The sequence below is a fragment of the Cryptomeria japonica genome, chromosome 3, assembly GCF_030272615.1.
Source record: "Cryptomeria japonica chromosome 3, Sugi_1.0, whole genome shotgun sequence".
Lineage (NCBI taxonomy): Eukaryota > Viridiplantae > Streptophyta > Pinopsida > Cupressales > Cupressaceae > Cryptomeria > Cryptomeria japonica.
The window spans coordinates 206,082,120-206,226,298 of record NC_081407.1 but is presented as its reverse complement, the minus strand read 5'-3'; the positions used below and the strand labels follow the sequence as shown (position 1 = coordinate 206,226,298).

General features: G+C 36.5%; 1 protein-coding gene across 1 annotated transcript; it reads left to right on the top strand.

The window, feature by feature from the left end:
* Positions 1-74,973: 74,973 nt before the first annotated feature.
* Positions 74,974-130,454, top strand: LOC131041028 (uncharacterized). Its single transcript, XM_059218171.1, has 5 exons — positions 74,974-75,103; positions 75,251-75,574; positions 123,664-123,907; positions 129,688-129,781; positions 129,903-130,454. Exons 2-5 carry the CDS (start codon positions 75,261-75,263, stop codon positions 130,208-130,210), a joined length of 960 nt encoding a protein of 319 aa, XP_059074154.1. The 5' UTR covers positions 74,974-75,103; positions 75,251-75,260; the 3' UTR covers positions 130,211-130,454.
* Positions 130,455-144,179: the final 13,725 nt, after the last annotated feature.

The following is a 144,179-nucleotide window of genomic DNA, read 5'->3' as shown; positions in this document are numbered from 1 at the left end:
TTGTGTTACGTGAAGTGCATGAAGGGATATGTGGTCCACATTCTAGTGGTCCTACCTTAGCCAAGAAACTCATCAGGACTGGATATTACTGGCCCAATATGGAAAAAGACTCATATCAGTTTGTCAAGAAATGTAAGCAGTGTCAACTTCATGGAGACCTTATCCATGCGCCGACACAAGAACTTCAACCAATTACAACTCCTTGGCCCTTTTGTCAGTGGGGACTCGATCTCATAGGTAAGATTTACCCTCCTTCTTCCAATGGTCATAAATTCATTATCACTGCCACAGAGTATTTCACAAAATGGATCGAAGTCGTGCCTCTCACACAAGTCAGTGGAAAAAGAATTGCTACATTCATTCTAAACTAATCATTTGTCGATACGGTATTCCTGCTTCCATCATCACAGATAACAGGCATCCCTTCAAAAATCAAGATGTTTGTGAACTCTGTGACTGCTTCCATATTACCCATCGTTTCTCCACACCTTATTACCAAAAAGGTAACGGTCAAGCTGAGGCGTCTAATAAAACAATCCTTAAAATCCTAAAAAAAGATGGTCGACGACGCTGGCCGCAATTGGCATATCCAACTTAATCCCGTACTTTGGGCTTACCACACAAGCGTCCGCACACCTACAAGAGCTACACCCTATTCACTTGTCTACGGCGTTGAAGCTATCTTGCCTATTGAGGTCGAGTTACCCTCTTTACGATTCTCCTTTCAAAATATTATCAGTGACGAAGACTACAGGGTCTCTCACTTACAAGAACTTGAACTATTGGATGAATGAAGACAAACTGCTTTTAATCATCTCAAGGCTTATCAACAACGAATGAGTCGCAACTACAATCATAAAGTCAAGCCTCACACATTTGAGGTAGGTGACTTGGTTCTCAGAGAAAATCCTAAAAATCAGCAAGACAGAGAGAAGAAGGGAAAATTCGAACCAAACTGGCTTGGTCCTTACATCATCACAACGGCATATGGATCTGGTGCATATCTGCTCTCAACCACAGAGGGTGAACCTTTGGAGGATCCTATCAACAATATGCACCTTCACAGGTTTTACACATAGCTCTTCAGAGTATCCTAATTCAAAAATACAAAAAAAATTCAAAAAGACAAAAAAATTAAAAAAAATTAAAAAAGACAAAAAAATCATAAAAATAAAAAATCCCTACTTGGTGAAAACCTAGCAAACAGGCACCTTGTGACACAAAAAAAAAAATGAAAAACAAAAAAACATTTCATCCAACGGTGAAAACCACTTCAGTGGCACCCTGGGCAAGTACCATGGTGAAAAATGGGTCACCAGCGCCATGCGTAGAGACATTGCTCCTCCCTCCTTTAGGATTCCATCGCATCCTTTCACTTTGCACACACTCACGACCTATTCATTCATAATAAACTTACCCGTTCCCATCATGGCTTGTTATTGATCTACCCAAAATTGGTTAGCCATTCATAATAATCCCTCCTTTTCACCCCTTTCCATCCATAATAAAACAACTCCTATCTATGGCTAAGGAAAATCCTACGTCTAGTGATGGGTGTGGAACTGAGAGCATCACACGTTTTGAGGAGCACATTTTCTTCTACTTTTCTTCAGTCTATCTACGCACAATCCGCAATAAAGCAGCATTTGCATCACAGATCCGCAATAACGTTTCATCTTCTCCACAATAAAGTATCAGTTTCATGGATTCAGTCAATTTCAGATGAGACACAACAGCAACAATGGGCTTCAACAAATCAAATATTTCAATAGACTCGGACAACATATGGTTTAGTCCTATCTATCATTTTTGTGAAAGTAAACATTGTGACCACAATCAAATACAACTTATAGAAGTGACAAGAGACACTAAAATTGAGGACTACAGTGGATGTCGGTGTCGAGTCTTGGTTTTCTTTTGATTTTATCTTTTTGGTGACATGTCTTTTAGCTTTTCCGGGATGTCTCTGACTAGAGATTTTATCTCCAGGATGTCGTTAGCTAGAAAGGCGAGGATGGGGTATCATGACCTATTTTTCTTTGTTGTCTGTGGATTGTCTCTTAGTAATGTTATGACTTGTCCAAGGATATGAGGACACTATGAGTCTAGTGTGAACCGGGGCATTCCTTGTTTGCAACTATCTTATCTCCATGCAAATAGGTACAATGACTTTCTGGGTCGAACATTTGCCTAGATTGTCATAACCTATTTTGCCATAATAAAGCTCAATGATGATAACACACAAGAAGCTCTTTCACTTTCATATCTTCTACCTTCCATCCCCCTTTCTTGATTGACCTCTATCGTCCTTCTTGAGTCTGTGTGGCCCGCTATCACACAACTAAGTATAATGACACGCCAAAAACATTTGCATCTCATGTAGTTTCACCTGCATTACCACATATAAGCATTTCATACATACATATAGATATCACAATTACATCACATCCTGCACACAACACATGTTAGCACATTTTACATTCTCATCATGTAAATAGTCATTTGCATTATCATATTCATTTACATTTCATACATTCACATTTACATATGCATAACATATTTAAAAACATAAAAGAACAAAAATATTGCATTGCATCATATACATATTTGCATCCATATCATAACCATCACATAGAAACATACATCATGAAATAGCTCATCACATAGGTACACATGCATATAGCTGCCACAAGGATGAATCTCATATATATATATATATATATATAATCATAAGTGTCATGATACAATTATGTCAAAATACATATGGCTACATAGCCAATCCTCGTGTCTCCCTATCCGAACAAAGGAACCCACTGATCACTCCTACCAACACCGTTGGTAGCGTCAATCCTGTCACTGTCATGGTATCCTAGGCGACATGTCCTGCCCTCATCTCCAATCCCGAACCTTGGAACACTTGTCTCGGGGCATCCCTATCTCCATCTTGATCATAGGGTATCAACTCCCCATCGATCGGTATCCTCAGTATCCTGTATACATCCTCTAAGGTGACTGTCATCTCACCCATCAGCAAATGAAATGTGCAAGTCTCTGAGTGCCATCTCTCAGCCAGTGCAGTCAGCAACCCCATGTTCGCCCGTAACTCAGGCACATACAAAATAAATCTCAATCCCATAACCTCAATCGTGGCTCCTCAAATGTCAACTCTAGTCATAACCTTTGAGTCGATGGGAATCTCTCCCGTGACTCCAACATAGGTAGGTACTCCTACAGTCAAGCAAATCAACTGTGTCAGTTAAAGTGGCATTCACTATTCATCACAAAATGCTGCTTATTATCCTAGTGCTTATATCTATCATATGATACTCTATCCTAGTGACACTCACTGTTCATCACAAAGTGTTGTTTCTATCCTAGTGGTACTCCCTGTTCATCACAAAGTACTATGTGTTTTTGCACTCCCTATTCATCACAAAGTGTTGCTCATATTTGCACTCCCTATTCATCACAAAGTGTTGCTCATATTAGTATTCCCTGTTCATCACAAAGTAATATGTCTTGGTACTCCCTGTTCATCACAAAGTGCCTCGATCTATCCTAGTCTTTCCTAGAGGACCTACTTGAGTGTATCCTCTCAGTAGCTTATCCAATCGACAGCGTATGTTCATCATAGAACTGCAGATTTGCCCTAGAAGACATAAATGCACATTTTTGACACAAACGCGTCTTCATGACATAAATGCGCTTACATATTGCACAAACGCGTTTGCTCTGCACAGACGCACTTGCTCTGCATAGACGTGCCCACATTGCACAAATGCGCCTGCACAACACAGATGCGCTCGCATTTGACATAGACGTCTTTTCTTGCACAGACGCACCTGACACAAACACAGATGCGCCTGCCACCGACACAGACGCGCCTAAGCATTTTTTGACCTTGTTTGACATATTCTAAAATGCATTAAATGCGCTACCTAATATGCATTAATGACGACATTTATTGCGACAAAGTACAAGGAGGTTTTGAGGTACTTACCGGCTCTCCTGCATCTGTTGGCCTCTGAAATTGGTGAACACGATCGAATTTGTGAACCAATGTCATCACTGCTGACTGTTGTTGCTCTATTCTCTCTCTGCACTTTGATCTCTTGGATGTGTGGATGACAATGAGGATGTATTCCCCTCGTGGTCTATTTTATAGACTGCCCTAACCCTAGCCCTAGCCCTCGTTTCCTGAGTCAGTCTTCTTTATCTCGTGACTATGGCACTCTATCCAATCAGTCCTTTCTAGCCTTTCTTTCTTATCGAGAGATTGTCTGTGATCTTTTCAAACATTTTCATCCAATCTCTCGAGGGGGCATATCATTCCCATCTTGGGGCAACTTTGTATCAGTTCATATTATCTTCTTTGAAACAACGCGACAAGTTGCATTGTCTCAAAGAGGGGCAAAATGTAGACACCTAAAATTGTCATGTCTAATTAAATAAATATTTTATTTATTTAATTACTTTAGCCTAATTCTTCTATTAATTAAATAAATCTTCCCTTATTTAATTAATTCATTTATCCTCTTCTAGCCTATTTCTCATTTAAATAAATACATTTATTTATTTAAATTATCTTTTTCCTAAATTAAATAAATATATTATTTATTTAATTGATCCCACTTCCTCTATTAATTAAATAAAACTTTATTTATTTAATTAATTCATTAGCCTTTTCCACCCATGACACATGTCATTCATCTCTTAATTCCTACACTACCTACCCTCTCATTATTTTATTATTTCTTCTACCTACCCTCTAATCATAGCCGACCATTTATCTTTTACACCTCTGAATCTTATCCCTCCATTTCATATAGTGTCTTCTATATAAGGATATGCTTCCCTCATTATCGAACTAACTAACTACCTGATCAATTGACTACACTACGCCTTTGCACTTTTATATGCAATCCTACTTGCAACCACATTTCCATTCTCTGTTGAGCTCTTGTGCACATATAAAATCTGAGTGTAGATATATCAAGCAAGATCAATGGAGATATGAAGAATGGAGATCCAAACCCTATTGGACATGTGATGGTATAATCTCCATGATTTCATTTGATTTGCATTGTCTTAGGTAATCTTCATATGTTATGGTGGATCTTTGTTGTTGTTAGGCTAGGGTTTTGTGGTTGAATTCATTTAGCCTTTCAATTATTGTTGTTATCCATTTTCACTATATACAGTAAGTAAACTTAACATGTGAATAGGACCCACTAGTAAAATAGTCAAGTAAGATACCTTATTCACGACAACAATATTCACACAAATGAAAAAGCATTTAATCAATATTTTTTTTGTGCCTCCATTATCAACAAATATCCTTTTTATCTATGAAATAACACATACTAGAGCAAGAAAGAGTGTTGAATTCACACTAAAATTTATCATCATTCAAGATGTGTATAATAGAGATTAATCTTGAGTTTACACCTCCCATTTTTCTCCTATTTTCCCCTTGACTGATGTACACACTATAGCATCTAGTATGAACACTTTTGAGGAGATTCAACATGTTGGTTTGAATCTAAGTGTTATTTCATTTATTGAGGTTCTAGAGACATGTTCACATTCCATCTCCTCCATCTACTATTTGATGACACTTTTGTCCACATTTATAAGTACTTGTGATTCAATATAATAGGAAATAAATTGTCTTCCAAATATGGCTACTTGGGATGATCACTTGACAAACATTGTAGGTTTATTTTGTAAGTCTTATCTTGAAGACTTGGAGGACACTATATAAGATTTTCATCTTGTATTTGATGTTACTTCATATGGAGTTGCATCATCATCTTCAAATTGATGGAGAGCCCTACACACACACACACCTAAGGAAAAGTCCAATAGGGTAGGGTCTGACCCTTCAAATGATAAAAATCACCCTACAAGGAAGGACTCCATAGCTTAAGGTTTTGAACTACTCTCCACTACTCAAGCCTAACATCTACTCAAGATGAGTAAATGGCTTCAACTTCTCTAACATGCCTCACCGGTGACTCCTACTCTTGGGGACCTTGGATTTGGTCTATTCATTCCATCTAGGAACTATTCCTAACATTGATTTTGGACTTAGGCATCAATACCCTATATCTCCTTTGGAAACCTACCCCCTAGGCTAGTAGCCCTCCTAGACCAGTATTTTGCCTTTAACTCCAAAATACTGAACACAACCTAGGAAACTATTTACCATTCAAGATACCCTTTATGAAGTTACACTCATCCCCAAAAGAGATTGGCAAGATCTGCAACCTAAGGGTCTGAATCCCTTAGAAGCCCAGAGACCTAATTAGGGCGATTAGGCCTAAATTGCAAAGCAACCCCCATTACTGGTTTCCCAACTACAAAACCAACTTTATGAGCATTTGGGGGATGGTGAGTAACCACTAATTCCAGGGTTGCATGTCTGGAATCCACCGCTATCAGATTTTAAGGTGACTGTCCTAATTTTGCTTAAGTCACATGGAGATGCCTACCTAGACTCACTTCAAGCGCCTCACAACCAAGCCTTCCCTGCAATAACCCATGAAAACCTTAATGTAAACTAACCAATATTGCACACCACCAAAGGAATTAACTTCTAGAGGAAGGAGATGCATGATATGGCCATTTTCAAGGAAAACCCTAGCCAAACCCTTATTTTCCGGGTTAGAATCAAAAAAATGAAGGGTTCTCCCTACTCAGAAATGATCAAATCCTCAGACCACCACCAAAAGAAATCTGATTCAACCCTCCAACTACTCCATGAATGGTTTTTCTCAATTCAATCTATATAAGGATGTGCAATCTCTGCAAACTCAGAATTTTTGGGAAAACTCAATTTTGTTTGTGTCTTATTGCATCAAAACTTCAACCACAAATTCTCCTCCCTTGGGAATCATGTCCACAAGCCTGATAGCCCTCTCCAACGGTTACCAACCAAATTTGGAGGAGGTTGGAGCCATTGAAAGGCTTATTATTGGAGTTGACACACATCATGAGGTAAATGTCATGGAAGGAACACTCACTAGACAAAGGTGGATGGCAAAAAAAAGGGTAAAATCAACCCCCCCCCCTAAATGACACTTTATAGGTAGTGCATGTACAATAAGGCACAAGATGTGTGTCAAGCATGTCGAAGCACCGAAGCATGTCAAGATCATACTTCTGCTGATAAATGTAGATCCCATCAGAAGACTGAATCACCTGAAGACCAAGGAAATAGTGCAGAAGACCAAGATCTGTCATCGAAAACTGATCCATCAAGGCTCGTTGGGTATGCTAAATCATAGAGGATGAGCTATCGGTGATGAGGAGATCATCAGCATATAGCACAAGAATTGGGATCTCACCCTCAAGAAGTTGAATGTACACTGTGTGATCAGAATGACTGCAGGTGAACCCAGTGGAGAGCAAGAAAGAATCCATCTTCTCATACCAAGCCTAAGGGGCCTGTTTGAGACCATACAATGAACGCCAAACTTTGCAAACCAAAGAACTGTCCTGCACAAATCCCTGAGGCTTCTCCATGTAGATTTCCTCCTGTAGATCCCCATGCAAGAAGGCACTCTTCACATCCATCTGAAAAACAAGCCAACCCCGAGAAGCTGCAAGAGATAGTACAAAGCGAATGGAGTTCATCTTGATGACAGGGGAAAAGGTCTCGGAGTAATAAATACCCTCAACCTATGAGAAACCCTTCACAACAAGACGTGCTTTGTACTTATCAATGGAACCATCAGCAACATACTTAGTGCAATACAACCAGCAGCACCTTACCATCTTTCTGCCCTTAGGAAGAGGACAAAGATCCCAAGTATGATTCCTCATCATAGAAGAATACTCCTCCTCCTTGGCACAATCCCACTCAAGGTGACTGGTAGCCTCTGAAAACTTCTGAGGATCATCAAAAATAGCATGACTCAAAAGACTAGAACCCACAGTATGAGAACGAGTCTGACAAGTATCTGAAGGATCACCGGCCAGAGGACCTACTGCCTCAATTGTAAGGCGAGCCCACTTGGGCATCTAAGGTGGAGAAAGTGGAGGTGCAGATGGTGGATCATTAGCACCATCATCATAATCATCCTCAAAAAGATCCTGAAGAGATGCAGTGGAAGGAGTAGGCAGAGGAGTAAACACTGGAGTTGGGGTATCCACTATGGGAAGGCGCTCATCAAACTGAACATCCCGTCGAAACAAGACCTCTCTGGAATCAGCATCAAACAACCTGTATGCCTTAACATCCTCACAGTAGCCAACAAAAATGAGTGATCGGCTCTTCCGCTCCATGGATTTCCTCTAAGCATCAGGAATAAAATCCCATGCCTCATTGCCAAACACTCAGAAAAAAGAAACATCAGGCTTGTCATGAGACCAAGCCTCCTCATGAGTCATATGTCGAATAGCCTTGTGAGGCATCATATTTTGAATATAGTTGGCACAATTGACTACCTCAGCCTAAAAAGACAAATCCATGGACCTAGACTAAGTCATACAATTTGCCATCTCCCGTAAAGTTTTGTTCTTGCGCTCAGCGACACCATTCTGCTAAGGGGTGTAAGGAACAGTAAACTAATGCTGCAAACCATGCTCAGTGCAAAAATATTTGAAAGCCTGATTCACATACTCCCCCCCATTATCTGTATGTATCCACTAAATAGAACAACCTGATGGCTTCTCAACAAATGTCTTGAAGATTCAAAATGAATCAAAGACATCAGACTTGTACTTAAGAAAGTAAACCCATGTGCGTCTGGAGAAGTCATCAATAAAGGTGAGCACATACTTGGCCCCAGAAAAAGGAGTGGGAAATGACACGAGATCACTGTGAATCAACTCCAAGGGTGCCAAAGCATGAGGGGCTCTTCCCTTCAGAAAGGGATCTTTGTGATGCTTGCCAATCACACAACCATGACAAACACCATTAGTGCAGGAAATCTATGGGAGCCCAAGAACAAGTGCCTATGTACTCATCTGCTGAAGATATCTATAATTGACATGGCCCAAGCGCTCATGCCAAAGCTTACTCACTGAATCTGTATGTGCTATAAGAGATGAACCAGCACCCATAGAGGGCTCAAATCCATCAAATATGTATAGACGAGAAGCAATATCAACACTCCCAGTAGCAACAACTAAATCAGAATCATGGAGGTCCTGAATAACCACATCATGTGGTGAGAACTCAACTATCTTACCAGAGTCGGAGTGGCAAATTTGATAAATGGATAGGAGGTTTGTTGAGATGTCACGAACAACCAGAACATCCTACAGAGTACCCCCATCCAATGAGACAGAACCTGAACCCAAGATTGAAAGCTGAACTGAGTCACCCACTACAATTTGTGAAGTACCACAAGAGGCAAGAGAAGTAACCAACTGCTGAGTGTGAGTCATATGGTGAGAAGCACCAGAATCAAGTGTCCATGTGGACCCATAGGTCGAAGCTCAAGCAGTGAGAGCATGGCCTTTCCTTGTGGAAGGAGAAGATGCCCGAGGTGAGGAGATGTGATGTTGTTGCATAGCTTCCTCTAAAGCCTCTAAACATTTCCAACACTTGGAAAATATATGTCCTTCCTTGCCACAAAAACTGCAAGTATCTCTTGATTTCTTCTTAGTATTGGAGGAAGACTCACCAGACTGTGAAGATTTCCCATGCTTGGGAGGAAATGGTGGTTTAGACTCAGACTTAGGAGTAGGCTTGGAGGGATTCTCACTACCTGCAGAAGGCTTCTTTGGCTTCGGTTTCTGCTTTTGTTTCTCTTTAGAGGACTGAGCCAGTGAGCAACCAAGGCTTTGTTCTTGGATCCCGAAAGCATATCTAGTTGAGAAAGATGAGACTACTCATGAGACAAACGCTCACAAAAGATATCAAAGGTAGGCATGTTGAAATGAGCACCCAAGCTATCCATGCTAGAGTAGAAAGAAGAGGCAAAAAACTAAAAATGACCCCAAAGCTTCGAAAGAATGAAATGAATGCACTATGTGTCTATCTTGATCTTGCCACAAGAACAGATCGGGTAGTCTTGAACTTGTCCATAAAATCCTCAATGGTGGGAAAGGAATCAGGTGACAAAGAAACCAACTCTGCCTCAATCTATAATGCTTGAATCTCATTACCCTCCCAAAGAGAGAATCAAACTTCAACCACATAGCCCAAGGAGTGATCAACTCATCAAGGTGACACAGAAGACTATCGGAGACATGCAAGGAGAGCAAACCCATGGCCTCATCCATCTTGTTCCTGTGCTAAAGAAGCTCATAAGGACGCTACAATACAGGTTGAGCCTCATCCAAACAATACCATAAACCCCATGCCTTGAGAAGTCTCGTGATGCAGGGCTTCCAAGTGTGATAGTTGTGGGAAGTCAACAACTCAACTGAAAGATCTGCCATGAGAACAAAACTCTGCACCTGCACCTGCTTGTTGGTTTGTTTTTTATTATATGGTCTTTCAGAATAGATAGAAGATGCACAAGGGTTTGTTATTTTGAGAGTTTTGGTGTTCTTTATTTCTAATATAAATGATAGAAAGCGAGAAAAAAACATCCCCCCACAATAGATAAACCCAAACCCTAGTACATACTGATGAGAAGGAAGTAGTGCATAAGCAAAATACTTCAAACTGATACCTCATGTACCTGATGAAAATTATGAGAATAAATATCACAAATTTGAATAGAGCATGCTAATAGCTTTCGAACGCCTATTCGTTTTCAAAAAATGGAGTCTGTTTGCACATTTTATGGCCCCGGAAGTGCAGAAAAGAGGCCCGACTTTTATTGGAACAAAGTATAGTCAAACAGCAGATTCGGAAAAAAAATCCAACACCACAAGGTCCGGCTCAGAACCAACTTTCTGATGCCTATTCGTTTTCCAAAAAATTACTCCAGATGCCCAAGATATGACCAAAAAATGAACCCCCCCCCCCTCAAAAAGGTTAGAGGGTGGTGGTCCGGTGGGGGAGCCAAGAGGAGGTGGCTGGATGGTGGCAGCGGTGGAGTTTTCCAAGCAGAGTGAAGCACTGGCGGCGGGGCGCAGGAGCTGGGTCGGGCAAAGCGGAGCAATGGTGGCACTGCAACCGGGAGGCGGGAGGAGCAGCGGGGCCGGGGGCCAAACGGACAGGTCCGGTCGCCGTACGGTGGCCAGACTATCAGCTCTGCGGGACCCTGCGGAGAACACAACCCCCCCCCCCCCCCCCCCCCCCAAAAAAAAAAAAAAAAAAAAAAGCAAACCCTCTCTTTTGATTTTAGATGCCTTTTTTTATGATTTTTGGTTTTTTTTTGAAGATTTTTTGAAAAAATCAAAATCCGGCTTGCATGTCGTAAAAAGGCAAAATATTTTTTTTTGAATTTTTTTTCTCAATTTGCGTGCCAAAGCCGTACGCCTGGTGTTGGAGAAAAAATCACACCCAAATGCTCAGGAGTCAAAACTAGGCAAATTTTATATGACTATAGGGGTTTTTGGGCCTTCTGAGCACGATGGTGAGGTCAGTTTAGGCCCAAAGTGCTCAGAAAAAGAGGCCTATCCCTAAGTACAAAAAAAACTTCCTGAAACCCCAGATCTACTTCCAATGCAAAATTTCTCAAAAACAAGAACAGATAGCTGTAGATCTGGGCTCCGATACCATGTTGGAGTTGAGAAAATACAACACCACAGGAGCCTGAAGATCTTCTGCGAGCTGACTAATTGTTACAAGGAGAATCAAGGAAGCAAATAATCTGAAAGACAAAAACACAAAAAAATATGCTTAAAATATGAGAGCTCAATATTCACCAAAATGTGTAATGTCATAATGATACAAAGAAAAGAAAAATAACCTCTAATAGGTCAAGAAACCCTAAAAGGGAAAACCTAGGCTTGCACATAATAATTAATAAAAGAATTAATTATTATGCACCTAATGTTAGCTTAAGTGTAAAAAGATAATAGGGAACTTAAAGAATTAAACAAATATTGTTTAATTAATTAAGTAAAGACCCAATTACTCTAACACTTACATCAACCGCATTTTGAAAAGTTGCACTTTTGCTCTCAAAACTTGCATTTTCAAAAGTTGCATTTTTGCATAAAAGTTGTCAAACACTACAAGTTTGGGATCCACACAACTTGGAATAACCAAACACCACTAATACATCCTAAAAACCTATCAAACACAAAAATAAACATCCTACTACCCCTATTGACCACATTGTCCTAATTGGCTTATCAAGTTGCCTAATCAGTGACATTGGTTTACATGGTGGGGTCTTTATTGAATACATGAACTTGTATAAACACAAGACACTAAGACAAACACTATGATCCTACTCTTCATCCTCAGATCCATGATTTGTTTGTTGAAGAGGTTCTCCTGCACCACAAATGTTATGGCGAAGCATCTAAATCCTCTTGTTCCTTCTCTACCTCAACATTTGTCATAATTTGGAATTTATGTGGAGACCTTTGAATAGAATCTGGAGGTCACTATTTTCATTGGATTGTAATCTACCATAGTTTATAGAAGATTTTGGTGTCATATTCTTTATTGTGGTCTAGAACACATTAATTAATTGTGGCATCTTTTAGCATTGGCATGGATATACTTGAGCAGAATTTAGAGATTTCACACATTTTCATCTTTATTTTTTAATGTATTCCTTTCAAGAATGGGAATACATCCTACATACATTCTTGATTTTATTGCTTCCTAAGGGGACAAATGTTGTTCAACAATGTTGGATCATATTCAAAATTCATTCCCAAGCATCTACCATAATTGTAAGAGACTCTACTTTTAGGGGGGACTGCATAGTCTCTCTTCTTCTTCTCTCTTATTAGGGGATTTTTTCTCACATGGGCTTTGTATTTCTCATTCTTTATTGAGAGAATTTTGTATTTTTTTTCTCTTGTGGGGAGGTTTTTTGTCCCACTAGGTTTTCTCCTTTTCTTCATTTGTGAGAAATTGCATTTGTACATGTGTACCTAATATGGCCTAGTAGTTGAGACTCATCCTTCCATCTTTGTATCGTTACATCTTACATATTATCTCTAAGTTACATTTGATGGAGGTGTTGATGCGAAGGAGGGGGTTCTATTCATACTTGTTACTTAAGTTTACTTATGGTACACATAGGATAGTTATCACTTTATGTCTCAATTCATAAGATTAAGGCATGTGTCATAATTGTATGCAATACTATATCTTATCTTGGCTCATATAACCTAGGGGTTCCATTTGCAATCTTAATCAAGTCAATTCATTATAAGTATCTAAATTTACATACTTTGATAGAATGACATTATTATTTTATAGATAATCTCTCTTGTGCTTTCTCAAAAGTTCCTATATCCTGGATGGCTACAATCTTCAACCATATCTTGCATGGTATAGAGCATTCTATACCAACTCTCACAGTTCATTTTACTAAACATTTTTTGCTACCCTTATCATTTTGCAAAAGTTAGAGGGTTGCATGCATGGTTTAGGAAGTATTGTTTAGCCCCACATACATGTAGTAGGGCAACAATTAAACACTAATACAAGGTAAGTCATTTAAGAACGAGTATATGACCCACCTCTTAACTATGTTTTAGAATATGGTGGTTGGTCAGTCATTCAACTCACATATTTTTAAAGGGTAATATTTAGGTGGTTATTTTTATGTTTTCTATCAAGTTAATGTTCCAATTGGATGATGTTGTATATTATAAAAAGCATGTTATAATATATTTAAAATAAATCGACCACTAATCCATCCCCTAGTTTTTCATATACTTATATTTCACACTTCTAGTCTTCGTTAGCACGCATCAAATCCCCCATGCATTAGTGACTCCTACTCTAATAATTTTATTATCTTCATCTATTGGATTCACCATCCATGATGAAAATTTTCTTTTATTAGGTGGTGGGTATGAAACCATCTTGGTGATTACTATCCTCATGGTTTCATTTTTTGACACAATAGTCTTAATACCACAATGGTAGATTTGAAACTACTTATTTATGAACAATGATTGGTTCGTATGACTTAGAGAAAACAAGAGACTTCAAAGTGTTCCATCTTCCCAAACTATTGTGAAATATCTCTCCCACCCATAAATTCATGTGATGTCTTCATGATCGATCTATAGACCTTTAATCTTATTTTTCTTCGAGTTAATATTAAACTAAACTTTATTATAAGGGACATAATAAATAATTAATGATTAATTTTATGTTAACTGGTCATGTTGTTGGGCTTACATTTTGGTGACTTTCTTAGTCGTGTTTTCTCTCCAAAATCAATAATGGTGGAGTGCAATGATCCCAACTGGTGGATTGGGGACAATGCCCCCAAAGCAAAAAAACGCTCGTTATTTAATAAAGGAGTTGACTATTATTTTGGTATGTAAATCGACCTTTATAAACTATCAAAAAAGGCTTGATAAATAATTGGCTATGTAATGTGAAAGATCATCAGATTCTAATTTTCTCTTTATTGGATAATAAAAGAAAGTGGATAATTGGTTCTCTGTGGATGTGTTCCACATTGGGTAAACAATGCTAAATTTGTTTGTTATTGTGAATTGTTATTTTTGCATCTTTTATTCTGTGTTATATCTAATATTGTTTATTACTCCAATTTACCTAAACCATAACAACTGGTATCAAAACCATGTATTTTCAATCATTTGGCAGGAGATTTAGATTCGAGTGTGAGAAATGGTAGAAGAAAACAAGCTTAAGGTTCATAACTTCAATGACCAAAAATATTAGGCATAAAAGATGCAAATGAAAGATTATCTATCAAAAGTATCTATACTTATCATTGGGTGGAAAACAAAGAACTCAATGACTATGATATATCCACAATGATAGCTTCTCAATAGAAAGGCACTAGGAATAATATAGTTGTGCTTGATAATATTAGGGGCTTTCAATATAGCCAAATAAACAAAAATGGTGGACTTGATGACAACGTTAGATGAATTGTATGAGAATCCATTGACTTCCAATAAGGTATTTTTTATGAAACATTTATTTAATATTAACATGGTAGAAAGGTGGGTTTGTTGTTGATCATTTGAATTAGTTTAGCATGGTCACTAGTAAGCTAAGTTATATAAAAGTAACTTTTGATGATGAGGTTAGGGCTCTCTTGATTTTGTGGTCATCGCTAGAAAGCTGGAATAGCTTGGTCATGGTTTTATGTAATTTTGTCTCTGGTTCAAACACTTTAAATTTTGATGATGTTGTTGGTGTTATCCTTAGCAAGGAAATGGGACAAATAAAACACAGGTTAGACATTAGGTAGTGTATTGTCTGTTGAGAACATGGGAAGATTGAGGGAAAGAGGAAAGAGCCCAACAAATTGTGGGAAATCTAGGAAGGGTAGATCCAAATCTAGGGTAAGTTTGGAGTGTTGGCATTATAGGAAGAGAGGACATTTGAAGAAAGATTGTTGGCCTCAAAAGGGAAAACTAGGGAATGGACAAAAAAATTATACTAAGGAAGCTAATGTAGCAAGTGATGTGTTATAATATGCTTTAATTCTTTTTTAAGATAATATTAATGATTCCTCGGTGTTAGATTCAGGGGGTTCATTTCATGCCACACCCCATTAAATATTTTATATACTATGTTCAAGGTGATTTTGGATAGGAAAATGTATAGATAAAATTACCATATGGAAATCAATGGTTTTTGAAAGATGTGAGACATGTTCCTAAATTGAGAAGAAATTTAATATCAACAAGACAATTCGGAAGTGAAGGTTGTACAGTTACATTTACAGACAATGTGTGGAAGGTCACTTAAAGCTCATTGATAATAGAAAAAGGGGGAAATGTAGGTACATTGTATTTATGTACTAGCAATATGATTTTTCTATTTCCCTAGCTTCCATAAGAAAAAATACAATATTATGGCACGATAGACTTGGGCACATGAGTGAGAAGGAGATGACAATTCTCCATTCTAGGAATTCATTTCCAACTTTGAAACAAGTTTATTTGGATTTTTGTGAAAATTGCGTTTATGGAAAACAAAAGAGAGTCAAAATTCTCAAAGCTGGGAAAGAAAAGAAGAGTGCAAAGTTAGATCTTGTGCCTTCAGATGTATGGGGACTAACTCAGGTATCATATGATCTTAGTGGTTGTTAAATTATTATATTACTTTTATTGATGATGCAACCAGAAAAGCTTGGGTGTATTTCCTTCCCAGAAATTTTATGTATTCGATAATTTTAAGAAATGGAAAGTGTTGGTTGAGAATGAAATAATAAATAAGTTGAAGTGTCTCAGATCAGACAATAGAGGTGAATACTAAAACAAAGAGTTTTATAGTTTTTATTCTTACCGCGAGATTTGTAGACACAACACAGTTCCAAGAACACCACAAAAAATAGTGTGTATGAAAGAATGAATAGAGCAATCATGGAGCATGCAAGAGGTATTAGATTGCATAAAGGATTGCCATTACAATTTTGGGCAGATGCTATGGATACTACTATTTACTTAATAAACAAAGGGCCTTCGAGTTCCTTAGATGGTGGTATTCCAAAGGAGGTATGGATGAGTAAAATGGTAAACTACTCATTTCTTAAAACTTTTGGTTGTAAAACATTTATCCATATCGACATAGAAAATAGAACAAAACTTGAGGCAAAATCCAAGAAGTCTAATTGTATTGGATATGGAGTTAATGATTTTGGTTATCCTCTATGGGGTTATGAAAATCACAACATCATTGGGAGTAGAGATGTCATATTCAATGAGAAGGTCATTCATGAAAATCAATTGTAGGGAAAGAAACAGGAAAAGGAGAACATTGAATAAATGGTGATTGATTAAATCCTATAAAATATAGTACCAACAATGCCAAAAAAATCAAAATATTCAACAACCAAAACAACATCAGGTACCTCAAACTCGTGCAAGAAGGTCTACTAGGATAACTAGACCCCATGAATGATATACTCCTTCGTTATGTATTATTGTCTAATTCTAGTTAACTAGAAAATTATGCTTAAGCAATGCAAGTAAAAACTAGAAAGAAGCGGGAGCAAGGAATGAAAGAGGAGATGGACTCTTTGATACAAAAATAGACTTGGGACTTGGTTCAAATTCCTAAAGGTAAAAGAGAATTTCCAAACAAATGGGTTTACATGCTAAAGTAAGAACATGGAGGCAAGAGAAGATATAAGGCTAGACTTGTAGTAAAATATTTTGCATAAAAAAAGGTATTGATTTTGATGAAATATTTTCTCCTATTCCTAAAATGAATTCAATTTAAACTATTCTAAGTCTTGTGGCTACAAAAGACTTGCATCTTGAAGAATTAGATGTAAAGACAACTTTTCTTCATGGATATTTGGAGGAAGATTTATGTGCAACAACTATAGGGATATGAGGTTCAAGGTGAGGAGGACATAGGGTGCAGGTTAAAGAAGAGCTTGTATGGCTTAAAGAAATCACCCCAACAATGGTATTTGAAATTTGATAGTTTTATGGCTAAACAAGGTTATAATAATCATGCTATTATATATTGATGACATGCTTGTTGCTAGATCTAATATGTAGCATATAAATGAGCTTAAGTAGAAATTAACAAAGTCATTTTCTTTGAAGGATTTGGGTGCAACAAAACTGTAATGGTAAAAATTGGGGTTTCACCATAGACTTGTAATAATACCACTAATTTTGCTTAATTACCATTACATTAGGTAAAGATAGAAATGTGATAGATCTAAACCTAATAGACCAAAATTTTGATCAAATTCCAAGCCCTTTTGAATTGGGCTCTTCTTTCCCTTGAAATTTAATTGAATTGAATTGTTAAGGATGTTGAAATTAGGGTAAACATGTGGATATTGAAGAGATTGGGCGTAAATAGTGAGATATAGTTGTCACATAGAGCCACAAACCTGGATCTGGTCAAAGGAATATGATTCGGATCTGAGCCTCAAAATTTGGCCTAAATTGTCAACATCGCATAGTAGTGGTCACCATGGTCCTAACTTTTCGCCGTCCAAAAGGGAACTTGTTCATCTTTGTGAATCTTGTCGTTCCTCCGAAATGCAGATCTATACCTATTCCTACACATAGTGAAAAGGGGAAAATGATTGGGAATAGGGGTTTACCTAAGTCAAACCCCGATTTAGGAATTAAACTTGAATGAATAAATGCAAATACTAAAATAAATACTAGAAAGATATACCTCAGATCTGGAATTGCTGATGATGATGCTTTTCTTCTTTGAATGTAATCACATATGTTGTATGAAATGGCATGAACATGACAAAACCCCAATCATAGACACATGATTGCATTTGAATGATGTGATTTTTCTCCACAATGGTTGAATGAGGAACATGTGACCTTGAAGATCTCTGAAAAATGCTTGATGATGACTGATTTATGTATGCAAGAGTGCTAAACATTGATTTTTTGGAGTCTTAGAATTGATAGATGAAATAAGGTTGGTAAAATATCTCTATATAGGGGTATCTAGGTAAATTACCAATTAGGCTGACCTCCAATGGTCATGCAGAGCCATGGAAATGAATTCTCGTCATAGCTCGATATGACCCCTGCGCTAATTCAAACTTGAGCCCCATTAAGAGGGACCATGGTGTTGGGCGTCATGGTCCTTCTATAGAAAGGACCATAATGAAGCCTCAGGGAGAGGGGTACCCCACCACAGAATCCATCAATGGGTTTTCATGGCATCAAGACTAGAGAATAAGCACAAAACAGACCTAGATAGGTGATTAGGATAGGACATGCTAAAGTAGGGGAACAAACATGAGTTGCAAATTGGCCTAGTGAAAATTTACGACGCTACAAAACAAAAACTTGGTATGAGAATAAATAGAGAAATAAAAAACCACACATTAACATTGTCTCAGAGAGATTACATAGAGAAGGTGTTGAAATATTTTAGATGCAGGATGAAAAACCAATTAGTATACTTTTGCCTGGTAATTTTAAATTAACTTAGAAGATGTGTCCCAAGACACGAGAGGATATGGACTACATGTTCAAGGATCCATACTCTTCAATAGTTGGCAGCTTGATGTATGTCATGGTGTGTACAAGGCCATAATTGCACATTTAGTTAGATTTGTGAGCATGCATATGAACAATAATGAAAAAAGAGCATTGGAAATCAATAAAGTGGATTCTTAGGTATTTGAGAGGTAGCACTACTTAGTCATTATGTTTTTTAGGTTCTAACTCCACTATACATGGATATACTAATTTAGACGTAGCAGGAAATATTGATAGCAAGAGGAGCACAATAGGGAATGCATTTATTGTAGGTGGAATAACAATTAGTTGGATTTCACGATTGCAAAGGGTTGTTACACTTTCCACAATAGAAGAAAAGTATGTTATTGTTATAGAGGCTAGTAAGGAGATGATTTGGTTACTAAGGTTTATGGAGAAATTATTGGACATATATTGTCATTGATGTCAAAGGAATGTTGTCTTTGATGTCAGAGGAGTGTCAAATGTGCTGGTTAGTTTTGTCATTGATGCAATGACATTCAAAAGGTTGAAGAATTAATAATATTATCATAACATATTATAGTATTTTGAGTTGCATATGTATATGTGGCTATGGTGATGGAATCAGTTGAGAAATGTTTGTAGTATCATATTGCATCTATCCATGTCAATGGAAGTGATCCATAAGTATAATCTAGAATGTTTAAGGTAAGCTACCTGAATATTGAGCTTGTTCTGGTAACTTGGTTTGATCCACATTTCATCATGGTTGTGAGTTATGTTATGTAGTTTGAAAGAAGAGTATATCTAAACATGTGTTACATCATATTCTAGATTTTTTAAAATTGATGTTTATTTGACAAAAAAATTTAAGTGATAGAAGGGTCCATGTGCTAGTTAACATATAGGTTGTTGTTTCAATTGCAATGCAATAGAGGCTTGTATTGTGTTCTCACTAGTGGCAGTCTATGGATGATAGTTGGGACCAAATAGGGCTACATTGGGAACCGCATAGTACGTTCTATCTCTTGGAGTGGCATGTGGCCTACTAGACCCGACTTATTACACATTTGAGTTGGGATTTGGTTGTGGTCGACCTGTGAATATTATTTTTTATGTTTTGGGATAATATACAAATGTAATTGTAATTATAATGCATATATATGGTAATATAATATTTGTCCTAGGTTGTAGCTATTGTTGGACTAGTATGTAAATAAGGCTTCAATGTAAAAATCAAAGTGATTGATGTATACCTAGATTTGATGTAATGTGAGTTGAATTCAAATTATTGTGCACCATTATTAGAAGATCATATGTGGTGTGGGAGACTATTTGAAGGTTTATTGGATCAAGCATATTGTGTTATCACTTTTGACGGTTCACAATCCATATATTTATATTCTAGTAGGATTGGTGTCTTACCTATTGAGTTTGTGCTCAAATATTTGTGTTGGGGATTGGTATCTCTAGTAGTTTAGTGCCTAATTCATATTGTAAGTGATTCATTATTTCTTTGTGAGGCTAAATTTGGGTAGTAGATCCAAGTAGCTACTCTCACCGTGGTTTTTCTCATTTTGGGTTTCCATGTATATTTGGTGTTCTTTGTGTGGATGTGTGTTTTTAATGTGTTGTTTATTTGATACATCATTAAGAATATTTAATAGATATGCATCAATGTTTGGAAAATATATTAATGAGAACTAATGTTTGATTAAGTTGAAATTGGGATATACTTATTCACCCCCCCTCTCTTTTTATATTGTGTGCCCTTTAGGAATTGGGCAAGTAGTAGGAGAATAAAAGGTTACACATAATGATAGTTAGATTGTCATTCATTTTGCAAAGAACTCAACCCTTCACTCTAAGATGACACACATACAACTCAAGTACCATTTCATATGCTCAATTTTAGAGGATGGACAATTGAAGTTGGAAAAGTCGTGTAGTCACGACAGGAGGGTCCTCAAAGAGAACATTCTAGACCGTGTAGAAAGAGTTAACACAACAAAAGCGACACAATGTGATGGAGGCAATGTAGATTAAGCTTTATGATATCATGAAAATCAATTACAAACTATCAGCAACATGTGACTTATAAGATTCGACACACTGACATGCTCACATACATACTCAAATACAATATCGATCAACTCCAAACCTCTTAACCTTTAGATTTATCTTCTATGTTCTAATGATCATCTCTACATTCTCAATTACATTGATTTTATGATCAAGAATGATCCACGTCAGCCCAGGATGAAACAAATGTTGATGAACAAGATGAAGCATGTAAACAACCAGGTCGGCCTCTACCAAAGAGATCCCTTCGAAAAATCTATAAAATGAAGTGTAGACCTAAGGGAAGGTCGGACACACGCCAACGAGCATTGGTAACAACAAATTAAGGCTCCCCAAGCTACAAAAAGGATCCACAAGATTCGTTAATAGTAAAATAGGTCCAAGCGGTTTTGGTGTTCCAAGCCAAAAAAATATCTCGAATTCCCGAAGCAATAACTTGCTGAAAAAAAATCCAAACCTCTCATAGACTAAGGATAAGGTAGATGAACAAGTCCATGAAAAAAATCTAGCTCCGTATAATCCGATGAGCAAATGCAAAGAAATGTTGGAATTGCAAAACATGAAACAAACTAAAAAGAAAATATTTTTGGTTGATGCAAGATTGCCATGATCCAGGGATGCTCCTGCATCAGATATCTAAAGTTGTTGAAAAAGTGAGTCCCTCACTTTGCTGGGGCCAGAGGAAAACCAAGCTGGTCCACCTCTACTTGAGAAATCCATGATGAATCTTCAACTGGTTTTCCCTTCCACTTCACAAGATATTCTTTGTATTGATTGCTTCAGGTGCTACGCCCAATTCTATTGTTCAAAATATCGTCAATCTGGTTTGGTTCCCTCCGAGGTATCCTGCTTCTCCAAGTCTGCTACACTGTCTTCACTTAATTTGTCTCATGATACTAATGTAGGTATGCAATGTTGAATATAGGTGAAATTTCCAAAGTATCAAGTAGCTTCTCTTCACATGCATTTCCAGAATTGAATTTCTTCAAGATCTTACAAGGTCCAAACTTCCTCATCTTCAACTTGTTATAGGTTCCGACTAGAAATCTATCTTTTCTCAGATACACCAACACTTCATCTCCAACTTCAAATTCCTTATGTATCCTCTTTTCATCTGCTTTCTCCTTATACTTATTGTTCATGTCTTCCATATATTATTTGACCTGAGTATGTATTGTCTTCATATGGTCTACAAATTCTTCTGCTTTTGCACTCCTTTTATCTTCATTGCTGATGTTTTCTCAATTCTGATATACCTCTAAGGTGTGCTCCAGTAACAATCTCAAAGGGTGTTCTTTCAGTACTTCTATTCATTGAACTATTGTAGGCAAACTCTGCTTGTTCAAGAATCAAATCCCAACTTCCGGTCTTCTCTCCAACCAAGCATCTCAACAAATTTCCCAAACTCTACTTTACTATGTCTTTTTATCCATCTATCTATGGGTGAAAAGTAGAATTGAACTTCAAATCTATCTTCATCTTTTTCCAAAGTGTCCTCCAAAAATATCCAACAAACTTAGTGTCTCTGTCTGGAACTATGCTCTTAGGTAATCCATGTAATCTCACCACTTCCTTGAAAAATAGGTCAGCTACATGCAATGCATCTATTGTCTTCTTACAAGGTATGAAATATGCCATCTTTGAGAATCTATCCACCACCACAAATATAGAATCATTTCCTTGTCTTGTCTTAGGCAATCCAAGTAAAAAATCCATGCTTATGTCCTCCGAAGGTCTCTCCGGATCTATGAGAGGCTTATACAATCTGATATTATGACTACTAGATTTTGCAAGTCGATAAATTATACAACTCTATAAAAAATTTCCTAACATCCTTATGAATCTGAGGCCAAAAATAATTCTTGCTAATCAATGCCACTATCTTGTCAACACCAAAGTGTCCAGCTAATCCTCCACTATGCTTCTCTTTTATCAGACTCTCCCTCATAGAACTCATAGGTATACACAACTAAACTCCTCTAAACAACATGTCATCTTGAATGAAATAGTCCAATAACTTTCTTCTATCCACCATAACCGTTTCCTTACAAGCCTTCCAAGGTTCTAAAAAATCTGATCCATTATCATACAAGTTATTCAATTCCTCAAAACCCAATACTTCCACTCTCATCTCTATTAGCAAATTTCTCCTTCTACTCAAAGCATCAACAAATATATTTGACTTTCCACTTCTATGCTTCAACACAAATGTATAACTCTACAATAACTCCACCCATCTCATATATCTTTGATTCAACTTACTCTGACTGTTTAAATATTACAAAACTTGATGATTGGTATACAACACAAGCTCCTTAGGCAACAAATAATGTTTACATTTCTTCAATGCTTGAATTATGGCATAAAAATATTGATCATACATAACTTATCCTCTTCTTGCATCATTCAACTTTTCACTGAAATAAGCTATCGGTCTTCCTTCCTGACTTAACACTGCTCCAATTGCATTGCCACTTGCATCACAATCCACTTGAAATACTTTGCTAAAATTTGATAAAGCCAACACAGGCTGCTTTGTCACCTTCTGCTTCAACAATTAAAAGCTCCTATTCGCTCTAGTTGTCCACTTGAAATCCTTTTTTATCTTCTCTCATTGCTTCTGTCATAGGGCGACAAACTGAACTGTAATTTCTGATAAACTTCTGGTAGAAGCTAGCTAATCCATGAAATGATCTTACCCCTCCAATGCTTTCCGGTGTAGGCCATTCAAAAATTGCTCTTACCTCCTCAGGATCCATCTTCAATCCATCCATAGATATCACAAATCCCAAATAGACTAACTCTTCCTTCATGAAACTGCACTTCTTGATGTTTATCAACAACTTCTCTTCTCTCAACATCTGTAAAAATTGTCTCAAATGCAAAATATGTTCTTCTTTGCTCTTACTGAAAATCAAAATGTCATCCAAATACACAATAACAAACTTACCCAAGAATTTCTTCTATACCTCATTCATCAATCTCATGAAATTACTTGGTGCATTAGTCAATCCAAAAGGCATCACCAACCATTCATATAGTCATTCATTTGTCTTGAATTTTGTCTTCCATCATCTCCTTCTCTAATTCTAATCTGATGATATCCACTCTTCAAATCTATCTTTGTGTAGTACTTGGCCCCACTCAAACAATCCATTATGTCATCCATCCTAGGCAAAGGAAATCTATACTTCAACATGATCTTGTTTATTGCTCGAGTCGGTACACATCCTTCCTTGTCCATCCTTCTTAGGTGCTAACATTGTTGTCATTGCACAAGGACTCAAACTTTCTCTAATCAAACCTTTACTCAACAGATCCTGCACTTGTCTATCAACTCCTCATTCTCTGTCAGTGTCATCCGGTGTGCAACTTTATTAGGTAAACTAGCTCTGGTAATCAGGTCCATGCAATGACTGATACTTCTCACAAGGGGTAATCCATCAGGTACATTATTTGAAATGATGTCCGCATACTGTGTCAGCAACTCATTTACTTCTTCCGGTTGTTCTCCTTCATGCTCCAAGTTGTCAATCTTCTTAGGAACTAAGGAAAAACACACATTCTCATATCTCATCCCATCCAGGAATTTCCTTCCATCCACCAAACAAATTCTATCACTTGTACAAAATTCAACCTTACATATGGTCTTGAACAAATTCCTCCTCTGCAAGGACTCCTCATCACCTTCGATATGACACAAAGCTCTCCTCATCACAAACAATTCTCCATCTTTTGGTTTATTAGCTGATATGGTATGGTCTTCTTCTACCAATGTTGCTCTTCTAGTACTCTCTACCTTCCTACATTTAAAAGAACGATGTCCTTCTCCTCTACACTTAAAGCAGGTTCATCTAAACACTATTTTATCTTGTCTTCTATCTTCTTTTCCATAACCCTCATTTCAATATCCACCAGGTTCTCTTCTTCAGTAAAAATGTTTATCATCCTTATGATATGAACTACTATATCTCTACTAACTTCCTTGTCCTTGCTCTGATCTATACATGGTCCTCTTCCTCTGAAATAGATTCTTCCTCCTTGAAATCTTCCTTCAGAAAATCTTCCACCTCTACCCTTTTTCTTCTACTCATGTCTTTTGTTCAACTTCTCTTCTACTTTTAGGGCATATTGATAGGCTTCCTCAATACTCTGCAACTTGACTAGACTAAGTTAATCTTGTATAGACATCCACAACCCATTCAAATACCTAGCAACTTGTTATCTCATGATCAATATGTTTGGATCTCATATTCAACTTGTAGAATGCTTCGGTATACTCTTTCACACTAGATTCCTTATACTTCAAATTCTGCAACTTTCAGAATAGATTCACTTGATAATTGGCAGACATGAACTTCGATTTTAACTCACTAACCATCCACTCCCGACATTTGATCTTCTCTTTGCCTCTTCTCAATCTATCTACCTGAAAAAGTTCCCACCAAAGAGATGCATGTCCTTTCAACTTAGTACAAGCATATTTCACCTTCTCGTTTTCTGTGATACCTTCAAAATCAAAATACTTTTCCATCTTCGCGATCCAATCCAACAATTCATCTAAATCCAGCTTGCCATCATAACCTAGTGGGTTAAAATGTGGTCTAGTGTTTTCTCTTGTCAAGGCTCTTATGAAACTTTCTTCATCCAGATCATTTGTGGTGGATTTTCCCCTTGTTCTCTAGCTACTTCTTCTTATTCATCATCACTCACATCTTCGACATGTCAACCTCTTCTCTAGGCCATTTTGATGACTTCTAACCAAGCTACAATTGCTTGCAACATTTCCATCATAGCAGGGTCGTGCTCCACCATTTATAACATTTCCTCTTTGTGCCATCTTTACTCCAATCCTTTGCACTTGTAGGTCAGATTCTCAATCTGCCACCCCACAACAAAATCTTATAGGACAACGTAATCTCAGGAACAAAAACTCGCTCTGATACCACTTGGTACAGTCATGGCAGGAGGGTCCTCAAAGAGAACAGTCCAAATCGTGTAGCAAGAGTTAACACAATGTGATGGAGGCAATGCATAATAGGTTTTATTATATCATGAATATCAATTACAAACTACCAGCAACATGCAACTTACAAGATTCGGCACACTGGCCTACTCACATACATGCTCAAATACAACATCGGTCAACTCTGGACCTTTTAACCTTTAGATTTATCTTCTATGTTCTAATGGTGATCTCTACATGCTTAATTACATTGATTTATATGATCAAGAAAGATCCAAGTTGGCCCAAGATGAAATAAATGTTGATGAACAAGATGAAGCATGTAAACAACTAGGTCAACCTCCACCAAAGAGATCCCTCTGAAAAATCCATAGGATGAAGTGCTGACCTAAGGGAAGGTTGACCACATGCCAAGGAATATTGGTAACAACAAATTGAGGCTCCGCAAGCTACGAAAAGGATTTGAAAGATTTGCTAATAGTAAAATAGGTTAAAGTGGTTCTGATGTTCCAAGCCAAAAAACTCTTAGATTCCGGAAGCATTAACTTTCCAAAAAAAAATCCAAACGTCCTGCGGACTAAGGATAAGGTAGATGAATAGGTCCACAAACAAAATCCAGCTCCACAAGATCTTGTGAGAAAATGCAAAGAAACACAGAAAGAAATGCTAAAACCGCAAAACAGGAAACAAACTGAAAATAAAAATAAAAAAATGGTTGATGCAAGATTGCCATGAACTAGGGATGCTCCTGCATCAAAAAGATACACACTAGCCAAAATCTTGTATATATGTTGACCAAGGTTGTAACTTGAGAGAAATTTATTTCCTACTCAATTTTTGTTGGCCTTCAAGCATGATAATAGTGGAAATGACAAACAAGCCAAGTCTAGGTGCGTCAATCTAGTGGCACCTATAGGTGTAGTTGTGTTCATCCAGGATCAATCTCCAAGCGAGTGTTTGGTGTGGAGATTGATCACTCTCCAAGTGGGATATTGTTGGTGTCTAGTGATTGATAATGTTGTTGGACTTAAATTTTGATGAGTTTGTCAATCTTGTTTCCTCTAAATCAATTATTAGGACAATGCGGGGGGACACTATTTAATAAAGGAGTTGATTATTATTTTGGCAGGTAAAGTTACCTTTGTAAACCACCAAAAAAGGATCAATAAATAAGTGGTTGTGTAATGTGAAAGATCGCCATATTGTAATTTTCTCTTCACTAGATAATAAAATAAAGTGGCTAACTATTTCTCTATGGATGTAGCCCACATTTGGTGAACCACGTTAAATCTGTGTGTTATTGTGAATTGTTATTTTTTCCTATTTTATTCTACATTATATATAATATTGTCCATTGCTTTGGTCTACCTAAACCCTAACAGTTGTCTCATACCATAGGATCAGGACACTTGGCATGATCTACTCTAATCCTCACCTAGGCTTCGTTTTAGGGTTTCTCATTCCTTATACTAAGGATTCGTAGTTCATTGTAATAATTCATCTAGGTTATTATATCAGCGTAATTTTTAGGATGTTGAGAAAATCTATCTTGCTATGATCTCTATTTGTGATAGGTATTTTTCTTGCAAGCAATTATTAATTCCAGCATGGTATTAAAGCACTAGATTTGTATCTTCTTGTTTAAATTTTGAGGCCTTGGAGCCAAACAAACCTTGCTACTCCATTTTAAACATCTAAAAACCTAAGGATCAACTATTCATTCACAAAAGTTTGAGTAGTCAAATTTTGGGGTGATTTTTTCGTGTTAATTTTTAAAGCAAGAAATTCCATTCACATATGGGCCTATGTGGTGCACAAATTAGTAATTCTACCTTAGTTTCCTCATCAAGGAAGGCAAAACATAAAAGCAAGTTTGAATTTAATTGATCAGGTCTAGACATTATTCCAACTGTGAATGGTTTAGGAACATCTCAGGCTACTCTAGAGGGTGAACTGCTTGAGGATCCAATTAATAGCATTCACCTTTGCAAGTTTTACACTTAAGTATTTCAGAGAATTTCTTTAAAAAAGTCATGAAAAAATGAAAATAAAAAAATGAAAAAAGTCCTGAGAAAATAAAAAAGAAAAAAAAATGAAAAAAGGTGAAAAGGATCCCAAAAAAATGGAAAAAAAAATCAAAATAAAAGCAATAAATCTTTCATCCATGTGTGAAAACCAGTTCGGTGGTGCCTTAGGAAAGTACCATGGTGAAAACCAAGCAATCAACGTCATGCGTAGGGATTCTGCTCCTTGTTCCTTTATCAGTCTACTTGATCATTCATGTCCATACCCTTCCTATCCCAACATTTTATAATAACCTTTCCATCCTCATCATGGATTTTGAGTTATTTTGCATTTCCTACACATGCATGCTTTTCCCTGCACACCGAGCTCTGGTTGTTGGGGTATATCCTTCATTTCATAGTGGATTGGGGTACTTGACATCTCATGGTTAGAGGAACTATTGAATCAATTCATCTTTTCTTCATAATAAAGCATCCAGTTTGCAGATGGGAGTACATTTTTAGATAGACAAGCAGTGCAACTTCTAGGTTTCAGTAAAATCATGACATGATCAGATTATGATTGTGCATACAATGGTAGCATTCCATTAATCTATTCAAGTCCAATTGTGATAAGAATCATTCTGACATGAAACATGATGTATGCTTGTTTATATGTCTTTGTTTTCTTTTGTTTTTTTAATATTTGGTGACATGCCTTTTAGCTTTTCCGAGATGTCTTTGACTAGAGATTTTATCTCTAAGATGTATTTGACTAGAAAGGTGAGGATGGGGCATGTTCACTTGTTTGCTATCTATGGATTGTTTCTTTGTAATATGATGAATCATCTTAGGACATGATTGTCTAAGATCATCGAGGATGTATGGGTCTCATGTGAACTGGGGCATGATGGTATGATGAAAGAATAAGTATCTGGTAGAATACTAAGAGGGGGGGGTGAATCAGTATATTGAAAAACTGATACAAAGTTCCCAAACTCAAACTCATTCAAACAAAGTAAACATATCTCAGTCAAGATCAATATTCATAAGAATACTTGACATCAACCAGTTTAACTGTTAAGACAACTTTAACAGTAGACAACTTCAATCTTGTAAACATCAACAATGCTTAATCATAACTCAACATATTCATCTCTCAATGCTTCTACTTAACATGCCTTATCAGAAGTAAACCAAATCAACAAATAAGATCACAACCACAAAAGCATTCACCACTTGACACAAATGTTTATACGTGGAAAACCCAAATAGGTAAAAACCACGGTGATATGAGACTCACAAGGATAGCTATTTGAACTCTTCTGAAGTTCGCCCTGTTAGGAGCCAAGCCTGTTAAAGCTTTACAATAAGTCTTGTTAAGAACGAATTCCATTTAGGAATCACCCGGTTAAGGGATTTACAAATATGCTTTGATGAAAAGAACAATACCTTGTTAGGAGTAACCTCGCTGGAGGATTTAAGAATCCAAGCTAATGGACCACCTTGTTAGAGGATTTAATGAGTAACAAAGCTTGTTAGAGCTTACCCGGTTAAGGGATTTCACTTCTGCTGTAATTGTTAGAAAACAACATGTTTTCTTGATCTGTCTGAGTAGCACTACATTTGCTTGATCAGATCCTTCTAAACTTCAATCTGCCTTCACTCAAAGTGCAGATCCATTCACTGGTTAGGCAACTACACACTCAACAGGTTTATATCAATCTTGCCAACAACCTTTACAAACAACTTCATCGACCTTAAATACAAATCAATTAGGTTGGTAACACAACAAAAACCTAATTCTCATCATCGAGATTACAAACAAGTCGATACAATCTTGACCGTTATAAATCATGACAATCTCTTCACATTCTTCAAGAAAATTCCAACCGCTCCATGATCACCGCTTCATCGGACTTTGTAACTCATCACGTGTTGTGGATTAGATGCAATCCACTTTGCTCCTTCCCTAGACAAAAAAACAAACGTGCCAAAACAATTTGATCATATCCTCATACAATGATCACATGTGTCTCCATCATTACCACTTATCAGATAATAAACCAACAAACTTGATTGGTTAGGTTTTAACAACTGATACGGTTTACTGGTTACATTACATAGAAAGGTTTAACCCTTTACACTGGTTTACCGGTTGAACTCACAAACTTTACATACTGGTTTACAACATCTCCCACAAAGCTCTTCTTACTGGTTACTAGCCAATATCAAAAACAACAATATCAGCAATAACATGAATACCATTACTGGTTCAATTGACATCAATGACAACATATTATTAATGCAATCTCTACGCAAAATTCCAACAATCTCCCCCTTTGGCATTGATGGCAATACAAATATCAATGCCTCTGATTGCTGCTGAGATTAGTGAATAGGAATCCTGGTTTACATTATTAAGTATTCACCTTGCTCTGTCTATCTTCAGCCTGTCGTTGGTTCACCTAATCAGACACACAATTCTTCTCCTCAATCACATAATTCTTCTCCCCCTTTGACAACAATGCCAAAGTGAAAGTAAAACATGTAATTCTGCTCTCACTGTGCATCAACATCATTCTGCAACGTGATGCTCCCCCTGCGGAATACATACACTTCTTCATCAATCCATGTAAAATTTTGTAAGTGGTTCAGGGACTGATGCAATCAGCATCATGCTCAACTAACTTCATGAAGAGGGACAACCCCCAATTGACTTCTAAGATACTTTAAAGTGGTCTTAGGTAGAGGTTTGGTAAAGATATCTACAAGCTGCTCCTTGGTAGAAACATACTCCAAGATAACATCTTTACTTTGAACTTTTTCCCTCAAGAAGTGATATTTCAATTCAATGTGCTTAATCCTTGTATCCAAAACAAGATTTTTAGTAATGTTTATTGCACTTGTATTATCACACAAATTCTTTATTGGTTCTAAGATTTCCATCTTCAGACCTTCCAAAATGTGCCTCATCCACATAACTTGTGTGAAATTTATATAAGCTACTACATACTCAGCTTCAGCAGTAGATTGTGAAGTACAACTCTGCTTTTTACTACTCCATGAGACTAGCCTTCCTCCTAGAAAGAATGCTCCACTGGAAGTACTCTTCCGGTCATCAATATTTCCTGCCCAATCAGCATCTGTGTATGCTTTCAAATCAAAATTTCCACCATATGGATACCATAACCCATAGTAAACAATACCTTTCAGATATCTAAAAATTCTCTTAGTTGCCATCAAATGTGCCTCGTTTGGATTCTTCTGAAATCTAGCAACAATACCAACTGCATGGGCAATATGCGGTCGACTGTGAACAACATAGTGTAATTTTCCAATCATTGACCTGTATTCCTTTTCATCTACAAACTTAGATGCATCTTCCTTGGACAATTTACAACCTGTAACCATTGGGGTTCCAACTGGTTTATAGTCACTCATACCGAAAGTCTTCAAAACCTCTTTCACATACTTGGATTGAGTAATGAAAATACCATTCTTCATCTACTGTATCTGTAAGCCTATGAAATTTTTTATTTCCCCTACTAATGACATCTCAAATTAATTCTTCATTTCATCTGCAAAACAATTACTCAAGTCATCACTACCTCCAAATATAATGTTGTCTACAAATACTTCACTGACTAGTATTTCATCTCCTTCAGACTTGAGATAAATGTTGTTGTCGTCACTGGTTCTAGCAAAGCCTATCTTCATTAGATGATTATGGAGTCGTTCATACCATGCTCTGGGTGCCTACTTTAATCCATACAAAGCTCTATGCAATTTGCATACCATGTCTTCCTTATCTGTCAATGCATAACCATCAGGCTGCTCTATATAAACCTCTTCTTCTAGTATTCCATTGAAGAATACAGACTTAACATCCATCTGGTATACCTTGAACTTCTTATGAGCTGCAAATGCAAGTAATGTTCTGACACCTTCCAGTCTTGCTACTGGTGCAAAAGTTTCTCCATAATCTTCTCCTTCTTCTTGCACATAACCTTTGCATACTAATCTTGCCTTATTCCGAACTACAACACCATCTTCATTTAATTTGTTTCTGAACACCCATTTAGTACCTATAACATTCTTGTTTACCAGTCGGGGTACCAGGGTCCAAGTGTTGTTCTTCTTAATTTGATCCAACTCCTCCTCCGTATCTTTCACCCGATGATCATCACCAAATGCCTCCTTAGCACTTCTAGGTTCAAAGGTGGAGATCATGCAAGAGTTCTCTCTTATTCTCCTTCTAGTTAGTAAATTGGCATCCTTATCCCCAATTATCTGTTCAGGATTGTGATTCAGTCTCACATACCTAGGAATAACATGATCATTCTCTTCAGGTTCAGCTTCTTCATTATCATCTTCCTCTGAATTTATTTGTTATGGTTGAACAAGTACATCAGGATTTGCTTTACCGGTTTTTGATTTAACAGTTTCAGGTTCCAAAATAAAAATGCAAGGATCTTCATCCTTCTTCTCATAACTGGTTCTTTCTAAAGCTTCGAGACATTCATCTACACAAACATCAACAATCTCAACAATTCTTTGTGTCTGGTTGTTGAAGCATTTATAGGCCTTACTCTTGGTGGAATAGCCAAGAAATATATCGTCATCACTCTTATCTTCAAACTTGCTTATGTAATCACCTCTTTTAATAAAACATTTGCTTCCAAATATCTTAAAAGTAGCTAACATCAAGTGATATCCCATACTAGTACTCATATGGGGTCTTGTCCTTACCTCTTTTCACCAGAACTCGATTCATTGTGTAGATGATTGTACTTACAACTTCTTTCCAAAATGTTTTTGCTACACCTCCTTGTATCAACATAGTCCTAGCAGCTTCAACCACTGACCGGTTGTTTCTCTTTGCTATACCATTCTGTTGTGGTGTCCTTGGTGCAGGACGCTGGCGCTTGATACCATTATCATCACAATACTTAGTGAACTCCACAGAAGTGAATTCACCGGCTTGATATGTTATTAGACATTTTATCTTTTTGCCACTCTCTTTCTCAGCTAAGGCTTCAAATGCCTTGAATTTACCAAAAGCTTCATTCTTATCCTTTAAGAATGTGACCCACATCATCCTTGAACAATCATCAGTGAAGATCATGAAGTATCTGTCACCTTGAATGCTTCTTGTTCTTATTGGTCCACATATATATGTATGAACCAAATCTTACAAGTGCTCTACTGAGAAGGACTTTCTCTTGAAAGTTGAAGAAGCCATCTTTCCTAGCTGACATTCTTTACAAAGAGCATTAACCAGTTTGTCTAGCTAAGGCGGACATCTTACTGTCTTAGACTTGCTTACTTTAATAATATTGTCAAAATTTATATGGAAAAATCTCCTATGTCAAAGCCAACTATCATCTATTTTTGCAATCAAATAGTTGCTAACTTTAGGATTGAGATGAAATAGATTACCTCTGGTCTGTTTCTTAGTTGCAATCAATTCACCTTTGTTGTCAAAGATTTTGCACATTCCATTTCTAAACTCTAGTGGGTATCCTTTGTCATTAAGTTGTGTCACACTTAAAATATTGTGCTTTAGGCCTTCAACCCAATAGACATCATCAACACTACTCTTCCCATTAAGAGAAATAACTCTCTTACCTTTAGCCATACAAGGTGAGTCATTGCCAAATCTGATGATACCGCCATCAAATTCCTTCAGGGAAAAAAATTTGCTCCAATCACCGGTCATGTGATGTGAACAACCACTATCAATAATCTAATCATTAGAGTTATCCATTCTGGATATTAGTGCCTTCTGATCTGATATTTCTTCCTTAATAGCTACAAGCACAATATCTTCACTAGCATCATCATCAGATTCTTCATTAGTAATACCACTGTCAATAGCTACAAGACAATCTCTCTTGCCTTTACCCTTGTACTTCTTAAATTTGTCTCTCTTGTATTCATTTTCACCATTAGGGAAATTTGTTGCTATATGACCAATCTTGTTGCATGCAAAATATTTTAAAGGTAGCTTACCTCTATATTTACCACTGCCTCTAGGCAGTCATTTTGCCAACAATGCTTCAAGTTCCACTAAGTTGTCTTCATCTTCAACATCTCTACTGGATCTAGATTCATAGCTATGGTCGATATCTCTACTTCTTCTCATAGATGGGTTAGAGACAAAAGCTCTGAATGAAGATTCTGATTTCTATACACTACCATCATAGCCATTTAGTTCAAAAGCAGTAAGTTTGCCAATAATAGAGTCAAGAGTTATCTTTGTCTTGTCAATGGATTTCAACTCCTGAATAGCTGCAACTCGAATAGCATAGACTGATAGTAGGGTTCTCAGTACCTTACTGATTACTATGGCATCTTCCACTTTCCCTCATGCACTCTTTATCTCACCAACTATCTCTTTAATCCTTTGATCGTACTGTTGGATATTCTCACCTTCAGAAATTCTCATGTCATCAAATTTTCCTCTTAAACTCTCCTCTTTGACAATCTTAACATGTTCATCACCGCTATAAATCTCTTCAAGTTTTTGCCATACTTCATGTGCAATTTCAAGACCATGAACATCTACATATTCAGCATCAGACAAGGAACTGATAATAGCCTCTAATGCTTGGTGATTTTCTTGTTGTTCTTTCTTCTAATCATCAGTCAAAATTCCAGTAGGTGTAATATACTTAGTTCCTATATGATCCTAATACTGAATACCAAGACTCTTAACGTAAATCTTCATTCTATCACTCCATATTTTATAGTTATCTTTGTTGAACTTCGGACCTTCTTTCTTCATCATGATCTACAAGATCTTTTCCTCGAGTTGTTAGGCTTTTAGATTAAGAGGAGCTGAGATGCTCTGATACTAATTGATGGTATGATGAAAGAATAAGTATCTGGTAGAATACTGAGAGGTGGGGGGGGTTGAATTGGTATATCAAAAAACTGATACAAAGTTCCTAAACTCAAACTCAGTCAAACAAAGTAAACATATCTCAATCAAGATCAATATTCATAAGAATACTTGACATCAACTAGTTTAACTGTTATGACAACTTTAACAGTAGACAACTTCAATCTTGTAAACATCAATAACACTTAATCATAACTCAACATATTCATCTCTCAATGCTTCTACTTAACATGCCTTATCAGAAGTTAACCAAATCAACAAATAAGATCACAACCACAAAAGCATTCACCACTTGACACAAATGTTTATACGTGGAAAACCCAAATAGGTAAAAACCATGGTGAGATGTGACTCACAAGGATAGCTATCCAAACTCTTCTGAAGTTCGCCCTGTTAGGAGCCAAGCCTGTTAAAGCTTTACAATAAGTCCTGTTAAGAACTAATTCCGGTTAGGAACCACCCGGTTAAAGGATTTACAAATATGCCTTGATGAAAAGCACAATACCCTGTTAGGAGTAACCTCGCTAGAGGATTTAAGAATCCAAGCTAATGGACCACCTTGTTAGAGGATTTAATGAGTAACCAAGCTTGTTAGAGCTTACCCAGTTAAGGGATTTCACTTATGTTGTAATTGTTAGAAAGCAACAGGTTTTCTTGATCTGTCTGAGTAGCACTACATTTGCTTGATCAGATCCTTCTAAGCTTCAATCTGCCTTCACTCAAAGTGCAAATCCATTCATTGATTAGGCAACTACACACTCAAAAGGTTTGTGTAGACACCTAAAATTGTCCAGTCTATTATTTATTTAATTATCTTAGCCTAATTCTTCTATTAATTAAATAAATCTTTATTTATTTAACTAATTCATTTATCCTCTTCTAGCCTTATTTCTCATTTAAATAAATACTTTTATTTATTTAAATTATCCTTTTTCTAAATTAAATAAATAGTTTTATTTATTTAATTTGATCTCACTTCCTCTATTAATTAAATAAATATTTATTTATTTAATTAATTCATTAGCCTTTTCTACCCATGACACATGTCATTCATCTCTTAATTCATACACTACCTACCCTCTCATTATTTTCTTATTTTCTCTACCTACCCTCTAATCCTAGCCGACCATTTATCTTTTACACCTCTTAATCTTATCCCTCCATTTCTTATAGTGTCTTCTATATAAGGAGATGTTTCCTTCATTATCAACCCTTGGACTTATGCATTTTGATCAATTGACTACCCAACTACGCTTTCAAAGTTTCATATGCAATCAAGCCTACTTGCAACCACATTTTCGTTCTTTGTTGAGCTCTTCTGCACACATAAAATCTGAGAGCAAATATGTCAAGCAAGATCAATGGAGATAGGAAGAATGGAGATTCAAACCCTATTGGACATGTGATAGTATAATCTTTGTGATATTATTTGATTTGCATTGTCTTAGGTAATCTTCATATGTTATGGTGGATCTTTGTTGTTGTTAGGCTAGGGATTTGTGGTTGAATCTATTTAGCCTTTCAATATTATTTTATCCATTTTCACCATATATATTTTGGCACGCCCGGTGGGACTCTTGTCCTTTTGCATTTAACATCTTTTGTTGCAGATTTTGTGTTTTTGAAGTTGCAGATCTGACATTTCCGACAATATTTCGACATTTCCACATCTGCGAACTTTGGGATCGCGTTTTTGATTTTTTGTCGCATATGTGAACCTCTTAATCGCGTATGTGTTCCAGACAGTATTTTCATTGTCCAGATTGCAGGTTTTCATCACAAGTGCGTTTGTGGGAAATTTAACCGTGTCTGTGAGATATAATCGCGCTTGTGTTCATTTTAATCGTGTCTGTGTCCAGTAGGTTTTCTATTTTGCATTTTTGCAGAAAATGCGTCTGTGAGAGGTGAAAGCGCATCTATGTTGTGGAAGTGTGTCTGTGTTGTGGAAGCGTGTCTGTGTTGCAGAAGCGCGTCTGTGAAGGGTAAAAGCGCGTCTATGTTCAGCTTTTAGTATTTTGGTCTTTTCGAATCCGGTTTTAGGGTTTTATTTTAGTTATTTGGATTTCAGATTTGGTTTATATTGAGCTAACATTTTTAGATCTAGCTAGCAAAATTGGTGCAACTTGTCTTGAAAGCAAAATCGTTTAGTCGAAGGCCCCTATTTCACAAAGTCTTTTGGATCTAAAATTTACCTAACTTGTGTTTTTGCAATAAGGGGTGATCATTTGAAACAATCCAAACTACTAACAAATCTTTGTTACTGGATCTTGGGAAGGGTTTTTGATCTTTATTGTGTGCCTTATTTTCATAGACTAGCAAACACTTCAATTGGTGCACTAAAATTGAACCAGTGTCTTTTTTGTCTTGAGCAATAGGCTCTTTTTGTTTAATCTATAGAGGGCCTATCTCCCCATGTGGTCATTAGGACTACTAGTGAGGAGAGAACAACCCAAGTGGTAGCGAGGAAAACCCACCTCTTCCGAACCACTATAAACAATTGTATCCATGGTGAAAACTATGGATAACATGTGCTGATTAGTTCATACCAACACTATGTCTCCCCATAAACCCGTTTGATCAAATTTAGTTGATCATTTGTAGGGCGTAACCCCTATCGACTGGGAGCCTTCTGTATTTACAGAGCTGAAAGTGTCACATGTATGGCCACATGAGTGGATGCCCTTACTAGCACCTTTTTGTTTTAGAAGCCAAAGTCCTTCTAGTTGTTGGGGCAGGAGGTCGGACCTCTGGAGCGGCCCACACACATACAGTTCTTAGTAGAGATACAAAGTTCACCACAGGGAGTTTTCATGGGGACTGATGCTTGGCTGCCCTGAGAAGTGAGTGCCGAGGGTGGAGCCACTGGGGTCAAGCATCTAAGTATCCGCTCTGAATAGCGTAGCCTCGAGGGAAACCCCATGTAGGATCAACAACTATTGTCCTGGCCAACCATAAGAATTGTGCTTGTCTTATTTTGAACAATCAAACATTCAAGACCAAACATCAAAACATTGTGTCTTTTGTGTCTTCAAGTGTATGCAAAGCAATTTTACATCAAACAACACACTTTTCTTTGAGTCATTTTGGGTCTAAATACTTGCAAACATTGAGTCCTCATCAACATTGTGTCCTCTTGTCACAAAAAATAGTCAAAATTTCAGATTTGGTCACAACAAACAACTTTACAAATCGGAAAAATTGCACTTAGTTTTCAAAAATGCGTCTGTGTCTAACAGAACCACGTATGTGTCATCTAATCGCGTCTGTGAAGGGCAGAAATGCGTCTGTGTCCTTTTTGAGCAACATGGCATTTACAAAATCTCAGAAACGTGTCTGTGTCTAACAGAACCACGTCTATGTCATTTAAGCGCGTTTGTGAAGTATACAAGCACGTCTATCTTCGGAATTGAAAAAATCACAATCCAGCAAACAAGAACAGTCAGTTTCAAACTTATTGAGATTCCTAGGTTATTTCTTCAAGTTTTCATCTAGAATTCAACCTCTCTTGGGTCTCACAAAGTCCATCATTGCTTTACACCTTACATTACATTCATATTTGTCTAAACTTGAGTCAAAAGGTCACTTGCTTGTCCTCATCTTGCTTTGTCAACACATTACATACAACATTTTGCTAAGTGGTCCCTCATCAAGGTCTATCACCTTTGGATCTCATTTGGTCTTACTTAGAGTCAAAGTCAACTTACCTCATCAAGAGAAACTATCATCTCTTTGGAAGCCACACCTACTCTACTACATACATACTTGGTCTTACACTTTGGATATTGCAAGTGCACTTTAGATTCATTTACATTACATCCAACTCTTGGTCTTCCATACTCTTTCCATTTTCATCTAGTCTCACACATCTTGGTCAATACCTAGTTCATGGTTGAAACCCGTTCCCAAAAATCTAGGAGAGAAACTAAAGAGGCTCAAGAGTCTACCAACATGAGTGCCTATGAGTATGATAATGATGTCTTTTTCAATTCTGATCATAACACATTACCTGACATGGATTCCTATAGAAGCATTCCAAATGTTGAGAACATGGACACTAAAAACAACAATGATACACACAATGACAATATGGACAACTTTTCAGTACATTCAGCAAAAGTTGAAGACTCCATTGTGGACCCCGTTTCAATCAATTGGTTGAAGAAATAATAAGGAGAGATAGACAATACTTCTTACAAGTGATGGCACGAAGTGGAGCCAAGATCCCTCATGATTTTGACATGTCTCAAATAATGGAACATAGACCTTTGCAACAACCTCACCTCAACATGGATCAAAGGAGGCCTAATAGTGGAGGCAATAGAGGACCACATATGGTGCCTGAATCACCATCATCTTTGTTTCAAAAACTAGAGGTCCCACATACACATGGTCAAGCATATGATACTCACCTTCACAGACCATTATGGAAGTCTTATGCAGAAAAATATGCTCAATCACATACCAATGCTAAGGGCCAACCACCAAAGCAATTGGATATCTAAAGGCATGTTCAAAATTTGGACACAAGGAAACCCCGTGTCAAATTTGGGGGCAACACATTAGAACAAACTCATGACATGTCTGTAGAGTATGGTATACATGGACAAAGCAGATATTCCATTCCTCACCATGACTCTATACCAAGTGGTCCATATACGCAACATCATTATAGACCTCCTCCATATGAACATGTGTATGATCAATATCATCCATATATGCAACATGCTCCTCCTCCACCTGGCGCCTCAAGCATGGGGTATGGGCCAAGAAGTCGGTCTCCACCTAAGAACAATTTGGAATAGCAAATTAAGGACTTACAATAGAAAATGGAGGACATAAATACACCGAAGCCAGCTTACACAATGAGAGACATATGTCCCTATCCATTTGACAAAAGCGTTCCAATGCCTCCATTTCCTACACACTTTGTGACACCTAAGTTTGATAAGTATAGAGGAAAAGGGGATCCTAAGGCACATATAAGACAGTTTTTCATGACTTGCATTGAAGTAGCAATAGAAGAGACATATTTGATGAGATTATTCCCACAAAGCTTAGGTGATCAAGCTATGGAATGGTTCTCCCAACTGCCACCTGGAATTAAGTCTTGGGGTCATCTAGCAGAAGCTTTCATACAACATTTCTCATACAACAAAGAGACAGACATATCAGTCTTTACTTTGTGCAACACCAAACAAAGGGATGGAAACTCTTTTTCATCATTTTTACAAAGATGGAGGAATCTAGCCAGCAGATGCTCTTGTGAAATTACACAAAAACAAATGGTAGAGATGTTCACCAAGAATGTTAACAAAGACATTGGTTATGATCTAAGAAAAGCTTGTTTGTCCACCTTCAAAGATGTCATTGAAAAAGGCTTAGTAACAGAGAAGGTCCTAATTGAACAAGGAGTCATCAAAATATTCAAAGAAAACAAAGAGAACTATAAAGGAAAAGACAAGCCAAGATTTTGGAATAAAAACAAGAACACGGTCAATGATGGTGTTGTTGATGCCAATACAGTATGACCCAAAATTGTTTTTTCCGGATCAAGCTCTACAAACAATCAAGTGAATACTCAAACAACTTCCAAGCCATGAAGGAAGTACACTCCATTGGGAGAACCACTAGAGTCGGTTTTCAAAAATTTAGTGGCAAACAAAATAATAACAATTCCAGATTTGCCTCCATATGAGCCAAAGGTTAAACCAAATTGGTGGAATGATGATGAGTATTGTGAATTTCATAAGAGCAAGGGTCATAAGATAGGAAATTGTCATCGACTGAAGAACATCATACAAGACCTTATTGATAGAGGTGACATTGAGATTGCAGGGCATTCATCCAATCAAGAACATGAGATGTTTAAGGAACCATTCCCAAAACATGACAAGAGAATCGCTAAACCACAGACTCTAATGAATGGGAATGGGATTCAGACAAATCCTTCAATGACTATGAACTCATTGAGACATTCAGAGAACCAGGTGAACCCACAAAAGAAGAGGAATTTTATAAAAAATTCAAAGTTGGTCAAGAAACAACCCCTGAGGATCCCACACAGTCCTTGCCTCTAGGTTCTAGGTTGAAATCATGAAGAATGAGAACACTTGTCTCGGAATGCGCTACTAGTGATGAAAATTTGGATTCGTTCACGATTGAGATAGATGAGGAGAGTGCCAACGATGACCTTGATAACTACCTCGACATACCTGAATACAACTGCATCTTCACCCTTAGCCCTGCTAAATTCGAAGACATCAAAGGCCTTCCCCTTGTTCACCACCAACTTATTGACTGGGACCATGAAGGACCTGCATAGTTTGACACATTCCAAAATGATGAGGCCTTTATTGACTATCTAGGCATACGAGATGATCTTCCCCCTGGGGACCATAAGGCAGGATACACTATAGAACTCAATAGCGTGGCATATTTTGGTGAGGGTGCTGGGCCTTCTAGTCGTAAAAACATAAAAATAAAAACAAATCAAGGGTCTAATGGTGAAAACCACGTTGTGGCGCTGTCTGACCCCCAAAAAGTAAAAAGAAAGGATGTATCTGAGGGCGAAAACCTCTCTGAGGCAGCCGAGGATGGAAGGCTCGACATTCTCCCGACATCATATGAAGAAAAATCATCAATGTTGGTAGAGGAGACCATCAAAACAAATATTGGTATAGAAGAAATTCCACATAACATATTCCTGGCTCAATCCCTGATAGAGATAGAAAGATCAAAGTTCATAAGTTTCTTCACAGAGCGACAAATCAATTTTGCATGGTCATATGTTGATATGCCTGGATTGGATCCAGATTTGGTAATGCATCATTTGATAGTTAAACCAGGGGCAAAACCAGTGAAATAGAAATTAAGAAAGATGCATCCACAAGTGGCATTATTAGTCAAAGCAGAGCTTGAAAAATTATTGGATGTCGGATTTATACGCCCAATTGATTATCCTGAATGGATCTCCAACTTAGCGCCTGTAAGTAAACCAGATCGTAGCATCAAAATATGTATAGATTTCAGAGACATCAACAAAGCTTGTCCTAAGGATGACTTTCCATTACCAAATATTGACTTGATCATAGATCTCACAACAGGTCATGCGATGTTATCTTTGATGGATGGATTCTATGGTTATAATCAAATAAAAATCACATCCAAGGATCTGCACAAAATAGCATTCACTTGTCCTTGGGGAACTTTCTGCTGGAATGTCATGCCCTTTGGGCTAAAAAATGTAGGCGCTACATATCAAAGAGCCATGACTACTATCTTTCATGATCTCATGCACGTTACTGTGGAAGATTATGTTGATGACCTCCTGGGAAAATCAATAGACAGAGATACACATTTGGACATACTTTCAGTCATTTTTGATCGGTTGGAAAAATATAAAGTAAGATTAAACCCCAAGAAATGTGTCTTTGGAGTAACCTCCGGGAAGCTCCTGGGATTCATTGTCTCAAAGAGAGGAATTGAAACCGATCCAGCAAAATTCAAGGCCATCCTAGAGATGCAACCACCAAGAAATATCAGCCAACTTCGATCTTTACAAGGGAGACTCCAGTCCATACAAAGATTCATAGCACAACTTGTAGATAAATGTCATCCTTTTCAACACCTGCTACACAAAAACATCAAATTCAAATGGGATGATAACTGTCAATAGGCTTTCCAAATACTCAAAGATTATCTTCTAAATCTGCCAGTATTGATGCCACTATTTCCAAATCAACCTCTATTACTATACATATCAGATACTTCAACAACACTGGGGGCACTCTTAGCACAACAGGTTGTTGAAGGCAAAGAAAAGGTAGTCTACTACATCAATCATCAATCATACTTTGGTAGGATATGAGCTAAACTACACACCAATTGAGCGTGCATGTCTCGTTGTGGTCTTTGCTTCATAGAAATTACGATATTACATGCTAACTCATAAAACTAAGTTGGTCGCAAGGATCGATCCATTAAAATACCTTCTCAATAAAGAAACGCTTACTGGGCGACTAGCCAAATGGGTGATGCTCCTGAGTGAATTCGACACTAAATATGTGGACAGAAAAGCAATAAAAGGACAAGCTATCGCAAATCAGTTAGCAGATACTCCCATGATAGATGATGTTCCTCTAACTTCAAAATTTCTAGATGAATCCATCTTGACAATATCACACACAAAGCCTTGGCAGCTATAATTTGATGGCTCATACATATAGCATGGGGCAAGAGCTGGCATCCTCTTCATAAATCCTCAAGGGGATTCCATACCAAAATCATATCGATTATCATTTCCTTGCATGAATAACATAGTATAATACGAGGCATTAACAACTGGATTATAGATTGTAGTTCAGTGGAAGATCCAGGAACTTCATGTTTTTGGGGACGCTCAACTTGTAATCCGTCAAGCAACTGATGACTACCAAACAAAGGATGAAAAATTAATGCCTTACAAAAGAATGGTGGATGACCTGAAACAATATTTCACGAAGTTAGCCTTTGAGCAGATACCAAGAGAGTAGAATCAAGTCGCGGATGCCATGGCTACAATTGCTTCACTAATCGATCTACCACAGAATGAAACCCACTATGAGTTCTTGGTGGATAACCTTTTGGTTCCTTCGTATGAGATCACTTCTAATGAGATGATATGTGTCGTCGGTCCTGATTCCCTGGTATATGGCTCCATTTTCACATACCTTCGTGACAATACCCTTCCTCCTGACTTATCCAATAACCAACGTCGCACTTTCATTCACCAATCTTCTCGATATGTCATTTTAGCCGATATCCTATACCGACGAGGTCTAGATGGCACTCTTCTTAGATGTTTAGAAAGGGGCGAAACTCAAATTGCGTTACGTGAATTTCATGAAGGGATATGTGGTCCACATTCTAGTGGTCCTACCTTAGCCAAGAAACTCATCAAGACTGGATATTACTGGCCCAATATGGAAAAATACTCATATCAGTTTGTCAAGAAATGTAAGCAGTGTCAACTTCATGGAGATCTCATTCATGCGCCAGCACATGAACTTCAACCAATTGCGACTCCTTGGCCCTTTTGTCAGTGGGGACTCGATCTCATAGATAAGATTCACCCTCCTTCCTCCAATGGTCATAAATTCATCATCATTGCCACAGAGTATTTCACAAAATGGATCAAAGTCATGCCTCTTACACAAGTCACTGGAAAACAAATTGCTACATTCATTCTCAACTATATCATTTGTCGATACGACATTCCTGTTTCCATCATCACCGACAACAGGTGTCCTTTCAAAAATCAGGATGTTCGTGAACTTTGTGATCGCTTCCATATTACCCATCATTTCTCCACACCTTATTACCCCCAAAGGTAACGTTCAAGCTGAGGCGTCTAATAAAACCATCCTTAAAATCCAAAAAAAGGCAGTCGATGATGCTAACCATAATTGGCATATCCAACTTAATCCCGCACTTTGGGCTTACCGCACAAGCATCCACGCACCTACAGGAGCTACACCTTATTAATTTGTATGTGGCACTGAAGCTATCTTGCCTATTGAGGTTGAGTCACCCTCTTTACGAGTCTCTTTGCAAAACATTGTTAGTGATGAAGACTACAGGGTCGCTCGCTTACAAAAACTTGAACTATTGGATGAACGAAGACAAACTGCTTTTAATCATCTCAAGGCTTATCAACAACGAATGAGTCGTAGCTACAATCATAAAGTCAAGCCTCGCACATTTGAGGTAGGTGACTTGGTTCTCAGAGAAAATCCTAAAAATCAACAAGACAGGGAGAAGAAGGGCAAGTTTGAACCAAATTGGCTTGGTCCTTACATCATCACAGCTGCCTATGAATCTGGTGCATATCAAATCTCAACCATAGAGGGCGAACCTTTGGTATCAACATCATGCACCTTCGTAGGTTTTACACATATCTCTTCAGAATATCTTAATTCAAAATACAAAAAATAAATCATAAACATAAAAAATCGTTACTTGGTGAAAACTTGGCAAACAGGCGCCTTGTGACACAAAAAAAAAAAATTAAAAATTGGAAAACAAAAAACATTTCATTCAACGGTGAAAACCACTTTGGTGGTGCCCTGGGCAAGTACCATGGTGAAAACTGTGTCACCGGCACTATGCGTAGAGACATTGCTCCTCCCTCCTTCAGGATTTCATTTCATCCTTCACTTTGCACACACTCACAACCTATCCATCCATAATAAACTTACCCATTCCCATCATGGTTTGTTATTGATCTACCTAAGATTGGTTAGCCATTCATAATAATCCTTCCTTTTCACCTCTTTCCATCCATAATAAATCAACTCATATATGTGGCTAAGGCAAATCCCACTTCTAGTGATGGGTGTGGAACTGAGAGCATTACACGTTCTGAGGAGTACAATTTCTTTCACTTTTCTTCAGTCTATCTGTGCACAATCCACAATAAAGCAACACTTGCATCGCCAATCCACAATAAAGTTCCATCTTCTGTGCAATAAAGTATCAGTTGCATGGATTCAGTCAGTTTCAGATGAGACACAACAACAACAATGGGCTTCAACAAATCAAATCTTCCAACAGACTCAGACAACATTATGGTTCAGTGCTATCTATCCTTTTATGAAAGTAAACATTGTGACCACAATCAAATAGACTTATACAAGTGATAAGAGACACTAAACTTGAGGACTACAGTGGGTGTTGGTGTCGAGTCTTATTTTTCTCTTGATTTTATCTTTTGGTGACATGTCTTTTAGCTTTTCCAGGATGTCTCTGACTAGAGATTCTATCTCCAGGATGTCTTTGACTAGAAAGGCGAGGATGGGGTATCGTCGCCTATTTTTCTTTACTGTCTATGGATTGTCTCTTAGTAATGCTATGACTTGTCCAAGGATATGAGGACATTGTGAGTCTAGTATGAACTGGGGTATTCCTTCTTTGCAATTGTCTAATCTCCATGCAAATGGGTACAATGACTTTCTAGGTCGAACATATGCCTCAATTGTCATAACCTACTTGCCATAATAAAGCTCAATGATGATAACGCACAAGAAGCTCTTTCACTTTCATATCTTCTACCTTCTATCCCCCTTTCTTGATTGACTTCCATCATCCTTCTTGAGTCTGTGTAGCCTGCTATCACACGACTGAGTATAATGACACACCAAAAAAATTTGCATTTCATGTAGTTTGCACCTGCATTACCACTTATTAGCATTTCATACATACATATAGATATCAAAATTGCACCACATCCTGCACACAACACATATTAGCACATTTTACATTCTCATCATGTAAATAGTTATTTGTATTATCATATTCATCTGCATTTCATACATTCACATTTGCATAACATTAAAAACATAAAAGAACAAAAAAATTGCATTCCATCATGTACATATTTGCATCCATATCATAAAATCATAAAACACATAGAACCAACATCACATAGGTACACATGCATATAGCTACCGCAAGGATGAATCATCTCATATATATATATATATATATATATTGTAAAGCGGAAAAAAATCGAACCCTAGTTGTTCTCCCCTCCCCAACTCCAAGGAGAGAGAAGGGAGAGTCACTAGGGTTGATGGTTTTCGCTTAGGGGAATCTTTACATTCAAAAGAGGGGTTGAAACCCACAAGATCCAATCCCACGCAATGCAAGATTGGATTCTAAATGAGTTTCAAGGGTTAAGACATCAAGGATACCCTCTTTTGTAAAGAATATAGATAGAATGATTGAACTAGGAATGCATGTAAAGTAGGAAAGATTCGCTTATAAACAGAGATAGGGATATGGGATGAAGCTGCGGACCTGGAATTAGCAGTAAAATGTCGAGACGGTGTTGTTCTGCAAATTTGAGCGAAAGTTGATGGGACGATGGCGCCTGGCGTGCACACGGTCCTCCGAAAAATCCGCGAAACGAAGGGGGATCTGTTCGTCTCTGCACAAGGATTCCAGATCTTCAATTACAGCCGCGTACCTACAACCTACACACAGAAAAGAGAGGACGATTGGGGGGTTAGGGATTAGAGGTTTGCCTTTAGGTCAAACCCCGATTTTGGAATTAACCAAGAAATGAGAATGTTGTAAATGTAAATGTTTGTAATGTAAACAAGTACTAATACCTTGTTGTAAGAATGTTTGTATTCTTACATGCAAAGGTGTAATGTATGTAGTATGTTGTATGTTGTATGTGATCTCCTCTTCAATGGTTGGATCCTTGTCTTGAATGCAACACTTAGCCTTGAATGGAGACTTAGAATGCTCAATTGCTTGAAGGAATGCTTGAATGCTTGAATGTTTGAATGTTTGAATATCGCTTCCGCCTTTTGCACACCTATGTCTTCCTCTTTTTTTCTTACCCACCCAAATGGAAGGGGAAATGTAGTTTATATACTTGTCAATTAGGGTTGAGAGACTGATTTTTCTGACCTTAGGCCGACCAAGAAACATTATTTCCCGAATTGCAAACTTAAAGACCCGATGCCCAAAAGAGACCGGGCCCAAAATAGGGCCAGGGACCAGGGCGCTGGGCGCCATGGTCCCACCTCCCGAGACAGCAGGGTGCAAGGAGGGATCAGGCCAAGGTGCAGAAAAATGCAGTTTTTGGTGTTAATAAGCAAGTTTCGGGGTCTCCATTCAGGTTCAACGTTGCGCCGCCATCGTGAAGACCCAAATGCAGTCGAAATTGCAAGTGTCACAATTTTAGGACGCTACATTTAGCCCCCACTTTAGCGGGAGTATAAGCGCACGCTCATACTTCCGGTAAAGTACAAGGAAACAACATTGAAAAACTTTCACCACGTCAAGGAGGCAAGATACACCAAGCCCCCAGTGGACTAAGGATCTTACGACTTTGATTGACAAATTAAAAGGGAAGATCACGAGGGAGAACCATGACTGTCAGTAGTAAGGTTCCCTCACTATGAGTCATGCAAGAAAGATATCAAAAATTTTCAAGGCAAAGCTAAATTCACCAAGAAATTTTGAAGTATCTTGAAAAGATATGAACGGGATGTATGCCCCCCTACGTTAAAGTGATCGCACACGCCTCACCGGGGGTGATTGCTTTAAGGTAGTGATACACATAAGAAATGAGAAAGGAACACGTTATCACAAGGATTTAGCCCCCAAGTGTGAGATAAGCCCAAGGATAATAGACACAAAACACAAAGCACAAGGTGACTTCGCTTTCCTCGGGGTCAGTATGCTGTATGATAATTCATGTATATCATATATATGTACGCATAATTGTTCTTCATTCCCCAATCAAGGAAGGTCACCTAGAAGAAGGGAACACATGTGTCTTTTGAGTCAACATGAGAGAGACCAAAAGGGATCTCAATGCTTTGCATCATCCTCAAGTAGACAACACTAAGGACAACAAATAGAAGAATGAGAATAACACATAGAAGAAGTAACAAAAGAGATCAGGAGAGGAGGAGAGAGTCTGCTATGCTAATGAAACTAGTCTAGCATGTCATCTACCCCCCGATCTTGCTGATCAATATTTCGGGAAGGTAGGAAACACGCTAGAGGAGGAACATCCAACACAGCAGATGGAGCTATCACAAGATCCAAACAAGGGCTATGTTCATGTTCCGAGCCACATTGTTCTTGTCTAGGAGCTAGGATAAGTGCTTTAGAAAATTCGTTAGATAAATGGTTATCAACATCAACATATTCATATTCACTATCAGAATGAACAGGAGTAACATTTTCATCATGAATAACATTTTCATCTATATCATCATCAAGATTTATAAAAATAGGATCTTTAACTCGCACAGGATCAAGACCATCATGCATCTTATGTTTAGGAGATTTCGGCTCAATCTTCGGCTGAGGAGAAAATGGAATAATACTGGCTGAAGGTGTTTTTGGGGATTGCAAAGTTTGAGAAGCAGCTGCCTGAGCTCTAAGACGATGCTTTCGTCGGCGTTCACGTGCAGAACGATTTCATCTAGTCTTAGTAGGAAGTTGAGAAGATTGAGGAGGAGGAATGTTCTCATCCTTTTCACTTGGGTGTTTAGGTTGTGGTCTCTTAGGTTGAATAATAGGAGAAGAGGAAGGTCTCTTCTCTCCATAAGAGGAAGGAGGAGGAACTGCTCCATATAAGTGAGGAATGTTTGGTTTAGGAAGGAGACCAAGTCCATCATGACGAGGAGGTATAGGTCTACTTTTAGAGAGTTTATTAGTCATCGGCATAGTCACATCATAGGAATGGGTTGGGAATTTTCTTGAAGAAAGACATTAGTTTTATCTTTCAAAGGAAGAACTTCCTTCTCAAGAACGATAGGAATGTCAAGTTTGGGTGTTCCAGGTTCACTTAGAGATAGGATCATATCTTTTTTCCACCTTTGATAAGATTTGAAAAGATGATCACTTCGCGGAGGAAGAGATTGGAATTGTTTAGGCCAAAAGTAATCAATAGGAACACTAGGAGTTCTTTCAGCTGGTTTAAAGAGACTATGATTGATAGTAACAACTTCACCATTATGGGGAAATTTCAAGCACTTGTGAATAGGAGAAGCAATAGCTTTCATGGAAGATAGCCAAGGATAGCCTAGCTTCACATGAAATTGTTCGGACGATGGAATAATAGCAAAGTCCACATCAAGGGATTTGTTATGGACCTCAACAGGTAATGTAATAGAACCAATTGCAGGAGAAGAAAATGCATCAAATAATTTCACAACCACATTTGTTTTATCATATATCACTTGATTCAATTGCAAAGTAAAAAGAAATTCTTTAGTAATGACATTAACCATGCAAGAAGGATCAATAAGCACTCCACGGCAAGGTGTATTTTTGACTTTTGCAACTATATATAAAGGACCATCAGGTGCCCTGATAGTTTCACTGGAATCAAATGTGATGGAAGGTTCTTTAGGGATTTTCTGTTGTTCCACAAAGTTAATCACATTCGGAGTCATAGACACTAGATCATTAGGTGAGACAGAGGAATCAATAGTATCAATCACATTACAGGTATGAGAAGGCAATGGATCAGTAAAAATCTTAAGATTTTGGTTAGGAGGAGCTACAGATGTGTTGCCTTTATCATTCACACCAGAAATAAAGATAGTATTATTATCAATCAAATCTTGAATTTTACCCTTTAAAGCAAAACATTTTTCAGTATCATGCCCAGGATGACGATGAAATTGACAAAAAGATTTGTTATCAAAATAGGGTGATTTAATCTTCGCAGGATCTATTTGCTTTATAGGAGGGAGAGTGAGCACATTTTGTTCCAATAACTTATTCATAATACTATGCAATGATTCATTCAAAGGAGTAAACTTTCTTTCTTTCTTGAAAAACTTAGAAATAGGAGGCACACCTGATGCTGCATTCACATTGTTGTTGATGATGTTTTCATTGAATTTAATTGACTCTCTGTTCGGTTTAAACTTCCCAAATTTGTTGACTACTATCACCCTTATCACTCGGAGCCATAGGATTTGCTTGTTCCATTTGACTCACAGTCAGTTGATAATTGTGAAGAGTTGCGCAGAACTGTTGGAAAGAAGTAAACTCAGAAAACAAGAGTTTTTCTCTAATATCTTTTTGTAAATTAGAAATAAAGATTCTTTGAATATCATTGTCAGGTACTCGAAAAGAAATTTGAGCATACAAATGCTTATATCTACCAATGAAATCAGTCACTTTTTCTTTAACACCTTGTTTACAATGCATTAAATCAATCAAAGTAACTTTAGGACTTATATTGTTTTGAAATTGTTGAATAAAAGCATTTGCAAGTTGTTCGAAAGAAGTAATAGAATAAGAAGGCAACGAGCAATACCATTGTAGGGCTTTATCTCTTAATGTTCTGGTAAACAGTTTTGCAAGCAACCTTTGGTCATAAGCAAAATCAGTACATATTGTTTGAAAGGTCTTAACATGTGTTAGAGGATCACCCTTACCATTATAAAGCTCCAAATGCGGAATTTCAACATGTTTAGGGGGGATAGCTCGAACAATGTCAAGAGAAAGTGGGCTCGCAACATCAAATGTGGGCACACTAAACTTAGATTGATTCATAGAGGCAATTTGTTGCTGTAAAGAAGAGACAGTTTGTGCAAGATTGTTAATGGTCACTTCAGTCGAAGAGTTCATATTAGACGTGTTAGATTGTGATGGAGGTATTATGTTATTGAAAGAAGGTAGAGAGTAAGGTGGTGGGACACTATGATAGTTAGTCATAGGAGATGATTGGAAAGGAGGAACACTACAAGGAGGAATGGAAGGGTTAAATGAATTGCCTCCTTGCGTCATGTTCATTTGTGGAGATATAATAGGGACACTCATTGAAGGAATGAATGAAGAAGTCAGATTGAATGAAGGAAGAGGGTTGATTGAAGAAGAGGGATTGCCCCCATGACTGGTGATCATAGGTGGAATGTCTTGTATTAAAGTAGTCATTATGTTTGATGTAAAAGTAGGTATAGTAGCAATAGGGGTTGTCAAAGGAATAGAATGATTGACTTGAGTAGGAGGTTGTGTATAACCTAAGGTTTCGGCACAACTTTTCATCGACATCACATTCGAATCCACAATGTGTGCAATACCACGCAAAATATCGATTCCATTCTTATCACTTTGAACCATACATTTTAGACCCTCAATTAAGGGAAGAGCTTGACTATCGGGGTATTCTTGAGACATCCATTGTCGAAAATCATCAAATTGGTTATCCAATTTTGAAAGTTGTTCTACAGAAACCTCATGGAGAGCTTCTTCATCATTGAGAGGATTAGAGGAATTACCCATGTCCTCATTAAAAAGGCCATTCAAATTAGGTTCCATCTCCTCGGTAATTACACCTTGGAAAGACTTAATTCTAAGGCTTTGCCTAACGGGAATAGTGTAAGTAGGGCTTATTGTTGTAAAACTCATGCACTAAAGAGAGAGAGAAGATTTTGAATTTTAGAGGTAGCAAATTTCAATAAAATCAGCCAATCTCCTAGATTTAAGCTGTTAAATGCAATCAGGACAATCTCCCAAAATTTCAGAAAAAATGTCAGGGACCGTGGCGAACGGAGTGCACACCGTCCTCGCAACTTTTTTCAAAATTTTTAGGGATGAAAGTTATGATGATTTTAAAGCTAATCTGAAAAAATTGAGTGATTTTATGATCTGTAGATAGGCCAAATTAAAGTTGCAATCTCAAAATTGAACCCTACCAAGATTGTTGAAAAATGTAAAATTTGAATTTTGAAAAAGAGAGGGAAACTGAAATTTTGAATTTTATGATTTTAGAGGGAATACTAAAAGCAATGCAAGTTTTGTAATTTTAAAAATTGACTCAATTTCATGCAAAATTCGAATTTTGACAGTGGAAATCAAGGTTGCTGCAATTAAACACTTAATTTCAAAAGTCACAAACTGCAAAAATTTGAATAAAGCACTGAAATTTTGAATGAATGCCAACACACTTTTCAGATTTAGGATAGTAAGAAACACAATTTTGATATGAATTTTAATTTCAATGATTTTTGAATGATTAGAAGCCTCAATCCAAGCGATCACTAGACCAACTTTGACTTTAATTTTGAAAGTGTTAAAATTGATAAAATCAGCCAAAATTCTGGATTTTAGCAGAAAAATACAGTAAGATCTAGCTCCCGAAATTTTGGAAAAAATGTCGGGGACGAGGGCGCTCGGGGTGCACATGGTCCTCGCAACTTTTTTCCAAATTTTCAGGGATGAAAGATATTGTGATTTTGTTGCGGAATCCAAAGTTACAGCCGATTTGGAGGTGTTTTGATCAGTGAAATTATCAGTCAAAGGTTGAATCAAGAGGGTTTTAAAAATTAGGGGTTTGACATTTAACCACTTAATTTTCAGAATTAAAGCACAAATATGAATTGACAATTTGCAATAGAAGGGTAGATCTGAAACAAGCATTAACAATTAAACATTTCACAAGCTTAATTACTAAAAAGAAAATTTTAGGGTTTTTATGCAATTAGCCTCTAAAATTTGCAAAAGATCAAACATGGAAATGTAATTAGGGAAGCAAATTTTTTAGATCTAACCATGAATAATCAGAATGAGGATGTTCACGTCGGGTTCACCCAAATGTAAAGTGGAAAAAAATCGAACCCTAGTTGTTCTCCCCTCCCCAACTCCAAGGAGAGAGAAGGGAGAGTCACTAGGGTTGATGGTTTTCACTTAGGGGAAACTTTACATTCAAAAGAGGGGTTGAAACCCACAAGATCCAATCCCACGCAATGCAAGATTAGATTCTAAATGAGTTTCAAGGGTTAAGACATCAAGGATACCCTCTTTTGTAAAGAATGTAGATAGAATGATTGAACTAGGAATGCATGTAAAGTAGGAAAGATTCGCTTATAAACAGAGATAGGGATATAGGATGAAGCTGCGGACCTGGAATTAGCAGTAAAATGTCGAGACGGTGCTGTTCTACAAATTTGAGCGAAATTTGATGGGACGATGGCGCCCGGCGTGCACACGGTCCTCCGAAAAATCCGCGAAACGAAGGGGGATCTGTTCGTCTCTACACAAGGATTCCAGATCTTCAATTACAGCCGCGTACCTACAACCTACACACAGAAAAGAGAGGACGATTGGGGGGTTAGGGACTAGAGGTTTGCCTTTAGGTCAAACCCCGATTTTGGAATTAACTAAGAAATGAGAATGTTGTAAATGTAAATGTTTGTAATGTAAACAAGTACTAATACCTTGTTGTAAGAATGTTTGTATTCTTACATGCGAAGGTGTAATGTATGTAGTATGTTGTATGTTGTATGTGATCTCCTCTTCAATGGTTGAATCCTTGTCTTGAATGCAACACTTAGTCTTGAATGGAGACTTAGAATGCTCAATTGCTTGAAGGAATGCTTGAATGCTTGAATGTTTGAATGTTTGAATATCGCTTCCGCCTTTTGCACACCTATGTCTTCCTCTTTTTTCTTGCCCCCCCAAATGGGAGGGGAAATGTAGTTTATATACTTGTCAATTAGGGTTGAGAGACTGATTTTTTCGACCTTAGGCCGACCAGGAAACATTATTTCCCGAATTGCAAACTTAAAGACCCGATGCCCAAAAGAGACCGGGCCCAAAATAGGGCCAGGGACCAGGGCGCTGGGCGCCATGGTCCCACCTCCCGGGACAGCAGCGTACAAGGAGGGATCAGGCCAGGGTGCAGAAAAATGCAGTTTTTGGTGTTAATAAGCAAGTTTCGGGGTCTCCATTCAGGTTCAACGTTGCGTCGCCATCGTGAAGACCCAAATGCAGTCGAAATTGCAAGTGTCGCAATTTTAGGACGTATATATATATATATATATATATATATATATATATATATATATATATATATATATATATATATATATATATATATATATATATATATATATATATATATATATATATATATAAGTGTCATGATACAATGATGTCAAAATACATATGGCTACAATCACCCGAAGGTGTCATCATACAAAATGGTACAAAACTAATACATAGGGAGCCCTTTAAGGCTATGATGAACTCCCTCCCTCGGAGCCAGCTAGCCTCGATGGAGTCTGAGTTCTGGAAGGACCCGCCCCAGGATCATCTCTCTTGCCCCCTCTGTCTGGTGGTGATGAAGGACCCATGACCCCACCGCTCGATGCCTGTCTCTTGCCCCTCCCTCCAGTGGTCGTCATTGTCCGCGATGGTCTTTGGAAGCTCCTAGCCCACTGCTCTAGTGGCACGACCTCATAGAATAGGTCTCTCCAGTAGCCTATCTCCTCCCTGGCTCGCAGAACATAAGCATAACTAGCTCTTGTGTCCTTTGTCGCCTGCCTCCCCACCCTCAGTGCTATCTCAGCCTCTATATAACATTGGATATCCTGATCCCTCTCCCGCTCCATGTCCCTCAGCTGTCTCCTGAGCCTATCCCTCTCCCGCTCAAGATCTTGGATCTCATCTGCCTATCCCTGACAGATTTCCCTCAACTCTAGTAGCTCATCCTCCTCCTCTCCCCCTGTACCTGTGGCTGCCCCTGTCCATGTACCTGTGGCTACTCTTGTGGCTGCCCCTGCCCCCATCCCTGTCCCTGTCCCTGTCCCTGTACCTGTCTGGGACCCCGTGCTGCTGGCACCTGTAAAGACAATCCACCTCTGCCTGTCACCACATGAGCCTGTCTCTCCTCTCCACCCTCTCTCCGTGGAGCCACTCTCCTCTCTCCTATCACACCCCGCCTCCTTCGTCGGCCTCTACCTCAACCATCTCCATCATCATCCTCATCACCCCTACCATCTCCATCATCATCCTCCCTCGGGTCTGTCAATCGTGGAAATGGATGCTCAACCCAATATGCAGTATACTCTGCATCCATCCCTGCATCCTCTATCTCTGCCCACATATCCCAAGGCAAGGGAGTCATCTCTGCCAGCTGCATCTCTACCTAATCATATGACAATAATGGCCCGAAGTGTGCCTGATCCTTCACTGTCCGAGCATACATCCTTGAACCCCGTGGCATCCGTTGAATCTTGTCAAACTATCTGCAAACCCTGTCAACTAACTGTCTCTCCAATACATAGGGCATCTGCCCAATCAGATACCTACTCTTGAATGTGTATGGCAGCTCCATGACATCATCCTCCCACTCCTCGCACTCTCGGTATGGTCTCCATACCACAGTGTCAATCTCATCGATGATCCGATGCCAGTACTCCAATCTCCCGATCCGCGACCGAGATGTAATCATATCATATAAATGCACAAAATTGCGCCCATGGCCCCTGCCTCTGAAATGAATCGGTCGGGTAACTGGCAGATGCTCATAAGCCCACACTTGCAATAATATCACTTTGCAGTCCAATCCTACGAATCCATGGTATACAAACTGATGAAGCTCATAGTACAGATGTGCCAGCAAACACGGTCCCCAAGCAAATCTAGTATGATGTGTCACCAGTGTCTCCATTGTGCTCCCCCAGCCCATAGCCAACCCTCATGTCACCCTATCCGAACACAGGAACCCACTGATCACTCCTGCCAACACCACTAGTAGCGCTAATCGTGTCTGTCTCATGGTATCCCATGCCACGTGTCCGACCCTCATCTCTAGTCCTGGATCCTGAAACACTCGTCTCAAGGCATCCCTATCTCTGTCTCGATCATAGGGTATCAACTCCCCATCGATCGGTATCCTCAATATCTTGTACACATCCTCCAAGGTGACTATCATCTCACCCATCGACAAATGAAACATGCATGTCTCTGAGTGACATCTCTAAGCTAACGCAGTCAGCAATCCCATGTTTGCCCGAAACTCAGGCACATACAGAATATATCGCAAGCCCATAACCTCAATAGCTGCTCTATCCTCAAATGTCAGCTCCAGTCGTAAACTCTGAGCCGATGGGAATCTCTCCCGTGACTCCAGCATAGGTAGGTACTCTTGCAGTCAAACAAATCAATTGTGTCAGTCAAAGTGGCATTCACTGTTCATCACAAAATGCTGCTTATTATCCTAAGTGCTTATGATACTCTATCCTAGTGACACTCATTGTTCATCACAAAGTGTTTCTATCTATCCTAGTGACACTCACTATTCATCACAAAGTGTTGTTGTTTATCCTAGTGACACTCACTGTTCATCACAAAGTGTTGTTCTTTATCCTAGCGGTACTCCCTGTTTATCACAAAGTGCTACTCATATTTGCACTCTTTGTTCATCACAAAGTGCTGCTATTTTTAGTACTCCCTGTTCATCACAAAGTACTATGTCTTGGTACTCCCTGTTCATCACAAAGTGCCTCGATCTATCCTATCCCAGGGCCTCTTCTTGAAAGTATCCTCTTGAGTAGTTTCCTAATTGACAACGTATGTTCTAACATAGAATTGTCAATCCTAGCCCTATCTGCTATCCTAGTCTTCCCTAGAGGACTTGGTTGAGTGTATCCTCTCAACAACTTATCCAATCGACAACGTATGTTCATCATAGAACCGTTGATTTGGCCTAGAAGACATAAACACACATTTATGACTTAAACGCGCTTACATACTGCACAAACGCGCCTGCTCTGCACAGACATGCCTAAAATACACAGACGTACCTATGCTCTGCATAGACGCACCTGAAATACACAGACGTGCCTATGCTCTGCATAGACGTGCCTGCTCTGCACAAACATGCTTGAAATACACAGACGCACTTGCATATGACGCAAACGCTATTTCATTCATAGACACGCCTAGCACAAACACAAACACACCTAGCCAACCTAGACGCGCCTGGCACCAGCACAAACGTGCCTTAGCATTTTTTGACCTTGTTTGACATACCTAAATGTGCATTTATTGCACTACCTAGCATGCATTTATGACAAAAATTAATGCAACAAAGTAAAAGGAGGTTTTGTGGTACTTACCGGCTCTCCTGCATCTACTGGCCTCTGAAATTGACGAATGCGATCGAATCTGTGCACCAATACCATCGTTGTTGATTGTTGTTGCTCTATTACCTCTCTGCACTCTAATCTCTTGGATGTGTGGATGACAATGAGGATGTTTTCCCCTCATGGTCTCTCTTATAGACTACCCTAGCCTTGGCCCTAGCCCTAGTCTCCTGTGTCGGTCTTCTTTATCCCATGACTCTATCACTCTATCCGGTCAGTCCATTCTAGCCTTTCTTTCTTATCGAGAGATTGTCTGTGATATTTTCAGACATTTTCATCCAATCTCTCGAGGGGGCATATCGTTCCCATCTTGGGGCAACTTTGTATCAATTCGTATTGTCTTCTTTGAAACAACGCGACAAGCTGCATTGTCTCAAAGAGGGGAAAATGTAGACACCTAAAATTGTCCAGTCTAATTAACTTAATTATCTTAGCCTAATTCTTCTATTAATTAAATAAATCCTTATTTATTTAATTAATTCATTTATCCTCTTCTAGCCTTATTTGTCATTTAAATAAATACTTTCATTTATTTAAATCATCCTTTTTCTAAATTAAATAAATACTTTTATTTATTTAATTTGATCCCACTTCCTCTATTAATTAAATAAATCTTTATTTATTTAATTAATTCATTAGCCTTTTCTACCCATGAAACATTTCATTCATCTCTTAATTCATACACTACCTACCCTCTCATTATTTTCTTATTTTCTCTACCTACCCTCTAATCCTAGCCGACCATTTATCTTTTACACCTCTTAATCTTATCCCTCCATTTCTTATAGTGTCTTCTATATAAGGAGATGCTTCCTTCATTATCAACCCGTGGACTTATGCATTTTGATCAATTGACTACCCAACTACGCTTTCGAACTTTCATATGCGATCAAGCTTACTTGCAACCACATTGTCGTTCTTTGTTGAGCTCTTCTGCACACATAAAATCTAAGAGCAAATATGTCAAGCAAGATCAATGGAGATAGGAAGAATGGAGATTCAAACCCTATTGGACATGTGATGGTATAATCTTTGTGATTTTATTTGATTTGCATTGTCTTAGGTAATCTTCATATGTTATGGTGGATCTTTGTTGTTGTTAGGCTAGGGTTTTGTGGTTGAATCTATTTAGCCTTTCAATATTGTTTTATCCATTTTCACCATATACAGTTTCTATCAATCTTGCCAACAACCTTTACAAACAACTTCATTGACCTTAAATACAAATCAATTAGGTCGGTAACACAACAAAAACCTAATTCTCATCATCGAGATTACAAACAAGTTGGTACAATCTTGACCGTTAGAAATCATGACAATCTCTTCACATTCTTCAAGAAAATTCCAACCGCTCCATGATCACCGCTTCATCGAACTTTGTAACTCATCACGTGTTGTGCATTAGATGCAATCCACTTTGCTCCTTCCCTAGACAAAAAACAAACGTGCCAAAACAATTTGAACATATCCTCATATAATGATCACACGTGTCTCTATCATTACCACTTATTAGATAATAAACCAACAAACTTGATCAGTTAGGGTTTAACAGCTGATAGGGTTTACCGGTTACATTACATAGAAAGGTTTAACCCTTTACACCACTTCAACTCAGAAACTTTACATATCGGTTTACAACATCTTCCACAAATCTCTTCTTATCGGTTACTAGCCAATATCAAAAACAACAATATCAACAATAACATGAATACCATTACCGGTTCAATTGACATCAATGACAATATATCATTAATGCAATCTCTACGCAAAATGCCAACAAACTCAAAATGCCAATAGGGCATTCCTTAATTGTTTGATGTGTCTTCCTATATGCAGATGGTATGATTCAAAGGCAAAACTGACTTTCTTGGTCCTCCTAAATCCAATGGTGACCTCAGATTTGACCCATCAAGCTTCAATAATAACCTGCAATAGAAAATTCCAAAATGCACAACCCCAAATAGCATCAAATTTCTCTCAATTAGCAAACCAATGACACGCTAATGGCTTTGATACCATGTGAGACATGGACCAGCTCTGATACCATGTGAGATTTTGCCAAGATCAAGAGGCAATGGAAAGCATAAATAAGAGAGACAAAATATATGATAGAAATAAACTGTATTCTATCAAGATGAAAAATACTGATCAACTGGATCATCAAGCGATGTTACATACAATCCAAGATTATGTCACAAAATTGTGGAATTGACAAAAAGGATGCTCAATTCGTTTATAACTTGTTGGACAAGCTTCCTTCAGAGTATGCAGCCTTTGCATCTAGCTTTCACACCCATAGATTAGCTCAAGGTTCCTCATACACTTCTCCCTCATTTGATTCATTCACGGAGATGTTGATACTTGAGCAATCTAAGTTGACCACGATGGGGATTCTCAATCTTCAAAGTCACAAGCTTTGGTGGCTAACAAAGAGAATCAAAGTAATCAAGGAAAAGGAAAGATTCAAAAGCAACCTAAGTCTAAACCACAACAAGATGGAGCACAATCTTCCTCTCCACAACAAGGTGATTCACTATTCTCACCTAAGAGGAAATCATATAGGGATAATTTTTTTGTGGATATTGCAAGAAGTTAGGACATGGTGAACATCATTGTTATAAGAAGGATATTGATGAGTTGAAGAATCTTGAGAAGAATAGAATCAACCTACCTTCTAGAATGTCTACATTGGCTTCTTCTTCCAAGGATAAAGGAAAGGATCACTCTTTTGGGATAGATAAAGGAAAGGGACAAGCTCTTTGTGCTACTACAAGTCATGATTCAAGGAGATGGCTTCTAGATTCAGGGGCTTCTCATCATATGGCATCTTCACAGTCTATGTTTTCTACATTTGAGCCTTGCCACATGCCGCAAATTTTGATGGGCAATCATACATACATGGATGTGATTGGGAAAGGATCTATTGCCATTGGGGATAACTCCTTCAATGATGTGTTGTGTGTACCCCACTTGACAAATAATCTTCTTTCCATCTATCAAATCACACATGGGGCAACTAGGAAAACTGTGGAGTTCAAACCTGATTCAGTTATCATTAGAGACTTGGAGAGTGGAGCTATCATTGTGACTGGGGTGGTTGATCATTCATCTCAGTTGTACTCTTTTTTAGATTTTGGTCCTATTGATAAGGTTGGTTCTTCCTATGTTAATAATTTAGATTTTGAGGAGAACTTTGGGCATTTGAACTTGGGGATTCTCACATGTGACCCCATTCTTGAGCCTTGCATTTCATCTCCTTCTATTGATATCACACCACCTATTGCACCTGATGATGCAGCTAGTGCAACAGTTTTGCCTTCTTATGATTCAGTGCAGCAGGATATTTCATGTCTTCCAGCTTCAGTTGATTGGGATGCCTACTTGACAGACATTGCAGGTTTGTTTGTGGACTCCTACATTGCAGATTTGGGAGACACCATTGATGATATTCATCTTCTCTTTGATGAAGATGATCCTTCTTTGATTGTTGCGAGGGAACACTATGACCCTCTTGTTCATTCTCTACATGATCATTCTTTCGAGGTTGACATGATTGTGGATACTTATGTACAACAGTTGGAGGAGGTCTCTTTATCTTTCGAGGAGACATGTGAGTCTTTGGATATTGTTCTACATTCATCTCCACTAGATCTTGGAGTGCCTTTTTCAACAGTGTGGCACAGTTTACCACCTTTGAAGGGGGTATCTTTCAGCATCGACATGGGGATACTTGAGCAGTTTTCAGAATTCCTTTCATCATGAGTATTTTTGCTTCATCTTCCCTTCATGGTTGGGGAGACTTCATGGATACACCTTTGGTTTTGTTTCTTCCTAAGGGGAGGAATGTTGTTCGACGTTCATGTAGCAGTTTCTTCATTCATCTTCGAGCTTCTATCATTGGTGCAGATTCCACATTGAGGGGGGACTTCCTAGTCTCTCTTCTTCTTCTCTCGCATAGGGGGGACTTTTTCCTCACATGGGGTTTTGTCCTTCACATACTTCTATGAGAGTTCTTTGTATCTAGTTTTCATCTCTCTTTTGGGGGAGGGTTTTTTCCCATTGGGTTTTTCTCTCTTTCCCCGCTTTGTGAGAGATTTTCTTGCATTGGTTTTCATGCATTTGCATTTGTACATGGGTACCTAACATGGTCTAGTAGCCGAAACCCATCTTGCATTGCTTAGTTGTATTGTAGACTTTAGTGCATTCCCCTAAGTTGCACTTAAGGGGGGGTGTTGGTGTAAATAATTATTCATCATGGATATTATTACACCTTACTTAAGTTTACTTAGGAAATGCATTTCATAGTAGTTTGGGTATGGTATCAGAGCTGGTCCATGTCTCACACTAATCCATATCTAGATGAGTTCATCCTTTTTCCATAATAAGCTCAATGATGATATAAGTACTTTAAAGCCACAATAATTTTCATCACTTCCTTTTTCATATTCATTCTTTTCATCATTTCTTCATCTCCCTCATCAATTCTTCATTTCTTTCATTCCATTCTCTATTTCTCTCATCACTTCTTCTCTTTTTTCCTCACTTCCCCTCTTCTATCATTTCATTTCCTTCATTTATTTCCTCATTTCATCTCCTTTTCATCATTTTCCATCATTCATTTCTTTCTTTCATCTTCCCTTCATCATCTTTCTTTATCCTTCTTGTTTCAACGATCAATCAATTGCTTTATCCAATTGATACACATCTCTTAATCTTTTAACCAATCACTTTATCAAATCAATCAACTTGCTTCTCGAAATCTGATCGCCTCTAGATCAATCAATCAATAAATCATTAGATCAATTTATCTTGCACTAGCATCAATCCCTATCAACTCAATCAACTTATCAACTTGGCTATACTACTCATTTTCATCAATTATTCAATTACGCTTATCAGTTGTGCATTTTCATCAAATGTGCATCTCATCTTAATCACTTGTGTAATATCAATCATCCAATCTTCTTTCCCGTAATCTATCACGAGATCAATCTGTAGACACATAAATCTATCCACTTAATTAAATAGATATTTTTATATTTATTTAATTATTTTACTAACATTCCTCTATTAATTAAATTCATATTTAATTAATTTACTTACCTTGTATTCTTCTATTTAATCAAATAAATTTTAGAATTTATTTAATTTAATTCGCTAGTTGCATTCTAACTATTTAATTAATCATATCCCCCTTTTGCTCATCTAAATAAATTAAAGATTTATCCAAAATTCACATGCATTATCCTATTCATCCTATTCAATATTTATTTAAATCCTATTCATCCTCACCCACTTGTATTATCCTACAATGCCCACTTGCTCATTAATTTTATTCTAAACCCTTCTAAATTAGTCTAATCCCCTTCTAAGCATTTGCACATTCCTAAACCAAGGATTGGGAAGGAGTCACTTCTCAAAAACAATTAAGGCTCTTACATAGCATTAAAAGCCTTTTTCTCTTCAACAAGTTAACCCTCAAAGTCTCCTTAAGCCTTAAAGTCTTTGATCCAACTAACCCACCTTTAACTCTTGGTTGGAGACTTTTACCTTAACCTTACCATCCAAGGTAACCCTCAAGTCTCTTCAAGCATTTAATGCTTTGACTAAGGTAACCCTTTAACCCTTGCACATTCCTTTATCCCTTGGATAAAAGCTTGATCCATTAACCTAACCTTGACCCAACCATCCAAGGTAATCATCACGTCTCTTTAGTCATTTGATGCTTCGTCTCTCTCCTCTCAAGCCTTCTCATGTTGACACTTGTCAATATGTGATTAGGTTGAAGAGGAGTGCATGGATTGAGGATCACCACTTCCTCAAGCAATCCTAACCCTTCCTCAATTAATTGAATATCAAACCTCCATTTGCCTATTTCCTCTATAAATAGGACTCATTCTTTCATTATCAAGGTGCTACATTGGTCCCTCTCACATGTCTTTTTCAATTAATCAAGTCTCACACAAAAGTATTTTAGAAGCATTTTATATCATAATATCATTATCAATATCATAGTAATCTCATTATCAATAGATCAGTCATAGCAATCATTGTTATTATCTCATATAGTTCTTAATTGCATAATATATAGATCATCTTATCATAGCACTCATTCTTTAGGTTGTCATTCTGAAAGTCAAGTGCTCAATAATCTGAGAGAAAAACCATGACTTGAAGAATCCTTGGAGATAGAGAACAATGTAACGTCTTGGAAGGGTTGTTTGTTCATATTGATCCTTTTATACATATAATGTTTCATTGGTATGTTTAGTTACTCTGTTTTTAATTGAATGATACCATAATTATAGCATACACAATCTACTAATTTGGTTGATCAATCTCTTGAGGGGGCATATCATATCAATCACCATCCTTACCAGGATATCTTTGGGGCATATATTAGTTAATCAATTTTCTTTGAAACAACGTGACAAGCTAAATTATCTCAAAGAGGGGCAAAATGTAGACACATAAAAATTTCCATTAAATTGTCCTCGCATTCAATCTTAAGGTTTTAATCATTAAGTGGATCCATTCTTTAATAATCCTATTTTCCATTATAATATCCATAGTATCAATTATTGTATAATATTCATAATATTATTATACTTTATCATTATTCATTAAATATATTTGATTATCCTCCATTAATTCATTTAATTCATTAATATATTCTATTAATCCATTTTCCTAAATCTCCTACACATCCACTACACCCTTTATTTATCATCTGTCACCTCTATCCATTCCACTCATCTAATGCATGCGGGATAAACACTCTTTATTTTTACATCACTCTTTTACCCCACATCTGTCTTGATGCCTCGATCCATCCCGAGGATAATTATTTAAACCCAACCCCCTCTCATTTCAATCATCTAGCAATTTAGTTCACTTTTGCATTATTGCATTCTTGTTGTCTCACACCTTTGCTTTCTCTTTCTTTCACATCATTTACATTTTTATTTCAAATCTTCATTCATCATGGCTCTTTGTGCAAGTGCTTTCTGAGAGCGTTAAAATTCTTAAGCATGAAGTCTTGGTGATAGGAGTACAATAGAGTTAAATTTCCCATTGATTGCACATTGGCTTAGTTTGTTTTGGCTTTGCATGTTTGTGTGTTTGCAAGTACTTTATTGAGAATGTTGCATTAAATTTGGATATTGACTTCATAAGATCACATACATTTTTCCTCATTCACACATACAACTATATGAAATTCCTACCATGGTATAGATACATAAAGTCCATATTGCACATTTTTTGATGACTATATAATTTTGCAATGTTGTTTAAATTTTTTGGCCAGTACTTAGATATTTTGGTGTGTTGATTGGATTTATGAATGTGTTGGCATCACTTCCTAACAACATGTCTGTGCAACTTAGCAACTACTTATGCCCAACCCACCATTGTGACAATGTTGCCCCATCCCCCAATTCCTGCAAGTGGTCTTATCAATAATTGGGTGTTTTGATCCAGCCCCAAAGTGCTAGTGCCTAGTTTGCATGTGACTAGGTGCTAATTGTTAAGCCCTATGTTTTTTTTAAAGTTCATATTGGAGAAATTTTACAAAAGTGAGTATAAGTTGTACATACGCTCTCTATTTTTCACAAACCATATACTATTGGAAAGTTGGTTCCAAACTTGATCTAGTAATACTAATGATCTATTCTTGATTCTACTATAGGTGGTTTTTATAGGCCTCTGGAATCATATAAAGTTGTTTTCACTCATAAGCTCACAAATTTTGCCTGAATTCTCAATTTCTCATGATTATCATAACATCAAAAAGTTGGTTAAGTCCTCTACACATATCTCAAACCTATTTTTTTTTTAAATTACGAAGTCTCGACTATTTTCATCAAATATTAAGTTTTTCTTGGAAAGCATGCAAAGGTCATTTTTTTGTCAAAGAGTTCACTTTATTGCACTTTGAGGGTCTATATTATTGTTTTGCTTCAAATTTTGTACTTTTCAATAAAACATCATGGATCCAACCCATATTACTCCCCTCACACCATAAAATTACTATGTATGGAAAATCAAATGGATATCCATTTAAAGAAATAATAGTTGTATACAATTACCATGGGTATTGAAGTTGAACCAACTTTTGTTGTAGAGAATAGAAAATGGTTTAATAGGTGTGATGATTATTTTTGAACTTTATGCATGTTTATGCCTCTAGACCTCATATTTCATGTTGAACTAGCACTACACCCAATAAGACATAGAATTAATTGGAATCCTTATTTAGGAAGTAAGATATCTTGAGAGGATTTTAGTTGGAGAATGAAATTATTATTTTGAATCCTATAGATTTTGACAACAACTAGGATTTCTTCACCAAACTCAAGTCTCTTGGATTATATTTGTCACAATGTGATATTGAGAAATGAGAATCCTAGTTACTTCTTTCCATCCTTGCTAAGTTCGGTCCTTACTATTTTTTTTTTCCACGTTCTACGCTACTAGATATGTAATTGGTATTAAATTCACTATACCTTCACTTGATGATTTTTCTACATCACTTGCTAGGGAGTATAATTTTTTTGTACAAATGGGCTCCTTGAGGTCTTCCAAATTATAGGATCTTATTGCAACACAAGGAATTAAAGACTAGACAGGAATATAAGAACAATAAGCAAGAAAAGAAATTAAATTCATAAGATACACGTCTAATTCCTCTTCCTCTTATAAGGGGGAATCATCTAAGAAGGAGAAATCAAAATGTACAAATTGAAAAAATTCAAGACATGATGAGAATTATTGTTATGCAAAGTATATTGACGAGATGAAACACCATCTACAAAATAATCATATTTAATTACCTTCATCTATGTCATCTGGTACATCATCTTCTTCTACATCAACACGTACAAAAATCGAGTTAGCTAACATGACACATGGAATAAACAAGATGAAATTCCATTAACTCTTTGTATCCACCAATCCTCAATTTAATCGATGAATTCTTCGTTTAGGGGCCTCACATCACATGGATTCATCATTGAGTATGTTCTCTTCATATGAGACTTTCACATTACCATGCATACTAATGGGGATCAACACTTGTGTGCATGTTAGTGTGAATTGATCTATTGATATTAATGATAAAACATTTCACGATGTACTTTTTGTTCCTTCACTATCCCGAAATATCCTTTTTATTTATCAGAGTGCACGAAGAAGATAGTTGAGTAAACACTCAATTTAGTTCTTATCAAATATTTATAGAGTAGAGAGATCATTATAGTTGGGATAGTTAATCATGCCTCTTGATTGTATGCATTTTCTCATTTTTCTCGAGATGAGCCTCAAGTTCCATTGATTGATTTACACTCTCATGCATCTAGAGTGGATTAGGTATCTAGAGAGAATTATAGTCACTTGAACCTATGATTACTTCCATAATCCACTTTGGTTCATTAGACTTGTGCTAAGCTTCCACCTCCTATATCTTCAAAGATTATATCCATTTAGTGGGATGTTACTTGTCTTTCACTTTCAGCTTTGTGGGATGACTTCTTTCCGTATATTACATCATTATTTGTTGAGTCATACATTCTAGATATTAGGGACATAATTAAGGATGTTCACTTCCTCTTTCATGATAGCTACAACACACCTACCATCCCTTCATCATTACCTTTGGAGCTTGTTCTACAAGGATCTTCACCTTTGTTTGGATTTGCTTCATCTAATTTGACATCTTGTCCTTTGTGGACACTTAAAGTAGTTTTTTGAGGAACTCATCTAGATACTTCTTCTCTTGAGTGAGTTTCTTCTATATTCACCATTAGATTTTTTTTTCTTTTGAAAGGATGGAACAATGTTTGCTAATTTTGGATCATATTCAACATTCTTCTCTAATCATTCACTTTTGGTAGAGGAGAGGAGGATTCATCATCTCTTATTTTCTCTCTTATGGGGGGATTTTGATTATAAATATATGACAAAATTAGTACTTGGGGGGACATGTAGAGTCCTACATTCTTTTGTCACATGTACACTTTTATTTCTCTTTCTCTCTTTGTGTTTTTTTCCTCTCATAGTTTTCTACCTTTCTCCAATTATGAGATATTTAATTTATTCATACATGGGTACCTTGTCATGCCTTGTAGTCAGGACCCATTCATGCATCCATCATTTCATTCATCATTAAGTTTTGAGCTTCTCCCTAAGTTGATCTTAAGGGGGGGCATTGGAGTATATATGTATTCACCTAATAATTAATTAATAGGCCTCTTTTACTTTATTGACTTAAGCTAAGCTTACAAGTGCAATATATATCATTAGATTGAGCCAAATTTAGGTCATGTTGTCTCGCAACATAAGACGATGACACTTGACATGATCTAATCTAATTCTCACAAAGGGTTTGATATAGGGTTTCTTCTTGATTTTAAAATGGATTCACCATTCGTTGTAATCATTCATTTAGGTTATTGCATCGATATAATTCTTAGGTTGTTGAGAAAATCTATCTTTCTTTGATCTCTATTTGTGATAGGTATTTTGCTTACAAGTAATATTTGGGAGTTGTAAGGTTCACTATCAACTACATCAGAAGCCACCTACAAATCTACCACTCTTTCCTTATAAACTATTATATTGCTTTGATTAGCTTAGTTCCTCATACTAAATTAGAGAAGCGATAAGTTGTAGATAAAATCTCCCCAAATCTCTATTTATTGGTAAATATCAATTTCTTTACTGAAATTATACATGCCTAAATGTGTGGCAAACTATTTTTAGATTGTAAGACGTTAGATCATTTAAAAAAAATAAAGTTCAAATTTTATGCATAGAGTTCGATTTCGAGTTGTAAAATTCTATCAAATTGATTTTGCATTATGATTTTTCCCTAAATCAAAATAGAGATTAGTTCATAGTTTGTCAAAAAATTACAAAACTAATCATATATATATATATATATATATATATGACAATTTATAGTTTAGCAATAACAATCCACACTTAAAGCTAAATAATTATATCTCCTCCTTCAAATTAAAAAAAAAAAACTTGATGAATTCCAATTTACTATCTCAAGTTATAATTCTAAACTATAAATTAATTTAATCGTGCACACACACACAAACTTTTTTGAATTTAACAATACATTAATCTCACCATTATGGTTCTCTTTAATATTAATAAATATTAATAGCAACTATTTTAAAGAGTAATACCACAACCAAAATTTCAAATTAAAATAATATCCTACACAACTTTAGGAGAATTGTTGTAATGATTGACTATAGGATCATTTAAATTATTTATTTAAACTTCTAAAAAAAATAATTTTATTTTTTAAATTTAAATCGGAGGTCTATAGAAAGTAAAATCGAGACACTACCTTGTGTCTAAAGCTATAACCCCATTATGGAAGGATATGTTCTTTTTCTCGCCATAGAAAAGATCAATCAACAAATCCTACAAAAAGGTAAATATAATATTTAGCAAATATTTTTTACAATTTAAAATATTTCTATTTATTACCTTCCATAATACAATACTAATTTCGTAACACTTGTCATAATACAAACTTTGCAGGTAGCAGATGAGACGAACACCAAGAGTGATGAATATTTGTTATTTGGACCACCACTACTTTCTATGTCAAACCATGTTCAATGCAAACTTAGTATTTATATTTAGAATTTGTTATGAGACCAATTATAAACTTAACTTGTATAATTCCTTCTCATGGTCTACTTAAACTCTTCAAATAAGTATTTGTATAGAATTTCAAACTTTTATGGTTCTTTTTATATATTGCTAAAACTAGAAATTCAATCTTTCTTAGCTTTCTAGTTTATGACAATATCTTGTATCTTTTATAATTTCTCTTTAACTAATCTAAATTCTTTAGCAATTAAATCATCAAACTTATCCTAGTCATTACAACACCAACAAGAACTTGATGCAATGCACCTCTTGTTATATTAATTGTTGATATGCCATTTTTTATGATGTTGATCTATAATCTATTTAGTATTTTTTGTAATGTCCCTTGCTAATATATTAAATCAAATTTGAACATTCTTTATCTAATTATATCAAATCTTTGCCAACAATTGAAAGTACATCAAACATTGTCAAGAAATATGCTTAAACAATCACTCATGGAATGTCGATGAACTAATATGTGAATGAATATTCAGATTTGGAACATGTTAAATCACTTGTTTTTTTTTTTTATCATAAATTGATATTGAACAATAAATAACTTTTACAATAGATTATTCTAAACTGAGAGTATAATGGTGCTAACAAGCACATCGAAACAACAATATCTTCATAGAAACTTCACCAAACTTATGACCAATGTTCTGAAAGATAAAATATCCATTTTTAAACATGAAATAATAGATACATGCAACCTCTATGTTGTTATTTAAGCTACAACAATACTTGAAATGCATTCTCAACACTACTCTCACAAACTACTAGAAAACCCCTACAAATTGTTGCAACAAACTAAGAATTCTGAAATCAATTTGCACAATGGAAAACTTTGGATGAGATTGCACCTGGATGAACCTATGAATCCCATCCTTAGTCCACCTAGAAACCCTCAAACTTCCTTTCTTAAGCCTCCTTCTCCACAGGTTTGACAACATATGAAGAACAAATTTAATTAGCAAAATAACAAGTGAATGTTTGAAATGTAACCAAAACATTTCTTAAATGCAAACCACATTAAAAATACAGATTTGAGTGCCCAAAACCCCATGTTAAAAGGGAGAAAATATTGCATATAAAGATTGGTAACTCTCTAAGTGTTCCATTACTTCTATTCACAATACAATTAGAAATGCCATTTGTCTGACTTGTGATTGGACCTCAAGAAGGTCAAGTAAGTACTAGATTGAACTCCTCCAAATCCCATGCCATCTTTTGGCCTTTAATGCATTTGAAATATCTTTTATTAACCTGACATTAATTTTGATTTGACCATTTTACCATAAAGGAAATCATTTCCTAGTTTATCCATATGTCTTGATTTACTATTTTTGGATAACCAGACTCACTATAAATAGTAAACGTTATTTTTGGAAATGGCACATCATATTTTTTAGTGTGTTCAAGATTGTCTTTTTGTCATTTTCTTGTTTGGGTTAGGTTTTCAGGGGTTACCAAGTTCTTCCCAATCTCTTTAGACCTATCCAAAGGTTTTTCATTACAATCAAGGGACTTTGTTCTTCTCCTTTTCTTATCCATCTCAAATTATCTATAGAAGTGGCGATGTTGGACTTTCCCCTTTGCTTGTTGCAAATATTTTTAGCTTCATTATTTCTTTGAAATCTCTTGCTACTTGGTTAACTCCTTCTCTTGGACAAGCTTAAATGTATTGGATATCACCTTTTCATCTTTGTGGGAGTATATTATGACTCCTTTGTTGTCTCTATCTTGGACAACTTGTTAGCAAGTCAGAAACACATATTTGTATATCTTTATTCATTGTGCAAGTTTTTTTTTAACCTTATATGGCTTTAATGTTTATTGTTCCATACTTGTGGTAGCCCAAACACATTTGAAAATCATTGATAAACATGTTATAAGCCTACTATGGATTAAATACTAGTTTATAATTTTTTTATATCAATCTTCCAAGACATTTTGTTGGCCACTTTCATCCTCCTTTACACTATGATCATGTTGGTCAAGCATTTAAACTCTAAGCATCAACTTACTAAAGACAAAAACCCTAAATAATATTCTCACATGAGATGCCTATATTGGAGATCCAATCATTTAGATGTTATTGCAATATCTATAGATATCGACATACACACATAAAATAGGCACATGTAAACTTAAAAGCTAAACAAACAAATCATAGATGTACAAAGATTAGGGCTTCTCATTAATTCTTACAATAAACTCATTGCATAAAATGATCTCCCTTCCTAAAAGGACAAGTGGACATTTGAAATCCTCTCTTTTTGCGTGCCAATTCACAAAGCCAAGTTTTACTTTTCAACTCATAATTTACCTCTCAAATCCTCTCTTTAAGCCTCACCAATTTCTCAGAGCCTCTATTTACAAATGAATACAATGCATGCATATAAACATAATAAATGTAGTTTTTTACAATATTCTAATTACTCACCACATCTAGTGCAATGTGGACCTTTAATTTATCACATAATTTTCAAGTCTTAATTAGTTACTTTTGGTGCTAACATACTCTTGAAATAAGTAGGTACTTTGTCCTTGAAACACTGAAGTAAATACGAGGATGATAAACATTACAATGCCAAACAATAACGAGTGTAGGTGCCACATCTCTCATGTGAGGTCCTTCCTTGCTCATCCAAACCAAAAAAAATAATGTAGAGTGAAATAACATCACCAAAAATTCCATGAGAACACAACTCTGAAACAAATCACATGTTTCATGAAAATGAAACAAACAAAGAAAGCCTAATAAAATATTAAAAAATATTATGCTCATTCCATAATAGATTTTCATCATTTAATTGCAACATTGTGACTTAGAGATAAATTCATAAATTTCTTATATTGCAATAAACATGTTCTATAATCAAGAAAACATACATTTATCAAAGATAAATAAAAACAAACTTGAACATGAAACAAAGTCAAATTAGTTGGCCAAACCATAAATATTTTGCAACCTTAGTGAATTTATTGTTTAAAAAATTCTCCAATTGTCCATGATATCCATTCAAGAATTAACAACTAACAAGAGAAAGTAAATGTATGCGGGAAAATGCGGTTACCAAAACGAATAAATCGAATTCAAAAGATCCACACACCAATGAGACTCTTGGTGCAAGTATATGAACTAAATGAATTAGTTCAACTTCCCAAGGGATGTCCCATTGTTCTCTATCTCATAGGATCCCTAAAGCCAATGTTTTGCTCTCAGATCATTGAGCAAGTGACTTAGGAATGACAACTCCAAGAACGAGTGATATTTGATCTATATGCATGAATGCATTTCTAGGATCTATATGATGTGTTAAAACTATGATGATTAATTTTAAGATGAAGATAATGATATGATAAAGATTAACCAATTATCCTAACATGATATACTAGCCTAACATGAATATTCTATTATATGAAAATACTTCTAAATGTTATGATGATGTTTTAACAAAGAGAGGCCAAGATGCTTAGAAATTTAGGCTATAGTGTAGATGCATGAAAACTTGAAGATTGTTGAAAATGAAGAATGGGAGCTCTATTTATAAGAAAATAGGGCAATGGATGATTAAGATTGAATAATCTTAATAAGGGCTAGGATTGAAAGTTAATCAATCCATGTTTACAATTTTCACCAATGAAATGATGACAATTGTCAACAAGAGGTTGCTTGAGAGGAGATGCAAGAAGCATTAAATGCTTGAGAAGACATGAAGGTTACCATAGGAGGTAAGGGTTAAGGTTAGGTTAGGATTATCCAATGGATAAAGCTTTTACCCAAGGGGTAAACTCTTGCACAATGGTTAATAGGATAACCAAGGTTAAAGCCATGAATGCTTGATGAGACCCTTAAGTCAAAATGATGGTTAAGTTAGAGGAAAGTCTCTAACCAAAGGTCAAATATGAGTTAACCATAAATGGTTATGTAAGAGCCTTTAATGGTTTGTAAGACTTTAGAGGTTAACCATTTGAAGACATAAAGCCTTTAATGGTTATTGAAGACTTTGGAGGCTTTGAGAAGTGACTTCCTTTTTCTTAGGAATGTAACAATAATTAGGAGATGAATTAGGCTAAATTGGAAGTGATTAGAAGAATCTAGAAGGGGTTTAGGAGGCAAGTGGGAGATGTAGGAAAATGCAAGTGGATGAGGGAAATTGAGTTTAATTAAAATAAAATATTTTATTTCGACCAAAATAGATGCAACTTGCATAAATACAAGTGGGGGATTTAATAAATAAATTAGATTTATTTATTTGTAGGGATCAATTTAATTAAATGTAAATTTAATTAAAAAGGGAGAAAGGGGAATTAATTAAATTAATTGAATTATTTCAATTAAAGGCTAGAAAAGGTTTAGGTAAATTTAATTAGATAAATTGAGTAATTCATTTAATCAAATAGATTAAAATGAATAAATTAATTAAATATAATTTAATTAAGAGGAGGAATGAAGTTAAAATAAATATTAAATATTTATTTAGGAAAGCGGTCAGATTTATATGTCTACAGTAACCAACCACAAATTACAAATAAACACCACAAATACTAAATGCACCATACCATGTGCAAACTCACTATTGTCTAGAGCACATAAAACATCTTTGGACAACTTTTCCCTTTTTCTTGTAAACTTGAAGCCCCTTATTGTGTTATAGAAAAGAAACTACCTACATAATCTTTAGACTTCTATGTGCAACACACATGACAATACACCATTGCTTGTGATAAGTGACTAAACTCAACAAATAGAGAGAAAACACAAATTGCATACAAACTAAAAATTATAATGAAATTAGGCGAAAACTCTGTGTGTGTGTGTGTGTGTGTGTGTGTGTGCGCCAATTATAGCAAAATATTTTTTTGACTCTCAAATTCTAGACTTATGATAAGATTAAAACTGACTTGTTTGACCTTCATTATCTAGAGTAAAAAATGTTACTGGTAGATTTAACATTATCTTAAAGTGAGTCAATAATTGAAGGGAACCTATTATTTTTTATATTTAATCATGTGTTCGGTAAATTGCAAGAAAAGGGGATACATGGGGAGTTCTAAAAGGTTGATACACGACACCTTATCCTATAGATACCAATCAAATGCCATAGTTTTACATTCTATGACTTGTAGGTTTATTTTAGGAGTTTTAATCATCACTAGAATTGCCATATAGGTCCATTCATTTTTGGGTATTGATAGTGATGGAAGCCTAAACATTGAAATCAGAGATGATATTTGTGACTAGAAAGGTATGCTGACTAAATTTAGAGTGGTTGAATGTTTGAGACTAAATCACATTAGCAAGGCTAGACGATTGAAACTATAATCCTAATTAAAAACCTACAATCTTGTCTTGGAAAATTGCAATCTTGTCCAAAGTAGAAATGGCCTTTAGTACTTGCAAAGAAGATTCACCTATTGCAAACTAGAGTAAGAAAAACAATGGTAGTGTTGAAGAACATTGTAGGGTGTGCTAAGCTAGGTTGTGGAAGTGTGTTAGTTCTCCTCTCATACACACCTTGGTGAAGTCCTAGATGAATTTAATGATAGAGTGTTGATATAACCAAAACAAAATTATTGCAAACATACAAAATATTATATATAGACGTATAAATATGTTTTAATCTTATAATATGTACAATATGATGATGTTGATATTTATAAAATGACCTTAAAGTGACTTGTTTAAATACATTATTTGATTCTTAAAAAACTCTTTAAAATCCAAAAATATGTGAGAAGTAAAAGAAACAAAAAGAAAGAGTAATCAACAATGTATGATGGAGACAACCTTAAGACAAAGGAGGAATAATCACACCATGGTTTATGTCACGTTAGGGGTGGATAGAGATTACACGAGTTTACATCTACACTAGGAAGTAACCACCATTATATATAAAAAAAGCTGGGTGCATCCTGAATTAGAATGGAAGACGCCATAGTTTTGTTCAATTTTTTCATCTTTAGTCTTAATTGGTCCAAGTCATTTTCAAGCAACGGTTGCATTGCAGTCGATTTTGCGTGACCCAAGGTACATTCAAGTCCTGTGGGTTGGATTATACGCGGAAGCAAAGAGATAACTTCAAATCTCTCAATTTCCCAACTTCGTCCTACATTTATTATTTAATCCCATTGCCCAATGGATTTCATTAATTCATATTGTCATATTGCCTATTAGATCACTATTGATGAATCCCAAGATGATAGAGGGAGGAATGATGTTGCCGAGGTTGGGGAAAGTAATTGGAGGCAGAGCAGGTGCAGCTTCGTTTCGGCAGAGCTGTAGCGCCGGCAACAGTTCTTCTTCATTGAAGCTCAAGGCTGACTCTTGCTCTTTCACAGATGAAGATGACGATGCTCGGAGTATCTCTTTGTGGAGTTGGGGTGAAGAAGAGGCGCAAGACTGGTATGAGGATCATTTTGTGTTTAGAGGAGAAATGTCCTTCGCTTTTGACTCTCCCCCCACCAGACAGGAAGTGGAGGAGGCAGTCTCTGACTTGAAGTAAGTTGCCTTGGCTTTTCCAATTAGTATTAAGTTGCACCGAGCAGATGAATTGGTTTTGTTGTTTGTGAGTATTGCTGCATATTTTATTTTAAGCTCATATACTTACCTGCAACCATGGTTAGCAGAAAATTTCAGTATACCAAAGGAGACTCAGTTGTTGTTCCTGCATTTTTTTGGTGATTAGATTTATATGTAATATAGCTGTGTTACCTTATTCGTTTTTTGTGATTATATCTATATATAATAACGTAACCTTACTCTTAGTCATTTATGTATTGCATCCCTTTACCCTTATTCATTTATGCGAGTATCCTAATTTTAATTGCATCCCTTTACCCTCCCCGAACCCATGTCTTTAGGTAATATAGTTTCTTTTTCTTCATTTCTTTAGAAAAGAGGAGGCCTACAATCTCGAATGAGTATACATGTAGAGCATGTAAAAATCCTTACAATATTGCATAGGTACATATAGAGCGAATAAAAGTCCTTACACTCTTGAATAGGTTATGCATAGAAAACATACAATGATTTACCTTTTAATATTGAATAGGCATGCGTAAATTCTGGGTAAATCTCGTCCGCTAATAATCTGCCTTGACAGCATCTCCTTATGTCTTGTTATTTCACATTCTTAAAGGCCATAAAGCAGTCTTCCTTGGCAAGTTTCAAAGTTATTGTGGACCGCACTCAGAGACTGGTCTAAAGTGGTTTGTTATGATTTCAGATTCGCTGTCCTCTTTCTAGTTGCTCTACTATCCTTTTTCAGATATATGTGAGCAATGCTTGCTTTCAAAAGTGCAAAGTGGCAAATTCAATTAGCAATAATGACTACTCTACAACCTGAGTCATAGTTTTGGAATCTTCTCCATCAACCTCTAATTTATTGGTTCCCATATTGGATCATAAAAAAGGTTGCTTCCTTTTCTATTTAAGTTTCCTGCTTAAAGGCTTTCCTCAAGTTGATGTCTAACCTCGCTTATTTGATTAGGTGGTCCTTACTCCCTGCTGTTCATTGACATTGTCAAAGAATGTCCAGTTTTTTTTTCTCATGGATACCCTCAATGTATTTAGAGGAGTCTATATGGTTTCTTCCCCTCATAATGTGATGTCTGATTTCCAGCTATCTTCTTCATGGATAGCTGATTAAGAAGTTATTTTGGATGTTCACGCTAAAGTCCTAAAAACTTGTCTCGACTCTAGATACAACTCTAATGGGCCCATCTAAAACTTTGCTACAACTGTTGTAATTGCTGATATGTAAATACACATCTAGACTGCATCACCATTCAAACCTCCTTTTTTAATTTCAGATTAAGACATCATGGCATCAGGTGCACAAATTATTGTCTCCTTCGGCTAAGAGCTAAAGTCTGAGGGGTATCCATTCTAATGTCTTCCAAATTTGCCAAGTGCACAATCTCATTCTCATCCCTTTATGATTTTGAGCCTTTGCACTTAACAAAAACTTGATCCCTGATGAGCTCTTTGTGTACTATTCAACTTCACCACTAGACCAAGGGCCACTTGACAACATTCAAAACTTTAAATTAAGGATATAAGGAAATCACAGCAGCTTGTAAAAAGTGATCATAAAATTCAAGTAACTATTCCCAAAAGATTTTTCGTTACAAGCATAGATACATTGAGAAGAGTTTACGCTGGGTGAAAATGTCAATTATTTTCAGGTTCATCTTGTCAGTTCGATAGACTATGGCAAAGTGGTTTCATGCTGGTTGAGCTAAGTCAAAATGTCAATATATTTCAGGTTGACCTTGAGGGTCATTGATCGACTATATCAAACCAATTTCACCCTGGAATCATTCTAAGAGGAGGGACTTGTTCCTTAGTTGATTGAGATTTGACATTAATTTCAGGTGAAATTTTTAACCCTCTTGAATTTTCATTAGACTGCAAAATTTTGTTTTCTGTTGTAAATGACAACAACTAGGTGTTATAATGTATTCTTTTAATATTTGAAAGAGTATTCATGTCTAATTGCATTTGAAAATGTATGCAAAAGAAGCTGGTAGAAAAAGCTAGATTTACCAAATTGGGTGGTTTTTGAAAGAGAGCAATTTCAGATTGAAAGTCTAGTTCAACTTTATCTATGCTTGTAGGGAAATAGTTTTGTGATACACAAGTTTACTTGGAATAGCTGCCACTCTCTCAGTGGCCCTTTGCAAGCCCTCCACTTGGATTGTCATCATAATAGTAGTGTTCTTCCAAAATCCGAACATTAAGAAGAAACCTTATACAGTCAATTCTCAAATCTTTCGTCATACAGTCCTGCTCTTATGGTTAAACTTTGATGGCATCAACTGAGAAAAACATTTGGATCATGTGCAATGTAAAATTATGTGGACCCATTTTTTAAATTTATTCAAAGACAGCTTTTCCCAAAATTTATTGGCAATAAAAATGACACTTGCATTGGATATAAAGAGGAAAAAAACTCTGAAATGTAAAAGTAGGAAGTTGTTGAAACTGGACATTTCTGCTGATCTTGTCAGGCCTGAGCAGGGAATCATATAGTAATGATCTTGAAGCCAACACCAATTTTTTTGTTGCACTTATTCTTTTATATCCATTTTTGCACCTTTATCAGTTATATTTTCTTGTTTTCTTGGGAAATATAATATTGAGAGCAAAACCCAAGTCAATTTGGTATCATTTACCACTAACTGTGTATCTGCAATATCATGCTTATTTGCTTTAGCATTGCATATGATGGAGGCTGGTGGGAAAATTCCTGATTTATAGTGTAGACACCTAAAATGCATTCCCGCATTTCCACTTTCATAACACTGGTACTATTTTGCAGATCCATTTCCGACCATAATTATATAAATACTATTTATTCAACTAATCTATTCAGCTGTTCTTCTAATGTTAATTAAATATGTGTAATGTCCCTTGTAGGAACACTTGTAGGCTATGAAGTTGATTTGCAACATATTTGATAAATGAACAATCTTTAGATAAATGATAAGAAAAACCTATTATTATGATCCTTAGGTTGAAATAGGAAGTCTGATTTATTAATAAGAAGGAATCCGATTTCCCTTCTTGAAGATAATTCATCATAATAGGAACTTATTGGATATTATTATTATGCATATTCCCTTTTAAGCTGTTTGATATGCCACTCTCGATGAATTGATTGCTGCTCCTGAATGTTGGCCTTATAACCATGCATCAATTTGAATATATCTCTGCCTATATTTGACAAAATTATAGGCCTTAGTCTGATTGCTTTCTCTGATTTATCTCCTTATAGATATGCGGTCCAATAATGAAGCCTTCCTTGATTTAAAATCTTTAAATTTTGTGCTTCCATGTTTACGGTTTGCCGCCCATGTAGAGCCATCCAAATCTGGAAAATAATAAGTAAGTAAAGTCTTCAACATTCAACATCACTTCTCCAAATTTAATCTCTATATATATCTTTACCAAAGGAGTCATGTCTCTTCACAAATAGACACATTCCAACCACTGGTCACATCTCTTCATTAACAAATTGCTTCTTTCTTCTAATTACCCCTTCTCTAAATGAATCGGACCTCTTTGCAAGTTGCACCACTTTAAAATGTTATTAATTGCTTCTCACTAATTGTTTCTCAAACAAATCGGTTCACCTCCTTTCTTGACAAATGCTAATCGCTGTGTATATTTGTTTGTACATAACTTAGTTTATTTCTATAAACATGAATCGTCACCTTTTGGAACAATGATTCTTTCTTCCTAACAAATCGCACCTACATGTATTTGCCTTAACAAGTTGTCTCTGTCTTAACAAGTCATCCAGAATTCTTTGAAACTAATTTTGAAACATTCTTTTTTAATCGCTGCATGATATGAAGTCTGCTGCTCATTAAGTTGGCCATATTAGTATTCATAAGTTTCCTTTCACTTGAGCAAATGGCATTATGTAATGTCCCTGCTTACTTGGCCAATTAATATTTGTGCATTTGAATTGTGCAATTAAGAATGTAGGCGATGAGGAATAGTTAATACACTGCTTTTATCTGCAAGGTCAGTCAGCATAGGAATTTGTCTTCTAATCATCTTGAAGTAATGTAACCTGTCTTCGAGACGATTAGTGGTCTTTGGCCTTTATGCTTCTTTGTTAAGCGATAGGGTTATGACAGTCCCCTTCCTGGAACAAGCAATCTTAGACCTTCATGTTGATCCCAGGGTCCCAAATAAGCCTATAGAATGCCCCAACACATATCCATTGCTTCATGCCGATGCTATTGAACTCACCAAATGTGTTAGACTCTATCTCACAATGCAGCAATTCCATATAGTTCAATATATCTATCATAGAAATTCCTGGGTCCCAAAGTTTGTAGCGCCATTCGCCCCTAACGTAGTTCAGTTGAACACTAGTGAAAGCAATCTCTTGAAGATCATTAATAGAAAGATCAATCCAATGTTGCATGAATTCTTCTAAAACATGTTCTTCAATAAACTTAATCAGCATAAACTTACAAAAATCATCATAAGCTATCTTATTTTAACAACTATTGAATTCCAAATGATCGCGGGATTCCAAGTTAACCTTACAAATGAACAATCACACTGATGCTGTGCTACTCTGATTTCAACAATCTGCTTTTCATACTCACATTCTATTTGCCTCACATGGGATCCTAAGGAGTATTTGTTGTTCACATCCACATTGACGATATAACTGCCAAACACAGTCCTGATTTGTGAAAGAAATTGGTTCAACCATAGAACAACAAACTCAACATATTTCCTGAAGAAGTCAAGAAGAAAATCCCAATTACTCCTTCCTATTGCAATCATCATAGTGTTATAGGAAGGAAGGTATAGCAATACCCTAGACTGCTGGTAATCACTGTTCATTGTGGAGGTGAAAAATTGAATTGTACTTGTAATATCTCTCACAATTAGCTACCCTAAAGCGAGTAATGATTCTGTAACCACTTGGTTATTAACTGATGTCATCACCATGGAAACATAATGGTAACAATAACTATTTTGTATAGGAGCTATTGAAGTGTCACCTCTTCTTTTAACCAAACTTAAACTTCCCACATTTGATTGCTGATCAAAATAGTGTATATAATTCATTGATCCTGTCGTGAATTGCAATTTGTTGTAATTTGTTTGGAGAGTGGCTAATGGTAACACCACTAGGAATTGTCTTGGAACTCTGATCATGTCTCAAAACTTCATTGATGGAAAATGCACCTGGATTCCAAGTTTTGTGATTGACTTCAATTTCATCACATGATTCTGGAGTAGCTTTGTTACCCAGCTCAAAAAGATGATTATCATAGGTTGCATTTGCTTCAACTGCAAACAAGGAATTATCAACAAGTTGAAATTTATCCTTAGTTCCAAACTTAGACCTATCTATTTCCAAACTTTTCTTATCTGATTGTTTGGAATAATGGTCATAGGTTTTATGCGTGTAACTTAGTCTCTTGATTTCTTCAGTACTTCCCCTGTTCCTTGGCTCCTTGAAATGTTTGGTGACTATACCCTGATTTTCTGCTTCTTGCAATGCTTGATGATCATCTATCACTTCCAAGGTCTCATGACTTCTAGCTGTCAAACTCTTCACAGTCTCTCCCTTTGGTGTTTCAACTTCCAAAGATTTTGACATTATTTGTTGAGATTCTTGTCTAGGTAAATGTGTGTGTGGAATTCTTGATACAACATTTGAATCACAATGCTTGGCCTGAAAATTCATCTTTTGTTCATCTAAGTGTCCATGCCTTTGCTTGATTTTCTGTAAGTTCTATCTTGCTTGAGAAGCTATCATCTTGGCATGTTTAGCTTTCTCATTCCACTATTCGCATGGTCATAGAGTCCTTTCAACATCTTCAGCACTATCCATTAGTTTCCCTGATTCTTTGCTTGTCCTCGATTCCTCAAAGAGTTTTCTCATTTGCTTGTCTCTATCCTTCTCTCAATTTTGTGCTTTTGTTGACTTGTTTCTTTCCATTATCTTCTGTGACACATAACTGCCTTTTCTCATCTTTCAATGCCACAATTCTTTGTTTATCTGCCTCAAGGTGACTTGAACTGTCATACAACATCTCTTTTGATTCACTTTCATTAGGAGTACTCTTTTCATCACCAACCATTTACTGATTGGAGCAATCCATGTCCTCAAAAGGTGAGGGAGAACTATGATCAAAACCCTTGTCCCTAAATGACTGCACACAATCTGATTTATGATCAATAGATTAAATCTCTTCAATGCATGACGCTTGTAATGGAGTATTAGAATTACAAGGGTCATTGTCTTCCATAGACTTGATCCAAAAGTGAAACCAAAAGCCTCCTGCATCATTGAAATGAAAGAAGTCATTATTTACAGCAGATGTGACGCTGTCATCATTTTTAGTTTTCTCCTCAGGCATCCACTCATTAGTGGCTGTCTCATAATCCTCATAAATCCAAGTACCCATTTCATTTGTGATAGAAGAAGCACATGAAGAATCAACCGCTTCCATTTCTTTAGAAGTGTCAGAAACTAATTCCTCTCCTTGTATGTTATTATCCTTATTTTCTGCATTTACAACTCAGGGAAGATTCAGAGAATTTTCCTTCCCTTCATTTTCTAAATTGATTCATTCTTGTTCTTCCTTAGTCAAGCGAGGTTTGAGTTTGTCCTCACATTGTTTGAACACTTCATGGAATAATGTATATGCGGATGGAGAGAGTCCATTCTCGTTGATAGTTAGAATTAGAATACCTTTCTTGGCTCCAAAGATCTCTTTATCATGAGTGTCCTTGATCGTGGCGAAGAAATGATGGAACATGTCATGGACTAGATCTTGCAACTCCAAGTCTACAAGAAGGATACTTGTCCTGATTTCTGCAAATCTCCTTAATATGGTTTCCCTTCTTGAATAATGTGTACCACTAGTGTCCCCGAGATCTTTGAAACTATCTACAATCAGGTGTACTACCCCTTTCATTGTATCATTGTCATAGGGGGTTAGAGGTACCAAGATTCTCATTATCTCACTTAAACAAGAGGTCACCAACAACTTGATTTCCTCATCATGATGCCTCAGCCATTTGTGTTCTTTCAAGGTGGTTATTGTAGGATTTAAGACTAGATCTAACACTTGGGATGACTGCTCAATAGGAATTAAACATTCTTCCAACATTTTAAGTGTGTTCAAGGCATTATCCCTTGATTGAAATTCCGTACTAAGTTTGTCGCTTGCTTCATAGAGTGATCTTGCCAATTGTTTTACATTCCTTGTTGCCATGATTCAAAAATCAATTTTTTCAAAGTCACCCCAGGCCGACAGGAACTTCGGCTTTGATACCACTGTAATGTCCCTTGTAGGAACACTTGTAGGCTATGAAGTAGATTTCCAATATATTTGATAAATGAATAATCTTTAGATAAATGATAAGAAAAAAAACTATTATTATGATCCTTAGGTTAAAATAGAAAGTCTGATATAAAGTCTGATTTATTGATAAGAAGGAATCCGATATCCCTTCTTGAAGATAATTCATCATAGAAGGAACCTATTGGATATTATTATTATGCATATTCCCTTTTAAGTTGCTTGCTATGCTACTCTCAAAGAATTGATTGCTGCTCCTGAATGTTGGCCTTATAATCATGCATCAAATTGAATATATCTCTGCCTATATTTGACAGAAATTATAGGCCTTAGTCCGATCGCTTTCTCTGATTTATCTCCTTATAGATATGCTGTCCAATAATGAAGCCTTCCCCGATTTAAATCTTTAAATTATGTGCTTCCATGTTTACTGTTTGCTGCCCATGTAGAGCCATCCAAATCTGGAAAATAATAAGTAAATAAAGTCTTCAACATTCAACACCACTTCTCCAAATTTAATCTCTCTCTATATATTTACCAAAGGAGGCACATCTCTTCACAAATAGACACATTCCAACCACCTGTCACACCTCTTCATTAACAAATTGCTTCTTTCTTCTAATTACCTCTTCTCTAAATGAATTGCACCTCTTTGCAAATCGCACCACTTTAAAATGTTACTAATTGCTGCTCACTAATTGTTTCTCAAACAAATTGGTTCACCTCCTTTCTTGACAAATGCTAATTGCTGTGTATATTTGTTTGTACATAAGTTAGTTTATTACTATAAACATCCACCTTTTGGAATAGTGATTCTTTCTTCCTAACAAATCGCACCTACATGTCTTTGCCTTAACAAGTCATCTCTGTCTTAATGAGTCGTTGAGTTTTCTTTGAAACTAATTTTGAAACATTCTTTTTCAATCGCTGCATGATATGAAGTCTGCTGTTTGTTAAGTCGGCCATATTAGCATTCATAAGTTTCCTTTCACTTGAACGAATGGAATAATGTAATGTCCCTGCTTACTTGGCCAATTGATATTTGTGCATTTGACTTGTGCACTTAAGAATGTAGTGGATGAGGATTAGTTAATAACTTAATACACTACTTTTACTGCAAGTTTGGTCAGCTTAGGAACTTGTCTTCTAATCATCTTGAGATAATGTAACCCGTCTTCGAAACGATTAGTGGCCTTTGGTGTTTATGCTTCTTTGTTAAGTGATAGGGTTATTACAATATGCTCCGACTATTTAATTAACTGATCTAACTGTTTTACTGATATTAATCAAATAAGTATTTTTATTTATTAAATTAATTTAACCATTCAACATAATACAGATGCAAAAGCATATGGATTTCAAAGAATTGATGTTGTTCAATTAATCAAGGAGACAAAGCTCTTTTAAATAGAGTTACGAAATTAGAAACAACTTAAATGACCATTAATAACACAAAGAGAAAGATATTATTCTAATACCCTCCCTTAATGGTCATCGTTCTAACTACCAAGAGAAATAATAGAGAAGGTTGCCCCCTTCTTCTCAGAACACGCTGCAACAGAAGACAAGAGCCTGTCACTAACTCTGCCACTTGAGATGAGTCTGCCACCAACCCTCCCAAAAATTGTAGAACTTCTGGAGATACCCAAAACAACACCAACCGTCCAACCTGATGTTGGAGAACTGTTCCTCCCTGTAACTAGAGACACACCAAGAACAGTTGTCACGATTTTGAGGAAAAAATCGGCAAACTCTCCAAACTATTGCAGATGAGCAAGATGCCTGAAAATAGGCTGCAAACAAGAGACTAGTGTAGATGTTCACACAACAACTCCAGGTGCGACTAAAAACAGACTGCAGCAAAGTACAATTTTTGAAGAAAAAATCATAAACCCTCCCATGATTTTTTTTTACAGGGACAAAAAATATTTAAAAATCCAGAGACTTTTTTAAGGGAAAAAATATTAAAACCCATCAAAAAAATTTTCAGGTAAAAAAATATTAAAAACCGAAACAAACATCGATGCCCATAGGTACTGAGAAGATGCTAAGTGCACAAACCCTGAGGTACGAGGTTCAATGCACTGAGACAAGTCCATGCACAAATTCCAAAGCAGAAAATAGAGGTAGATACAGGGACAAACTTCAAAAAACAGATGAAGTTTGGCTGGCACAGATTTCAAAATTTTTTTACGGTTGACCCAAAAAAATCCGAAGACAACCCAGAAATCCTTGTGAAAAACTTAGAAAGAATCTGAAATCAGAATTGAAATCCGCTAGCACGAAATTCGAGGCACGGAAAACGATGCACCCACAAAATTCTGAAAACAACCCAGTTGAGCTCTCAAAAAACCCACCAAGAATCTGAAATCGGGAAAAAAATTCGACTTGATTTGAAGGGTAAAAACCCTATTAAAAAATGCAGATATCTGTCCAAAAAGGTAGAAAAAAAATTTGCAGGTGGAAAAAATCGCGTCACGCGCAGAGGATTAATGGCGTCACGGGATGAAGGTCTGGTTAAAAAGAAATCCGCCACAGAAAACACGAAGAACAGTAGAAAAAACCGCCTGAAAGAAAACCCTTTAGAAAAAAAATTTGAATTTCGAATTCTGAAAAAATCACAAGCCCTAGATTTGTTTTTTCAGTGTCTTTTTGGGCCTTAGCATCCTTTGTCCAGATTGGTATTTATTTGATTGCAGCTTTTGGGCGCTAACATGGGGAAAATTTGATGAGAGTTTTGGGAGAAATCTTGAGTGGGTAGCTGAGATGAAAACCTCAGTCACTCTACAAGGTGACGCCAACCCTAGCCTTCTTTGGTCAATTTTTTTGTTCAAATCTTGCATTCTCAAACCCTATTTGCAGGGCAGCCTAAGACAAGTCTTAACTATAGGTAGCTGCTAGGTTTGAGAAGATTGCATCAAGTTTATACAGGTCGCCAACCATCCATATTGCTGTTCTGTATCTCTCTAGGCATTGCCGGGCCATTATGATTTTTGATGGACCATTTTGTGAGTAGATTCAAGGACGTAGGTCATTTCATGCTGGTTTGAGGGAGTGACTCAAATACTGTCTGATACACTCGCGTTGACCAGCTCTGAGGAGTCATTTACCTTGTAACAGGTGCTCAAGGTGATACTTACTATAGACCTACCTCTTTGTGTCTATTTTGGGTGCTGAACCATTGAATGTAAATGAAGTAGAAGTCTGATCCTTGCTCCTGTAGCATCAAACGTAGCAGGTCATGCGCTCTATCCAGTCGAACATTCAGATCTACTCATTACCAGGAGCAGTTCAGCAAAGAAATCAGGTCACCATAGGTCTGCTAGCACTCAGATCACTGCCATTTGTAAGTTGTTACCATTACTTTTTACTAGATCTGAGTAATATCTATAAAACCTATATGTGTACTCAGAAAGCTCAAATGATTTGAAGGGATTATCGCTGCAAGGTCACTATCATCCCTGACTTGTTGTATATCAAGGATATTTCTTGCATAAATTGAGGCTACAGCAGTAGTATTCTGTGCAATTTTGCACTTCATGTTATTATTTGGATCTGGTATAGATTCTTGAAGGCTATCTAATCTTTAGCTAATTGACCAGATCTGCTAAATATACAAATCTGAATGATGAAGGGTGCAAAACAGCTAATTAACAGGGTTCAAATCATCACCGTGTCTCTCATTGCAACCTAGGGTTATATAACCTTAGTATCAAGCCACCTTTTCTGCCAGCCTGTGGGTGTGTGTGATGCAGGTTCATGCAAAAAAATGATAGGGAAATCAAGTACCTGTTAAGGAAAAAGAGAAAAGAAGAATCTATGGGTGAAATAAATGAGGAAACTAACATTCCGGAGTTCATTAGAACTGAAAACAGAGAACTGGCTAGAGAGTTTCAGTCCACTATGAGGGAATCTATGGTAGAGGTTGTGAGGATTTTGAAAGGAATGAACTAACAATGGAGTGCTAGAACGTCCAATCCGAATGATGCTAAAGGAATCCACTAAACCAATGATAGAGTTCCAATCAATCCACCAACTAAGACATTTAGAATCAAATCTTTGCAAAGAGAATGAGAGAACCCATTTGATGGAGTAGTAAGTATCACCAAGACTTGAGGATGATAAGACAAGGTATCATGCTAAAAATAGTTCCCTAGGCCTAGCCATCCATTGTGATATGTCATTCACGGAGTATTATGATATGAAAACAAGCAATGATTATTGTAGGGGAAGAAGATATCAAGATCAGCCAAGGAGAGATATACAACAGTGGTTGGGATGGATCACCATACCCCCCTATGATGGTTCCAATGAGTTTACCACTAGAGCTTGGTTGCAAAAAAGAGGTCACCAACAACTTGATTTCCTTATCATGATGCCTAAACCATTTGTGTTCTTTTAAGGTGGTTATTGTAGGATTTAAGGCTAGATCTAACATTTTGGATGACTGCTCAATAGGAATTAAACATTCTTCCAACATTTTAAGTGTGTTCAAGACATCATCCCTTGATTGAAATTCCGTACTAAGTTTGTCGCCCGCTTCATAGAGTGATGTCGCCAATTGTTTTACATCCCTTGTTGCCATGATACAAAAATCAATTTTTTGAAGTTACTCCTGACTGGCAGGAACTTTGGCTTTGATATCACTGTAATGTCCCTTGTAGGAATACTTGTAGGCAATGAAGTAGATTTGCAATTTTTTTTGATAAATGAACAATCTTCAGATAAATGATAAGAAAAAAACTATTATTATGATCCTTAGGTTAAAATAGAAAGTCTGATATAAAGTCTGATTTATTGATAAGAAGGAATCTTTTTTCCCTTCTTGAAGATAATTCATCATATAAGGAACTTATTGGATATTATTATGCATATTCCCTTTTGAGCTGCTTGATATGCCATTCTCAATTAATTGATTGCTGCTCCTGAATGTTGGCCTTATAATCATGCATCAAGTTGAATATATCTCTGCCTATATTTGACAGAAATTATAGGCCTCGGTCTGATTGCTTTCTCTGATTTATCTCCTTATAGATATGCTGTCCAATAATGTAGCCTTCCCTGATTGCTGCTCCTGAATGTTGGCCTTATAATCATGCATCAATTTGAATATATCTCTGCCTATATTTGACAGAAATTATAGGCCTTAGTCTGATCGCTTTCTCTGATTTATCTCCTTATAGATATGCTGTCCAATAATGAAGCCTTCCCTGATTTAAATCTTTAAATTAGGTGCTCCCATGTTTACTGTTTGCTGCTCATGTAGAGCCATCCAAATCTGGAAAATAATAAGTAAATAAAGTCTTCAACATTCAACACCTCTTCTCCAAATTTAATCTCTCTATATATATTTACCAAAGGAGGCACGTCTCTTCACAAATAGACACATTCCAGCCACTGGTCACATCTCTTCATTAACAAATTGCTTCTTTCTTCTAATTACCTCTTCTCTAAATGAATCGCACCTCTTTGCAAATCGCACCACTTTAAAATGTTACTAATTGCTGCTCGCTAATTGTTTCTCAAGCAAATCAGTTCACCTCCTTTCTTGACAAATGCTAATCACTGTGTATATTTGTTTGTACATAAGTTAGTTTATTACTATAAACATGAACCACCACCTTTTGGAATAATGATTCTTTCTTCCTAACAAATCGCACCTACATGTCTTTGCCTTAACAAGTCAGCTCTGTCTTATCAAGTAGTCGGAAATTCTTTGAAACTAATTTTGAAACATTCTTTTTCAATCGCTGAGTGATATGAATGTTAAGTTTATTCAAATTTTGTGATCAAGAAGATAGAAGAGATGGAGATATAACTTGAAAGTTGTATTTGAACTGCTGTAGTGTGAATTGAAGGATGCACAACACTTATTGATTTCAGTGTCCTCATCCTCCTCATTGTATGCATGTTATATATGTGAATGAGGGGTTACGTAGTGAAGAGATATGTCTTCCCATGTGGGAATGGGAAGACACATCTCTTCCCTACGTACTATTAACTTTTAGCACTTTCAGATTAATATAAACTTAGAAAACAGATTTTAGTTTCTAACTAAATTGATTAGATGCAAGATTTAGAGTTTTCTAGGTTTAGGCATCACATAGAAATGAACAAAGTAAGAACAAGACATGGTTACCCTGGGAAAACCTCCTAGGAGGAAAAACCCAGCCAGAAAAGATCTTTAGATTTGATTATGGATTATATTCATACGAAGATTACAACACTTATCTTTAGTACTTGAAGATGATTGCACATAGGGCTGATAAGGTCTTCAACAAGTCTGCACTTTTGTAAGTCTCAAGCCTGCCCCATTTAACACAGTAATCAGCAATCAGATCCACACCCCAGGTCAACACTTTATTGTATCTTAAGTCTGCCCCTTTGCTTGAAACTGGATTGCAACCCTAGCTGTTTGAATCTGGAATAGTTCGCCCTCCAAGTAATGGTATTTGCAGAATAGTTCGCCCTCCTTGCAATGGTATTTGCTCTTGATATTAGCACCCTTTTATGACAGATACAAATCGCCAATATTACTTCTTCAAACTTCGCATTTTAGGCAGAGGTATAATTCACATGGAATGATGAATTGGTAAAAGATAATGTGAAGTTGTTCTTTATTTATATGGTGAGCAATGACTTTAGTCATGTCAGCTTGCTTTATAATTTATTTATTTATTACTTTTCCTTTTTAGCCTTGATAGGGTCGGCCCTATTTTGCTGGAGCACGTTGAGTGTGGCGTGAGCAAGTTTAAGTGGTGCCGTGGGGTTTAGGGCCCAGCCCTACACGTTGGAGAAAGGGGCCAGCCCTTTGGGCGGATTCCAATGTTGCCCAAGGCAATTGGAATCCGCCATTTCCTAAATACAATCAACACTCCCTCTTAATCAGGGAGAAAGATAATCTTACAACCAGGTTACAAGGTTAGGGCCCAGCCCTAAGTAATACATACAATGCTTAAATTGTAATCCGATCTTAGCTGTCAACTTCAAATGTTACTGAGAGAGGATCACAACAAGTAGCCACAAATAGTAGCCCATAGTATCCATCTTGTACTGCCTGTGGAGGGTGAATCCAAAACTTTAACATGCACACTTGCAAATCATGAATACATACACAATTTTTCATGCACATCATGGAGTCTTTCTATGCCATCCATCACGCATATCCATCATTCATTGCCTTTACCTCAGTCTTCTCCCAAAGAAGAATGTAACATCATAATCTTCCATCTTGCACCCAAGCATAGAGTGGAGTTACATAACCATTGTCCTCCATCTTGCACACAAGCATAGAATGAAAACATAGTCCTCCATCTTGCACACAAGTATAGAATGAGATCTAATAAACATAATCCTCCATCTTGCACACAATCAAAGAATGGAATAAACATAATCAGAGTATTGTAGTCTTCCATCTTGCACACAAGCATAGAATGGAACTACATAACATAATCTTCTAGCTCGCACACAAGCATAGATTAGATTCACCTTACATTGCCCGCAGAGGGTGGAGAGGATCTTTTCTACCATCTTACATTGCCCGCAGAGGATGGTAACAATTACTCTTCTCCCTGAGAAGATTACACTACCACCTTACATTGCTTGCAGAGGATGGTAACAATTACTCTTCTCCCTGAGAAGATTACACTACCACCTTACATTGCCTGCAGAGGGTGGTTGATACAACACAATGTATCACTGAGGTTGAGACTCCCTCTCAACCAAGGCGGTGTTCTCCACAGCTCCAAGTCTATCTTTTGAAGTACTCAAGCTTCAAGAGACTTGGTGAGAACATCTGCAACATAGGATTGTCCTGCCATAAAACATTGAATTGTCAGGTATCTCTATACAACCCTGATAATAAATCAAAACAGCATAACAAGAATTTTGAGAAACCACACTGCTTCTTTTGATGCAACACTTGCAACAATGTATTTATCTTCAGCAATACTCAATGCAACTGAGGACTGTCCCTGTAGGTCCAAGAGATCGCAGCGGGTGAATGCTTGAAGTGTTTTCCTTGTCCGTTACACTTCTTGACCAATTTGAAACTAAGCAGTTTTAGCCCATAATCAATTGTGTCTTGCAAATATCAAAATATGCTTGGCTGCAACAATATGCTTAGCTTTGATTAGCTGAAGCACTCACCAATCAACCTGCCTCTATTTAGATGAATCTGCAAGATCATAGTTGGCTGCAGACATACTCAACTTCTTTAAGTTAGTTTCCATATAAGTTTACAATCCATAACAATAGAAAGCTTAACTTAGAATAATTTCATTAGATCCTTGCCACACTTCTAACCTAGAAGTAATGCATTTTAGGTTTAGATCTTCCATCTCAATTCTGTGCTAATTCTTTCTTATTAAATCATGAGGCTATCTTTATTAGTCAGAGTTAGATCATCCACATAGGGAATTAGAATTAGCATTTCAAATACTTTAAGGAACAGGTTAGAATCTTTACAAAACCCTAGGCTTATCAAGTACTCTTTCATACCAAGAGTTTTATTGAAGATCATAGGGCTTCCTCTTAATCCTCAATATTAGACTGATAGCCAAGCATCAAGTTAGTTCAAAAATTAAAAAATGCGTGACCAAAAAAATTTCATGCTAATACTCATAGTCAAAAGGTAATCAACCAACATAAGTTAGAGTATACCAAACTCAGAAGGAGGCGCTCCCTCTTAACTTCTGCACAATCAATCTTTTATGTTAATCTCAAGGATCTTGTTCATCTATCTTTCAATCAATAAGGTGGACCCATAGCACAATTATTGAGATAAGATGCGGATAACTTCCATCAAGAGATAACACAACAAGATTGCCAATCAAATGTAATCAATAGAAAACGAAAATCCTAAGAGATCAATTGCGAAATCTTTCAAAGAGGAATCATAATTAGAATCACAGATTTGTAGAAAATAGTTTCAGCCAATGAATAGTAACATTATGCAAATGTTAGTAAGACAATATATAAATTCAATCTCTTGGAACAGACGATGAAGTAAGCACAATAAAGAATATTCAAACCTCACAAATCATCCAACCGTGCCCCATCAACCTCTTGTAGGAGAAGTGATAAATCTACAATTATCAGAACTCAAGATTCCATTAAGGTCCATAGTTGATCATTATCTTTGGTATTACAAAACCAAACAAAAAAAGGTTTGCACTAAAACATTAAGAGCAAAAAGGATCTTTATTACACTTCTAAAACAACAAGGAGCCACACATAACTTCTTCATAAAACATTTAGTAGATCTCATTCTTTACATCAATGGTCAGATTTGAAGGTTGAGAACAACTCAAACTTGTGTTTTGAAACACACGATTACTAGAACAACTTATAACAATGGTGTAACAATAAACGAAAGTAGTAGTTCACTCAAATCAGAAGAAAGAACATAGAAAAGACCAAAGACTGAATGCAGCCATAATATCTATTAGTTCATCTATTTGCAGTTCAGTCCAGAGGAAAGTAATCAGAAGTGAATCAAAACAAGTGAGCATTGATAAAATTCACAACATCATTCTGCAAAATGATAAAATACTCATTAGTTATACTCTTTGTTAACCACCAAGCACAATTTATATTTGATCAAAACAAAAAACAGATCTCAAGGTAGTTTATGATAGTAGAAGAATCCCATACGTCAAAAAGCACATGAAGAAGATCTTTATTATACGAACTACAAGGCTAGCATTAACCCTTGCATACTATGAACAAGATTGCAGATCATCTTTCAAGTAAACTTTTCTATCAGGAACACCTATTAGTAAAATTACCCATAGGCTAAAATATTAAGTCAAAGTGATCTCGATCTGTTCATTAAGAGTTCATCTCCATAATTAATAGAACATAAAATTCCTACATCTCAGTCGGTATACTTATATCAATGATGCCAAGGCAAACAATCATTAGCTCCTCATGACTGTACACATCTCCATAAGTCGTTCATGTCAAGTAGAATTCAAGTCAACAAAATGTCATGAATGAAGATCATTAAAAAAAAAAAAAAAAACATAACTCAACCAAGCATAGCTTCTCACTTAGAATAAGTATTCATCACAAGAATACTTAGAACTTTTAGATCAAAAGTCAATAATAGAACCAGTCCATATTATTTAACATAATAACAATATCTAAATTACATATTAGAGAACATAACAAGTATTTAGATCATAGTCATATAGATGACAACTGTGGATGATGAGTCCAAGACATTCCTGATTCCAAAAACATTCACGAAGGATCGATCTATAATACCTTGCAACACTCAAGCAGAAATTTAGAATACCTTCTAAGTTCTAAAAGAGTATGCACATCAAAGATCATGATGATATCTAAATAATGTTCTATATTAGATAAGTCTACCAACTAAGGCAATTTAGAATCATAAAATCAATATGACCTAGAACTAGGTCAGCCAAACGATAATACTTCAATCTCTTGGATAAGCTGAGTATAATGTATCTTGCAATCAAGAATGCAATGACTCAAAAATACTTAGCTTGAATGACGCTGAAGGGTCAGATCTTCAAGCATACAGGACCAAGATGTGACCATGCTAAACCTTTGATCACAAACCTTTTCAATCTCTCCTCGATCTTGGAACCTGTCATCAATTTTACGACAGCAAGAAAGTGCAAGATCTAGGCTACAAGATGCTAGATCTGATTACGGTTAGTACAACTTGGCTCTGATACCATGTTAACTTTTAGCACTTTCAGATTAATATAAACTTAGAAAACAAATTTTAGTTTCTAACTAAATTGATTAGATGCAAGATTTAGAGTTTTCTAGGTTTAGGCATCACATAGAAATGAACAAAGTAAGAACAAGACATGGTTACCCTGGGAAAACCTCCTAGGAGGAAAAACCCAGCCAGAAAAGATCCTCAGATCTGATTATGGATTATATTCATATGAAGATTACAACACTTATCTTTAGTACTTGAAGATGATTGCACATAGGGGTGATAAGGTCTTCAACAAGTCTGCACTTTTGTAAGTCTCAAGCTTGCCCCATTTAACACAGTAATCAGCTATTAGATCCACACCCCAGGTCAACACTTTATTGTATCTTAAGTCCGCCCCTTCGCCTGAAACTGGACTGCAACCCTAGTTGTTTGAATTTGGAATAGTTCGCCCTCCAAGTAATGGTATTTGCAGAATAGTTCGCCCTCGTTGCAATGGTATTTGCTCTTGATATTAGCGCCCTTTTATGACAGATACAAATCACCAATATTACTTCTTCAAACTTCGCATTTTAGGCAGAGGTATAATTCACATGGAATGATAAATTGGTAAAAGATAATGTGAAGTTGTTCTTTATTTATGTGGTGAGCAATGACTTTAGTCATGTCGGCTTGCTTTATAATTTATTTATTTATTACTTTTCCTTTTTAGCCTTGATAGGGTCAGCCCTATTTTGGGGGAGCACGTTGAGTGTGGCGTGAGCAAGTTTAAGTGGTGTCGTGGGGTTTAGGGCCCAGCCCTACATGTTGGAGAAAGGGACCAGCCCTTTGGGCGGATTCCAATGTTGCCCAAGGCAATTGGAATCCGCCATTCCCTAATTACAATCAACACGCACCACTTACCACAACACGTTAACAAGCATTAAGGATCATTTACTTGACCGATCGCGAGGAGCACGATTTATTAAGAATCGCTTAATCACAATCCGATAACATGAAACGGTGTAACCGGTGGCAAACACAATAATTCAATTTTGATTTATTCATTATTTGTTAACGTATATACTAATAGTCAATCTATTATTATATATGTCAACATGTAATCAAATTTATGCATCAGAATCATGAAATTGCACGACCAACGTTACAAGAATTAACACTCCCGCTTAACTAGGGAGGACACATTTCATGTTAGAGAAAACATCACAATTCATCCATTGATTGTGAAGAGAAGAGGTATCACACCATAGTGATATTCAGAGATATGGTTCAACAATGAATATCAAGTCTCATGATACTCACCATAACTCATAGTTATCAAGTAAGGCATGTGCACTAGCATCAAGTCACATGATACCTACCATACTGATAATGATTCATGGCATGTCCACAAATATTATGTTCATAATATTCACCATGAAGATCTCTATCATAATTATGGTTTATTTAATGATATCAACCATCTGATATCTACCATAATGTCTCAGAGATATATATACTATCATGACATGTCCACAGATATCAAGTCACATGATATCCATCAAGATAGATAATTGATAATTGTAAAATCGTGACCTTACAATATCAATTTGAAACAAGTGTTCATTATTGAAAAGTCGTCACTCTTAAATAATGTTCACAGGGGGGCCCCATGAACTCATGGAGTCACACACATGACAAATAAAAGAGTTTACACATTAAACATCTTAAATATATTAGTATATTAGAATAAATGAGACTCTATCTCAAAATTAAATAACATTTTCAACCATACCAAGTTTATCTCTAAAGTGTTCAATCTTGATCCTGGAGAGAGGCTTGGTAAGAATGTCTGCAATCTGATCACCTGTACTAATATAATTCAGTCGGATCATATTCCTTTTCACCATATCTCGAACATAGTGATAAGGAATCTCAATTTTTTTAGACCTATCATGAAATACTGGATTCATTGAAAGCTTGATGCAACTCTGATTGTCACAATAGATGACAGTAGGATTTAAGGGCTGACCAAACAGTCCTACAAGCAATTTCCGGAGCCGTACTGCTTCTCTTGCTCCCATGGAGGCTGCAATGTATTCAGCTTCCGTAGAACTCTGAGCAACTGAAGACTGTTTTCTACATATCCATGAGATCATTCCTGATCCTAAACTGAAGCAACATCCTGATGTGCTTTTCCTGTCAACTACGCTTCCAGCCCAATCAGAATCAGTGAATCCATGTAGGTCAAGGTCTACATGTTTATATTTCAGACCAAAACCAATAGTTCCTCAAAAATATCTCAGAATATGCTTTGTAGCAACAAGATGTATTTCCCTAGGTTCACACATGAATTGACTTAGTGCATTGACAACATAACATATATCAGGTCTTGTGTTTACCAAATACATCAGAGATCCAATAATCTGTCTGTAGAGGGTAGGATTTGCAAACTCTGATTTTGTAGCTTGTGCAGATTTGTCTCTATAGGTGTGGTCATGGATCTACAATCCATCATTCCAAATCTCTTGAGTATATCAATGGTGTATTTTCCTTGATTAAGGATTATACCATCTGCTTGTTGCTAAACTTCCAATCCAAGGAAGTAGTGAAGAATTCCTAAATCTTACATATCAAACTCAGAGGCTAATTCTTTCTTACATCGAGAAATACAATTATCCTCTCCTGTGATTAGTAGGTCATCAACATAAAGAATAAGAATTAATAATTCACCATCGATTACCTTGTAGTAGAGATTTGGATCTGCTTCATTCTTGGAAAACCCTAATTCCAAGAGATAGTGATCGATTATTTCATACCATGCTCTGGGGGCCTTTTTCAGTCCATATAGAGCTTTCTTTAATCTGCAGACATGTGATTCAGCCTTATGAATCAAAAAACCTTCAGGTTGCTCCAAACAAACTTCTTCTTCAATCTTACCATTCAGAAAAGCAATCTTAACTTCCATTTGATGGACTTTCCATCTTCTAGATGCTGCAATAGCCAAAACTGCTCGGACAGAAGTGTATCTGGCAACAGGAGCAAATGTCTCTTCATAGTCAATACCTTCTTTCTGTGAGAAACCTTTGGCAACAAACCTTGCTTTGTGCTTCTCAATGCTGCCATCTGCTGCATGTTTGATTTTGAAGAGCCATTTAGAAGATACCACAGATTTGCCTTTAGGCCTAGGCACAATATCCTAGACATCATTTTTTCAGAATTGACTGATACTCTTCTGACATAGCATCTTTCCAAACTTGATGCTTGAGAGCATCTCCAACACAGGAAGGTTTTGCATCAATGATCTCACTCATCAAGGCAGTATAACTGGAAAATAGGTTAGGTCTCTTACTTTCTCTGAAGGTCCCCTTTGGAGCAGCATAATTTTCAGCTTCTTGAAGCATCTTTTTAGCCCAAAGTGGTCTCTTCCTAGTTTCGGGATAATGTTCTTCTAAAGGTAAGTCTTGAACTTCATGCTCAGCGTTTTCAGGAGTCTCCCTCTGAATCGCAAGGGTGGAATCTTCATCCATGCTTGTAGGAGGATCTTGGTGTTCTAATTCATTAGAGCTTTTGGACCTCCTGAATGCTATGTCTTCTTCAAAGATGACATCTCTGCTTAGTTCAATTTGCCTTTGACTAGGTATGTATACTCTGTAAGCCTTAGAGGTTTCACTATACCCAACAAATACCCCTTTCTTTCCAGAAGGTTTTAACTTTGATCTCTTTTCTTTGGGGACTTGAATATAGACTGGACACCCAAATATGACTTATGTCAGGTTTGTTACCAGTAAAGGCTTCTTCAGGGGTTTTATTATCAAGAAGAGAATGAGGACATCTATTTTGAATGTACACAGCTGTCCTAGATGCTTCACCCCAAAATGAGGTTTCTATATTTTGGTCAAACAACATAGCCCTAGCAGCTTCTACTATAGTCCTATTCTTTCTTTCAGCTACCCCATTTTGTTGTGGGTTATAAGGTACAGTTAACTTCTCCTCTTAATCCCAGCATTTATACAACAATCTCTAAACATATCAGAAGTGTATTCCCCCCGTTGTTTGTTCTTAAGGTTATGATTTTCTTACCTGTCATGTTTTCTGCAAGAGCTTTGAATTCCTTAAATTTAGAAAGGATTTCTTCAGACTCTTTGTACCTCAGAAAATATATCCAGGTCTTCCTAGAATTATCATCTACAAATATTACATAATATAAAAATCCCCCTAAGGAGGGTACAGACATGGGTCCACATAAATCAGAATGAACTAATTCTAATACATTTTTGGATTTACTGTTGCTAGAATTGAAAGACCCTTTAGTATTCTTTCCCAAGGCACACCCCTTGCAGGCTCCTTCAGAATTTTGACTTAGCTTGGGTAAGCCAATCACCATCTTCTCTATCTTAGGTAGGGCATGGAAATAAAGGTGCCCTAATCTTTTGTGCCAAAGTTCATTCGAATCTGGAGTCTCATGAATCAAGGCTTGAGGTGGAGTGGTGCAAAGTCTGTAGAGGCTCCCTTGTCTTACTCCAATGGTCTGGGCTTTCTTGATGGTGGAGTTCTTTGGCCAAGCAAGTACCTTTCCTTCCATAAAGGTTAATCTGTAATGACCCTTACTATAAAGGCCACTAATAAACCCCAAATCTGAACTGAGACAATTTGTCAAATGCTTGGCATGCACTGAATTGTTTTGTTTGTGATGTAGTGTTTCAATATGATAGTTGTTTTGAGCATCAAGTACAATTGAGATAACAATGCCAATATTGAAATGTAACACAATGAACAATAATGAAACTCTAAATATTCATGCAAGGACTTCAATGCTAATATATCATGAATTTCCCAAATTCTGATTGCATTGTTCAGTAGACTAATTTTCTAAAAATGTATGACTGTTACAAACTCTTACACATGAGCACTGAATTTATGACAAGAGAATGTATAAACTATCACACATGAACAATGACCTTGCGATGCACCTTCTCTACTATATCAATCCAACTACAAGATAGCAATGTCTGATTACAATGCACTGTTTTCTGAATACATATATGACTGTTACAACTGTGCACTTCTATCATAAAAATTGACAACAAAACCATGCAATGGAACCTGGAAATCGCTCCTTGAACTCCGATTATGAAATGCTGATGAAAGGAGGACTGGACTGTCCCAAGAATGCCCTGCTATCACTACCGTACTATCCTTGCTGCAGGCCGTACCTGGGTCATACTGTGCGGCTGCAGTACCAAATTTTGAGCTGGGATGAATTCAAAACCCTTATTCACCAAATACAAGCCCTCAAATCAACCTTCAATTGAAATCCAACATGAAATGGCTGAGTACCATCTTCAATAACGCAACCCTTCAGAAGATATTTCACTTCCTTAGTTATGCTAATCTAAGGGAGTTATCGTTCCCAAAGATCAATGATATTTGCAGACCTTCAAGCTCCACAAATGCTCAAGTAGATGCACTAGAGAAAATAGACTTCAATGCCAAATGAGAGACCCATGGGGTCTATTTATACACTTTTTAGAATCTTCCTCTATAAGTATCCATAACTTTCTAGAAGTATCCATAATAGAATCTTCTAGAAGCCTCTTAGCTTTCTAGAAGTATCCATAATAGTCTTTTAAAACCTCATTGCACTTTTTAGATAAAAAGTAACTTCATAAAAAGTGCACCTCAATAACATTTTGGCCCCAAATAAAAAGTAATAATAAAATATAATAAATATAATGTCTCCAAGAGCATAATGAGCCATCCAATCACCAAATAAACGCCAAAATGACTCTCTCATCACAACCATCTGCCTACGAGAGTCTGGAATAGGCAAATCCACGTAAAGTGTCATGTCATACTAAAGAGGGGACATGACATAATCCGTAACCCTTATTTTCAAGTGCAGAAACGGAGACAAGGTTTCTCTTTATACCAGGTACAAATAGAATTCCAGTCAACTGTAGGGATATGCGTGACTTTAGGTTGATATTGCAGGTTCCTATTCCCATAATTGGATAATTTGAGTCATCACCAATTGTCACTTCTTCATTTGAATTTTCCACAAGTGTATCTAGGTGCTCACGAAATTCAGTGATGTGTCGAGATGCTCTGCTGTCAATCACCGATGTGTTGGAACTGGAGGTGACTTGACTAGAGTGGGCTGAGTAGAAGATTAGTTTCTCGGAATCACTCCCTTTCTTAATTTCTACCATTGAAGCATGTTGCTTTATCCTCTCTGGACACTTCATTGCATAGTGCCCATATTGGTCACATCTGAAACATTGTACTTCAGAAATATCTCTCTTCTTCTTTGAAGACCTCTTTCCATTTGAGCCGTTGTCCCTCTTTCTCTTAAAGTTCTTCTTCTTTCCTTTCTTGTGGGAATTAGAGTTTAGAACTTGAGTGTCTTCATTACCATTGTTTTGTTTTATTCCTCTTGTGATGAGCCGAGATTCCTCTTGAATGCAATCGGTTTTCAATCTATCAGACTTAGGAAATTTAGAACGAGCATCGATTCCTTGAATGAACGATTCCCATGAGGTAGGAAGTCCATTTAGGGCCATCATAGCAAGTCCTTTGTTGTCCACTAGATGTCCAATAGTGGATAGTTGATCCCTAAGCTTAGTGATCCTCAAGAAATAGGATGTAACTGTCTCGCCTTTATTCATCTTTATATGATGTAGTTGATTCTTTAAGGTGAGAGCCCTGCTAGTGTTGTTGATTTCATAAATGTCAGCTAGGGCTTTGAACATCTGAAAAGCCGTCTCATATTTAGAAATAACTGGCACAATGTGGTCTCTCACCGAATCCACAATTATTTTAAGAGCCTTCTCACTGTCCTTGCTCCACTGAATTTTCTCTGTATCATTAGAGGGTTCAAGAATTTCACTTTTGACATGGGAGCCAATTTTATTTTCTTTCAAAACAAGCATGATCCTGAATTTCCAAGATACAAAATTTGATGCTCCATCTAATCGATCTTCAAACCTAACTCCGATTGCCATTAGGATTATAGGAATGTGATCTACTAAGGGCCGGGTGAAAGTCAATAAGATCATTACAAAATTTAATTTGATCTTCCTTAACTTCACTCTAATACCATGTTAAGTTTATTCAAATTCTGTGATCAAGAAGATAGAAGAGATGGAGATATAACTTGAAAGTTTTATTTGAACTGCTATAGTGTGAATTGAAGGATGCACAACACTTATTGATTTCGGTGTCCTCATCCTCCTCATTGTATGCATGTTATATATGTGAATGAGGGGTTACATAGTGAAGAGATATGTCTTCCCACATGGGAAGACACATTTCTTCCCTACGTACCACTTACCACAACACATTAACAAGCATTAAGGATCATTTACTTGACCGATCGTGAGGAGCGCGATTTGTTAAGAATTGCTTAATCACAACCTGATAACATGAAACGGTGTAACCGGTGGCAAACACAATAATTCAATTTTGATTTATTCATTATTTGTTAACGTATATACTAATAGTCAATCTATTATTATATATGTTAACATGTAATCAAATTTATGCATCGAAATCATGAAATTGCACGACCGACGTTACAAGAATTAACAATGAAGTCCGCCATTCATTAAGTCGGCCATATTAGCATTCATAAGTTTCCTTTCACTTGAGCGAATGGCATTATGTAATGTCCCTGCTTACTTGGCCAATTGATATTTGTACATTTGACTTGTGCACTTAAGAATGTAGTCGATGAGGATTAGTTAATAGTTAATACATTGCTTTTATCTGCAAGGTCAGTTAGCTTAGGAACTTGTCTTCTAATCATCTTGAGGTAATGTAACCTGTTTTCGAAATGATTAGTGGCCTTTGGCGTTTATGCTTCTTTGTTAAGCGACAGGGTTATTACCTACATTACCCGGGGACGTGTCCTCGTCTCGGGGACAGGGGACTCCTAGGGGATGCCCCCATAAATTTTGCATATAGACAATGAATTTTGACAATGAATTCTATAAGCAATTTGACTTTGACTCTCAATTTAACACAAATTTGCCATAAGAACTCTGCTGGTTCTTATATGTTAAGGTTCTATAATGTATATGTGCATGTTTTATCCATGTTTTCATATGAATATTTTAAATTTTCCATATTTCTATATAGCCGTCCCCTTTGCCATCCCCAAAATTGACAAAAAAAATCACCATCCCAGAAACGCATACCCCCATCGGCAAAATTGACAAAAAAATCAAAAAAAATCACCGTCCTGGAAACGCGTACCTACGTCCCCTGGCGTCCCCGTCCCGGAAACTCGGGGTAACATAGGTTATTACAATATGTTCTGATTATTTAATTAATTGATCTAACTGTTTTGCTGATAGTATTTTTATTTATTAAATTAATTTAACCATTCAACATATTCTTCTAAGGTTCCCACCCTAATTGAATAAATTTCATTATGTAAGTAAATCAATCATTTCCTCAACATTATCCCAAAAATTAAATAAATATAATTAATTCATTTAAAATCTGTCATGTCCCTCCCCTAGCTGGATCAACCAACAAGTAATAAGGTGTTTTTAAATAGCATATTAATTAATATGTATTTAAATAAAAAGAAAAAAAAAAAGAAAAAAAAATTTAAATAGAGTAAAATTTAAATATTGAATCTAGGCACTTCTTTTTGGGCCTTAGCATCCTTTGCCCAGATTGGTAGTTATTTGATTGCAGCTGTTGGGCGCTAACATGGGAAAAATTTGATGAGAGTTTTGGGAGAAATCTTGAGTGGTTTGCTGAAATTAAAACCTCTGTCACTCTACAAGGTAAGGACACCAACCCTAGCCTTCTTGGTCAATTTTTTTGTTCAAATCTTGTATTTCTCGAGCCCTATTTGCAGAGTAGCCTAAGGCAAGTCTTAGCTATAGGTAGCTGCTAGATTTGAGAAGATTTCATCAAGTTTATACAGGCCGCCAACCATCGATATTGCTATTCTGTATCTCTAGGCATTGCCGGGCCATTATAATTTTTGTTGGACCATTTTGTGAGTAGATTCAAGGACTTTGGTAGGCCATTTCATGCTGGTTTGAGGAAGTGACTTAAATACTGTCTGATACACCCGCATTGACCAGCTCCGAGGAGTCATTTCCCTTGCAACAGGTGCTCAAGGTGATACTTACTATAGACCTACTTCTTTGTTGTCTATTTTGGGTGCTGAACCATTGCATGCAAATTAAGTAGAGGTCCGATCCTTGCTCCTGTAGCATCAAACAAAGTAGATCATGCTCTCTATCCAGTGAAACATTCAGATCTACTCATTACCAGGAGCAGATCAGCAAAGAAATCAGGTCACCATAGTTCTGCTATCTCTCAGATCACTGCCATTTGTAAGTGATATTAACAAATCTGAGTGGTCAAGGGTGCAAAATAGCTAATTAAAAGGGTTCAAATCATCTCTGTGTCTCTTATTGCAACCTAGGGTTATATGTTAGTATCAAGCCATTTTTTCTGCCAGCCTGTGAGTGTGTGTGATGCAGGTTCATGCAAAAAAGTGATAGAGAAATCAAGTACCAGCGAAGGAAAAAGAGAAAAGAAGCAGCTATGGGTGAAATAAATGAGGAAACCAAAATTCCGGAGGTCCTTAGAACTGAAAACAGAGAACTGGCTAGAGAGTTTCAGCCCACTATGAGGGAATCTATGGTAGAGATTGTGAGGACTTTGAAAGGAATGAACTAACAATGGAGTGCTAGAACGTCCAATCTGAATGATGCTAAAGGAAGCCACTAAACCTATGATAGAGTTTCAGTCACTCCACCAAGACATTTAGAACCAAATCTTTGAAAAAGAGAATGAGAGAACCCATTTGATGAAGAGTAGTATCACCAAGACTTGAGGATGATATGACAAGCTATCATGCTAAAAATAGTTCCCTAGGCCTAGCCATCCATTGTGACATGTCATTCACGGAGAAAGGCAGAAAGGAAACTTCCTAAAACTAATTAAAGACGAAAGACATAAAAGGAAGTTTCTAAATACTAACTGAATGACTAAGATGACCATTATATCAATATTACAATATTATTTTAATAAAGTAGGCAACCACAATTACCATATCTTACACCTTATCATCTGTTACCGCAATTAGCATATTTTACCATATCCGCAAGGACACCTTAACATCTGTTACCAACAACAGACCATGCATAGGACAACATATATCGTTAGACATCAGGTTGACATCATACCATATCCACAAGGACACCTTAACATTTGTTACTGCAATTACCATATTTTACCATATCTGCAAGGACACCTTAACATCTGTTACCAACAAAAGACCATACATAGGATAACACATATTGTTAGACATCAGGTTGACTTCAATGACAACACATATTGCCAATAGAAACAGCATGTGTGCATGCTCGCCCTTATTTTCTAGAAAAAACGTGATTGGCATTCCTTGTGATTTTATTTGTTTGCAAATTGTAATTGGTTTTTGTACCTTTCTTTTTGTAATGTGATTGTTTTCATGACTTTTTTTTAACCCTTGTTTTGTAACATGGTTGTTCTTGCAATTGGCCTTTCTTTGGTGCTTATACATTCTAGAAAATATGCCTTTTTGCGCCAATGTTTTCAAGAAAACAAAACTTTGAGGCAAAACTTGAACTATTCATTTGTTCTTGGAGACAAAATTTTCACTTTTTTGATCATCCTCAAGTTGGTTGGGGGATGTCAAATTTTGGATGGCTGGCCATCCTTGAATTTATGCATTGTTTATGAGATGTTTTTGGGACACTATTGAGCGAATTTGAGGTGTAGGGGATAGTAGGGGACATTTCCAAGGCCTCCTCGCATCCTCAAGACCTTGGTATGGGTATGTCTCCAAAAGGGCAGGGGAGGCATCCTTGTGTATCATAGCCTAACATAGATCTATTTAAAGTAAAACTTTAAAAGGAGAATTTAAAATGCCTTGAGTGTTAACCCTAAACTTCTAGTTTTTTCCGTGCTTTTATTTTTTTGTGACCAAGTGTAAAAATGGGCCAAAAGAGAAATGGAATACATAAAAATTCAGGACCACTTTTTGAAAAATTTAGGAACTTGGGATTAATTGCAAGTTTTGAAGTGTAATTCTATTATGGATCAAAGAGTAATAAAAATTTAAGTGCAAGAAGTCTCTAGGTTTGTTAGCACATTGAAAGCTCAAGGATGTAGTTGAAGACATAATGGATTTAATTTTGAAGTGGATTTATTAGTGAATGAAGAAACACAAGAGCTTGTGCAAAAACTGAAAGATGGGTTGAAAAATTGTTAGAAGGTTCTTAGAGGTCATTTAGTCAAAGAAAGATCTATTATAGAGCATTTTGGACAGCATCCATGTTTGTGAAAGTCATGTAAAGCCTTAGAAGAGAGTGGATTGGAGTTGATAATTTGGTGGATACATTGAAAGCTCAAGGATGTAGTTGAAGACATAATGGAAGCCCAACCTTGGTTGATGTTGAAGTGACTGTGGATTCAATGCTGAAGGGATTTATTAGTGAATGAAGAAACACAAGAGCTTTTGCAAAAACTGAAACATGGGTTGAAAAATTGTTAAAAGGTTCTTAGAGGTCATTTAGTCAAAGAAAGATCTACCATAGAGCATTTTGGACAGTGTCCATGTTTGTGAAAGTCATGTAAAGCCTTAGAAGAGATTGGATTGGAGTTGATAGTTTGGTGGAAACATTCTCTATTCAAGTTGTGGGGAGAGGGGGAGATAGGTTAAAAAATTTCTAGATTTTGGGGGATGATAGTTGGGCATGACTATTGAAATAACATATAAAATCAATAATTGAATAGTTTTTAAATACAAATAAATAAAAAATGCCTAAAAAAGTAAGACAAACTAAAAGACAAACAAAGGGAACATTTAAATATATATAGTAAATTTTTTAACATGAGCCCATATCTAGTGTTCCATGGGGGACATGTCCTTTGGGGTTTGGGCAATGGGGCTTGGGGACTTGGAGGACATCCTATCCTTGTCCTCCCTTGTTTTTGGTCTTTTCGGGGAATTAGTGGCTTGGAGGACATCACCTCCTTGTCCTCTCTTCCTTTGAAAGATTTGGTAACATCCTGACACATTCCCCCCTTTTTGATCAGTTTGAGTATTCTTGGTGTCCCCAAGTTGCCCCTGGCATCTCCTAGACTTCCCTAGACTTCTAGAGGTTACTTGGCCATCTTGGGGTCTTCAAGGCGTCCTTCACATCAAATGCATAAAAATAAATAAATAAATAACATTATAAAACAAATAAAATCCTGCCTTAGGGGCATCTGAAGTTCCCCAACCTAAAACAGCTTCTAAATCTAAAACCCATACCCATTCCTGTTTCACATTCACTGCAAGAGGAGGAAAAGAGGAGATAAAGAGGAATAAGAGGAGTTTTCAAGATATCAATTAGATGATGCTTTCTATCTCCAAGGTTGTTGCTCAAAGTACTTACATATCATGCATGATGGCTAGCATCTCTCAGCATAAATCATGCTTCAGATCATGTCTCTGATAATTAGTTTATCAAATTTGTTGTTTCTCTAAAATTTTGGAATGGCGGAATGTGGAGATATGGGGATGAGGTTTTGGAGATGGCAAAGTTTTTCCTTTGTTTTAAGGAAAGTAGGTGTAGGGCTATTAAAACAACTTAAAGAAAATAAAAGCAGCTGAAGTTTTAAAAAGAAAATACAATGTTTTGGATTTGCAATGTGTTGATGTGTTTTTTATGCATATGCGAACATAGAATAAAATACCAAAAAGTATCTTATCCTCTCTTGAACAAAGTTATTCGAATGCTGAAGATTTGCCTAAGGATCAATCGAAATAACTCCAAGGTTTTGGTATGTAGGGTCTCTACGTGTGGGTAAGCTCTGTTGGCGTGATATGATTTTGCTGGGATTCACAAAGGGGACTTACATTCGATTGTCTGAATGCTTGATTAGTTGATACTTGAGTCCTAACTACTCACTGGGAGATAAAGAAATATCAAAAGCATAGGGTTTAGAGAATCTATTCTAGGACCTAGAATGTCAAAAGGTGGATGAATGACTTGGTGGAGTCCTACTAGGCTAGGTCTTACCATTAGACTGAACAATTCGACACCAGCTCAATGCAATCTTCTAAGGGAATTTTGAAGATGTTCAATTCATTTCTGTCAAATACTGATCACCATCCAAGTTAATGCATGAACAATGGACGTATAACAATTTGAAATTAAGCTCTTTAATGCTAGTTGACCACGCAGGGCGCACTTACAATCAGTAAGAGGCTAGTGGTATGGACTAGGCGGATTCCACATGAGTGCATTCAACAATTTTCTCCATTCAATCTAATTATCTACCATCTAATATGAAGATCCAACAAGAAACCATGCATATTGCAAAAACCAACACATTTCACCATAACTTCAATGAAAAATGAGGTTTATTTACAATTTTGGGCAACAATCTCTTGCCTTCTCCTACTCTATTCTAATTGCTATCTAAGCTTCTATTCTTCTATCCTATTCACAAACTATTCACTATTAACCTTTACAAATGAAGAGCCAGAGCTTTGTATACAAAGCTCTTTACATTTCAATGGCTAGGATTTCAAGATGAAAACCCTAATTAGGGTTTGTTACAACAAAACCTTTTAGCCAATGAGAAAATTACATTTAGTTTATGTGGACCAATTGAATGTCGAGGGTAGGTACATCGGAGTTTGTGCCTTCGTGCGTAAGTGTGGCTCATCGAATCTGGTCATTTTGATGTGGAACATTCTGATTGGAAGAATAGTGATTGGGATGCCACCTTGTCCTATACTCGTGTTCTGAGATGACCTTGGTTGATCTTCCATCGTCCTTCATGTACTTGATGAACCTTTCCTTGACTCTCTTGTGTTTGATGAAGCTTCCTCTTTGATCTTGTATAGTGGCAGTAGGAAGTCATGGTCAAGTCACTCCTCTGGTAGCTCATATCAGCTCAAAATGTTTGTATGATCTCTCTTTTGACATCTTGTGATTTCTCCATGCGATAGAACGAGGACCTTGAGGATAGCTTGCTCTATTGCTTGAACACTTGAAGTCTTTCAACTTAGAAGCACTTTGAGTCTTCTTCCCTGCATTTGAAGTATCCATGATGATAATGAAACTTGAAGAGGTCCTCCTCGTCCTGGCCTTATCTCCCTCCAACTTGATCTTGTTGATCTTTGGAAGGGACATGAGCAATTCTAAGAAATGCATCAAGTTTAGACATAAATTGATCAAGGCTTGCTCAATTCATATGATTTTTAGGAGACTGATGATGTTGCAAGGTTTAAATCATCCTTAAAGAGGCTTCCAAGACATTTCTCTTATGATTTTATGAAAGGTACCTTCTCTCAACACAATGCACTCTTGTACCTTTGGAAGGTACATGCCTCTAGGAAATTCGCTCTTGTCCTTTGGCAAGGTACCTGAGTGAACTAGGAGATGTTCTTAGTTTTCTCACCTCTTTGATGAAAGTGCACCTTATTCCTTAAGATTTGTATGAAGCTTAGAATGTAGCAAAGCTTAGGTCACTGTTATCACAAAAGCTCGCACCCTTGCTGAGCTATCAACTCAGCAACCTTGTGAAACATGGAAACAACCCCAAAGTGTGGGACCTTGCGCAACGGAGTTGAATCTCCGGAGAAGGCTGACTTCCTTCTCACTCTAGGTGCAGGTGTTGAATCAACTCAACACTTCAAAACTAATTCCTAAGCCTACCTTAACAACTTGCAGAGATAAAGGGAAGAGAGAATGCTTGAAATAGAAGGAGGTGATGCACCAAGAAGAGATTGTTCCTCTCCCCACCGAGATGACACAAAGAATTAATTGAAATACCCAGGTAATGCACAAACTTTAGTTGTATGATTGACTACAGTGCATGTATGGAGGTTAGAATTCGCTAGTGTCAAGAGGGGAGAAAAATTCCCACAAGTCACACTCAGAAAACAAGTTAACACAGCATGTATGGAGAGAAAAGCCACAAGACATACACCTATGATGAAGGTAAGAAAACATACACAACATACATAGGTTGAAAGAAGGCAAGAATGGTGATTTTCAATTAATTATAAGGCCAATGGCCAAACTTACAGTTGCATAAATGCAAGATAAATACACGAGAAGTGGGAGAGCATGGGATAGCTCAAGCCAGTAGGGAGAGAACCCTTTACAATGAGGCTTAACAACCTTTATATAGAAAAATGGTTACAAGAGTGATCACGACCCCTGTATGTCAGTCTGGGAGTGCAGGGAAGTGCATGCACTTGACTTGTACATGCAAGCAACCTAGCCATACCCACAAAAGGCAATCCTGAGAAGGTGGATTGACTAACCTTCCAAAGTCAGACATGACATAAGTCACCAAGCATGGCCCCGTACCTCCCTTGATGGAAATCTTGCCAAAAACATTTAATGCACCCTTATGGCTCCACAAAATAAAGTGCACAATTTGCCAAAACTGTCAGAGCATTTAAAGCCTTGAGTGTCGATCACGCCATTCGGAAGGGTCGCTAGTCGGAAGGAAGACTGGAGACTTCGGAAGTTCGGACTCCCGAAGTGAGGAAGACAAGGGAAGGAGCAAGGAACTTCAGAACCTCGGGGTTCTGGAGTTTCAGAGAACTTCAAAAGGCTAAGGAAAGAACTTCGGAACCTCAAGGTTCCGGAGTTCCGCAATAGAGAGATGGAGAGAAGAAAAGGAACTTCGGAACCTCGGGGTTCCAGAGTTCCGAGGAAGAAAGGGGAACTTTGGAACCTCGGAGTTTTGGGAAAAGGAGAAGCTTAAGAGAAGAGGTGAAGGAAAGGAAGGCTAGGAACTTCAGAACCTTGGGGTTCCGAAGAGGGAAGGAGAAAAAAGGACAAGGAACTTCGGAACCTCGGGGTTCCGGAAGGGGAAGAGGGAGAAAGGCTAAGGAGAGGAGGGGCTAAGCTAGGGAAGGAAGGGAACTTCGGAAACTCGGGGTTCCAGAGTTCCCTAAGCTAGGGAAGGAAGGGAACTTTGGAACCTTGGGGTTCTGGAGTTCTGGAGCAAGAAAGAAAGCAGCTAAGGCAAAGAACTTTAGAACCTTGGGGCTCCGGAGCAGGAAGAAGGAAGGAGACAAGGGCAAAGAACTTCGGAACCTCGGGGTTTCGGAGTTCCGGGGAAAGAGAAAGAGAGGGCCTAGGAACTTCCGTCAAGGCAACACTCCAAACCTCATAATTCCATCATCTTCTCTTGATCAATTTTTGAGCAACGCTGGTCCATAGAATGTATCTCTGATCGGTTCTTGCCGATGGACCAAGGTGTCATAAAATGACAACAGTCACTTTCAAGGAGGCTCTCAACACAATTTCATTAGCAAAACACTTTCTTCAAGAAACCCGTACCCTCGGAAGGGACATGAGCGAATTTCTTCCTTGGCTCAATTCATACTTCTTTTCCTTTCAAATCACCTTAAACTTGACTTTCAAATCCTTCCATTATTGCTCAAAATGAGATTAGTTTGATGGCTTAGGTGAGGAATGAAGTCCTTTTAAGAATTTCGCTCCTGTACCCTTGGAAGGGACATGAGCGAATTCTTCTCTTAGCTCCATTTATACTTCATTTCATGTCACTTCGCCTCAATCTTTATTTTTTTATCCTTCCTCTCATCATGATCATGTCAATTAGCCTCTATTATTGCTCATAACGAGATCGGTTCAATGCTTTAGGTGAGAAATGTAGTCCTTGCAAGAAGTTCACTCTTGTACCTCAGGAAGGTACCTGAGTGAATTTGGCAAAAATTTTCAAACTCTTCACTTTGTCCTCATCTTACCTCGTTTCAATTGTTTCCCAAGGAATGTACTAATCAATTTTGCTTCAATTATGGCCTGGAAGCAAGGATTTTGATCCAAGTGAGAGAGAAGAGGGGCTTGTAGGAAAATTCGCTCCTGTACCTTTGGAAGGTACCTAAGCGAACTAGGTGCTTGTGTTCAAATTTCAACTTCCCCTTCACATTTCCAAGTCTAAGTTTGCTTGAATTCGCTTCCAAAGGCGAGTTCAAGTTGATCCTTTCCAAATCAATACTCCGGAATGAGATTTTCATGCCAATTGGGAGCACAAAGGGAACCTAAGAGGAATTTGCTCCTGCACCCTTGAGAGGGACAGGAGCGAATTTGATGTTCTAGTTCAAATTCTCCTCTCTTTGTCAAATTTCCACGTTCAATTCATATGGTAGAGCTTCTCCAGAGTGGGAATGAGTGAATTTTGCATCAGTCAAGGCCTAGAAATAAAGTATTCCATCAAAATTGAAGCAAGAGTCTCTCTCTTAAGGAATTCGCTCCTGTACCCTTCTAAGGACAAGCTCTGTCTGCTACAATTCGCTGTCTTTAGATTGCAGAGCAGATTGTATCAATTGCTTTGATTAATGCCTTGGAATGAGGATGGATGTCCTCTTATATAGACGGTGGATGTTAAAGGGTCTCTTTTACTCTATTTTCATTAAAGTGACACATCTTCATTTAGAGGCCAGCCTGCTTATTTTTTGCTGGTGCCACATCTTGCATTGTGTCTTATCGTGGCTCATGCTGGGGATATTAGGGGTCAAAGAATGATGAGGTGGGTGCGTTCCTTTTAAACAAATTAAAAAAAAAAAATGTCTTAAAAACTTTTTCCTTCACCTTAGAGTTTGGTGGGGCCCAATCAAGGCTAAATATTATGCCCTAAAACAAGCTTTTAAAATATCCATTTCAGATTTTGTGGGGCCCAAGCAATATGTGGCAGGGTAGAAAGGGATTAAAGGCAATGAGGGGGATGGAAAGGAGTGGTAAGGAATAGTCACGGGAGTAGGATGTAAGGAATTGAAGGGGGAGGATAAGAGAAGTGGGATGTAGGGAGGGGTAAGTGAAGGTGGATACGGGGGTTATAAGGAGTTAGGATATATTGGGGAATAAAGTGGAGTGGGAGGTATAAGGGGGTAAAGGGGATGTAGGCTATAATGGGAGTTATAAGGGGCAAGGAAAAAGGGTAAGGGGGTGGGGTGGTAGGTTAGGATAGGGATAGGATATGGGTAGGCTAGGATGGGGGTAGGTGATAAGGTGGAAAGGTCTGGGTAGGAAGAAGGTAATTAGGAATAAAGGTGGGGAATGGGAATAATTAAGTAGGTAAGGAGGTTAGGATGTGGTAGGTCAAGGGGTTTGAGATAGGAGGGTAGAAGATGTAGGTGTGGGCAAAGGTAGGTGTAAATGTAGATGAAGGGTAGTGGATGATTATACTAGGATGGGGAGAGGGTTAGGTAGGTAAAGGTATAGGTTAGAAGATGGGATGTAAGGTAAGGGACATGGAAGCGGTATAGGTTATGTAGAGATGTGAAGGAGGTTAAGGCATGGGGTATGAAAGGTGGATGGAGGATAGAGGATAGGAAGGTAGGTGAGTTAGAAGGTATGGTAAATGGAAGTGAAGAGTGTTAGGGGAGGTGGGAATGGAAGGAAATGAAAATGGGAGTGATTGGGTTTGGGCACCCACTGACAGGATCGGGAGAAGTGGAAGGGATTATGCCTTGGCTGGGCAAAGGGAATGTTAAACCTCACTTCATCTCAAAGAGAAAGACTTGGCCAGCTCCTGAGCAACTATGAACAAAAGGTTAATAGCAAAGAATCGACAACAACTAACTAAGCAAAGCCAACTAACCTAGAAAGCAAAAAAGTGGGGGTCCCCATTTGCAATGGGGTGATGTGTGAATACATCACAACACGATGCTAATCTCCCCCCTTCAGATTTTTAGGGCTCTTTAACATATTTTCCATTAAAAGTTACCCTTTTAAAAAAATTCATGAACCAAATGGAGCAGGCTTTAGCGTTATTTTCCATAAAAACTTACTTTTTGAAATCTGTTTTGGCTTGTTTATATTATTTTTAGGTATTTTTAGTCTTGTTGTATTTTAGAAATCCAACTATTAACTGTTCTCCCATTGTCTCCAAAATCCAGAATTATTTTGCGGTCGCTCAAACCTTTCCTATTGTTTCAAAAACCTGAAGAAACACTATTTAACTCTTGAAAGCTTCTTTAAAATTGAATGGGACTGATCATATAGGTGTCTAAGTCATTGTGTGTTTGAATCGGTTTCAGTAATGGTGTTGGTGAGTTCCACTTGTGTGTTATAAATTTTATCTAGTCTTGTAAACACACTAATAGCATTGCTTAACCAAAACTTAAGTTATAACTGTTAAATGTATCTCTGCTGGAAATCATAGGATAAGGATCACTTCTTGCTGGAAACCACCAATTTTTCATAGTCTGATTTGACTTACCTTCATCTAGTACAAGGATCTTAGTTGCCATTTGAATAAACCTTTGACCACCACTTAAATATGATATCATGAGATTGCTGTCCATTCAATGGGTCCCAAACTTTCATTCATGTCTGTGTATTTTATTCCTTGCTTCCAACCAACAATGACCTCTCCTATATATGTACTCGCTTTTGTATAGTAAAATTGATGCTTAAGAGTTAATGCTTATTATTTTGTTTGTGAATGTATTTTGGTTTAATTGGAGCCTGTGAGAAGAATGAGTCTTTCTAGTTCTTGTGCAAACATACTAGGGTCAGCTGTGACAAATTTCAGTTGGTGATCCTTGTTATCTTGGGCCTGTTGTGTACAGTCAATAGGGATGCCATGATATCCCTAGGATGGTTGAGAGATACTAGAATGATTCAGGGATACTTGAATGCCCTTGGGCAGTAGAGGGCTTCCTTAGATGTCCTTCGTGTCATTTTGGGAATTAGAAGTCATCCCTAGGTGCCTCCTCAATAGGGGGATGCCCTTGGGCATGCCCCTATTTTGCAAGGTGTCCCTTTGTTGTGGTTGGGGTTGGTGGAGAGATGCTTTATCCCCATCTCGCTGCCCCCAAATGTCTAAGATGTAGTTTTGATGCCTGGGGATGCATCCCAGTGGATCCCTATGTTGAAGGTTGTACCATTTAGTTGAAGTAGAGGAGGTGTTTTGATTTAAAATGGTAATTTCTGTAAAGAGGAAAGTAACAAAGGCCCTTTGCCTTGTCTATGAAGGTTAGATAGAAGTACTTGGAGCAGTGTTGACGTGTTTTTTATGACTACGTCCAACACAAAATAAAGTTACCAACGGTCACCTTACTCTCTCTTGATCAAGGTTAGGCTGTATGCTAAGATTGCAAAAAGATCAAACAGCTAACTCCGGTCACCTTACTCTCTCTTGATCAAGGTTAGGCCGTATGCTAAGATTGCAAAAAGATCAAACAGCTAACTCCAAGTTTCCTTTTTTCTTCAGACGTGACTAAGTTGGTAGATGTGATATGCTGGTAATCCAAGGGGCCTTACATTTGGATCGTTCTTTCACTTCTTCGCTGCAGCTGGAACTCCATCATTAGATATAGCGATTATGTGATGCTTCTTCTTCGAACGAACTAAAATGAATTGAAAGTGAAGGGGAAAGGGTTTAGAAGGATCTAATCTGTTCCTAAGGGCAGTGATATCAATAGTTAATGCTTTGGTGGACAAATTCCAAATAAACCAAGCTCTGCTTTGCCAAGTTTAACTACAACTCTACAAGAACTGGTGCAATCTTTTGAGGATGCTAAAGGATTTCATATTGAGAAAGTGCATTTGAATACCCAACACGGTGCAATCCAAACGACTATTCACAATCGAACATAACACAAATTTGGGGGTTCAGACTAACTTTACACAACATCTTATAATTAATAAGATGCCAAAAGTATGAACCATGGAAATTCATCAAACTCCATCACATTTTCCATTGAAAATCAAAGCACTTTACTACTTCAACTCTAATTGAGGAAGGTGAAACCATGCAAGTTTTAAAAAATAACTTAAGTGGACACCATCAGAGAACAATGTTTCACTATTATTATCTCAAAACTTATCACAACAATTTCATACAAGTCTTCCTCTCTTTACAAATGAGGGGGGGTCACCCCTTTATATAGGCCTCAGGCCATGATTACATGCAAAACCCTAATTAGGGTTTTCCCTAAAAGATTCCCCACACATGATGCAATGTAATGTCTACATTTTCATGAGGATCGGTCCGCATAAGTGTTTGGCCTATAATTTGACCCTCGTAGGCCAAGGAGTTGTTTAGGGGGTCGACTTGGCGGAAATTGGTGGCTTCACATTCTATTTCTACTTGGTTTTATGGCAAAATAAGGAGATAACACGTATCGTGAGACATGTGCACTTTAATAATAATATAACATTATTATAAAGTGCATATGTAATAAAATAATATAGTGACTTAAGTATAAAATAAAAATAATTAAGTCACTTAAGAAATAATAAAGTGTACCTACTCTCTTCTAGAAGGAATCTTATGATGGGTGATGAAAAGAATAAATAGAAGAGGATAATTCATGGATGATAATCAGTTGTTTGTTATCTCTTTGTATTGAGTTGTGGAGCCAAGGGTGGTCCGTAGATTTGATCTTAGGGAACAATACCTCCCTTCGATCATAACTGAGGAGGTAAAAGATCCTTTGAAGGGTTGCCTTGTGAGTGAGGAACATTCAGTTCTTCACATTGAGCTAATTGAGGTTTTTTATATCAGTTCATGGTGTACGATTTGGCTAAGTCTTCAGACATTGGGCTGTGTTTATTTCAGCTCTTCAATTGGCATGTGTGCGCATCGAATGTTTTGGAAGACTAGGCGATTTAATTGGAGGCTCATTGAGATGAAATCGTGGAGCTAATTGCATCATTTTCAGGTCTGAGACAAAAACCCGTCCAGCACTCTATGCCCCTCGATTTGACTCATATGTCATTGTGGAAGCATCCTTTAAAGGGTTTGTAGACAGCAATTTATCCATAAGGAAGGGCGATCATCTTCAATGCATTTTAGAGGTGTTTTGAGGGTAGTTGCAGCTTGCATACCAGTCTGAATCAGATTCGAGCCCTGCCCCCTGTTCCACAATTTATTCATATCTTTCATTTTGGAGCATCGAATTTGGCAAAGGAGGATAGTGCCACACTTGGAAGAGGACAGCGATCATTACTAGGGGTTTAAAGGACAACTTCGAGCTGTTAATGATTTGTAATCAGTCATTTCACATCTGCAGCTAGGCGAGCCAAAGAGCAGTTCGATTTGGCATTGGGAGCACTTCAAAGACTTGGATATTGCTTATCACCATACCTTAGCGATATATATCAGGTTCTTTGCAAATAAAATTCATTGTAATTTCAGTTGCTGTGCATAAGTTTGGTGAGTGCCATTTGTCCTCAGAAAATCTGAGAACTAGTAATTGTTATCAGTCCATGTGTTGATCTTGTAATGGCATATTGAACTGTCATATGAATATAGTTTGAAGAAGTTTGTGGCTGCATTCTATATGATTAGTTTCTGAGGTTGAATGACATCTATTCGACATAATGATAGTAGTTATCCATGTGTGTGAGCTTCAATTGTCTTAGGTTGCTGTCTAAACATTACATGGTTATCACACTTCCCTTTCAAAGTTATTTATGAATGTTCTTTCATGGAGAATTAGCGTTTGATGTCCCTAATACCAAACTGAAACTGAGACCAGCAAACTGAGACCCTGTTAGCCAAGTGTTTGACGAAATATCTAAGTCAAGAAAATCAGAATTTTGTATCGGAACTGACAAGGGACATTACATGCAACAAGTTGGCAATCAGTAATTAATAACCCATCATGCCCTTATACAATTAATCCAAAAGTACCCAGAATAGCTTCCATTTGTGCATTAAATGGACCCGATTACATCAAATTTGCCCAAAATACCATGAATATTCTTCATGCAGACATAAATGCCTATCATTTTCCATGCGACAGCGACATGTGGAAGGAATCTGTCATAAAATCATAAATGTGGCAGCTGCATGCAAAAGATTCTTCATAAACTCGACATGTGTTGACCCGATTGCCACTTGGCAAGAAACCTCTGGAGAGAGAAAACTTCTAGAGAGAGAAACTTTGACTTAGGAAGAATTTTCTCACAGTTTTTGAACTTTCCTTGCCTTGGAGGAGATTTTCAACACTTTTCCATCATCTCCTATTTTTTAGAAACTTTCCTAAAATTTAGGACCCAGGTCCAGGAGAGATACAATTCTTTGGTGAGTCCAAATCTGTAAAAGTTTTGAAATTCGGACGAGATTTGGTGTCTAAAAATGGATTTTTCTAAAAATTTCTTGAGGGGATTTCTTGCTTTTCATTCCATTCCTCACCCTTGGATTTTCATGCCTTAGAAAATTTCCTCAACTTTCAAACTTGGGCGTGGAATTCATTTTGATAGAGGAAATTCACGAGTTTTGGAGACTTTCCCATGCCAACTGATTTTAGCGCCTTACTACACACCAAGGCAGAATTTTCACCTCGTCATGGAATTCTACATCCTTCAAGCTTTCATGTTGACCTCCCTTTGGCGCCATGCAAATGTATTGTTTGTGAATTTTCCCCACTAACCTCATTTTGGCGCCATTTCTCCTTCGCCATTAATCCTTGATGCCTTTGACTTTTCCTTGACTCACCTCATTTGGTGCCCTTCCCAAGGCATGGGCACTGGATTCACTTCCTCCTGGAATTCCACGTTCTTGTGACCTTCCATCATCCCATAGATTTGGCACCCTTACCCAAACTTGGGCACAATTCTGCCAGTGTGAAGGATTTCTCTCATTTTCATGAATTCCATGACATGTTGGTTTTGGTGCCTTCTCTGTCCCTTAGGGGCTGTTTTGACTTGGGCTTGGAATTTGATGCACTTCAAATTTTCCATGCAACTCAATTTTGGCACCCAATTCCACTCATGGGCACTATTCTTTATTAGGCAAGGAATTTTGATGTTTTCATGAATCCCGGGACATGAGTATTTTGGCACCCCAATCAGGTCTTGGGCGCATTTCCATTCTGAGGAAGGAAATTGAACATTTCTTCTCCTTCCTTGACTCTTCACTTTTGGCGCCCTTCTTGGGAAACGGGTGCTAGAAACACTTGGTGGAGGAATTTTGAGGTTTTTACTTCCTTCCCTACCTTGATGGATTTGGCGCCCTTCTTGGGGAATGGGCGCTATTTTGCCTTATGGAAGGAATTTGAGGTTTTAACTTCCTTCCATGCCTCTCCCAACTTGATCATTTCTAGTTGAAATGCCATTTCGAGGATATGAAGTGGATTCTACCAGACTTAGAACATTTTTTATCACTCTCCACTTCAGGAATGGATGCCAACACTTAGCCACTTTTGATCGATCTTGTCTGGATTTAGACAAATTCTTTAGGAATGCCCAGTCTTCATCATCTGCTTGCGGGGACTTGTCACAAATGAACTTTCCAAAAATAGAAACTTTTCAAAATGTCAGAGTTACAGCCAAAAACAGGACGTAGGATGACTTACTATAAATAGAAACTTAATAAAAATAGAAATTACTAAAAATAGTAAGTTTGATTTTTGACAAAATGAAGATATTCCGGGACACATTAAAATCCCTAAAAAATAGGAACTTTCTAAAAATCCTAATAGAAACCTCTAAAATCTAGGATTGAAGACAAAAACCCTAAAACTGACAAAACGATCCCTAGACTTAGCCAAATTTGCTTTAAAAAAAGCAGACTTGATCAATCTGATCCCACTCACTTGCAAACTCAGAGAGACCGATGAGATTGCCACAAGAAGACCCAAAAACAAAAACAAAAAAGACCAAGAGGGACTAAAAAGTGGGGGGGTCCCCTTTTGCAATGGGGCAATGTGTGAAAACGTCACAACAAGTAGGCCTTCATAGTCCATTTCTTTAAAAAGGGCTCATTTGTGAACTTCTCAAATTGAAAATGAGCACCTGGGAATTCCTCTGCTATGCTGCAGAAAAGCCTTAATCATTTGGCCTACAGCCTGTGCCACTGTTTCTTAACCCTTGAGATGAAATGGTATCAGAGCCAATTTGCTTGAAATTCTGAGTTAGTCGGAATAGATTACTGCTGTCTTAGATTAATTATTGCAATGCTAAGAACTTTGTCAACATTATCTTATCCAGTTCTTTTATTAAACTATTTATCCAGTTCTCTTTTATGCTTATCTTGTTATCTTTACTTTCCCAGTATCTATTAGTCAAAAGGATATCATGGTAGAATTTGGCAAAGCTACTACAAACAATCCAGGATGTGAAATTCTGAATGAAGCAGAATCTGAAGGCTGTTTGATCTACCAAAGGAAGATACTACAGAACAAACCTTGTTACCATCTAAGCAAATTCCTGATATTGAAGTCACAGAGGAATCTTTACCAACTATTGTGACTGACTATTAGCCTCCCAGTTTAAATGCTAATTTTGTTTCCTTTAAACTGCTTTACAATCAAAGAATGTTTTATCTATTTTGTTATAAAAATCTACTTTCATGTCCTTCGATAAGCCATGAGTTAAAGCTGTAGAACTAGCTTTAGAGTATAACTTAGAAAAAGCTTATAAAAAAATTGTGACCTTTATTTTCCCAATTTGAAATTAAGTACATAAGAAGTCATCTAGATGTCCAGTTAGTCCATTTTGATGCCATTAGTATCTAGATTTCTGCCTGTGTTCCTGCAAACATCCCCCTTGCATCTTATATTGCTACATGTGATAGAAGGCAAATTAGTTTCCAATGTGCATGCCAGTTGTTTTCTATCTCTACATTAAATGATGGCCGTATTTGCTATGAGTAGCATCCAAATCTGTGTGTGCCCAATATAAAGCATGTTGAGAAGTCAAACTTGGATTTCTTGATTGCCTGGGTTTGTTTTCATCTGTGTTTGTTTGCTTTAAATATTCTATTATCAATATTCAAGTCTTGTATCCAGTGACAAATACAAACCATCCAAAATTTTGAGAGTCTCCCTTATTTTAAAAGATTTAATAGTATTGTGTAGCTACAAAAGGGTTTGATCAATTCCAAGATATTCCAAACTAATGGAAGTTGGATTGGTTGAAAAATGTAGCCCCTCAGCTTAAAGAATCTAAGAAACCAGTTATAAGGATAGGTAGACAGTCGATCCATATTTGTTGAGACATGGACCAGCTAGGATTCGAACCTAGGACCTTCCATAACACTGCTGGAGTGCTCTACCACTGAGCTACTGGCCCTCTTGGACCAGTCCATTGTTGGTCCGAGTGTGGCTTATTTCCAACACCAGCACCCCCCCGTAAGCCACACCTCTCATGTGCTTGGGGCTCCTAGCTGGTCCATGTCTCAACAATATTTTACCCAGATTCAGCTCTGTCTCTAGCAATATCAGAAGAGGAAATGTTTTTGTAAAAATAGAAGTTGAAGAGGCAAATCAAGGATCAAATCCTAAAGAAGGGGAAAATCTACCCTGTACCATGTCTGCACTTACTAGAGAAAATTCTCTGGAAAGTTGCAAAGAAAATAATGTCTGTTTTTATGAAGGTGAAATTCTTTGTTTTGTTACTTGTCAAAGAAGGAAAGAATTTGCCTCAGAATTTGCAAGCGGTGTTGCAAAAGATGCAAAAAAAAAGGATTTTCTCAGATAAAGTAATTGATGTCGTGAAAAATTTGCTTTGAAACTCATGCGTTTGAAGCATTTTATTATCCACACTGATTGCACAAGACTCTTGAGCTCCAAAGTTATAGATCATGGAAGGAAAGATGCAGAGGAAAATATGCTAGGTGGCAAGATTTTTTCAATTGATTCAATTATACCGCTGAACATTAGCTGGAGAAGATAATTTTGTTTCAGACTGGATTATAAAAAGCCCTCCAGCTACATTGATACATCAACTGGCTCTTGTTTCAATTATATTAGAATTAAGAACATCAATTTCTCAAGATTAAGTTTGCCAGTACAAGGATAGATTCTTAGAGAGGGATTAGTTCCCAGCTTACAAGATTTTCTAGAAGTGCTTCTCTAGATCTACAACATATTGGTGCTGCCTACATTTCTGCCATCTAGATGCAAAATAGAGGGGAGTTTTAAATTTATTGCCTGAATGATTGTCTGCAACTGCAGAAATATTTTGATCTTATACAAAGGTGAAATTGGACATGGACCATTAAAATCAAATTTAACTCAAATGAATTCTTGTATAGGTTTGTGAAAAACATTGGTCCTTGAATTATTCCCAAAGAAGAAAACTTCTCCTTTGAAGTAGTCAGCAGCATGATCATCAGAAGAAGATTAAAATGGAATTCCTTTTTCCATCATGAGCTCCAGTGCAATGACAGTGATACTGAGTGGAATATCAAACACAACTTTCAAAATTAATGTCTTTTCAGGCCCATTGATGAGAATAATCTTTTAGACAAAGCAGAAGACATGTTGGACCCTCCTGTTCTAGATTCTCTGACTTCTTCTGGATCAAACAATATATCACTCTAGAAAAATAGGTTCCATAAAAGTTGCAAGTGATAGACACTGTCAGCATAATATTCTGATAAGACCCCACTTTTCAGCATACTTGCTTGTTAGGATTCAGGTAATATTCATTTCTACCTTCTAGGTCTGGTCATTGATATGCTATAAATAACAGATCCTGAGACTCATTTAATCATCGGGAGTAATCGAGAGTCAAGGGTCAGAGAAACAAGGAGTTTGCTCTTTCCTTGTCCTCTCTTAGTGATCTTTGATATCACAAAATTGTTCTTTTGTAGGAAAGCCTTTTATTCCTGCAGCTTAGATTAATATCGAAGCTGTAAGCATTCAGCCTATGCTTCTGCTTATCATGTTTCAAAGCTGGCATATCTTAATATGGTCTCTCAAGTCATTTCCCAAATTGTTATATTACGAGATAGTTATCTTTTACTGGGCTTGTTGCCACTAGAGGAACTGAAGCAATTGTTGAAAATGCTGCTCAGTTTGGTGTTAAGAGATAGCATGCTTTTTGGAGCATCTTCAAGTGGTCCTAGGTTCTCATCTTCTTCCCCATGGTCAATGTTTGTAGTTCTGATGCCAATGGATAAGCTATTTGTAGAGATGACTTTGGTGGTGGTTATACAGGAATTAGATTTTTAAACACCTCGTTATTTTGTGGTAATTCAGTTACCTGATTCATCTATATTTTGCTTTGGATAGTTTCTCATCTTCTCTCCATGGTCTATGTTTATAATTATAATTCTGATGCTAATGGACAAGTTGCCTATAGAGATTACTTTGGCGGTTGATGCCCAGGACTCAGTGGTGATGATGCTGTCATCTGACCTAATTGAATTAGATAATTTGACACCTTTTCATTTTGTGGTGATTCAATCATCTGATACATCTGTATTTTGTTTCTGGTAGATGGGCCATCAAGAAACTTTTTTGTGTTAGGCCTGTAAATGTCAAGCTGAATGTCACTGAATATTAGAGAAATCACAGAACTTATCCACCATATTCTTGGGGTTTCAGATAGGATTGGAGGCACACTTGAGATTGTATGCGTAACATGCAAACCAGAAGTCATTTTCAGGAGCTTTTTTTTTGGCTACTGAGAGAGGGTTTAAGACTTTCTGGCTGAAAATTTCATGAGAATTTTACTTAAGTGTTAAGTTGTGTATTTAGAAAGACATAATGTTATAGACACGATATTTGCACTGCCCATGTAAACAAATATGAATGCTTCTGGTAATATATGTGTAAGATTTTTGAATCATGCTAATTTTGCCAACTCTAGAAGAATATTCTGAAAAGTTCAATCTTTTTCAAATCATTATACTCATTTATACTTTATATATTGAGCCTTTAGATGGCATTTCAGTTGCATTTAGGGGCTTCACAACTTTGGAATTTTGCTTAGGCGACTCAGACACCTTGTACTCCTGATTTACTGAAGGAACTCTCTTTGTGGTGGTTGCGTTTTCAAGATGGTGATATTTAAGAAGAGAAATCTCTCCCTTTTATATCTTTATTGCATGTTCCTTTTTTGTCAACAACTTTGGCAATGGTGGCTCCATTAATTGTATTTGACAAATTTGATGATACAAAGTTACAATCTATCCATATAGGAGTGGTAGGCTTACATTTTCAATTGACATGAATATGGAAGCTTGCTAATGAAGGATATATGATACTAGAAGTGGTTGCATTAATGTAAGCAGAAAGAAAATATCTTGAAAAATAATGAAGATCTTTGAATGATCTCAAGCTAGTTTCAATTACATTATTTTGTGGGGAATTGAGTTGTACAATCTTCTAAGGGAAGTTTACTTCAAATCTTCAACCCTTACAAAGGCATTTCAAAACTTGGGGGTGAAGGAAAGTTTAGTTATTTGATGATTTTACCAGTCAAAACTAGAGTGTGGATAATCAAATGAGTACTCAAGGAGATGATGGAAAAGAACAAAAAATTGTTGAGCAGATATTGAGGAGTGTCTTTACACAGTCTTGTTATGCTCACATTTATTTTTATGTTTGCAATAAATAAAATAATGAAATGGGGATAAGTGTGGACTATACTTACAAATTGTTGAACTTTGGTAACATAAATATTTATAATGACTCCAAGAATGCAATCCTGGTAGTTGCACTGACACACTTAAGATAGAATTCTGCTAGTCAAATCTCTTTCTGACTGGCTGAAAACATGGAGCTATAGAAGCACCTAGCCAATAGTAATGTCTGAGAAAATCAGATGTCAAAGATGGGTTCTACTGCCTATTTATGTTATCTTCTCCCTATGCTTATATCCTCACATGGCATGGCTTGTCAATGACTTTCAAAAACCTGCTCTTCCTCATCACGAGTAATAAGAGTCCTGCATAATGTTGTGTATTTTTCTGGAGATGGATTATATGCATTTTCCTTCTTTGATTCATTTCCACCTTCCATGCCGTTTTCAGTTTTCTTTGCAGAAAGATAGAGGGAGTGGGTCACAGAAATTAATTTCTATCCACTTACTTCTGACTCTTTGACCTTTGAATTTTGCAATGTATGCTACTCTCTTTCTAATTAATACTTTTTTCAAAATATTCTTGTCTTTATTACTCTTTGAACTATGTGGTCAAGATGCCTTATTTCAAATGCCTTTGTAAGTCTTTATTACTCTTTGAAGGATGCTTTAGACTTTTTCTATACTAAATTTATTGATATAATTCTCTATATTAAATTTATATGTTTATGTCTGCAGGTCTGCATTTCCCTTTTCTGGTTCACAGTGTCATCAAGCTTCATTGCCACTGTCATCAGAGGAGTACAGTAATGATCCAGCTGGAGTTGCAGAGTCCTTGGAGACCAATACTAGATCTTGCAAAACTGTGTTTGATTGGATAGAACCAGAATTGCATTTCAGCAATTGTAGAGCTGTGCAACCAATGGGACACAAGCATGTACTTGATGCATTTCAATTACTGCAAAATAGCCCTACAGTTCAGGTTATCTCTATTCTTTTTGGGCTTGTCTTGCAGTTTAGTAAAACAATCAGCACTATAACTCCTGAAAAGTGGTTTAGTGTTTTTTTTTTTGAGTCCATTCTTGGTCTTCTTCAGAGTGAATTGCAAACTGCTTTGTGTGGAACCTGTTTTTTTTAGTTTACATATCTTTATTAGAATTTAGGAGGGTTCCTAATTATCTTGAGCATACGGTTGTGTCTTAAGAGTGTAAAGTACATCACTATGCATCTAGTTTTATGTAGGACAGTGCTTTTGCATATCGTTAAATAGTAAAATGCTTTTTCATGCTGAAGCTCTGTCCAAACTTTGTGGAATTGTGGCTTTACCTAGGATCACAAAAACATACACAGATTTTTTATGTACTATTTGCAAATTTTCTCTGTTGTAGTTGATGATTTTAAAATTTGCGATTGACAGTCTCCTACTTCATCATGGCTCATATATATGTTTTTAACCAATTCCCTTTCTTGTTTTTTCCCATTTTGTATGCTTTTAGTGAAACTAACTTGTGGTTGAATTAGTTTTTGGCCCTTGTTTCTCCCTGTTTTTCCAGTTTATATTTTTTTTGTCCATTGTAATTTTGTAGCTGGTCTTTTGATAATCACTTAGAGCGAAATACAGACTTGATCTATTCACGGTAGCTACATAGTGATGTTTTGTCCAATACAATATTTATCCTCTGTTCAATGAATCTGAATGACCTACGTGATAAGCTCAAGTGTATCTTGGTACTGTTATACTATGTTACAAAAAGCTAATAGCCATAATGATATTTTCCAGGCATTTTGGTTTTATATCTACAAACAGTATCTAATTCTAAGTTGTTACTGTAGATTGGTTTGCATCAAAATTACCATGCAAGCTTCAAACTTGCTTTCAGTTGCTTTGGTACCTATAGAATTCCAAGCAATAGCCAAACACATGCAAATATTCGATCTAGTTTTACACGTAAATACTCCACTTTCTAGTACAGAGTGGAAGATTTACATTCTCCCAATCTTATTTTGACATAAATAAAGTACATCACAAAAGGACATCAGTCCTGACATTTGAGCTAATCATATAAATATCATTTCCATTAAAATTTCAGGGCCATGTAGATTCATGATCCATAACTTCCTTTTACAAACATGGATAAGAATCATAAATCTTCATAAAGTATGGCGACTCTTAAAGAGCACTATAGGCTTTGGCATTCTTTTAAGCATTACTCTAACAGGTAATCCATCTTTATGAGTTTATTAGGTTGTAAAAGCTTCTTTCAATGAGGCCTGGGCGTGCCTTCCTTAACTTTTCTCTTTCTGTGTCTAGTCCAAAGATTGGTCCCCTCATTGGCTTACAAAAATGCATGCTTATGAAATGTTTTAAAAGAATAGAATGGAAATAAATGTTTTAAAAGACCCTTGGCTTTCTGCATTGTAGTGATGACCAGGGATGAATCCACTTCTTCTATTTTGCTCTTCAAGAAAGGTTTGACTTTGTGCAATATATTTCTTATTTATGCTTGAATTTGGAGCATGAAAACCTCAGACCTTTCCTTTAGTGTTTCTTAACACACCTTCACGTTCTTCTGGACTTGAATCATCTTTGGATGCTCTATCAAAGATCAATATAAGTATTCCTCGCACATGTAAAATCCATTTCACTTTCATTTGCAGGATATCTAGATCCAACTGCTTTAGTAGTGGGGAATCATTCTTATACTGTCAGTTCAAGACTGCTGCATAGCTATTTCATCATGTATTCTCTGTATTAAAGGGGATATTTGAAAGACTTTCTGTCCTCAAAAGCTGTTAGAAGTTGGTATATCTAATATGAAATTCTCTCTTCAAAATTCATATGTATTTGTCATCCCAGTTCGCATATTTTTTCTCGTTTCAACTATTGATGCTAAATAACCAATGTTCGATACTGGTATATTTCACTATACTTTTTTAGCAGAATTCTAAGACTTTTATATTGTTGTTCCAGGTTACAACCATTTTGATTGCATGTATTGTCACTGCCTCCATATTTGATCCTTGGTGATTTTCAGAACTGAAGTTTAATGTTCTTACTGTTTTAAAAAAGACCAACGAAGCTTTTGGCGAGTCGGAATATGAGCAAAGAGGAACTCAGCCAAAATGTTCTCTATGATTTCCCAACTCTCTTTCACTTCTACACTGCTGCTTGCTACAAACAACAAGCTCAATTTTGTTAACTCCCTTATCTTCTCACTTCTTCCCTTTATGAACAATTTGACTTGTTTTTGTTAAACACTCCTTCTCCATCCTTTTCCCTTAAACAAACTTCTGTCATTCCATTTAAAATTTAGCAAGTGCTGACCTTGTATTTCAAAGGTGGCTGAAACTAGAATAGACATTTTACCATATAGTCCTTATCCTTTCTACATTCAATGAATCCTCCAATTAGGTCTCATCCATCTGGGTGATAAACATTATATGATTAAAAGTAATGCAAGGTATGGTTGGCTATTAAATATATAGAGATTAGCATTTCGTTAATAATTATAAGTTTTAAAATGTTGGAGCTAGCTGTTGAATATTTAACAAGAATCATTATATCAGATTTATATAATAATAACAAATTATTGCTATAATAATCCCATAATAATCATATAGTAATATTTATATACCCCAGATATCCTTGCAGAGGGTGTCTTAGCTGAGACTGATGGATAAAATGAAAATGATATAACACACGGGTACACCAAACACTTTACAAACTTACACTAGTACTGAGCCCTGACATTGGCACATATGAGGGACATTTGATTTCAAGTTTGGCAATATCATGCCTCAGACAAGACCAATGGAATTTTGTATCATCCTGCACCATTGCGTCAGTGCTTAAAATGGTGTACCTTGCAAAAATTCACACAAAACAGGGTAGTTTTTCAATTAAATATAATAGTTAATACACATTCATTTCTAGACGGTTTATATCAAAATCTAAATCATAGTATTTTGTAATGTCCCCAAATTATAGATACCCAATTTTTGGCCTAATTGAAATGGGATAGGGGTTAGAGATACCTATTACTTTGACTGAAACCCTGCAAGTAAGTTAGATAATATACAATAATCATATTTCATTAAATAGATCTATTAATTAGGAAACACCAATCATACATATGTAAGACATAGTCCTAATTACGAGCTTAAATTATGCTTGAGAGTTCAATCATAGAGGGCATAGAAGAGGGTGACTAGGTAGGGTGCCCTAGAGACCCTTTACCCTAGGCTCAAGGGCAGATCTCATTCTCTCTTGGCCTCATATAGCCCATACCATATGAGGTGGAATACCTAGTGAGGTATCCTATCCTTTACCCTAGGCTCAAGGGCAGATCTCATTCTCTCTTGGCCTCATATGGCCCATACCATATGAGGTGGAATACCTAGTGAGGTACCCGATCACCTTTATCCTTAACCTTGTCACCCCTATCCTATGTCTCACGATTAACACCTTCATTCACCATGATAGAGAGCATGAGGGCTATCACAATAGGGTGCCCAGGAAGTCTATTATTCATAGGCCCAAAGGCAGCACCCTCTGTACTCCTTTGGCTTCATGGGGCTCCCCAGTCTTATACCATGAGGTGGTGTGCCTAGAAGGTAACCCCAACACCGTTCCCCTACTTGTAATCCTCTCCCCCTCTATCATGGCTGGAGATACTCAGAATGTATGCAGATATACTGTTAGACATTGAGAACATATGTAGAAATATATTTAACATACAGTAAGTCAACTACGGAATATAATTCACCAGATTTACTGATTTATATATAATTCGTAAAGCATTGCATTATAAATTATAAGTATGCAGTAATAACACACGTAGTTACGGCACTTTATACTATGCACAGAAATTCATACCAACTTGAGTGTTAAGTTGAACTGCTGAGAGAAATGTCTGATATCTATATAAAATCAGAATCCTTTGATGATATATCCCTTCTACCCAAATGCAGATCCATCCTATATATCCTTCAAGAAGAGGCGTAGGGTTACACTATTTGGCTAAGGACATCTCTCTTCATAAAGAAATGCCTCTTCCAAACTAACCGTTGTCTCTTCACAAAATGTTGTTGTCTGAATGTAATTAATGCTTGTTAAGGCTCGTTTAAGAGTATTAACAGATCAAAGGATAATTGACAGTTTGGACCTGATTATATTATGTCTCCCCAATAATAAATAATTTGATGGTGATTAATATGTTTGCTATACTATCGAATGCTTACTCAAATTAATGTTTAGTTGATTCATGATTTCTCTATTTATTTCGTGAAATTCAACACCATGACAGATTGCCGAACATATGAAGAAATTCCTTGGTTTGATTGGAAAGCGCATCGTGGGATGACTGGGTCCTTTGTGTAACTGCTGACTTCAAATAAGACAGTCTTCTGAATATGCATATATCTGAATTTGGTTGTTATTTTCTTTCTTGCTTGTCTGAGTTTGATTTAGGAGAAAGAAAATTGTGAAGTCTTTGAAAAGACAATTTTCTTTTGTTAGGGTATCTACTGTGAAAATGGGGACATGAGATTTTAAATTGCAAATATTAGTTTCCACATACATACACAAAATGCAAACATATTGATTTCATGACAGCACCTTAGTTCAATTTACCGTGGGACTGTGACCATTAAAGAAAACATGTATGAGCTATTTTCCTAGAGCTGAACATGACATTTTATTGTATGGATTTTATCCTATATTACATGGGAAATGGCCATACTTTGGTCATTGCTGCTTGGTTCCTTACCGGTGTAAAACAGGACCTGTGACATTTGAGCATTTTCTGAACATGAGTCTCCTATGTTATTAAAATTGCATTCTGGAAAGTCATCATGCTGTGCATGTCCCAAGTTTGTTAAATTGCTTAGAAACAAAATAAAATGCTGCATACCTGGGGCCCCCTACGACAAAAGGTGTAGCTAGTGTCCTCTCTAGGAACAGCATTGTAAATATTTGAATGTGTGATTACATGTTTTAGATTACAATATCCCAGAGAAAACACATGGCCATAGAGGTGTTATGAACTAATGAATTAAACTATTTTGGAGACATCTTCAAAAGTTCAAAATGTCAAGGAAATGAAGAAGCTCATGTTAAATTCCCAAACCTCCAAGAAATGAAGGAAATGAAACTGCAATAAGGGTTACAAGTGTTGTGAAGAGGAAAATGTCTGAAATACTTTCCAAGAGCTGAAAATTATGTCACTATTTATATGTTATCCTTCATTACAAAGGGGAAAACATCATATTTTGGTCATTGTTGCATTGTTCCTTTCTGTATGGAATAGCGTCTCTGACTTTTGGGTGTTTGCTGTTATGGAGTCTGCTATGATTTTGAAATTGATGCATTCTTTCTTGCAATTAATTAAATGATTTAAAAACATCACTTATACTGTAGCCCTACAACAAAAGGCCATAGCTATTGTTCTCCCGTGGAACAGTATTATAAATATTCAAATGTGTGAATAGTGAATACATGTTTTAGATTATCATCTCTGATTACACATATGAACCTCCATATTTTTCCAACTGAAATTGTGAGCTGGAAAAGGAAAAGGTATTTCTTTCACATGCCAAATTTTTGCATTAACCAGCAGTTTTTTGGTTTTTTGATCAGATAATTTGAATTAGTACTATGGTTTCCAAAAATAAAGGGTGAAAGCCCTTTGATAGTTTGGATATGGCCCACAGAAGTTCCATTTTTTGACTGACCCTGTCTTTATGGTGCAATTGTTTATCCAGGGAATGGTCATTTCATTAGCATCAGATAAGGCCATTTGGGATGCTGTACTAAAAAATGAGAAGGTTATAGAATTCAGAAAGTCACTTCAAAAAGGTTGAGGCCATCTTTTAAAACTTTATCTACTACTAAATTAATTTGATCGAGTTTGCGATTTGGGCCTCATTTCAATCAGTATTTTTTATCTACAATGTTAACGTAATAAACTATCTTGCAGGAGGGTCAAAGGTACAGGAAGAAACTGAAGGATCAGTTAATGCTTCTGCTGAAACTAAAGGATCAGACGATGCTTCTATTAATGGAAAGACAAATTTGTTTATTCAAACTGCTGAAAATATCAAGCTGAAGGTCGCTGAATATATGGAGAAAATCACAGAACTTATCCACCACATTCTTGGGTTTTCAGTCAAGAAGGGCTTTGCAGGAAATGATGGAGATAACCTAGATAATACTGTCAAGTCCTCTTTGATGCTCTCTATTGCTGTTCTCTTGGTTGTCTTGGTCAAAAGTGGCCAACAGATTTGATATTGTTGCTGCTAAAAGTACAACCAGTAATTTGCTGACATGACATCATGTAAATATAGCCGGGCCATTGTTTTCAGTGGTTATCACCAAAATGTCCACACATTCCTATGAAAACTAGAAAATAATGCTTTCTCAGCTGACTTTCAATAAAGCTTTCTGTTCTACCTAAAAATTAGATGATGCATTCTGAATCAAGAAATTAGCTCATTTTTATTGGGCATGATCATGTCTTCCAAATGTTTTATTTTTGTTGTTGATTATTGAGTTTATCAGGCTGTGTATGAAGTTGATTTTGTAGTCAATTCCTTAATTGTACTGAACTGCATGTTATGTTGTGAAAGTGGCTGTTATGTTAATGTAGTATTTCACATCCTCGTATTGTTGTGCATGTTACTAGATAGGTTCCTTTTACTGGGCCTTTTACTACTTGAGGATCTAAAGTGATCCTTGAAAATGCTGCTCAGTTTGGTGTCAGAGAGAGCATGCAGTTTGGAGCATCTTCAGCTGGTCCTAGTTTTTCATCTTCTTGCCCTTGGCCCATGTTTGCAATTCTGACGCTAATAGACAAGTTGCATATAGAGATGAATTTGGTGGTAGTTTCTTAGGACTTGGTGGTGGTGATGCTGTCATCTGATCTAATTGAGTTAGATCTTTAAACATCTTGTCATTTTGTGGTGATTCAATCACCTGACACCTATATATTGTTTCTGAACTGTAGATTGGCCATCAAAAGACTTTGTGTTACGTGTGTTACCTTGTTGAATCTTATCCCTGTTTGGTTGTGTTTTTTGAATCTTTGTAAACTTAAATATTGGAAAAGATAGGGCATCTTGAATTTTGATATTCCAAGACTTAGGTAATTCATTTTTATTAGCTGTAAAAAATATGTTTCCATACCAAGACTAAGGTATTTCATTTTTATTAGCTGTAAAAAATGTCTTTCCATAATTCTTTTTCTTTTCGATTTGATTGGTTGAGCTCACATATCAAAATTTTAATGCCAAAGAAAAGTGAATCCCTATTTATGCTAACCACAAAATGGTAAATCTACATTGATGTTATGGTGGAACAACTGATTCCCCAATATTTGTTTTCTTTTGGATACTGATGTGACAGCCCTCGAAATACAATTCCTTTAGTATTCCTAGTGATGAGGCCATATTTTCATCCCACATAATTATGATTCAACTTGTGCTTTTTAGAAGATCAATCTACAACCACGGTAGGTATTCTCAGTGTACAATAATACCAGTGAACAGCCAAGGTCAGAATATGTTTGTTTGGCCAAACTTCTAATAACTTATCGTGGATTTATTTGTATCTTCTAGGGAATCATATGAGGATTCATCAAAATATTGTCTTTTTGAGGAGCCCATACACATAGATGTCAGAAAATTTGGAGAATCCCTTGTAAATCCTAACTTTTACATGTTCCTAAGCTTCTGCATGGATACACATATGCCAAATTATATCACCAAATGAAAGATATCACTGAAATGTTGGTCTGAGCTTTTGATAGAGCATTCTACTTAAATGATGCCTTACATATAGCACCTTCATCTGAACTTACGAAATGCTAAAATTTTCAGTTGAAAATACAGTTATTATTTTTCATTCAGGAGAGTTGTTTTGATTTAAATAACACCTAGTAGCATATCTGTCGAAACATTTTCTAAGTCTAATTATCTTCACTACATAAGAGAGAAGTGCTAAATTGCTAACTATAATGTGTGGGATGTTTGTTATCCTCATTGACACTTGGTAGCACAACAGTCAAAACCTTTTCTGAAGTCCAATAATGGTTAAATACACATTAGAGAATTACCCTTAGCAGTAGGTGATATTTCTACCCCAGAGAATATGGTTTTCTTGTGCTCATGAGAATTACTAAAAATAATTTGTGTGGAATTTTATACTCTGAGCAATTTGCCTGACTATACTTACAATTTGGCTGTGACAGGCTTACCGAATAGAGTAAACTTATAAAATTAGTTTGTCTTCCATTTCTTCACGACAGCTTTTCTAAATCAACACACCAAAAGCATTTCTTTCTGCAATTACCTTCAACTGAGGCCCTGAATTAAATTACTTTCGAGGACTGTTCATAAATTATTTTCAATGCCTCTGCATTCTGAAGTACAAAATTTGAAGGGTGAGACTGAAACCTCTTAGTTTACAATGTACCCTTTTAAGGTAGGAGGTTAGCTCAAACAAATTTTTATCAAATATTCTTTTCAGATATTTGCTATCTGGATACATCTAACAAATAGTTTCAAATTTTTTATATTTATCATTTATCATAAGGAAATTTTGTGTGTGAAAAGTACTGGGCATGGAGAAATGGTTTTAAATTGCTTGATGCTAATGTTAGTTGCTGCTAAAGTGCCTGCAATGGTTTTAGGAAAAGTTTTTAAAGTAGTTTGCACTCTGCAGCTCCAATATTATAATGTTAGATCTAACAGTATTTACAAAAGAGTTTGTCATGTCCCCTCCTTGATCATTTTATATATACTAAATGAAACAATTATTATTATTAATTAATATAATAAATATCAACAAATAATTATTTGAAATTTATTTATTTATTAAATATTATTATTTAATTAATATTTATTAATATTTTTACTAATAATAATATTCTTGAAATATTTAAATAAAAATAAATAAATTGATATATTTTATAAACATAATTTATATATCTTAAAAATATAATTTACATACTTATAATTGAAAACACAATTTACATATTTAAAATAATAAATATATAAATTATATATTTATTAAAGTGATACCTTAAAAGGTCCCAAGAATGAAGAAGTAAAACAAAAGTGAATATACTTATTAAAAGAGGGAATGAATGAAGTGAGGCCGCTTCATATAATCCGAACATGAATTATCAGATGGACATCGCGGCACCCGAAGATATCAAGAATTATAATATTGCTATAGTCGATAAAGGGGCATTCATTATAACAACATACATACCACAGGGATTTCCATCCCAAAGATCGATTATTACGCCGAAGGCGTTCCTTATATGAGATGAACAAGGTGATCTTTAAAATCTATGGCTGAAAGTTGGCCAAAACGAATGCAATACCATTGGAAATATTTCTGCCGTTGATCGTTCTGCGTACAGTGTTACTGGGCGAAAGGACTGCCTTCCTTTCATGCAAACTAATGCAGTTCTTTCGCACACATCCCTTACGTTTTGCATCGACGGTTGTGCGGATACGATTAACTTCTATTGGCTGATTGAGTCACGATGGCTTCTGTATGCTGTCACACCACTCAACTCATAGTACCACAATAGGAAAAAATAATTTATAGTACCGTAAAAGCAAAGTAAAAAGTTTCATTTGTATTCGTACCACCGGGTTTCCATCGTCAATATTTTTCACCCCGTGGAGGTACGACGAGGCATTGATGGCAATGAAGAAGCTCCCCTCCAATGACCCTCGGAGTTTTGTCCAGCAAGGCAGAGTGCACTGTGCATATTGCAACGGAGCCAAAGCTACGAGTCAGGGGTCTTGTGTGAAAATGACTGAGCTCTTCCACGGTGCGAAAAAGACCGAGCCTCACACCTGCCCCAACTTACATTGTAAGTTGAAAATCTTTTACATGTTTTATATATTTTAATGATTATTATTTATTTTAAAAAAAATTCAGTTTAAAGATTTTAATAATTACTATGCTATCATATATCAATTTAATTTAATTTAAAAGTAGTAATAATAAATATAATATATAAAAATAATTTATATATTTAAATATTTTTACATTTATTTATTTATGTTAATGATTATTATATTAAAATATATAATATTTTAATACATATTATTCAAAAAATTTAATAATATTATTATTTATTGTTAATATTTCTTTCAACAAAGTTTTTACTTTATTATTATTTTTGGTGAATTTTTTTTACTTAAATTCAATCATTGTTATGCATAAGAGATGTAAAAGAATTCATATAATGTTTATAATTGCACTATCTTTTATATATCAATATTCAAGGACATATAATCAAAATGATATCTTCAAGGTCAAAAGATTGTATGTGAAACTAAAGAAAAGCAAGTATGGATATATGGAAAATAATGGCATATTGTAATTTAAGACTCTCAAAGGTGAGAAACAAGTATACATAAGAGAAGTGAGGGAAAAAAATACAATAGATCAATTTCAATGAAGTCGAACCAATAAATATTTAGTAACATCATACATATTCAATGAAAAATGATGCCCCCTATGCAATAAGGGGATAAGGGGATAAGGACTCAAGGATATTGCATATGTGAAAAAAAAGAAAATGAGATAATATATGTCAACTACAAATAATTCAATATTTTGTTCAAACCATTACATTGGTCAAAAGATTTAAGACTAAAGAAAAGCAATTATGGATATATGGAAAATAATGGCATGGTGTAATTTATGACTCAAATAGGACAAGTGAGAAATAATAGATCAATTTCAATGAAGCCAAACCAATGAAAAATGACACCCCTTATTCAATGAAAAATGACACATACATATTCAATGAAATAACACCCCCTATACAATCTCTACAAAATCACTCACATGAACGATTTGAGACTAAATAAAAGAAAGTGTAGATATAAGGAAAGTAATGGCATAGTGTAATTTAAGACTCCCAAAGGTGAGAAATGATTACAAACAAGAGAAGTGAGAACAAAGATATAATATATCAATTTCAACGAAGCCAAACCAATGAAAAATGACACCCCTATTCATACAAAAATGATACCCCCAATACAATCTCTACAAAATAGCTCACATGTTTTTTGTCTCAAGAAGTATAAGGGGACAAGGACACTAAAGGATAATGCATATGTGACAAGAAAAGAAAAGGAGATAACACATGTAGACTACAAATAATTCAATATTTTGTTAGAACCATTACCATTGGTTGAAATATTTACCAAAGGTATATCCATTGGATTTGGTGTCAACCTATGTCAACATCTTTATTGATGATTCAATTAAAAATTGTCCCACACATATACCTCCCCCTCTCCCTCTATATATATCTATAACTATTATTTTCATTCTGTCTCTATATTTATCTATCCCTCTACCTCTATATCTCTCTCTAATTATCTCCCTCTTCCTCACTTGCTCTATCTATACGTGACAATAAAAGAAAAGAAAATGACGTTATACATGTCAACTACAAATAATTCACTATTTTGTTAAAACTATTACCATTTGTCCAAATATTTATCAAAGGTATAGCCACCATACTAGGTCTCAACCTATGTCAACATCTTCATTGATGAGTTAGTTATAAATTAGCCCACACATATCCCTTCCCCTCTCCCTCTATATCTCTATATCTTTTCTTTTCAATCTCTCTCCATCTACCTATCTCTTTATCTCTTCTCCCTCTACCTCTATATCTCTCTCTATTTATCTCCTTCTTCCTCACTAATGTTATCTTCATCTCTACCTCTATTTTCCTCTCTCCCCTATCTCAAAACATGTCCCACTCTCTTTACACATCCATATCTGTCCCTCTCTCCCTCTCCCTCTACTTCTTCCTAGACATCCAATTTTTGTACCTCTTTGCCTCTCTATCTCCCTCTATATATTTCTCTTCATTTTTTATATATCCCTCTCCTCTCTCTCTTAATTTCCCCCTCTCTTTTTCCATCACCATTTCCATCTCCATCTTTCTTTTTCTCTCCCCTCCATCTCTAGACTTGTTTCGTTCTCTTTATCTATACCATTTATTGCAAATATAATATGAATCTATATGAATGAATGCACACTTGATTAAACTCTTATCACTTATTCCTTGGTAGTATTATTGAATAAATAACATTATTTCCTTTCATTGTTTTGGTCAATAATATTGTTTTCGGCGTACCCATTGCACACCAAGGTGCAATTGCTAGTAGTATTTAAGCATTGTTTAAAGATAAAAGATCGCTAGATAGCGTTAAGGATAAGACACTATAATTAGTCAATCAATTGTGACAAAGGAATAATAAAAACCAATATGATGGTCAATGTTTAGGGCGACGACAATTAAGTTATCAATGGTCAACATTGGGTATGTAAAGAACCTCTGTCTATACAGCACCATGTTTTTTAATTAATTAGTAATTAAATTTTAACCAGTATTTATTTATCAATTAATTATTATGCCATGTAAAGAAGCGACGATGGGTGAAGTAGCGATAGTCATGAAAGGGTGCGAGCAGTGAAGGAAGTAATACATGATGAATAGACATGAGACATGTCTCTTGAAGAGTGACTTATCACTTCCTTTTGTAAGATACACATGGAGATTCAGTTAAGGAAGGAGAGGAGGAGAATACGGAAAAAAATGGGATACAAGAGGTAATGCGGAAGGAACTACCGCAGACCAGTAACTGGGAAAAACTCCACGAACAGTTAGCGCCAAAAAAATGTCAACATTGATCTATGTGGTCGACCAGACTAAAGATGATAAGAATCCTAGCGTCAGTGGTCATCAGAAGAATATAACGACTCATTTGATTCTTAGCAAATGTATCCACCTTCTAGAGGTTACATCAGACCTTCTATTAACACACAACTTATATTATATCAGTTCATACTCTGCTAGGCATAAGGGAAGTCGTGCTGATATCCTCATCATCCCAAATCTAAGATTGCTCACTATAGAAGTCTTATACATTGTTCTCTTAATTGTACAATTCGTATCAAATACTTAGAACTACAATTAATCAATAATGTAAGAAATTCTCAAATGAATCTACAAGATTATTACAACACATCCGAGCTATAGATTGGGCCGTGCAGCAGATTGTTAAGGAAAGAAGTGAAAGTATGAAGCATACAAAGAATATAATATATGCTACAAACAAGAGGGAGGGATAAGTAGATGCTGTGTGAGAAATAATGTTATATCATATCTAAATATAAGACAAAAAGTTCATACGGATATGGAGGAAGGGTACGTGTATCAAGAAAGACTATTGAGCATATGCACCAAGGACATTGATGAAAGGTAAGACCGCGGATCCAATAAAGAGAAATGTACAGAAAACTATTGCAGATTTATGAAGGATTATATGAACAGACTTATGAGGATATTGTAAAAGGTTCACTATTCTTAGAATCTTAGGTTAAATAGTATAATGAAATGTTTTCAAAATTATATTTAATAATATATGACAACTCTCACGTTAAGTTAAAATTATTGTCTTTTGGCTAAATCATGGTAAGCCCCAAAAGGGGACATTACAGAGTTATTGAAATGTTTGCTGAATCGTCACAATGCAGTGAATGCTAAGACTCGTCACAATGCAGTGAATGCTAAGACTCGTCAAGTAGCCCTACAGGTTGAGAAATTGAAGTAAACTCGGTTGCACAAATTTAAGGAAAAATGGATCTATTAAATTTATTACAATAACACCGTTAGTGATGGGCCTGGAGTATTTGAAGGTTGAGCAATACACAAGTGGTCACAGTGTTAGTTGTTCATCTGAGGTTGGTTTGAGCTATGAGTTCTCACTGTACTATGCATAATGTCAAGCAATGTTACCAGAAATGTGATGGGGAACCTCCATTTCATGTTATGATGGCCGAAATGCATTTCCTGTTTCAAATGGCCATTTCTAAATCATTTTGGGTTGTTTCTAAGTCGTCACCGTTGTGAATAAACAAAAATCTGTCTTTTTTTTTGGCTTGTCCCCTACTTCGAGCAGTTTAAGGAAGTTTTGTTTATTTTGTTTATTTTAAAAATTTATTGCAGGCTCTCGCATGATTTTCCTACTAATAATATATATCTTCTGCTGGAGAGTTGGTGTGCCAGCTCATACATGCTTTTTTTTTTTCAATTCTCCCTCTGATCTGCTATCTTCCCTATCGACGTGTGTGGAGATGGGTCTACTAGTGTATTTAAAGATGGGTCTACTAGTGTATTTATTCCGACTTTCTTTCCCTTTGACAAAATATAAAGCTAGCACTTGCACTTCAACAAGGTGCAATGGTTACGCTGATAACAAGATATGCTTTGGGTAATATATGAAAGGTTTTGAAAATTGTCATTATAGGGTTGGAGGACTTATATGGACAGCCTTTTGATAAATTATGCACCCAATTTGCAGGCAGTAGGCTGGAAAGGATAACCTCACTATGGGTAACGAAAAGACTTTAGTAAACAAGAGTGATGTGTAGCCTGTAGGTAACACTATGTTCAGAGATAATAAAATGGTTACTGTCTAAAGATTAAGACAAGGTGTTCGAATGTCTTCTTTTATAATTTATTTTGCCTCTAAATCCCAGTGATGTTGTGTGATGCGTCTTCTTGATGTATCCTGTATGAGGTTTTTAACACTTTTCTACTCAATAATTTAGTAATTATAACTATAAGTTTGAAAGTGGATATAAGCTTGAATTATTTTGGTGACCAAACTGAACAAACCTGCACTTTAAAACCAAAATTAGAAATGAATTCAAACTTTCTGAAAAGCTTAAAATTGGCACAAGTTTATTATTCTTACCAAACAACATGGCCTTCTGCACTTTCCATCAGAAATTGGGAATATATTAGAAAGAAACATAATCAATTCAAATTTCTTGGAAACCTCGACATATGTCACAAATTTGAGTTATTTCCAACCAGCCAATTTAAGAATTCTGCATTTGTGACAAAAGTGGGAAAGTTAAAAACATTCTATGATAAATTTAAACTCCTTAAGAAGCTTAATATCGGGTACAATTTCAAATTGTTCCAAATATCGAATCGAAATATTTGTTATTTATTTACTGCAAACTAGAATGTTAAGAAATAATTGCTTGCAAAATCCAAACTTCTCAAGGAAGTTCAAAATTGGGCACATCCCTAGAACTTGATCAAATGATTGGATGTTGGCACATGTTGGATGCATAAATTTCAATTTTAATGGTGCTCTTAGAAGAAATCCAGGCATGGCAGCGAGTGACAGCATCTCTCAGGAATCCAGGATCATTTGGGTTAACAAGTTTTAATATATGTCTTTCATCTTGAGCATGCTACAAAAAATATTAAGGAAAGGTTCTCTTCAGCAGTTACTCCTGACTCTCAATTGTAGATAGTCATCCTTGAACCTGGAGGGAGAGCAATATCATCATTCAATCTCTCAAACACATCTTATTTTGCATAGTAATTCAATTGAATGATCAATCATTCAAAAGGCATTGCCACTTCTAGCCCACCTTGCAATGATCTACTTATTCATATTTGAGGCTGATGATTTGGCATTGAAATGGTCAGTTGATCTTCCTAATACTTCCAAGTTCCATGATCCTAGAAGGAGTTTTGTCTCCATTCTTAAGAATAAGATAGTAAAAGTCACAACAGAGGAATGCAAGGGAGACATTACTCACAGTATAACCCTTGGCATTTCATTGGGATGGAAACATCCAAAACAAAATTATTCTCTCTACATCATACCATACAACTCCTAGATGTTGCATCAAGATTTTCCTACCCATGATAAAAGTTCAGAAATCAATTACAGTAAGACCCAAGGGATATCAAATGAGGCTTGAAACGAGGTGCTTGTGACACATTAACTTCAGGTTGCCATGACTAGAATAAGCCATTAATATGTGTAAATTCTTTGTATGAGAAAGATCCACCAAACATCTTTTTTCAAAAAACAAATCTTTAAATTTTTCCTTATTCAAGCCGCAACTCTCAGTCTTTCTCAGTTGTAAAGCCTTATCATTTAGGAAAAAAGAAAGGAAATATATTGATGTTCAATAACATGAAAATAGATCAATTCAGTAAAACTACAACTAGCTTGAAATAGATATCATCTCTCCAATGAATTACAGAACAATAAAAGAAAATATGAAAATTGCTTAAAATGGCAGAAGATGTGAAACACCTAAAAATAATGGCTAGCTAAATCAAACCTAATTAACACATAAGAAGTCAAACAACTCAATTCATTTTAAGGCCAAGAGTAAGCAAAAGCAAGGTAAAAGTTCATTTTCAGATTTATATATTAGAAAGTTGAAAGGATGCCAAGGGGACATCCAATTACAGGATTTTACTCGTCTATAAAAAAATTACTGAGTAGCTGTCAGGTCAAAGGTTTAGCCCACTGCTTCCTGAGAAGGGTTGACATCGATTCCCATTACAATTGCTGCAGGTGGTCCTCATTTGCACCTAAAAATTATACAAATAAAATAACTCATAGTGCCCTTTAGGCCAAAATGTAGAAATTATCCAAGTGCGTACAAAATTTGTGTCTGAAAGTATGTAGTTTTGAAAAAACTTACCCAAGTGTACGCTGCGTCCAAATGATAAAACAAAACAATTATTTTCTCACTTGTAAATGATTCCCTACTTAATGTCAGAGATATTCAAACAAATATTTATACATCATGAAAGCCTAAAAAACTTATTGCAAGAAAATTAAATACACAAGAACTATTATTATTAAACTTGTGCAATTTATCATGGAAAGGCTCAGACACTTGTCTCTGTGATATACAAGCAAAATTACAAATAATAATGACAAGGCACGGGTGGGGCATGTCCCTGAAGCCAAAGGTTACAGAGAGAATGTAAATCAGTGCTTGAATCATACATTTATGTAATTTATCAGAAACCAGTAAGTTTAGCCATTCCTTACATATATAGGAAAATGCCACATGATGAGGCCCAAATAAGGTGTTGAAAGGGTCAAACACTTGTCTCTGTGATATAAAGAGAAACTGCAACTAATAATAATGATAAAACAATTACAGAGAGGAATATCACAGTGCTCATTTAATTAGAAATTATTGGCACACGCTCTGACCCATTACTTTTTCAGAAAACATGAGATCCTTTCAGTGACTTAAACAGAAATATAATACTTGCGGAGTATTTTACTTCTATTGAGTTACACTAATAACCACATTAAGCAAGGATGCGAAAAGAAATTATAAAGAAAAGCTTGAACTATTTGCTTTCACAACGGGTCGATTCATCGGAACTATACTTGGTCATTTATTCCTTGAAAAAGGGTCCATAGTGAGGCTTTTGTAGGGTTTCAGAAGGGAAATACAAATTTATAGTGATGATTGACAGATTGAATTAAAGAAAAAATTAAAAATATAATAAACAGTTACCACTCAAAGAAACACAGAGAATAGCACATAATGAGGATAATTTTGGATTTCGGAAAGGTTCAAATAATTTGTTCAGTGATTCATACACAGAAAGAGAACAATCTAGTATAAAGTGTAAACTTAAAATAAAATTAAAGGAATTGCCTCTGATAATTGCCTCTGATAGGTTGCAGAAAGGGAAACACATTTGTCCCGATGATTAACAGAGAAAATTACAGATAACATTAAAAATATGACAAACACTTACCACATAATATAATGAGAAAAAAAAACACATTTTGTGTCTTATTTAGGGTTTCAGAAAGAACCAAAACATTTGTTCAGTGATTTATACACAGAAATAGAATACCTTGATAAATAACTTGAGTATTGATAAATAAATAAATATGTCCAAAATCAATTTTGATAAATAACTTGAGTATTGATAGCTTTCTAGAGTATGGATGAATACCAGATAAAACTAAAATAATGTATCAGTCTCTTTACAGTCTCATTTATTAGACTAATTCCAAAAATTAATTTCATTAAAGGAGTTTTAGGGAAAGTGATAGTGTTTTGAGTATAATAAAATTTAATGAATCATTAATGTTGGTTTGCCGTGACTGGACACAAATTATTTACACAAAGAAGAAACTAATAGAAACTAATATTAAGACAACATCAAGAGTAAAACATTTTAAAAACACTGCCATATTCCTTGCAATTGACAACATAGGCTGATGTATGCAAAACGCATTTCAGAGCATCATTTAAAAATACAGTACATAATCTCAGTTTTAGAATTTAGTTTTGATTTTGGTACCTTATTCTAAAGCTAGCCCTTCAATTGCTAAGTCAAGCTGTGCTTTCAATTATTTTTTATAACCAAGGTGGTTTGAGATTTTCCTTCTAGCAGAGGCAATAAACGCATTGGTAATTATGGTTATATGTGCTTCACCAGAGGAATAACATAAGAATACTTACTATTTAGTGGAAATTATTGTCGAGACTAATTCAGTTGCATAAGCTGAATTGTGGTTGAGTTATACAAAATAAACATATTTTGTTTATATATGTATATGCATGAAAAACACGATGGCTTAAATCCAAGGTCATGATGGCTTATATGGTGATGTAAGAGATCGATGTCCTTATAGGTAAGAGGGCATGCAAAGTATATTTTAGGAGTCCTATAGATGTCCTGGTTTATACCTCTATATTCCCTTACAAACCCATTAATGATTTTTGGCTCTCAATTAAGACGTCATGGCTTGGCTTGTTTTCTCACTGGATATTGGCTCACATAAATCTAGGTTAAAGGGGCTGGTAAGTACTATCAAGAAAGAAAAGAATCTAGCTATAAATTGTTTCGATGAGTTGCTGGGTTTAAGCAGCAAAATAAGCACATATAGACAATGGAAAACAAACTTCAAAATATAGACAATTTCACTTTGTATTCCAAGGCAAAAGAATGCATGTATACATTTATAGGAGAAAACTAACAAATAGAACAAAACTGCAGAGAGACAAAGGAATCATAATGTAAACATGGACGTGGATTGTAAGTAAACTAATAAGTGGATGTAACATCAATTGAAAAGGTTGTATGAATTGTGTGTACCAGAAATTTGCTACATCAATAGCTTCAAAATGCCATGGCAACCATTACACAAGAGTGAAAAGCATGTTAGCATTAGGTGGGCATCAACAGGGTGCCCATTGTATTTTTTGTTGAGAGCTTGAAACACAAACCCATTACAAACAATTTAGGCTAGAAACAACAAAAGATCTAGCTTTGTCATTTTTCTAGTTTTGCAATTAAAAAGGGTAAAAATTTATTCACTCAAAGAAAGAGATACAAAGAAAGAAGGGCCACACGCCCAACAAAGAAAAGGTTACATAGCTTTGTCAACATCCAATAAAATATCCAACAAATGAGACATTTCATAAGATAATTGCCCCTTATCCACTATATTCCACCCCTGCCCATCATTAGAAGCCCATTTGGCCAAACCAGCAACAACTCAATTCCACTCTCTAGGAATGTGACAAAAAGTAACAGCGAAAGACTTTTCCTAATCACCATAGCTAGATGCGAGCTAACCTCATCTAACTGACGCTCATTCAACAGAGTCACCACCACTAGAGAATCTGATTCACAAATAATTTGATTCTAGCCAAGAATACAACTATGCTCCACCGCATGCAAAATGGCAAGAGCTTCCATGAGATTATTAGTATGGGAAACCTTATAAGTTGAGAAAATAAACTCAATATCTCCAGAGCTATCACGACCAACCCCACCAATACTAGCATGACCAGGGTTCCCTCGAGAAGAACCATCAGTGTAAAGTTTCAAGACCCCCCAAGGAGGAGAGGACCAACGACCAACCCTATTAACTCTTTGTAAAGGATAACAACATCCATTTCTCATGATCTACCCAACATACTATCCCCCAAAAGAAGGAATACTCCCCTGAAGAGAAAAATTAAAATGATTACAAATATCCACATCCCTAGAATCCACACCCCTAGCAAAGTCACAGTTTGCCAAGACAATCGCCCGAAGAGAATTCATAATTCTCCACCACAAATGTCGATCAACCATCCTAGCACCTTGAAAAATCTGATGATTTCTTTCCAACCAAATATGCCAAATAATAAAAGGACCAACAGTCCAAACAACTTGGAGAAAAAAGTATTAATAGGAGGCTTGCCCAGACGGGCCCAAAATTCAGCCAACATATTATTGATTTTATTTTTGAATCGAAATATCTGTTGGTTAATAATTTTTGTTCACTTTTTTTGACGAAGTTAGAATAAACAAGGTGCTTACTATTTAACAATATAAAAAAATGAAATT

What these genes read in the sequence shown, in the direction of transcription:
- LOC131041028 (XM_059218171.1), top strand. Translation starts at nt 75,261, where the DNA reads ATGAATCCCAAGATGATAGAGGGAGGAATGATGTTGCCGAGGTTGGGG. An exon ending in AAAATAGCCCTACAGTTCAG is followed by an intron (nt 123,908 to 129,687) that starts GTTATCTCTATT and finishes TTGTTTATCCAG; the next exon opens with GGAATGGTCATTTCATTAGC. An exon ending in CAGAAAGTCACTTCAAAAAG is followed by an intron (nt 129,782 to 129,902) that starts GTTGAGGCCATC and finishes ACTATCTTGCAG; the next exon opens with GAGGGTCAAAGGTACAGGAA.